The sequence below is a fragment of the Schistocerca americana genome, chromosome 4 (assembly GCF_021461395.2).
Source record: "Schistocerca americana isolate TAMUIC-IGC-003095 chromosome 4, iqSchAmer2.1, whole genome shotgun sequence".
Taxonomy (NCBI): Eukaryota; Metazoa; Arthropoda; class Insecta; order Orthoptera; family Acrididae; genus Schistocerca; species Schistocerca americana.
This window is the reverse complement of record NC_060122.1, coordinates 177,171,279-177,315,457: the sequence shown is the minus strand read 5'-3', so window position 1 is coordinate 177,315,457 and position 144,179 is coordinate 177,171,279.

The following is a 144,179-nucleotide window of genomic DNA, read 5'->3' as shown; positions in this document are numbered from 1 at the left end:
GGGATGCACCGCTTTTTTCACTGTTTCGTCCGAGGCACTTTAATCCTTGTTTGAGCGGACCAAACAAGTGATCGTCAGAAGGGTCAAGTTCGGACGATATGGAGGATGATCCAGTTCTTCAAATTTGAGTTACTGTAGCGTTTGAGAAGTGTGGGCAGCAGTATACGGACGGGCATTGTCGTGCAACAACACAACGCCTTTTGACAGCAATCCTCGGCGTTTGCTTCGATTTGCGGGCCTTCGCCTGGCAGTAAGTATCTCACTGCAACGTACACTGTTTATCGTTGTGCCCCTTTCCCCACATTGTTCCAGTACTGGACCTTGTGCGTCCCAAAAAACCGTAAGCATCAGTCTATCAGCGGACCATTGGGTCTTGAACTTTTTCTTGCACGACAAATTTGGATATTTCCATTCCATACTCAGCCGTTTACTCTCCGGCTCGTAATGTTGGATCCACGTTTCGTCACCCGTAATGACACTGTCTAAGAAATTGTCCCTTCGCTACCATAGCGATCCCAATGTTTTTTGCAGATGTCCAAGCGCGTTTTTTTCTGTAACTGTGTGAGTTGTTTCGGGACCATCTTGCACAAACTTTATCAAACCCAAGTCTGTTGGGATGATTTCGTAGATAGAACCGTGACTAATTTGCAGGCGATGTGCCAGTTCGTCAATAGTTAACCGTCTGTCTAAGAGAATCATTTCAGGTGAACGCTCAATAGTTTCTTCATTTGTGGTGGTAAACGATCGTCCGGCTCCTTCATCGTGCGTAACACTTGTGCGACCATTTCGAAGTTTTTCGATCCATTCGTAGACACTCCGTTGTGACAAAACACTGTTCCCGTGCTGTACCGAAAGTCTTCGATGATTTTCGGCCCCTGATACGCCTTCCGCCACAAAATACGGATCACTGAACATTGCTCTTCTTTGTTGCAAATAGATAGCGGAGCAGCCACGATGAACAGCACGGTAGCGATAGGGAAACTAACCTAGCAGCTTGAAAACTGCAACGATATAACACCAAATAAACAAAGCATACGTCATCAACGTAATACGACAGTACTACCAAAATAAACAAAAATATAACCTAATTTCGGATAATAATTGTAGTTCAGTAGACTCAGGATATGTATGTTATTACTCCCTGAAAAGTCGAATACTCTTCTCGATCTGGTTTCTGAGATTTAGGGAAACATGCAACAGAAAATGTAAATTTTCAGGAACGGCTTCTGAAGATCCAAATGATTGTAACTCCCTTAATAAATGCCATTTTTTTTTAATTTTTAGTGAACAAGAAGCCCTCTGCACCATACTGTATATCATTCTCTTCATCTTTTCCAAGTTTTATCTTCTTTTCTTCTTTCTGGTCTCATTAGTGGCCAACAGTGCTGCATACTCTGCTATATCAATGCGAACCTGGTCCAGCCGTTCAAGTCCTCTGATGCAGTTAGCTCCAGCATTAATTAACCAATTAATTCCCATATGCTGTAGCACATTCACCCTACCAATTTTGCCGTCATTAAAAACAATAACAACATCACTGCGCCCCCCTCCCCCCTACTTTAATGTCCTCATTCAAACAAAAAACATTTTCTGGTAGGCGAGTACATTTAAGATTACTGAACGACTCACTGGGATTTGGGATTTTGAGTCTGACCATGCAGAGATTTCTTCAGTAATCCGGGATCTGCCACGTCTCTGTAAATAGGTTTCATACATGACTACTGCTGGGATGGAATGTTTATGGCTTTATGAACTGTTTGAGTACTTGGCATTCCAGTAATTGCACCATGAATCAGGTCCAGGAGGACAAAGGTTGTGTACTGGTTTTTCATAGTTTGGCAGTCTGTGGAAGAAGAAAGCCCATACTGCCTGCTTCATTTCCAACAAATCCTCAGTATTATTTCTAATGGCCATCCAATAATACTGCAGTGGTTCATCAATCATTTTGTCTGTCAGCCTGTCTCTTATGGTTGTACCATCAGAAACTTTCTTGTATCTCAAACTTTGTTTCAACTTCCTCCACCTCGTGCCCATCCTCCTCTGGATATGACGAACACATTCCAGTTTTGTGATAATCTTCTCGCCATAAGGCTGAGCGGCTACTACACAGTTATATACTTTTGAGACTTTGAGAACTTAATGTAATACGCTCCCCTTTCGTTCACAGATCGACTAAAAAGTTCAATAGTTACAGAGGCTTCCATTCCACCACTTGTTCCTTCATAATTTCTGTCTCAGATATGCCCTTCTACATTCTCTGATTTACACTGATAACAATGTTTGGTTAAAATCTGGAAATCTATTTCCTTTTCAGTATCCACACTGATCACCGTAACAACAGAATTCTTAGAATTGTAGCTGTGCTTCTGCCAAGTGCTATCAAAAGCTACTGGTATGTCGGTCGTACCATCATTTATTTCAATAGCTTCGTTCGCAGCACCCTTCGTTGAATTACATGCAACAGATTCCACAGCAGTTCCAATAAATCCTGCATACTCGTCGATTTTACAAGGTGGGTTTCGCATATTCGTCACGGCACAGATCGTTTCTGCTGCAGTGTGTCCTTTGCCAGTAGCTCACAATCCATTAAAGCAACTAACATTTACTTCAAAATAATCATCTTTACACTCATCAGAATCCCAAAATGAATGAGTATATTTACAACAGGCACAATTAATTAATAGTTTTCCTGTATTGTCCATTTGATACCTCACTGTCTTCACGAAAACTAACTGGCCCTCCACATATTTTACAACATACACGTTCACCTAACACCCTTGTTAGGATGTGTAAATCTATCAGAATATAATGTAACCTACCATTTACATCACATTCGTTTTGAGAAAACTGTGCATAACAATGTTTTGTATTAATCTTCGAAGCACTAATTGGTGTTTCTCTAGCTACTGACGAGTTTGCCTGTATTTCATTGTCTGTTACATCACACGCAATATATTGAACACAGTGATTCTCTTTATTCTAAAATCTACTACCATGAAACTCACGTTTCTTAAGAACACTTCGTTTCGGCGTCATACTTTACATTTTGAGAGATTTACTTAATCTTGCCTGCATTTCATTGTCTGTAACTTCACACGCCACATACTGAACACAGTGTTTCCCTTTATTCGAAAATCTACTACCATGAAACCGACGTTTCTTAAAAGCACTTCGTTTCGGCGTCATACTTTACTTTTTGAGAGATTTACCAATCTATTCGTCACTTTTCTTCGAAAAAACATTATCACTTCGACGTACAACGTGTGTTTGTACTATGAAACGGTACGATACTGTTTTTGACTGTGCTACCAATAGAAATACGCAATTTAACCTTTATAGTACAGCAATCCACAGCCTTCTGTATTAGATCTTGCAGTAATGCACGTAAAAATTTTAACATTATCCACCAGTGTAAATCATATTTAAAAACATAAAATAAAATACTTCCCATGTGACTTTATCAATTTTATTCGGGAAACTGCAAACTTTATTATGAGGCAAAAATTCGAAAATGTTAAAAAAAATTTCGTTCTAACTCCCCTTAAAGAGTACACTTTCCCTGTCGTTTTTCCAGACATAATTCTTCAGTATCGACTTGTAACTTGGTAAAGTCAACTAACTGACCTATGTTACAGAAACGATATGCATGATACTGTGCTCTCGCAAAGACTACTCCCTTCTTTCCGTGTTAAGGGAACTGTCTGCCAAACGTTTGTCCAATTAAGATCAAAACTGATAGAAAATAACAAAAAAGCTTTTCATATACTTGCTCTAAGAAGTCTTTTTCTTTTCATTTAAGAGATGTGGAGCACTGCCTATAGAAAGCGTGTTTGAGAATTGTTTTGTTTTATGGAAGAGTACAGCTAAAAAGCTATATCTCTTGTTGCAGCTGTGGTTGTACGTTTCATACGTAATGACACGTGCGAGATACTGATGAGTGTTCACAATTAGAAACCGTGGAAGCGGGTATAACGTATAATAACGACATGTCGCAAACATTATAATAGGGAGTACGACACACTGAAATGTTTAGAGTGAGAATGTTTTTATCGTAACGGACTCAGACACAGAAGATTAATGAAACTTCTCGTTTAGAACGGTGATGGATTGCATCGTGGTAGCGGAGCTCCAGAAGATCATCTAATTAATCTACACTCCTGGAAATTGAAATAAGAACACCGTGAATTCATTGTCCCAGGAAGGGGAAACTTTATTGACACATTCCTGGGGTCAGATACATCACATGATCACACTGACAGAACCACTGGCACATAGACACAGGCAACAGAGCCTGCACAATGTCGGCACTAGTACAGTGTATATCCACCTTTCGCTGCAATGCAGGCTGCTATTCTCCCATGGAGACGATCGTAGAGATGCTGGATGTAGTCCTGTGGAACGACTTGCCATGCCATTTCCACCTGGCGCCTCAGTTGGACCAGCGTTCGTGCTGGACGTGCAGACCGCGTGAGACGACGCTTCATCCAGTCCCAAACATGCTCAATGGGGGACAGATCCGGAGATCTTGCTGGCCAGGGTAGTTGACTTACACCTTCTAGAGCACGTTGGGTGGCACGGGATACATGCGGATGTGCATTGTCCTGTTGGAACAGCAAGTTCCCTTGCCGGTCTAGGAATGGTAGAACGATGGGTTCGATGACGGTTTGGATGTACCGTGCACTATTCAGTGTCCCCTCGACGATCACCAGTAGTGTACGGCCAGTGTAGGAGATCGCTCCCCACACCATGATGACGGGTGTTGGCCCTGTGTGCCTCGGTCGTATGCAGTCCTGATTGTGGCGCTCACCTGCACGGCGCCAAACACGCATACGACCATCATTGGCACCAAGGCAGAAGCGACACTCATCGCCGAAGACGACACGTCTCCATTCGTCCCTCCATTCACGCCTGTCGCGACACCACTGGAGGCGGGCTGCACGATGTTGGGGCGTGAGCGGAAGACGGCCTAACGGTGTGCGGGACCGTAGCCCAGCTTCATTGGCCGTCGAATGGCGCTAGCTGCGCAGCATTTGTGCACCGCCGCCGTCAGTGTCAGCCAGTTTGCCGTGGCATACGGAGCTCCATCGCAGTCTTCAACACTGGTAGCATGCCGCGACAGCGTGGACGTGAACCGTATGTGCAGTTGACGGACTTTGAGCGAGGGCGTATAGTGGGCATGCGGGAGGCCGGGTGGACGTACCGCCGAATTGCTCAACACGTGGGGCGTGAGGTCTCCACAGTACATCGATGTTGTCGCCAGTGGTCGGCGGAAGGTGCACGTACCCGTCGACCTGGGACCGGACCACAGCGACGTACGGATGCACGCCAAGACCGTAGGATCCTACGCAGTGCCGTAGGAGATCGCACCGCCACTTCCCAGCAAATTAGGGACACTGTTGCTCCTGGGGTATCGGCGAGGACCTTTCGCAACTGTCTACATGAAGCTGGGCTACGGTCCCGCACACCGTTAGGCCGTCTTCCGCTCACGCCCCAACATTGTGCAGCCCGCCTCCAGTGGTGTCGCGACAGGCGTGAATGGAGGGACGAATGGAGACGTGTCGTCTTCAGCGATGAGAGTCGCTTCTGCCTTGGTGCCAAAGATGGTCGTACGCGTGTTTGGCGCCGTGCAGGTGAGCGCCACATCAGGACTGCATACGACCGAGGCACACAGGGCCAACACCCAGCATCATGGTGTGGGGAGCGATCTCCTACACTGGCCGTACACCACTGGTGATCGTCGAGGGGACACTGAATAGTGCACGGTACAACCAAACCGTCATCGAACCCATCGTTCTACCATTCCTAGGCCGGCAAGGGAACTTGCTGTTCCAACAGGACAATGCACGTCCGCATGTATCCCGTGCCACCCAACGTGCTCTAGAAGGTGTAAGTCAACTACCCTGGCCAGCAAGATCTCCGGATCTGTCCCCCATTGAGCATGTTTGGGACTGGATGAAGCGTCGTCTCACGCGGTCTGCACGTCCAGAACGAACGCTGGTCCAACTGAGGCGCCAGGTGGAAATGGCATGGCAAGTCGTTCCACAGGACTACATCCAGCATCTCTACGATCGTCTCCATGGGAGAATAGCAGCCTGCATTGCAGCGAAAGGTGGATATACACTGTACTAGTGCCGACATTGTGCAGGCTCTGTTGCCTGTGTCTATGTGCCTGTGGTTCTGTCAGTGTGATCATGTGATGTATCTGACCCCAGGAATGTGTCAATAAAGTTTCCCCTTCCTGGGACAATGAATTCACGGTGTTCTTATTTCAATTTCCAGGAGTGTATTTATGAGGAATAGCTCATTATGCAATACCGTTGCAGAGGAATAGACATCTCTACGGAGGGCAATCACTGAAGTTGTAAAGGAAAACTTTGGCACAAAGAAGGTAACTGCAAAGAAACCATGGGTAACAGAAGAAATACTTCAGCTGATCGATGAAAGAAGGAGGTACAAAAATGCTTAGGGAAATTCAGGAATACCGAAATACAAGTCGCTGCGGAATAAAATAAACGGGAAGCGTAGACACGATAAGACGAAAACGCTACATGAAAAATTTAAATAAACCAAAAATGAAGTAATTGTCGGAAGGACGGACTCAGCATTCAGGAAAGTCAAAATAACGTTTTATGAATTTAATAGCAAGAGTAGCAACATTAAGAGTGTAATGGGAATCCGACTGCTAAAAGCAGAGGAGAGAGCGGATGTGTGGAAAGAGTACAATGAAGGCCTCTAAGAGTAGAAAGATTTGTCTCATGTGACAGAAGAAGAAACAAGAGTCGATTTAGAAGAGAGAGGGGATGCAGTTTTAAAATCAGAATTTAAGAGAGGTTTGGAGGACTTAATATCAAATGAGGCAGAAGGAATAGACAACATTCCATCAGAATTTCTAGAACTTTGGGGGTAATTTGAAATACAAAGACTATTCAAACTGTTTTGTAGAAAGATCTGTCCGGCGACATATCATCTGACTTTCGGAAAAATATCATCCACACAGTTCCGAAAACTGCAAGTGCTGACAAGTGCGAGAATTATTGCGCCATCGCCGTAACAGGTCATGCATCCAATATGCTGACAAAAATAATTCCACGTATAAACAAGAATCGAAAAGAAAATTGAGGACGTGTTAGATGACGATCAGTTTGACTTTAAGGAAGGTAAGGGCAAAATAGAGGCAATTCTGACCTTGCGGTTGACAACGGATACAAGACGAAAGAAAAATCTAGAAGCGTTCCTGGGATTTGTCATCCAGTAAAAATCGTTCGACAATGTAAATTGGTGCCAGATGTTCGAAATTCTGGGAAAAATAGGGTTTAGCTATAGGGACAGGCGGGTAATATGCAATATGTATAAGAGCCAAGAGGAAATGATAAGAGTGGACGACCAAGAATGAAGTGCTCGCATTAAAAATTGTGTAAGAGTAGAATGTATTCTTTCGCCCTCCTGTTCAATCTGTACATCGAAGAAGCAATAACGGAAATAAAAGAAAGGTTCAGGAATGGAATTAAATTGAAGGTGAGAGGATATCAATGAGAGGATTCGCTGATGACATTGCTGAGTGAAAGTGAAGAAGAATTATATGATCTGCTGAACGGAATGGACACTGTAATGAGTGCAGGATATGGATTCAGACGAAGTCGAAGAAAGACGAAAGTAATGAGAAGTAGCGTACAAAAGAAAAACGAGAAGCGTAACATCAGGATGGATGGACATCAAGTAGATGAAATTATGGAATTCTGCTGCTTCCGCAGCAAAACACAGTAACGGGCGGAGCTAGGAAGACACCAAAAACAGACTAATACTGGCAAAAAGGGCATTCCTGTTCAAGAGGAATCTACTGGTATCAAACGGCCTTTATTTGACGAAAAAATTTCTGAAAATTTATGTTTTTTTGACACAGCATTGTATGGCAGTGAACCATGGACCGTGGGAAAAACCGAACCAGTAGAAGCATTTGATATGTGGTGCTACTGCCGAATGTTGAAAATCAGGTGGACTGATAAAGTAAGGAATCGGGGAGGAAAGGAAAATGTGAAAAACACTGATAAAGACAAGGAACAGGATGATAGGATATCTTATATCACGGAATAACTTCCATGGTACTAGGCGGAGCTGTAGAGGTCAAAAACTGTGGAGGAAGACAGAGGTAGGAATACATCGAGAAGATAATTGAGGACGTAGGTACCAAGTGCTACTCTGAGATGTAAAGATTGGTACAGGAGAGGAATTCGTGGTGGCAGCATCAAATCATTCAGGACACTGAGGCCTCAATGAGAAAAATTTCAAGAACGGAGGACACAGAGACAGGCAGAAAACCTGCTGCATATGCCGACTGCCTACTCTGCCCAACTCAACGCTCATCCAAAGTTCCATTGAATAATTTTGCATTAGAAGATAACTGAGTAACGTAAACAGTTGAGAGCAGCTGATAGCTGAATTGATGCTTCATCAGCATCTGAAACTACAGCAAAGTTACCTGAGATTTCCGTACATCCTCCCATTTAATTGTAGTTTTCACCTAACTTTTGTGGTACATGGCGAAGATAATTACTGTTGCAACGCTTGTGGAAACACTTTGTTTTATTTATAAGCGAAAGAAAATGAAATAACCTTAGTTTCCTGACAATCATGTATCTGTATATGTTGGATTTATGTTTGGGACACTGATAAAGAGAAAGGGGAACGGTGCCGTATAATGCATCGCAAGAAGCTTACGGTATGGTAGTGGTACAATTTCAGAAACTTCCTGGTTTAGTGAGCTTTAAAAACCTTTCTAGCATTATTAGAGTATTTTAGCATTATTGGTAGGGAAACATACGTTTCTAGCATTTGTAAACTTAGAGAAAGCTTTTGAGAATGTTGACTGGAATACTCCCTTTCAAATTCTGAAGGTGGCAGGGGTAAAATACAGGGAGCGAAAGGCTATTTACAATTTGTACAGAAACTAGATTATAGTTAGAAGAGTCGAGGGGCATGAAAGGGAAGCAGTGGTTGGGAAGAGAGTGAGACAGGGATGGAGCCTATCTCCGATGTCATTCTTTCTGTATATTCAGCAAGCAGTAAAGGAAACAAAAAAAATTGACGTAGGAATTAAAATCCATGGAGAAGAAATAAAAACTTTGACGTTTGCCGACGACATTGTAATTCTATCAGAGACATCAAAGTACCTGGAAAAGCAGTAGAACGGAATGGACAGTGTTTTGAAGGGAGGATATAAGATGAATATAAAAAAAAAAAAGCGAAACAAGTATAATGGAATGTAGTCGAATTAAATCAGGTGATGTTGAGGGAATTACATTAGGAAATGAGAAACTTAAAGTAGTAGATGAGTTTGGCTATTTTGGGGTAAAATAACTGATGATGGTAGAAGTAGAGAGGATATAAAATGTAGAGTGGCAATGGCAAGGAAAGCATTTCTGAAGAAGAGAAATTTGTTAACATAGAGTATAGATTTAAGTGTCAGAAAGTTCGGAGTGTATCCTTGTATGGAAGTTAAACATGGACAATAATTAGTTGAAGAGAACAGAAGCTTTCGAAATGTGGTGCTACAGAAGAATGCTGAAGATTAGATGGGTAGATCGGGTAAATAATAAGGAGGTACAGAACAGAACGGGGGAGAAGAGCAATTCTTGGCACTTGACTAGCAGGTGGGATCGGTTGGTAGGACACGTTCTGAGGCATCAAGAGATCATCAATTTCGTATTGGAGGGAGGTACGGAGCATAAAAATCGTAGAGGGGGGACGAAGGCATGAATACACTAAACAAATTCAGAAGGACTTAGGTTGCAGTAGTTACTCGGAGTGGAAGAAACTTGCACAGCATAGAGTAGCCTGGAGAGCTGCATCAAACCAGTCTGTGGACTGAAGACCCAAACAACAATAACAACAGTGCAATATAATGTTAATAAATGAAATGTTGAATTTTATAATGTGACATTTATCGTAAGATAGTAATTAAGTAAAAATAAATGAAAATAATTACTTAATTACTATTAGAGTAGGAGAAAATAAAGGTGTTATGGAAAGTGGAGCGCACATCAATTACATTTATCTGAAACAGCATATCGAAATGTGGTCATGGATTACTTGAATGTGCATGCATAAAAGTATAACTCAGGCAATAACTATGGAACATTCTGAAAATAGAAAAGAAAAATGAAACTAGGATATAATAGCTTTTGGCCACAGTAAAGTGCTTTCCAAGGATGTTGAAAACGAAGTACAACAGCATATTCTTATACTTCAACAGACGCTCTTCGACGGACGTGAGGAAACTTGTGTTTGACATTCCAGGAGGGAGAGTATTGTCCCTCAATTTCAATACAGAAGAGGCCATAGCAGGCAAAAAAATTGTCAGAAGGTTTCCAAGTAAAAAATGTCACTGCATCCGTGGTAAATGTTGAAAGATTTAAACAACTCTTAGCTAAGGCGCATCGGAGCTGCACATTAGTCCACTCAAAAATGAAGCTAACGGTAGAGAAGAAACTCCACCTGTCGAATGGAAACGTAAAACAGAGCGTATACATCGCGAATTGTATGACAAAGATCGAACGGAAGAAATGATCCGCTGCATGAGATGCAAATTGTGGATTCAAGTAATCGTGTCCAGATATGGGAAAAGGAGGGAAAAATTTATGTTGCAATACCTGAATATGTAAGAACCAAAAGTAAGGAACGTTTCCGATGTAAGAACCGAAAGTATGGAACGTTTCCTTAAACTTAGACTAGTACATTTCTTTAAGGTCAGTGACACAGTTTAGAAGGGAGGTAAAGTTTATGCACCAACTGGTACAAATTAGGAAATCAGATCCCTATCTGTTATCACTGGCAGATGATTAGCAAATTAAGTTCAAAAATGGTTCAAATGGTTCTAAGGTCTATGGGACATAACATCGGAGGTCATCAGTCCCCTAGACTTAGAAATACTTAAACTTAACTAACCTAAGGACACCACACACATCCATGCTCGAAGCAGGATTCGAACCTGCGACTACAGCAGCAGCACGATTCCGGACTGAAGCGCCTAGAACCGCTGGGACACAGCGGCCGGCTAGCAAATTAAGTGCAGTATGTTTATTTTTCTCGGAGTTTCCTGTCTTTAAATCAGATGCCAAGAACAACATTCTGCATTTGAGGATAACATTGTGTGAACAATTTCGTAACTTGTTGTTTGGGGTAAAATAATTAAAATCTCTAAATGTTACAGTTGAGGCAACATTCCCCTGCATATTATAAGTACGTAGACGAAGTTATAATAGACATATGAATGTATTGCAAAGCCGTAATATGAAATCAGGAAGGCGGAAACGACGGTGGTAAACCAAGTATGTAGTCTGTAAAACCTCAGAAGGTAGCGAGATGATAAGATATAAACTGAATACGAAATTACTTCATTGATCTTGGCACTGAATGTAACCAGTGGACCCGATAGTTAAATGATATTAACATAACAAACATTTATTATCAGGTCCTTGGCTTACCTCCATGGCCAGTTTTACCTGATGTCGGCATATGCCGAAACGCGCCACTTTGCATCAATGTAATTATTATTTAGTTAATGACTTATTTCCTTGCGACCTACCCAGCTTCCTACACGGTATATAAACGGAAAGTATTACAGTGCCAAAATGACAGTCCGTGTTCTGACTTTGCTATTTTGGATATAATGTTACAAATGGTCAAACCGTTCAGTGATAGCTACTATGTCATTAGTTGTTTTGTTGTTTTTTTACTCCTAAAATATACTACCACAATTTGGTAGCATATGTAGCAGCCAATCTGCAAACTGATGTGGATATTGTAGAGAATTGGCAGACCTATTGTAAGGCGAAAATGATTTCATGATTAGGCGAATAGTACGGTATGTTTGACGTGGAAAGTGGTGAGCGGCGCTTAGCGGGGCAGTATCTGGCCACGTTGCGTGGCGCCCGCCGGCGCTCGGCGCGGCGACTGGCGCGTCACGGCGCGGCGCGCCCCTCCGCCTCCGCCGCCGCCGCCGCCCCCGCCGCCCCCACCCGGCGGCGCGCCCCCACCACGGTCCCGTCTGCGCGGCGCTCTGCCCCTGCGCCGCCGCCTAGCCGCCGGCTGCCGCCGCGGCGCCCCCTACTTGTACTGTAGCGTATATATTTTCATTGATTGCGCTGGCGTCGTGAGGTGTGACACGGTCGGCGCTCCACTGGCACGGCAGCGCGAGGCGAGCAGCGGCGCCGCAACCGCCAGTACTAGCGGCAGCAGCAGCAGCAGCAGTAGCAGTCGCGGAGCCCGGTGCTCTCGCAGTAGGACGTTCGGGCAGGCACGCGCACGCTCACGTACGTAGCCGGCTGACGGCGGAGCGACGGACTGTGCTCGCGGTGCGGTCGTCGCCGGGACCGGCACCACGTGGTCGTGCGCGCGTTGCGGTGATGCGGCTGCGCTAGGCAGCTGTAGCGGCAGCACCAAGAGCCCTGTGCTGCTGGGATACGTGTACCCGTGCGCGGCTGCGGTGTGGAGGCCGCGCCGCTGCGACTGCAGGCTGGCGCGCGCCGCGCCCTATCCCGCGCCCTCGCAGCCTTTCTACCATCTGCGGGCCGCCTCCGCCGCCGCCGCCGCCCCCGCAGCAGCAGCAGCAGCCGCCGCCGCCCCCGCAGCTGCCGCCGTCGCGACCACAGTAGCCACAGCAGCAGCGGCCGGACAGCCGCAGCCGGTGCCCACGTGCGCCCGCTGCAGGGCCCACGACCCGCAGGCCGCGGCCCCCGCCGCCCCCGCCGCCCCCGCAATCCCGGCTGCCGCCCCGGAGGACATTGTGGCCACCGCGACGCCGACGCCCATGTTGTTCGTGCCGTTCTCGGTGCCTAGCTTCGCGCCGCCGCCGCCCCTAGCGGGCACGGTGGCTGCCGCCACGGCCGCCACCGCCGCCTCCAACAGCCCGTCTGCTGCCGCCGCCGGAGGAGCCGCCGCCGCCGCCGCCGCTGCCGCCGCCGCAGCCGCCGCCGCTGCCGCGTCCGCCCCCGGCAAGGTAACCACGTGGCCGCCATGTGCTCGGCCGGTGCGCGCGCCACTCGGGCACTTGTTTACCGATGCCACGTCTGAGGCGCTGCCGCATGTTGCCCTCCAGCGACAGACGAATGTAGCCAGAGCAGGTCTTCTGCCCCTCCCACTGTCCCAATGTTTTCCAACTACACTTCAGGAATGTGTTAACGCGCCACATGGGTGACCTATTTCCCACCGCAAACTTTGAATAAAAGAAAAATAACGTGACCTCTACGTCGGTCGTTTGTTTACATAACAGCCGCCACGTTTGTTGTTCCATGTGATCGTTTGTGTATCCATCAAAAGCGGACAAACTCAAATGTGTCACACTTCTACCGTTACTGTCTGTTCTAAATCAGTAAAAACGTGACGTGAGTCGTAAATACATATCGATAACGTACTTAAATCAGTTTCGAACAGATGGAAAGGATATGTCACAGTAGACGCTTGTTTAAGCTGCTGCTCATTACTCGGGTATGCTACTGTATCAGGATGAGATTAGATGTTTGCCAGTTAGGCAACGACTCTTTTATGGCAATTTTCCGCGTAGTTAAAAGAACCCAGGCAAAGAACGCAGTCGTGGACTGCAACATTCCTCACTTGCCGTTTGCGACATTATGGGCGTGTTACTCTGACATTCAGAAGCCGTGCATTTGAAACCTCGAAAAAATAGTTTTCCGTCAGACATGAGATATGTGGACAGTTTAAACGCAATGGAAAACTATTATCTTTTCACCAGTTTGCTTCTTTCGAAAATGCCTTAAGATCCAACTATGGAAATCATATGTTTACGGACAAAGTTACCTCAAGGTGTCTTCTGGAAAGATGAGGCCCATATAACTGTACTGAGAACACTTCGCGCAGAGAAATGCAGTGACTTGCGAAGTACTGATGTTGTTATTTACATAAGAACTTAACGCTACAATTTGTAGAAACTCATTCGTGGTCCATCTTGACAAACAGAGGCAGTGCGAGTTGTATATTCATGTATGATGACGGTTTGCTGTAACTGTTGCTACTGCACAATAATGGGTTCTGTATGCGAATGCGGACTTCCTGAGATGGAACATTTAATCTCCGGAGGCTTATATTCTATTCTGAATTTGGCTATATACAGGCTACACTAATCCTATATTATGTACAGCTGCCAGACTTTTTCATCCATATACAAAACTGTCTTTCATGGAGCTAGTCAAACAGTATATCTTTCATGTGAACTACAAACATTTTATTATGACTAGGCGTAATACAAACAGCCATTTCAGGTAAGAAGGAATGCTATTTGCAAAAGAATGTTAGTAAGAGCGCTTGTGTTTCTAATGCAAATGTATTGCATCTAGTTTTAGGTGCAAGAATAATATCTCACAAGTTCTTGAGCGCCCATAATTATATTATACTTTCGAATGCAGACGCTACTTTAAAAAGCGACATTCACAGAGAAACGAATATAGGCAAGTATCTCATTTTCTTCAAATTAACTGTCGGTGAATTAGCGACAAGTTATTAGTTTTAATGGAATATCTGTTAACAGACTACATCGAATTGAGTTGCTTACATTACCTAGCTGTTGTCACCCATCACAGAATTTTACATGTATCTCATTACTAATATTAATCAACCACCATTGTGTTTCAACTTGTTTAAATATTGTCAGCAGCAAAAATATTTAAATACGTTCTCTTTCTCCCCAAAGGCTAATCTCAAATCTTACACAGATGCACTCACGTGTGTTCTACATCTGTTTCTAGGATCTTCACATGTAGGTGAAAACGTTGGCTTACTGCACCAACTAGAATGTTCCAGTATTGAGGAAGTCAATCTTAAAGCTAAACTGTCGGACATCTTGGAGTACAACGAGGGTTAAGTGCTCCTGCAGTCTGCTTCTAGATGGTGATACAGTGTAATAGGGCAAAAACCAGTTTCCAGTCATTGATACTTCAGAGATAGTTCTTGTAGCATTGTAGTTCTAAGACTGATTTTAATAAATGTGTTCAAACTCGTTACGACTCAACAGTTACCCATAGTTACATTTCAGCTTAACTGCTATGTACGTTTTAAGAAACCAATATCGGCTGATGAATAGAGAAAGAAGCGTTTATGAAAGACCTTAAAATTTAGTATATTTGATGCTTTTGTTATTTTTATTCCCATACTAGTCTGCTTTCTCTCCAGCCATGACTACAATTCATTTATAGTACCATACAAAAATTACGTGAAGGTTATGCACATTTGCTTGCAGTACCCTGGCATCTCCATTCACAAATAGCCATCCACTGTAATGAATGGTTCGCTTACATTAGTTATTCACGTACGAGCATGAATGATACGAGTGTAGGTCGTTTAATCGCTGTTCATTTAGTTTTCAGGTGAATAACATTCCTTCTGTCTGGCCTCGTATCCGCCCGTATCCATTGATACCAATGTATTTCCATCGTCATTCTTCAAAGGATGCTTATGATTGTGTGATACATTGTTTGCTCTTTATTTGGCACACAGAGGAAAAACATATTTAATAAATAAAGAAGGAAGTTGAGAATTCATTGAGAGAACAGTGACATCTCGTCCTACATGCTTCCATCTCCTACATATACCGTGATTCTATCCCTTTAATACATGTATAAGCCTGGGATTGACCAATACAGTTATTAACCTGTACATTCTCGATTCTGTTACTAAATGGTATATACAAACGAAAACATCTGACCTGGCAGGGGCTTAATATATTACATCCATTTGTGAGGGGTACTAAAATGACGATGTGTACTGTTATAGATGTGAATTATGCATCTACGAGAAGGCTGATGAAACGATAAGAACTCATGAGATGTGTTACCTTTGATAGCCCCAAGTAAAGGCAAATTCCAAAAAAAATATGTAATACAAACAAAAATAAAGTACACATTGCCTTAGATTCGGTTACATATCATCACTGTATCTAAATATTAACGCAAGAACAATAATTTCGCCAATACCATAGATGAATGTTGTAGTTAGAAAGAACGCTTCCACCTCTTGAATACCAGTATTTAACTGTTAGAATCTTCCAGCTGAATAGTTAACAACGTACAGAGCAACGCTATTTCTGTGGTAGTGGTGCCCTTTGTTGTATACATATATGGAACGTTCTTACAGGGATACTGGAGATGTTACGATTTTACAGTTTTACAATACAAAGTATGATCCGTATAACAGAACATTTCCTTTCTTAACTGTCAACTTTGACAAGGACGGCGCAGGATATAAATAAGTTGAGTAAACTATCCAATATAAATCCGCTATAGTGTTAGCAGGGACATGTTCACTGTACACAATCAAGTAATAAATTGCTACATGAGGTACCTATTTCAGCTTACAAGATTTCTACAGAATTTACGAATATAATGCAAATTGCTTTAGCGATAAAACACTTGAGGTATATTTTACCATCCACTGTATTTGAAATGTCTCTGAATTGTAATGTATTCAGTAGTGCCTACTGCCATTAATCTGACTTTAAAATTGTTGTACAGCATTCCAAACTGTCGCTACTGAAGAAAAAGTTCTGAGTAAATTCCATTCATTTCTATGATATCAGCAAAAGGATGATGCAAGTCAGGACGTGTAATGCAAGAGAGATGCATGGTGATAGTACATGGAAGAAAAACATCCAGAAAAATAATATTTTGAAGTGTGCCTTAAACATACACATATTTACTGATAAGCCTCACCACTTCTAATAACAGACACGTGTTTCTTTAACAATACAAGAAATATAAGGATTCGAGTGAAGCAGCTGGGACATCACTTTGCATTATTGCGTTAATAAACGCATATTTTCCTTTAAAAAGGTGAATGTCCTTGAAGAACGTCATCGATAACTGACTGTAAGCACAAATCTGTACATAAAGGGCTGTAGTCTTCGTGTTTCCGCGCTTTTATTTCAATGATATCCTGCACACTTTTCCAGAGTGAATTAGCAAACAAATCACGTATATCGACAAGAACTACTGTTCTTAAAACGATGCCAAAGAGCGCCTGTGTAGACACTAATGCTGCAGATGAAATGTACCAGCCGACCACCGTTTCTTCTACAACATAACACATGCAAAACGTTTTGTTCACATAAACTATCCATCAAAATTTTCCTATATGGTCTAAAATCAACAGTCTCCTCTCATGTCACTAGGCTTCAAACCTTTTACAGCCCCATGCTACTACAGAGCATGCAATTAGACATCAGAATTCTTAATGAGAATCTCTTTCAGTGTCAGTTAATGCTGTTTACCTAGAATGGAGTCAATGAATTTCATGGTAGTTGTTGGTGACTGTATGGATTGGAAACTGATACAGTAATTTGTCTCCATAGCCAGTTCGCCAAATGCTGTTCCTTGCTTTTTTGTGTAACCAACATGTTATGTGTATTGTTATTGGAGATCCAGTGAATGTTTCGTGTTTGCTTACGTACCCCCGCATGATCTCTCATTTTAATGAAGTTTCCACCACTGTTAACATTGAATAGACCTACTAGTGAGTTTTCATCCTAGTTTTGTAGTAAGATCTTCAAATATTTTGGCAACCAAGTTTCTCTCCTTGCAGCAGGTACAATTTCCCATGTATCCCATGAGAAGCATTCCCCAGGTGTAGAAAGAAGTCAATATACTTTAATTAACTATAAGCACAATAAAATACAAAGGAGCATAATTATTCAGTAATAGCTGGAATTAAATTACACTTGAATGCATTGGTTCTTGACGATCTCTTTGACCATAATATTCACTAGAGTAGCATTTGTACTATGTACCGATTCTTAATTGATCTTAAATCTTCATTATTAAGTTAATGTGTCAATAACCGCCTGTGAGCACCGCAGGGGGTCCGATTTCATTGCATTGCTTGCTTTCATTCGATGTTTTATGTAAGTCACAGCTGTTAGATCACACTTCTATTTTCAGAAAATATTTTGGTAAAATATTTCTCTGCTACTCATTATCGAGAGGAAATCCATACAACAAACCAATTTACTTGTACTTCAAATGATATACACTCCTCACGTAACTGATCTGATCCTTATAATTAGATCTAAGGTGCGATTCTCCCACTTCAGACTGTGACCTATTTGCAGCCCCATACCATAGCACTCTACTTCTTGCATTTCATTTTCGAATAGGTTACAATTAATTATCTTCTTTTTTTGTTAAATGATCAGAATAGTGGGACGACTATCAATCTAGACTTTGTACTTTTTATATTTATACTTCAACACAGAGCCTAATGTCAGTAGCTATAGCATGATGTTTATTTTGAAATGTCTCTACTTGTAGTAACTGCAAAATAAACACTCCTCCATTTTGTCATAGAAAAACAGGTAATTGGAAGTGTACTGCCGCATGTAGAAAATAAAATCCTTGAAAGTGCTACGTCAGTTATTAAATAAGTCGACAATTTTTAATGTCTTTGACGTAATATCTAAAGGAAAACTCAAAATACTTCCAAAATTCTTAAGTGAGAAACGTAAATTAGTTCAGTATTATTAACTTTTTCAAAGTGAAGGAAATCTTTGGTAGAGAAATAAGAAAGGCACAGGGCTCATTACATTCTCATATTAAATACACCCTCAATGCCGATGACGATTCACACATTGTCATTTGAGAAGAGACTGATTTTTTTGCAATGTAGATTCTTTTCTGAAATATTCATAGCTGACGTAATTACAGCCCTCAGTAAATGGTGAGACAATATGAAAAATAATAATCGCAAAAAGAAATATTACATATATGTCCTTCATAGACGATTTAATTCGTATCATACATCTATCCTTTCATAAATCATTCTTAATTATCACACACATATCGGAATATGAAGGTGTAAGAGTGGTCTTATGTGGTACAAGAGGCTATTTAAAACTTACGTTCATGACGTTTTGTTCCTCTCTCTACTTTTAGGTAACAATATTGTTACTTGAGATATCTGCTTCCCATAGCCCTGGATAAATAATCCTTTAAAATGAAGAAGTGATGGTCTTCATTTTGCAGTACATTGAGAAGGTGAACTTAATAAGAAAAAGAGACAGAACTAACGTTCTGAGGCTAAGGTTATATACCAATGTGTAAATGTACTGTTTTGACCTCTTTTCTATTTGCAGTGCTGAAGAGCTAACTGACTGACTGCTACTACAAACTGAATGCTATTTTGGTTTTAAATAGAATATAAGCATGATTACTGTTCACCGCATGTTGCAAAAGAGTTCGTGTCAATCATGAATGGGACATTTATATTTACTCTGTGCTCCTGTTTTAAACAGGCGAAGCTATTTTCTGGAAAGCATGGAGAATATATGAAGTTGGTTTTAGTAGCAAAAAATTCGTTTTGGGTGATGGTGTGTATATTCCATATTCATTTTCTCCATTATCATAGAACAAAACTGTTATAACAGTCATAGTAGCAATGTAAAAATAATTTCTAGGCTAAGGATTCAGATAGTGAAAGCCTGTCTGTAGTTGGTAGAAGACTAAAATTTTCAATGTGGTGTTAAGAAGTCATCAGCTAAGGTATCAGTATTGGTTCAAAAGTCTTATGTTCATATAAAGGAAAAGACTGTTACTAACAATACTGGATAACATCGTAAAAAGGGTTGTATGTGACTGCATACACATATTTCTAGGTAAAACGAATGGTGAATTAGCATGGATCGAATACAAATAGTTCACTTTTTTTCCAATTAAGATTCTCATAGTATATTCTGAGGCATAATTTCTTTTACATTTCATCTTATGAACTGCCTATTACTAGATTACCATGTGCAAATAATAAAATAACACGTCGTAAGTTGTTGAACCACACAAATCTCTTTTCCTAGTTTATTCGTAAGTAGATCTGGGTACTGACAGGATACTTCCTTTTAATGTCATTCAGTTAAAAGCGAAAATACAGTCTTAACCATCTAATGGCATGCAAGCAATCATTACATATTTTGTTATATGTATTAGAAAAACACTGGGAAGTTTCATAGTCGTAAAAAATATATTTGGACAGTACGGCATAGAGAGGAAACACAACACTACAATTGCGTTTATGGGTAATTGAGTAATTTTGAGTTTCAGATTAATCCTTGCAATTCGAGGAGGTAGAGGATGCTGTACACCCACCTTTTTAAAATAGTGTAGCCTAGTTATATACTTTACATTTTAAAATTAAAGAAAATTTTCCTATTTTAATCCTTCATCACTTTAAAATTGCAATTAATGTTATTAAAACTGATAAAAATTAAACTGAAAGCAATTAAAGTAAATAATTCTTATACAAGTATCTGTAACTGTTTGAATTTTTCGGAAAAATTTAATTAAAAAAATTAAGTCTAAATGAATTATACAACTTTTTAGAACAAACGGCAAAATAACATTTTCAAGTTCAGGACCCTTCTTACACATCTATACATCTTTAAAAAGTTTTTTGTGGAAAAAGCTCAGTGAAATCTAACGAAATTTGTAATTTTTAAGGTTTTCCTCGGCATTCTCGAAGTACTCTTCATCTCTGTGTATACATTTCGGAATTAGCATTTGTACTGTTAAAACTGTGCTAAAAGATATTTTCAGGTTCAGGACACTACTTATGCGCCAGTATAAATTTAAAAAAAGAATATTTTGGCAAAACGTAACACCAATTAATGATTTCTTTTTTCATTTTGATGCTGAATACGAAGTACTCCCCTCTCCTCCTTTAGCAGTGCTCACTATAAAAAATGCATTAATATTGCTAGGGTTAAAGGGACGTCACTCTTTAACCAATGATTTCAAAGGCCTTTTAAATGGTCTAACGATATTTAATAAAAATGAAATGTTTTTTCTACAGCTTCTCAGGTGTGACCTACCTCCTACTTTCAGTGTCGGAAAAATTTGGTTTACAGTTACATGTGTGTAAACTAGAATTGAGGTACAGAAATAATAATAAATGTGCGAGTATGGTATAAGATAATTATTGCCGGTTTGGACCAGAGTAGCGTACGAATTTATTCTATGGTCTTTAAGCATCACAAAAAATAGAGGAAAGTCAGAAACTAAAACAAAAGACATAACCCCTTACATACATGAAAATAAATTTTAAGATGATTAGTTTTTTGAGAGAGCCCAACAGAGTAGTCATGCAGAGACATAAATTTAATAACTATTGACGTGCTATCAACTCAGAGATTTACGCTGTTATAATGCTTCATAATTTTATTGACAACACAGTATTTCTTTTGTTTATAGCTTTCCTGATTGTCTCTGGCCGTCCTGACTTCGTATAAACAACATAGTGCAGTGTACTGTGTATTCATATATCATATGTTGCAATCATTCTTCATCAGCCTGTTAGTTGTAACATGCACAGATCGTGGGACCTACTGATTACCAGAAGATGGTCGAAGCCTGAAAATAGGTAGTACACTTATTAGTGCAGTTTTAAAATCGTGGATGAAAGCAAATGATCGCATAAGTACAACAGATTCAAGAAAACATCTTCCACTAGTCGGGAAGTGTAGTAAGGGCTGCACATAGTGACATTCTAGCTTCAAAAAAGAATTGGACGTTCTCTTAACGCACTCACAGGAAACACATGGAGATAGGCTTTCTGGGATGTCTCCTCAACGAATTTCTGTCCCAGCACTCCCATTTCCACCAAGCAAGCCATGACCTGGCACGAGCAGCTTGTTTTTAATATTTTAACTCCGGTTATTTCACGGTTGCGCCGCGCATCTCCTCGGGCAATTTTACCCACGGACCGTAATAATTGTAATTGGCGCAAAGGCCTTTGAAGTCGCAGCAATTTCGGCGCACCGCTCCTCCTTCGGTAGACAGCGAAATTACTCTTTCATTTCGTCCAAAAATGGGAGCTTTCATGTAGCTTAATGTTATTTGGCGAGCGTTCCGCATTCGCAGCGGGAGCAGAACGGACCCTTCGCAGGAGAAGCTAAAGCGAGATGTGCATGGGAGCCCCAACATGTTTTGTCACCACAGTCAAAGCTATATACGTGGAGAAGGTGTATACGGACACTGGTCTTTCCTTACCTGCGGGCCATAAGAACGGGAAATTGCTGTATGTATCTAACACTTCTACAGTTCGAAGAGTACGAAATGACTTGTGGTCCTGATATTGCTCGGGAAGGTGACCAGTGAATTCATAGTGACGCAATGCGCCCCCCCCCCCTACCCCCGATTTTGTTGATGTTATCCAGTTACATTCTTAAAAAATTAAAACTGATAAGAGGTCACACTATAAGCTAAGAATAGCCAAATGTCGCAGCATGTCAGAACTCTCTTCAATTCAATTACCCTACCAAATATCAAAGTAAATCACTCGTATGTGATCTTAGATGAGATACGTAAGCAAGGGCAGACTGTCACACTGTGCAGAGAATCTCTATCTACAAACAAATTTTCACTTAAATAAGCCAAACCCAAATCTAGTCATTAACCCTGCCGTGTCATCATTTTTCTAATTTAGTTCAGCACTGTATCAACTCCAAAACTGCATATGTCTGGAACTAGCCACCATTAATTTTTCCGTAAGACATGTTTCGCACTGCATTACTTGATCAGGTCAGTCCTTTTCATGTAATGTGATTCCCGCACATACAGTTTTCATTATTAGTCCCTAGCCACTGGCATATGAATATCTCTCTTCACATATGAAATACCTGTCACAGGTTCTTAATTGAAATATAGCGTCTTTACTGTATCTAGGCATAGCTCTAAATCTTACCACATCTGCATCACTAATCTGCAGTTAACACTTAAGTGACTTGTACAGGTTTCATTGAACCAGATTCATCCTATTCTCTACTATTTGACTCTCTAAGAGCGCACGGAAAAAAATGAACACTTAAATCATTCCATGCCAGCTCTGATTTCTCTTATTTTATTACAATTATCATGTATCCCTTCGCATGTGATCGTTAGAGATTGAAATTTCCTGAGCAGATCTCTCCGCAACGAAAACTGCCTTTTTTTAATGATTGCCACTCCAATTCGCTTGCCATATCCGTCAAACTCTCTCCACTATTTCTCGACAGTGCAAAACGAGTCACCCTTCTTTGATCCTTTTACTAATTCTTCCAATAAACCTACCTGATAGGGATCCAACACTGCACAGCAAGCGTATTGGAGCCCGTCTCATCAGTAGACCTGTTGCATCTTCAAAGTGTTCTCTTAACACAATGCACTTGACTTGCATTCTGTGCAACTTTATCTATGTGATCGTTTGAATCTAAGATTTTTGGAATTGTAATTCCTAGGTATTTACTTGAATTGGGAGTATTTAGATTTATTTCAGTTATCGTGTAGCAGAAATTGTATGTATTCCTCTTAGTACTCGTGTGGTTCATCCCATACTTGTTATTCTTAATTTTTTGCATCATACACGTGTTTTGTCTAAATCACTTTGTACTTAATTTTCATCTTCTGCTGACGTTACTAGACGATAAATGACAGCATCATCTGCTGGCAATCTACGATGGGTGCAAGTTGTCTCCTACATCGTTTATATATATTAGAAACAGGAGATGGCCTATAGCACTTACCAGCGAAACACCACAAATAACTTCTTCTGTTTTATTCGACAACTTTTCGTTAATTACTACGAATGATGATCTTTCTGAGAAGATATCATGAACTCAGTCGCATCAATGAGAAGATACTCCAGAGACACTTACCCTGACTAGAAACCACCTGTGAGGAACAGTATCGAAAGTCTTTTGGAAACCTAGAAATATGGAATCGACTTGAGACCCTCCTGTAGATTGCATCCACTATGTCGCGAGAATAAAGAGCTAGTTGTGTTTCACAAGGACGGTATTTTCTGACTGCGTCAACAAATCGTTTTTCTCGAGGTAATTCACAACCTTCCATCACATTGTACGTTCCAGAATCCTACAGCCAGTTGACATGAATTACAGGGTTCTACAGTTCAGCTGATACTTCTACTTACTTTCTTCGTTATTGGTGTGACCTATGCTACTATCTAGTACTTAGGTACATGATTGTTAAATATTGAGCTATCATATCAGCAACTCTGAGAGGAATCTGTTTGGTATACAATTCGGATTTCAGAACTTGCCGTAAATGATTTAAGCAGATTTGCTACCCCGAAATTTCTATTTGTAATTTACTCATGTTGTGTTGGCAGCAGTTCGTGATTCGAAATCTAGAATATTTACTTCGTCGTCTTCGGTAAGGTATTTCGGAAAACGCAATTTAGGAAGTCTGCTTTAGTGGCATTTTCATCGGTTGCATTACCCCGCAGTCGTGATGTGAAGGTATTGCTTGTGTCTTGCAGCTGATGTATGTTCACTTACAATCAGATTCTCTTTGAATTTTCTGCTAGATTTCGAGATAGTGTTTCGTTGTAGAAAATATTAAAAGCATCCGACACTATCATTTGATCTAATTTTCGAGTTTCTGTGAAACCTCGCTTATCTTGGGGATATTTTGTATTTGGCATGCTAATTTCGTTCCTTGAGCAACAGTTTTGTTTCCTGTTGTGAGTACCATGGGGTGTCATTTCAGTCTGTTATAAATGTATTTGGTGTAAATCTCTCCGTTACTACCAGTAATGTTACTTTGCATCCAAGGCATATTTGCTCTATGCTTTCATATTTACTACGAAAGAAATGGAGATTGTTTCTGCAGAAGGCGTCTAGTGAATTTCTATCTCATTTTGTAAACATGCGTATTTTTCCTTTATGTTTGGTGAGAATACTTGTTATGGTATTCATTAGCTCTACAATGTCTTTTGTGGTCAGTAACCCCTGTACCAGTCATAATGCTCCATATTTGCTCGGGATTATTTGCTGCTACAAGGTTGAGTATGTTTATAGGTTCATTTACACTTCTAGTGGGCTACTAAAATAATTTTACCAAGTAATTTTATGATAAAACATACATTACGGCTTCGAATGATATGTTATGCTTATAACTGAACTTAAACATGTATTTTCACCAATGTATCGAGTGTATATTGAAGTCACCACCACGTATAGTTGAATGAGTGGGGTACTTTATTGAAATGAGATTAAAGTCTTCATTGAACGGTTCAGCAACTGTATTATCGGGAGGTCGGAAAAGGAACCAATTATTAATTTATTCCGGTTGTCAAGTATAACCTCTCCTTATACTAATTCACAGTAACTATCAGCTTCTGGTCTGATACAAGATAAATTATTTCTAACAGCACCAAACACAACACCACCAACTGTATTTAATCTTTCCTTTCTGAACACTGTAAGGTCTTTGGTAGTGATGTCGCCTGAAATTATCTCCATATTTAGCCAGCTTTCAGCAACTGTTGTTATTTGTGCTTCAGTATTTCCTATTAGCGCCTAGAGCTCTGGTGCTTCCCCAACATAGCTACAAGACTTAACTACTCTAACAAATATGGTTCCTAGGTCCTTTGTTTGACCCACACCTTCTTAGACTGAGACTCTCTCTGTTCTTACCCATTTCAATCATACAACACTGGAACGAAGTGGCCAGCAACACTCTGTGCTCAAGAGTCTTTCAAATGTTTCCATATTATTTAAGGGGTAGCTTCCCTTTGAGCATATCCCAGCTGCCTCCTTACTTTCAAATCTCTCAATCTTTCTGAACACAGTCTCAATTTACTTAGTCCCATTTGTTCATTTTCTTTGTTCCTCCTCTTCTGATAATTAAACCTCATTTTCTGTCATTCTTCCCTTGAATAGTTAGCTTCTTTTATTCCTTCTACACTGCCTCGTGTTTCTATTACTATAGTCTTTCCCCCCTTCGACTAGGAGTTTACGACATGAGAACACTAAAACTGTATAAATGAAGCTATCATTTTATAATATTATATACATTACTTTTGTTAGTACTATGTATACCTGAACTACTGTGGAAGTGGTAACCCTCTAAGGTTATCTCAATACATACAAGAGAGAACTATGAGGCCCTAATCTTGTACGTTTAATTCTTTGAGGGCAGATATGACGATCTGACTTCTAGAAATTTCGTGTTAAGCGCTCCAGGAGAATACTGTCTAACTTTAATGATTCTCTAGCAAGTTCTGCTCTCAATGCAAAGAGCAAATAATTTACGTGCGAGGTTGTTCTTCTAGTGACATTTTATGAAGTATGTTTAGAAACATGAATTACTTTTAAATGGTTCAGCTGAAAAACAATCATTTTGGTATCCTGAACATATTTCATCGCACTGCCTCACTTTCACTCCGGTGCTCTGCGTTTAACGGTCTTTAATTAGAGAGTTCTACACGTCTGAAGTACTGTGTTGCGTCAGTTCTCAGATTTTTACGATCTCTAAAAATTATATGGCGGTCTTACTCAATTAAAAAGAGTTATATAGTTTCTCAATTGCCTGTTTCTTTTCACCCTGCTGTATTTTTGACGCAGTACAACACTCAGCAAAAATATTATCTTTGCATGAATGAATAATCCTCGAGACTGAGATAAATCTTTGAGGGGCAAACAAAGATGCAACTCATTATATTAAAGAATGGCACTGTTTATTGAAAATTTTTCTATCTAGGAAACAAGCCCTGTCATGAGGAACTCATAACATCCATTAGCATTAAACGAATTCAAGTGTCCGTTTGCTAAACACAAGAAATTGTTCCAAGCTCGTTCTTTAGCGCCAGCAGATTAGAGAACCTGTGAAAACTTGTAGAAACTGTTTTCTTACGAAGATTTTTCCAGAGCTGAGTAATTTTTTTAACTAGCAAGTTCAGTACCAGACCTTCGTCATTTAATTTTCAATACAGATTAAGTAGTGATCAAAATATATACATACAAGTGCATAATACCACAGTGTCTCCTCATATCGTGTATAGAACGGATACTGTTCTTATGGGATGTACCTTTAACCTTAAAATTACCCGGCTACATTTTTTGTATACTTCTATGCAGTGAAGCGAACATAAGTTTCAGTCACACAATGGATAGATCTAAGATAATTTATTCTTATTATTCACAATCACTTTTGGATGTAACGAGGCATGCACGTCTTATACGAGAACTAATTTATTGTTATTTGATCGAAAGTAAAACTGTAGCCACATGAAAATAAAGAATGCAGTACTTTTAACATGAAGAGCTTATTACATGCTAAGTGGATTCCTCCCATGTAGTGTGTTGATGACATGCCAGGGTAGAGTCTGGAATGTTTTAACGTGAATGTAATTGACTCCGTAAGCCCACCTACCGTTTTGGGTAAGATGTGGGTTCAGCACTTCATGCCAATACCGAAACTTTACATAAGAGCTTTGGGTTGAAGGAGGCAACTATACGTTGAAGCAGATGAAGAAGATTTCATCTAATTAAAGGTAATGCATCATGTTTTATTGGATGTTAAGGGGGTTCTGTTTTATTGATTATCTTGGAAACACTACAGCAAATATTGGTAAATACTTTGTACATACCAGTTATATGAAATAACATATGGACAGAAGAGCAGAGAACTATAATTTCTTAGCCCTAGACAATACAACTTTAGGGTCGTTGTTTTGAAAACAGAAAAATGAAGGTTTGGTTCGTGAATTTAATATCCACTTCATCAAACATGATTTCCTTTTAGTTACTCGTATATACAAGCAAATTTACAGTCAGGGCAGCTTGTGAGTCAAGACAAGAAGTTGCCATTGCAGTAGAAGTGTATAATGCAGAGCTTTCACTGCTGTAGTCTAGGGACAGTGCTATTTTACCAGAAAACATTGGAAGCCTGCAGAACATAGCACGAAAATAGGTATGGGTGCGACCAAAAGTACGAAATTCTTTATTGCCAGGTTTCAGTATTGTCTCCTTACCCTCAAACCTATCAGTCTTCTTATATGTTTAAGTGTACTGAACTGAACAGAAAGTTCATATACATTTCGTGTTGTTGTTGTTGTGGTCTTCAGTCCTGAGACTGGTTTGATGCAGCTCTCCATGCTACTCTATCCTGTGCAAGCTTCTTCATCTCCCAATACCTACTGCAACCGACATCCTTATGAATCTGCTTAGTGTATTCATCTCTTGGTCTCCCTCTACGATTTTTACCCCCCACGCTGCCCTCCAATACCAAATTGGTGATCCCTTGAAGCCTCAGAACATGTCCTACCAACCGATCCCTTCTTCTGGTCAAGTTGTGCCACAAACTTCTCTTCTCCCCAGTCCTTTTCAATACCTCCTCATTAGTTATGTGATCTACCCATCTAATATTCAGCATTCTTCTGTAGCACCACATTTCGAAAGCTTCTATTCACTTCTTGTCCAAACTATTTATCGTCCATGATTCACTTCCATACATGGCTACACTCCATACAAATACTTTCAGAAATGACTTCCTGTCACTTAAATCTATACTCGATGTTAACAAATTTCTCTTCTTCAGAAACGATTTCCTTGCCATTGCCAGTCTATATTTTATATCCTCTCCACTTCGACCATCATCAGTTATTTTGCTCCCCAAATAGCAAAAGCCCTTTACTACTTTAAGTGTCTCATTTCCTAATCTAATTCTCTCAGCATCACCTGACTTAATTCGACTACATTCCAATATCCTCGTTTTGCTTTTGTTGCTGTTCATCTTATATCCTCCTTTCAAGACACTGTCCATTCCATTCAACTGCTCATCCAAGTCCTTTGCTGTCTCTGACAGAATTACAATGTCATCGGCGATCCTCAAAGTTTTTGTTTCTTCTCCATGGATTTTAATACCTACTCCAAAGTTTTCTTTTGTTTCCTTTACTGCTTGCTCAATATACAGATTGAATAACATTGGGGAGAGGCTACAACCCTGTCTTACTCCCTTCCCAACCACTGCTTCCCTTTCATGTCCCTTGACTCTTATAACTGCCATCTGGTTTCTGTACAAATTGTAAATAGCCTTTCGCTCCCTGTATTTTACCCCTGCCACCTTTAGAATATGAAAGAGAGTATTCCAGTCAACATTGTCAAAAGCTTTCTCTAAGTCTACAAATGCTAGAAACTTAGGTTTGCCTTTCCTTAATCTTTCTTCTAAGATACGTCGTAAGGTCAGTATTGCCTTACGTGTTCCAGTGTTTCTACGGAATCAAAACTGATCTTCCCTGAGGTTGGCTTCTACTAGTTTTCCCATTCGTCCGTAAAGAATTCGTGTTATCATTTTGCAGCTGTGAGTTATTAAACTGATAGTTCGGTAATTTTCACATCTGTCAACACCTGCTTTCTTTGGGATTGGAATTATTATATTCTTCTGGAAGTGTGAGGGTATTTCGCCTGTTTCATACATCTTGCTCACCAGATGGTAGAGTTTTGTCAGGACTGGCTCTCCCAAGGCCGTCAGTAGTTCCAATGGAATGTTGTCTACTCTGGAGGCCTTGTTTCGACTCAGGTCTTTCAGTGCTCTGTCAAACTCTTCACGCAGTATCGTATCTCCCATTTCATCTTCATCTACATCCTCTTCCATTTCCATAATATTGTCCTCAAGTACATCGCCCTTGTATAGACCCTCCTTATATTCCTTCCACCTTTCTGCTTTCCCTTCTTTGCTTAGTACTGGGTTTCCATCTGAGATCTTGATATTCATACAAGTCGTTCTCTTATCTCCAAACGTCTCTTTAATTGTCCTGTAGGCAGTATCTATCTTACTGCTAGTGAGATAAGCCTCTACATCCTTACATTTGTCCTCTAGCCATCCCTGCTTAGAGGGATTTCATAGATTTTTACAAACCAGTCATCATCAGTTGGAAAAGGACCAGGACATACTAAATGAATAGTTTTGGCCACGAAATAACGTTACATGTCATTGCCGATGAAAGAAGTCCTAAGAATTTGTGACTGTATAAACTAATTACATAATGTATGTGTCATGTATTGTCATTCTGAAACGTAAAAGGGACAATCCAAACTACTGAAACACGAACTCACATTCTGCAAAGTAGATGACCAGTATTATTTATTAAACGTTGAACTATGAGCTGTTGGTCATTTCAAATGATCTTAAAAAGTTAGATAATTGTTCGCTTGTTCTAGAAATATATGGATCGGTAATATAACCAAATAACAAATACTAGAAGGAAATCGAAGTTGAAAGGGTACTAATGTTTGAATACGTAGAGGTGGTTTCCTATATTCTGGTAAACAGTCTGTGTATGAAAGTCTGAAACCGATTAGACAAAATCTCCTGGGTTATTTTATATTTACTGCACGTGTTGAACCACTAATTTGTGTTTATGTAATCAGGATAAAGGCTGTTAACTGTAAATCATAAATGAGAATATGATTAAGCAACTAAATGTCTGTACCTTTTTCTGAGGCATAGATTGTTATGTATGAAAAGGAGTCCAATAGTTAGCAACTAGTCCACAACTGTGTACATGGATGGATATTCTTCTCTATTAGCCTCACAATGAATGTGAATTTCTGACTTCATTTATAGGACAACATAGAAATGTAAGGGTTCATATTATCCCACATCGAGTATAAAGCATTAATTGTGATATAAAACAGAAAGAAATATGACTGAGTTCTTTGCACTACTGGCACAGGAGGATTCTTCATCATTCAGTGTTAATCAAGATTACACTTCTTTTGGCAAGGAGTATATTAACTCTTGCATTACTATAATAAATATCAATTACACACTTGACGACCAATAATGTTTTTGTAGATTCATGAAGAGCGTATTATTTTAATGACAGCTAAATGTCACCAATTGTTGTAGATGGAACAGGAAGTAAGTTACATGAAATCTGGCTTCCCATATTTTTCTGTAGATTATATTCACTCTACATACACAAAACTAACAGTGACACACTGTTGTCACACTTCAACATGAAAATGTAGGATAACAAGGTACATGACAAATGCTGGTTTAGATACATCATTTTAGCACATTTCGAGAAACAGGGAAGAAAACCTAAAAAACAGACATTATCTTCTTAGAGAGGTTTTATTTGACCAGATCGCAGTAATTACATACATACACAACTTGTTTCAGTAAGTTTTAGTTGCCCCCTGCGGGACATCTATATACGTGAAACATTGTGCCACCCTATGTATTGAAATAAAGGAGCTTTACTCTCTGGAACTGACGCACCAGAGTAGCGAAGTTATAACTGGTGTTAAGCACTGATAAAGGGTACTGATAAATTACCATCGGTACATGAGATTTTACATTCTCTGTCTGTGTGACAACGTCAGGTAACCATTACGAAATAAACATTCCACAATTCGACAGTACTAGAGGTTAGTGGCATATCATACAGTTGTGGGACAGATAATATATAGACAGAGCACTGGCTCGCTTTGACATGCACAAGGGAAGGGCATGGAAAGTTTCGGGGCAGATTGGGGTTTAATAAGTTGACAGAAAAAATACCAACACTGAAATGCCATTAGCACAAGTTCCTATCGGAGGAGGACTGTGTGGAAAATCAGTCTTGGTCCACTGGATGAATCTGTTCAACGATTCGTCTGAAGAGATTTACCGATGTAGTGATAACCTTTAATTTCGACTGCATTGGAGAAAATTTTAATAGGTGGTGAAAACAGTATTGACCCTCTGTTTACTAAGGATTTGACTGTTCACGAAGTCTGTTGTGTTTTCGAATGCACCGGATGACGATGCCAAGTACTTTCCCATTTGCAACTGAAAGGAACACACAGTTTTATATTGGGCCTTGACTTACTGTATATATATTTAAACAAACATGAAAAATGTAATAAATGAAAATATGCTCTCAGGGTTATCACTTTCTTCTGCCAGACTTGTGATTTGAGCACTGAATATATAATGCGTACGATGCTTTAACAGTTTCAGAGTCTCTCAGTCTTTGAGTTGGTACTTGCCTGCAAACCACTTGTTGTTGTACAGTTAAAACATTTGTAATAAGTTGTTGAAAGGAATGGACACTGTACGTCACGCAGAATGGGGTTTAATGATAGATAAAGCGAAGGCGAAAATAATAAAGTGTAGTACAGGGAGAATAACAACTTTGTTCACTTCAAAAGATGATACAAGTGCAGGGATCCCCCTAAATTAATCTACATGGAATTTCAGATGCAAGGAACAAATCAGTAACATGTTAGCAGAGGTTAGGAGAGCTATCTTAAACAAAAACAGCTGAAAAGCTCAACCAGTATTAAATATTGTACATAAAGAAGTAGCTTTCGAAAGTGTACAACTCCAGAACAGCAATGTATGGAGCTGAAACGTTGATAAGCAAAATCTGGAGAATTTATGGAATGTGGTGTTATAGGACAAGATTCAGCACTATATGGATGAATAAAAAACGAAATGAGGACGAGTAAGTGAGGAATGATAGCTATGAAAAACATAAGAGGGAACAATACGTTTGTGAGGCGTCTGCTAAAGCATAAAAAAAATACAGTTGAATTTACGTTGGAGAGAGTGATAGAGGGAAAAATAATAGGACTAAAATGCGGGAAACTAATTATGGAAGGTGCTGTGCACAGAAGCGGTGTAGAAACGAAAAGATAAGCAAAACGAAATAGGATATAAGCCAGTTGTAATAATGCTTGATTTCACATGCATTTGTGCACGGTCACAAATCTGTGCTAAGCGGAACTGTCGGAACAGAGATAAGTAAACATGAACTTAATGTTAATAAGATGCAACTGAATGGAGGAGTATTGGAACGATCAGTCGATGTACAGTTCAATAGCAACAAAATAAAAGGTTAGGTGTCCAATTTCAAGTGCTCTGTCATGGTGAATGCGGGACTTCCTACATTTTGCAAAAGTTACCGGAAATGTTTTTGGAAAGGTCTGCAGGAATATCAGTCAACTCTTTGCGTGATGGCAGAACGGCAGCTAGTTTCATCCACGTCGGGGGACATTAATATTAAATTCGCACTCGAGTTTTGGGGGTCTTTGTTACCGGAGAGTGGGCTCGGAACATGTTTGACTTAGGTGAATATTTCAAGAGGGAGCGGGCCGCCGGGGGCTGGGAGGCGCGGTTAGTCAGTGCCGACCCAGGGGCGGCAGGGGCGGCAGAGGCGGCTGCAGCCTCGCGGAGGATCGCGACTCCGCAGCCTGCAAACAATGCTCGCGGACCGCTGGCCGCCTGGCGCGTGTCGCGCGGCAGTCTACCTCACAGGCGCTTGCTCCCCGCTTGTTGACAATTTGCGAGGGCAGCAGGCTGCCGCCTCCTACTGTTTGCAGACGAGTCTCCGCGGCAGTCCTGCATCGCGCAGCCCCTGTTACAGTATTGTTGCGACGAGGGCAAACTCTGGAAGACAGGGAGAGGGCCACGACACGTCGGACGGGCAAACAACAGGGGTATGACAGGAGAGCGAAGAGCCGGAGGTATCAGCTATCACTACACAGGAGCGAAGCCCCGTGAGATGTTCCTACCCGGACGCCTACCTACAGGGTATGATAGAGTTTCAAAACATGTGGCAGGTTGTTGGCAATATAGACTGACGTTTACATTTTGTAGCTGCAAAGCTGTTCAGATGATGGTAGCCTTATTGTATCCTACTAGGACTAAATATTATCTACAGCCGAACGACTTGTCTGGCATAGTTGAAATTACGTTTATGGCCCAGTGCGAAGAGTTATAACTAAAATTCAGAGAAAAAATTAAGTAGCTGAATACTGAAGGCAAATTCTGTTATAATTAAACGCTTTAAGCAGTGCCCGCAAAGAAAGTTATCGGGAACAGTGAGTTAATCGACAAACGTCATTCCAATCTAGTATTTTGGCCTCGAAATTTTTTAAATTATATACACAAATTTTCTCCGTGAATCAGTCTATCTATTGTCGAAAACCATATTAAAATTTCTAAAGTGTTTCTTGCGATTTGCCCTCGCAGAAGGTAAGGATAGCTACAACGGCAAGAGCGGTAAAGTGAACATTTCATTTTATTCCTTTGGAGATTGTTGCAGCCAACATGCAAACATTCATAACTACGCAGGGAGACTTTTTAGGTTTTGCTAGAGAGTTTCATGCATAGACTATTCCTCAACAGTGACATATTTAATATTTCCCCTACTATGATGTAAAGCGTGTGATAAATTCAGTTGCATATGTTAAAGGAGCAGATATTTTAAAAATTAATTGCCACAATGCTGGTACAGAGATAGATTTTAGCATTCGTAACAATAGGTTTAAGAACTGCCTAGTTTGTGTAATATCGTATTGGAAATACATGTAGTTAAATGACGTCCTTTCAGACAAAGAGGCCAACTGCTTGGCTGGACAAATTAGCCAAGTAGCCACTTTTCCAGAACGTACTTTTTTAGTGTGTTTTCCTGTTTTAAAGGCTGCCTAATTGACAATAAGGCAAGAACGTTTCATAAAATAATTACACAGAGGCATAGGTGTATTAAAAACTTCGTGAAAAGCTATGCTCTCTTATAACAGTTGTACGTTAAGATGCTACTAAATTATTGAAGAAAATCAGTACAACAGTCAAAGGTTTCCAGAGTTGTACAAAAGATATTGGATGCTGTAAGAAAGGGAAAGATGTCGTTTGCTACAAAAGGCAAAGTGTTTAAAGCCCCAAGAACAAACTTAAAAGAGCGTTTTTAAAGTTCTTGGCGACTTCAGATGTGCATCCAACCAAGAGCGAGAGTTTTAACTCCTTGAGCATATTTTTGACATGGACGAAGATATTATGGCATTTCAGATTGATGTGAGGAATAACCAAACACAACCATTCTACAAACAGTAAAAGGCGGCAGTCAAAAAATAAGTGATATTGTTTAGGTAGAGCGATCCTAATATAAGCCTTATGGCAATTGCAGTTCATGCCTGTCTAGTTTTTCTTTTTCTTTGTCTCTAGCCATTTTGCTCTAACTACCGCGCATAGTGTCATTATGCAGTATATTGTAATAGAAGAATTTTAATAATAGCACAATTGTTTAAAAGCTGCAGAGTGTACGAGGTTTAGACGGATAGATTTCGTATACTTATCAAAAGTATAATATGAAAGAAGGAAAAAAATTTTCTTAACTTGGTCACTTTACCCAACTTTCCCCTACAGCCAGAGGAACGCGGTGCGTGAATTTAATTTCTCACAGTTCAGCTAACTTGCACGGAATATTTCTAAATTATAAATACAAAACTTCCTCGAGAATCTATCCATTAGACATAACCGTATCAAATTCCTTACAGCAGTTCCTCAGATTAGCATGTACAGACAAATTAGACGTGAGCTTTAATTTCTAATATTTAGCGACATTTTTTTTTTCTGCCACAAAATTTCGACTTGTTATAGGCTATATTAAACTTTCCCTTTCCAAGTGGGCACTACATCCCACAACTGCTATAACCACTATAACCTACAGAAATAAATAAGCACTTCTACAGATGCCAGATATTTATACTGGGCAAAAAAATGTCCACAAAAAAACATAAGAAATAGAAGGAAATGTTACATGAAGTTGAAAGGTTCAGCATTTATCATCTGTTACACTTCAGAATAAAGAGAGAAAACTCAATGTTCGCCGCGAAGTCGGATACTGTAGCACAAATATTGAGGAGAAATATTTCCGAGTCTTTCACGTTGAGTCGAGCACTTCTGACTGACTGAAAGTTCCGCGGAAGTACAGGGAGGTGAGACGATAAATTCAACAGTCCAAAGCCAAAGCGATGAGATGACGATGGCATAGCGCAGCTAGAAATGAAATGCCTGATATGGCTGCCAAAAGAGTAGTTCATGGTATGCTTGCCGTGTTTGCAGAGGGGGTCCTCAAATAAATATGACATAATATTTCGGTGACTCATCTAGGCTCCATCTCCAGTGGCGAAGCTGAGATCAAAAGAAGCCACCTTCTAAGCATTCCAGCCTCGCTTCTGAAGATGGAAGCCAGATGACACGCGGAAATAATGTATCGTTTTTTTTGTCATCAGTCTACTGACTGGTTTGATGCGGCCCGCCACGAATTCCTTTCCTGTGCTAACCTCTTCATCTCAGAGTAGCACTTGCAACCTACGTCCTCAATTATTTACTTGACGTATTCCAATCTCTGTCTTCCTCTACAGTTTTTGCCCTCTACAGCTCCCTCTAGTACCATGGAAGTCATTCCCTCATGTCTTAGCTGATGTCCCATCATCCCGTCCCTTCTCCTTATCAGTGTTTTCCACATATTCCTTTCCTCTCCGATTCTGCGTAGAACCTCCTCATTCCTTACCTTATCAGTCCACCTAATTTTCAACATTCGTCTATAGCACCACATCTCAAATGCTTCGATTCTCTTCTGTTCCGGTTTTCCCACAGTCCATGTTTCACTACCATACAATGCTGTACTCCAGACGTACATCCTCAGAAATTTCTTCCTCAAATTAAGGCCGGTATTTGATATTAGTAGACTTCTCTTGGCCAGAAATGCCTTTTTTGCCATAGCGAGTCTGCTTTTGATGTCCTCCTTGCTCCGTCCGTCATTGGTTATTTTACTGCCTAGGTAGCAGAATTCCTTAACTTCATTGACTTCGTGACCATCAATCCTGATGTTAAGTTTCTCGCTGTTCTCATTTCTACTACTTCTCATTACCTTCGTCTTTCTCCGATTTACTCTCAAACCATACTGTGTACTCATTAGACTGTTCATTCCGTTAAGCAGATCATTTAATTCTTCTTCACTTTCACTCAGGATAGCAATGTCATCAGCGAATCGTATCATTGATATCCTTTCACCTTGTATTTTAATTCCACTCCTGAACCTTTCTTTTATTTCCATCATTGCTTCCTCGATGTACAGATTGAAGAGTAGAGGCAATAGGCTACAGCCTTGTCTTACACCCTTCTTAATACGGGCACTTCGTTCTTGATCGTCCACTCTTATTATTCCCTCTTGGTTGTTGTACGTATTGTATATGACCGGTCCCTCCCTATAGCTTACCCCTAATTTTTTCAGAATCTCGAACAGTTTGCACCATTTTATATTGTCGAACTCTATTCAGGTGGACAAATCGTATGAAAGTGTCTTGATTTTTCTTTAGCCTTACTTCCATTATTAGCCGTAACGTCAGAATTGCCTCTCTCGTCCCTTTATTTTTCCTAAAGCCAAACTGATCGTCACCTAGCGCCTTCCCAATTTTCTTTCCCATTCTTCTGTATATTATTCTTGTAAGCAGCTTCGATGCATGAGCTGTTAAGCTGATTGTGCGATAATTCTCGCACTTGTCAGCTCTTGCCGTCTTCGGAATTGTGTGGATTATGCCTTTCCGTAAGTCAGATGGTATATCGCCAGACTCATATATTCTACAAACCAACGTGAATAGTCGTTTTGTTGCCAGTTTCCCCAATGATTTTAGAAATTCTGATGGAATGTTATCTATCCCTTCTGCCTTATTTGACCGTAAGTCCTCCAAAGCTCTTTCAAATTACGATTCTAATACTGGATCCCCTATCTCTTCTAAATCGACTCCCATTTCTTCTTCTATCACACCAGGCAAATCTTCACCCTCATAGGGCTTTCAATGTATTCCTTCCACCTATCCGCTCTCTCCTCTGCATTTAACAGTGGAATTCCCGTTGCACTCTTAATGTTCCCACCGTTGCTTTTAATGTCACCAAAGGTTGTTTTGACTTTCCTGTATGCTGAGTTTGTCCTTCCAACAATCATATCTTTTTCGATGTCTTCACATTTTTCCTGCAGCCATTTCGTCTTAGCTTCCCTGCACATCCTATTTATTTCATTCCTCATCGACTTGTATTTCTGTATTCTTGATTTTCCCGGAACATGTTTGTACTTCCTCCTTTCATCAATCAACTGAAGTATTTCTTCTGTTACCCATGGTTTCTTCGCAGCTACCTTCTTTGCACTTATGTTTTCCTTCCCAACTTCTGTGATGGCCCTTTTTAGAGACGTCCATTCCTCTTCAACTGAACTGCCTACTGGGCTATTCCTCATTGCTGTATCTATAGCGTTAGAGAACTTTAAACGTATCTCGTCATTCCTTAGTACTTCCGTATCTCACTTCTTTACGTATTGATTCTTCCTGACTGATGTCTCGAACTTCAGCCTACTCTTCATCACTACTATATTGTGATCTAAGTCTATATCTGCTCCTGGGTACGCCTTACAATCCAGTATCTGATTTCGGAATCTCTGTCTGACCATTATGTAATCGAATTGAAATCTTCCCGTATCTCCCGGCCTTTTCCAAGTATACCTCCTCCTCTTGTGATTCTTGAACAGGGTATTCGCTATTACTAGCTGAAACTTGTTACAGAACTCAATTAGTCTTTCTCCTCTTTCATTCCTTGCCCCAAGCCCATATTCTCCTGTAACCTTTTCTTCTACTCCTTCCCCTACAACTGCATCCCAGTCGTCCATGACTATTAGATTTTTATCCCCCTTTACATACTGCATTACCCTTTCAATATCCTCATACACTTTCCCTATCTGTTCATCTTCAGCTTGCGACGTCGGCATGTATACCTGAACTATCGTTGTCGGTGTTGGTCTGCTGTCGATTCTGATTAGAACAACCCGGTCACTGAACTGTTCACAGTAACACACCCTCTGCCCTACCTTCCTATTCATAGCGAATCCTACACCCGTTATACCATTTTCTGCTGCTGTTGATATTACCCGATACTCATCTGACTAGAAATCCTTGTCTTCCTTCCACTTCACATCACTGACACCTATTATATCTAGATTGAGCCTCTGCATTTCCCTTTTCAGATATTCTAGTTTCCCTACCACGTTCAAGCTTCTGACATTCCACGCCTCGACTCGTAGAACGTTATCCTTTCGTTGATTATTCAATCTTTTTCTCATGGTAACCTCCCCCTTGGCAGTCCCCTCCCGGAGATCCGAATGGGGAACTACTCCGGAATCTTTTGCCAATGGAGAGATCATCATGACACTTCTTCAATTACAGGCCACATGTCCTGTGGATACACGTTACGTGTCTTTAATGCAGTGGTTTCCATTGCCTTCTGCATCCTCATGTCGTTGATCATTGCTGATTCTTCCGCCTTTAGGGGCAATTCCCCACCCCTAGGACAAGAGAGTGCCCTGAACCTCTATCCGCTCCTCCGCCCTCTTTGACAAGGCCGTTGGCAGAATGAGGCTGACTTCTTATGCCGGAAGTCTTCGGCCGCCAATGCTGATTATTTATCAAAATTTAGGCAGTGGCGGGGATCGAACCCGGGACCGAAGACGTTTTAATTATGAATCAAAGACGCTACCCCTAGACCACGGGTACCAAGCCCAATGTGTCATAATAACCTGAAAATCAAGCTGCAAATCCGACAAACATAGTACGAATAACTATGCCAGAAAAACCTTGGTCGTCACAGGAAGCACATTTACGAGGACGATATATCTTATTTTCCTGCGAAATAAGTATAATGCATTGCATCAACGTTTGTTAGAATCTTCAACTGTCCTCGTGGTTAACCTAATCGTCGTCCACCCTCATTTCTACTGTTTCTTCGATTCCCAACGCCAGAAGTATGATGTACAACTCACATTCAGAAGCTGTCGTCATTCACAGGATGACTGTTGCCCAAGGAGCGCCACATAAGGAGAACCAAAGCATTATCTAATGTGAGTACGCAAATATTCCTCGATGCATCTCTTTCGCAACATGCCTGCAGATCAATCGATATACTGTTTATATTCTTTATATATCTCTACCTCCTACAGTAATGTACTATGCTGAAGACAAAATACACAAGTTTAGTACTTGCATTTAGCTCTTACAGTTCGTTCTACGCAGGATCATTCTCCGAAATAGTACCATAACTCATGGCAAAGGTGGTGAGGACTTATTTGGTCTCAGGAATACAGCAAAGACATTGTTTAAATGCACTGCATCTTGCATAACTACAGAATTCCTAACTTCATTCAAACATGTGATTAACACCTTTGCGCGTTATTATATGTAAATACATATACCATCTTAAAGTTTTTTTTCCACATTGCTCCAAAGTCTGCAATGTTTCCTTCATTCCACTGTTTCTTCCCGGTTTCTATCAGCTCCCCTGTTTCTCTCTTATGTACTAACTTCTAAGTTTGACAACATCAACATAACACTATACATTTCGACGACCACACTGTTCGGTTCTTTGTAAGAACCACGGCCACCCACAATTAAGAACTATAAAACTTATTTTGGGTGTGCAGCAACTTTTGCCTCTTTTTAATAAGAGGCAAATTTTAACAAATACGGAGGCGTGCTGGGAAGCAATGCCTCCATTTTTTTTATTCGATAACTGTTAAAGGTTTTTGTAAATAAAATAAACTTTATTGACATTCTACGTATGTATTCTTCATGTCTTCATATTTATTTCTCTATATGGTCACCTTGACAGTGATCACAATTCTCCCAGCTGGAGACGTGTGTTAAAAGAGTCATTGCGGAATGGCTTTATTGACGTAGCCAGGTTCATCACTATCAGAGTGATGTCCTCGGAAATGATCTTTATGTTCTGGAAACAGATGAAAATCAGATGGGGCCAAGTCGGAACTGGGTGGAAGATGATCTACGACAGCGAACCCAAAGCGCGGGTTTGTTGCAGATGTCGCAGCGTTCGTGTGTGGTCTGTCATTTTCATCCTGAAGGAGAAGTTACTCCATGTGTGGTGTGTTAGAACTCGATTACAGCACGCACTGACATAGATATGTTACGCACCATCATGTCACACGCTACAATTTGGAGCCCTCTAGCAGCCGAGAGCTGCAACGTCCGTTAGCAAACGGGAAAGTCGACAAAGTAACATACTTGAAATGTAAAACCTCAACTGATATTAAGAACAGAAAAAACTGGAAGGTATTACACGCCCTTGAAGTTACCAACATGAATACTTTTTGGGGAATTCACAGATGAGATAGGTCATAATATCAGCTAAGAAGATTTGGAGATGCTGAATTCATTCCACCGAGATTAAATAAATGGACGAGGACTGGATGGATGGATGGTTTCAGAACGGTTGAACACTGAACAGCAGAGTCATCAGAGCTCTTTTTCAATATCGTTGTACTGTTGGAAAGTCATCACTATAGCTAAAAAGAAAGGCGAATGCAATACAACAGCAGCCTCAGTCATTAAAAATGACACATACGTGGTTTAGTACATCTGCTCCTACCATTATCGTACGTTAATAGTATTAATAAAACAGTTCATGGCATTGTATGGTCGGTCGATCGTGGTACTAACAGTATAAATCGCTACGCAAAATAACATTTTGATTATCGTCCAATTAAATTGAGCAAGAGTTCTGGCGCGGCACAAAATGTGAACAGTTTTCTTCCTCTTTCACAACAACGGCTTCAACTGGAGGTTAAGTCCTTCGAAAGGCCAAAAACTTCCCTCGTATCTTCATAGTAAACACACGACGTTGAGACACGATCCATTGTATGTGTGACTCCACAAACACAGGATTCCAGCGGACCTTAATGGAGCAGGAAACAAGGATTTGTTATTCGGCAGTTCCGATACGAAGGTTAGTGAGGACTACTTTGTCCTTTGAGTCTCCGCTTGATCATAGGCGCCTTGCCACGGTTCGCGCGGCTACCCCCGTCGGAGGCCCGAGTCCTCCCTCGGGCATGGGTGTGTGTGTTGTCCTTAGCGTAACTTAAAGTTAGATTAAGTAGTATGTAAGCCTAGGGACCGATGACCTCAGCAGTTTGGTCCCATAGGAACTTACGAGGGTCAGTCAAAAAGTAATGCCTCCTATTTTTTTTCTACGTTTAATTGTCAGGAAATTTAAATGCAATTACATAGGTTGAAAACCACAACATTGAGGATCATTTTGTCATTTTTCAATGTAATCTCCGCCCATCTCTACAGTTTTGGTCCATCTTTGAACAAGGGCATGTATCCCAGCACGGTAAAAATCACAGCTCTGCTTCCTAAGCCATTGACGCACGGATGTTTTGACGGCCTCCTCATCTTCAAAATGAATCCCACGATGAGCTTCTTTTAGTGGCCCGAACAGATGGAAGTCTGATGGTGCCAGGTCAGGGCTGTATGGGGGATGAGGCAAAACTTCCCATCCAATTTTGACAATCTCGCCAGAGGTGTGACGACAGGTGTGTGGTCTTGCATTGTCATGCAAAAGAAGAACATCTGCCATTGATTTTGTTGGGCGAACTCGCTGAAGACGTGCTTTAAGTTTGTTGAGGGTTGTGACGTATTGAACAGAATTTATTGTGCATCCCTGCTCCAAAAAATCAACCAGAATCACACCCTCTGTATCCCAGAAAACTGTTGCCATAACTTTCCCTGCCGATCGCACAGTTTTGAATTTTTTCTTCCTCGGCGAGCTTGTGTGACGCCACTCCATTGACTGCCTCTTTGATTCGGGTTCAAAAAAATGCACCCATATTTCGTCCCCGGTCACAATTTTGTTCAGAAACTCATCTCCCTCCAAACGGAAGCGCTGCAAGTGTTGGGAGGCTATTGTTTTCCTTGCCTCTTCATTCTGATCGGTTAACATTCTTGGAACCCACCGTGCACAAACTTTTGAGTACCCCAATTGTTTAATAATCGTGATCACACTGCCTTTACTAAGAGAAATAATGCGACACACTTCATCTGCAGTCACCCGACGGTCACCACGAATGATGTCATCAACTTGCTGAATGTTGTGTGGAGTCACTGCACTCACCGGCCTGCCGCTCCGCTTTTCGTCAGTCAACGGTGTTTGCCCTTCAGCTTCCTTACAACGACGAACCCATCGTCTAACAGTGCTGACATCCACTGTCACAACACCATACACCTTCTTCAGTCTTTCATGAATGCGTATGGGCGTTTCACCTTCTGCATTCAAGAATTCAATCACACAACGCTGTCTCAAACGAACATCGATGTCGGCCATCTTACAAACTTCTGCTGTGCTGCCACCTGTTGACACAGAAAGTTACTACTGCAGTGGATTGCAGAAGAAGGTTTGAGGAATGGCGCCAAATTCAAATTTTTCACTTAACTTAATTTCTTTAAGTAGAAAAAAAATGGGAGGCATTACTTTTTGACCGACCCTCGTACTACAAATGTCATTTTTTTTCCATTGAGCTGAAAGGGCGTGCGCCATGGTCGGATAGATGGATTGATGACCGCAATTTTCTGCTGGTCACTTCTAGCCACTTAGCCACTCATCCAACATTCTTTTTGTAATGTCAAGACAGCCTGTGGGAGGACATTATGGTGCACTGTGGTATTTTCCTAACAGGCTGTTGTAGCTGCTCTGTCAGACCTCTCTTACCCCAGTTCTCTGAAGAACATGCAGAGCACTAAACGATTTGATGAAGGCAAGAAACTTTCCTCCATTAAGATGTCACATCTGATCCAGTGACTTCTCGCACCGCTATTCATGATGCAGTGAGAACTGGCGTGGTACAAGGGTTTTAGTGATAGAGTGAGAGAAGGTAGACAGAGCACCCGTAATTAAGTGTTGTGAGATGAAATGAAGTCCTATTAGACTGCGCAATGGTTAAGACGGATGCCTCCGGAAAAAGAACCAACTGCTTTACCGACACAAATCTGCTTATTCATTAATACTTTTAGTTGGATGGTCACATGTCCAGAGTAATAAAAGAGATGGAAGTGTTCTAGTCAAGGGTTAAAAAATTTTCTTCCTGCTCTTCTCACAGCTGTTGACGGTTGCATGACGTATCTTAAAGTGAAATTTTAATAAGCATACCACGGACCGCGAACAATTGGATTAGTTCTACACCAGAAACCTTGTTGTATCTCAAATTGCTCCATTCAGGTCAAATGACGTTTGAAACTGACCGGTGGCACGCCGAGGTAGAACGTGAAAGCAGAAAATATTTTGCGATGAAATGTTAATTTTTCTAATAACTACGTATGCGACTTTTGTGTACAAAAGTATACATTATACGTGAAGCTGAGCAAACATGTTTGTTAAATTGCACGTGTGAAGAAAGATCTGGGCAAATCAAGTGTTCCACAGCAAATAATACGAATACGAATAGGTACTTTACTTAAATAAACTGTCAAAATGACGGAGCACAGCAATCAGTTTTCGTTTCTTTTCAGGTTCTACTAAATCAGATCTAGATTTCGGCTAGTGCCTAGCCATTACGAATGTACTATTTCGTAGTATCAACACATGTCCCAGTACGTCAGTTCCGTGTTGTTCAGGTTTCTGTCACATTTCGTTCAAGACTACGAAACAGTGCATTGATAATGGCTAGGCTTAGCTGAAATCTAGATTTGCTTTAATAAAACCTGAAAAAAAGGACGACTGATTGCTGTGCCCCATCATTTTGAAAGTCATATCACAATCACTGTGTGCATCCACATTCCTAATGGAAGGTAACTTGATGGCTAAATAAACTGAATTTTGTCTGCCATTCACCAGTCAGTATCTTTGATCCGTTGGATATCTGCACCCTACCGCTTTATATACGACAATACCAACATAATTCTAGAAATCTGTCACTTCCTCGCTGCTCTTGTGAATACCACTGAGTGATATCCACTCGAGGACGACAAACATATTGTTGTCATATTACTCATAAGAACTGACATAATGTCAGTAAGAAATATAGCGAAAAATATTATTGTCTTCAACAATTTTCCGTAAGTCAAGACTGATAGTTATCACAAAGCTTTCACATTATTGGTTGTATTGTATTATTGCCATCGAAAAATGTATATTATTAACAAAACAAAAAGGTTCCGTCAAAAACTACGATAGTAAATGTATTTCTCAAAGGTTTTCCTTGTTATGTTAAACAAGGATGCTAGAAACGATATCCTCTGCTACATGTTTCTACCGGCAGAGGTCCTTCTGTTTGTTGCTAAACGGAATGTCTAAATCATAATCCCCATCTACACACGATTACAAGGGTAAAACTGTTTAAATGTCATGCATACATGATCGCTTATTGAGAATGTAAAGCGGAGGGCAGACAGGTTCGAAAGGTGTAACATTATTTTTAAAAAAACGCTACTATCAATAATTGTAGCTGACACCGTCAAACTACGTACTGCATCCACGTTACACATCTTTTGCTGCCACAGTAATAAGGAACTCAGCCATATTTTTCGGTGAAAGAAATTACTGTCTCTTCCACTTAGCACAGGTTTTGGAGAATACCTAGTCTGTCTCCTGGTTAACGTTTTGGTAAAACTGTCATACGTTTAAGTAACTAATGTTTGCGAGTTACGTGTAACAGGCCAGAGGAAATATTGGATTTGCTGACGTGGTTTACACAGGCGAACCACGAATGCTATAAATGAGGTCAAACAGCAGAGTGTGATGTGTCCTAAAGTGCAAAACATTGACGAGCTGTGGAGCACCACCGAATATACACTGCACAGGAACCTATTTGGACATTTACAAGCAGCAGTTGTTCCTCTATAGTTACAAGACTCTCCGAAGGCCAATACCAGGTCTTGCAATACGAGTGGTCAGACTAAGAACAGACCGTTCAACCAAGGCTGCTCCACGTACCGCGAAACACTTGGTTAGTGTTTGCATCCCCACCGATGACTGTCCTACACACGGAAGATAGTTGAACTTTGTCGACAGTGGCCAGACTGAATTACTGGTGTAGCCTCAGTCCGTGAGTTATTGCTTTGTATGACAGAATATGAGTGTTTTGATACACAGATGAAATTTCTCGGATTTTAATCGAGCTAGATACTTGTTAGACGTTTCCTCTTTGTGCAGAGTAAATTTTCCAGCCTTCCATTAGCTGTGGGAAACGCTGCAGACCCCCTTAGTCCCTGACTGGAACACATCCAGCACATTTATTTGAAGCGAAAGACTGTTTCTCTGGACATGTGATCCTGCAAACGCAAATATAAATGAACTCTTTATTCCTAAAACTTATTCATCTTTTAGGTTTGCATCCCTAGCAGTAGCCGTATTTGCAGACGGATATTTCTTGATTTCAGTTAGGCCAACTCGTATTATGTAAACAACTGCTGTTTATAAGTGCCACAACATGTTTCAGCACAGTGTATGTTACGAAAGTGGTGCCTAACAGTTCGTAGATATTTTGAGAAACGACATCATTGTGCCTTGACCTGTGAGAAAATATTTTTAAATAACCAGTTTCCCTCGATTGACCACCATCAGGAGCTTAAAGCCATTTGCAGCATCAAATTAGGGGAGTATAAGATCTTTAACATCAGATAACACAATTACGAATTTGTCACTTTGGTCACAGCGTAATACGAGGCAAATCGCCAACAAACAAATTCTTTTGAGCAGTTCACTCTTTCATATTATATAAGAAATTGGTGTCAACGTTGTAAACAGATGCATGGTATGTGACCAAAGTGAGAAATTCGTGGTTATACACAGATCAACAAAAATTTGGAATATCATAGAGCTCACTGCCATGATTCTTATAAACCACCCCTGAAAACGTAAAAGATTTTGGCTAGTTCCAAAAAATAAAACAAAGCAACCACTTTCCTAAGTGTACATTCTGAAAACAAAAACAGTGAAAGTCTTCATCTCATGATGATGATTACTGACTGATGAACCTGTACTTTGCTCCCTTTCTCTCCAATCCAGCCAACCAACCATGAAGATGTTTATCAGCCTTTGGTAGTGATTATGTCCTCCCCGCTCATGGATGGCTTTTCTCCTCTGCGAGGCATGCTATGGATAAGACCATCATGGTTATCTTGGAGTATGAGATCCTACTCCTCAAAGGCAGCTTCAGTGAGGACCTGAAGATCGTCAGGTGGATTCGGACGCTGTGCAATGGCTTCATGCAGCAAGTCACATGCATGCTCAATTGAATTCATGTCTGCGGAATGTGCTGGTGAACGCACTCGTTTGATGATGTATCTTTCAAAACATCGAGACTTGCATTGTCATCGACTAGGATGAAGTTGTCACATGCTTCACGTCTGTAGGGCCTGACAATCATTTTTATGGCCTCTTGGAAGTATCGGAGACCAGTCAAAATACCGTATATGGGAATTAGAGGGTTCCGCCGCCTATTCATTATTCCCGCCCAGAGCATTACACTTCCCCCCTGCAAACTGATGAGCTCCCTGAATGTATAGGCGTTGCTAGTACCGTCTAATGTTTCTACAAACCCTAGCACGTCTAGTTTCCAGTCGCAAGTCAAACCTGATCTCGTCAGGAAACACGACCTTACAATAGTTCAATGTTGATGTGTAAGAGGATAGGTCCTTCGACTGCTTCGGTTCCGTATGTTAAGCGCAAAAGTTATCATTGGTCTTCGGGAATAAAGATCACCCTGATTCAATCTTCTATGCGCTAATCCCCGTTGCCCGGAGAAGTCATTTCTGGTATTTCTGTCAGTTGATATTTGACGCCAGCGAGCCGACTGTTGGAGTAAACGAGCCTGCATTGGTGTCCTAATACGAGGACGACCACTTAGAGGTCTATCGTTCACGTTCTCTGTACATATTCCAAGCCTTAGACACACCACTTTGAGTGACATGTAAACGATTGGCAACATCTTGCTTTGTACGACCTGCTGAAAGCAAAGCCACTACTATCTTGACTCTATCAAAGTGTTATATGTCTCTACGTGGCATGTTACTGCAGTGCAGAATACAAACTGAATGAATCTGTTGTTGACACTGGACTGCTCGTGGCGTGCCGCTGCGCCAGTGGTATATTTACATGACCGCGAAACGGCCACAAAGCATGCCAGTAGTAAACACCATCCAGTATAGGGGCTCAAACTGGATAATGCATGAAGAGCCTCGGTCAGTGATACCTCTAGTATTGTAGACCACATTTTATGTTAATACGACAAACTTCTGTCGAGCTTTGCATTATCATGTGTTAAAGATATTACATTCATCTGATATCATGCTTTAAATGACTTTTAGAACCTGATGATGGTCAATACATCAAAGCTGGTTATTCAGATAAAGATTTAACCTGCACTTTAAGGCGATAACCATGAATTTTTCTAATGCTTCAGCAGATTTGCTCCATCGTCAGTGAACAAATTAATTCAGTTCTGTAAAATGTAAACGTGTATTAAACAATAAAAATTAAGACTAAATACAGGCCTAGAAGAAACTTGTGTTCGTTTTTATTATTACCTTAATTTTTCTGCAGTTTTGGATTCGGTAGGAAAAAGAGGTAATAATAACAACAAACATATACTTTGTAAAATCATATTTTTGTAGAAAAATTATTACTTAAAATACGTTGCAGAACTGAATAATTTCCCCAGACGGGTGCTCAAATATGTTGGGCATTTATAAACAATAGTTGTTTTCATAAAAGGCGGACCTCAAATCCAGTAATTTTTTTCCTGCAAACACAGCTGTTGTTAAAGATTCGAAACCAAATGGTAAATTACTCATCACCAAAACACGTGTTCTACAGCAAGTTCTGCTGTACATAACGCAATACCTTAACGAAAACACAAATAAAAATTTTCTACAAGCCGTTCTATAAAAATTGTCTAGCTCATAAGGCAAAAGCTGAAAGTACAAAAAGCTACGAACAGCAGGTTATTTTCAACACAAAAAGTGTAAATCAATGAGTAATAGAAAAACGATATGTTAATACAAAAAACTGTATGTTAAATAGCGTACTCGACACCGAACGTTACAAAACACTTCCAGAACTGACCAATAAAATCTAAACAGCAGCCTCCTAAGAGGTAATAACAGAAAGTGTAGAAGCACACACACTCACACACACAATATTCTAGAAATTCTACAGTTCTGAAAACAATAGGAACCCAGAAAAAACCAAGCAATTAATAGTTGGGATTCAGAACACATATATTTCAGCCACAGTAAGCCTTATGACATTTGATATCACATCGATGTACATTTTCGTTCTAATAACTAAACAATCGACATCATCACATAATGCCTAAAACTGGAAGCTAACTCACCAAACGAACATATGGATAAGATAGCACTCATACTCAGGATTATGATGACGAAACTTAGTTTGTGCTCCACGAAGAATTATATTCCGAACATGGTGGACTGCAAATACGTTCAAAAATCAGTTGTCTCTTGGTTAACACATTCAAGAACAACCTAGGAAACAGAGTTTTTTGCAAAAAATTTAACTAAAAAATTTGAAGATGTATCCACATACTCCAGTCTCGATGACCTCGATGGATGAATCACATACACACACCAAAACCGCACATTGAAAAATACAGTATACATCCTAAAATTCACGTCACATGAGAAACAGCAAGACACTCAGTTTTCTGGATCACAGAATACAACGAACCAGTAACACACATTATTACGCAATATGCAGGCCCAAAGCCAGAAATACTACAGTTCACAATCAGTCAAACAACCATAAACACACCAACAAGCAACCTTCAGATGAATTGACTACAGATTAAGCAGAACGCCCATAAACATATGGAAATACACACGGGCCTTGGATGCAATAAAACGGATTACAGAGGAGAATTGTTATGAAATCCGTATGACAGAGAAACTAAACTAAACTAAACCATAAACACACCAACAAGCAACCTTCAGATGAATTGACTACAGATTAAACAGAACGCCCATAAACATATGGAAATACACAGGGGCGTTGGATGCCATAAAACGGATAACGGAGGAGAATTATTATGAAATCCGTATGACAGAGTAACTAAACGAAAAAATATATAAAGAGTCAGGGAACGCACAAGCTACATACACACAAACCCTTACAAAATAACACAGAAAAACTCATTGAGCACACAATGACCACATACTGGACACAACAGAACGAGAATCAGCACAACAAACCAAATGACACATACTCACCTATAATAATAACGTAATTCACAGCATAGGCAAAATTTTAAATAACAGACATTTCAAATATGATGCAAGGCAAACAACACAACACAGAAAAATCTCAAAACCCTTGAAAAATCCTTAGATAAATTCAAAAGATCAAGAATATAAGATCGCACCACTTTCCATTCTATATAATGGGCCAAACGTGCAAGAACTTCAAAACAAGTTACACACAACACCTCAGCTCCCATAGCACATATTCTGAAAACGTCAACAATCATCACCCAACTGAGATATGGATTGGTAGACCGCGAGTCGAATCCGTGCTCCCACATACTGCAGGTGACAGCCTTGAAACTTCCTCTATTGTTGCACCCTCCCCGGCTCGAGCCAGACGTCCATATGTCCCAGCCATGTCCTTATATCGTAGCCTTATGTAAGTCTCCCTTTAAGCTCGCAACGATAGTTTATTCCCGATAAGGAACAATGAAACTACCAGAAGCAATGGAGGTAATTTTTATAGTTTCAAGCTCGTCCAGCGTGGTGGTTTCGTTCTAGCAGACTGTGTGTTTCAATGTGCCATACAAAACGTAGCCACCAGGAAACAGATTGGGCGAGTATGAAGGCCAAGCAATCCCTGCGATAGTGAATTTGCAGTAATTCCATACAATGAGTCTGTTTCAGAAGAGTTCTTCAAGAAAGCGAAACACCTGTTCGGTGTGAAGTGATCTGGGCCTATCTTGTATGAAACACTAGTTGTCTGCTCGAGCCTCCAAAGACAGCTGTACGGCGACAAATTGTTACCAAATTGCATCGTAAAGTTCATTAGTGACTTTTTCTCACGTGAAAAAGGACAAACGCTACATATGATACGACAGTTTTGTTAAATCAGGATTCGGTTCAGGTTGAAGTGTGCTCCAACTGTGATCCAGGTGTAGCCACATCACCTCCGTCATTATTCATCGTTGTGAGAATCTTGCTCGCAAAGTGAGACTTCTGTAGTACAGCTCACACTGGTATGTACTAGCGGCTTCCAGTTTTGAATGCGAACATGTACTGGCTCAGTCTCAGTATTTTCTGCCTGCTGGAACGTTTCAGGCCAGTCTCTGCAGTGGTTCTTCGCACGGATTTCCTTGGATTTAGCTGAATAATTCCAGAACAGGTGATGACATTTTCTGGGGTAACTGAACTTTGCCTCTGATCAACAGACTCCGCTATATTATCAGCTAAGCAGCCTATCCATTGAGACTTGGCGAAGAACTTCCGAATAGTTTTCGCTTCGGGCCCTTTTCGAACACGAAACCGGTTTTAAATACTGTGCCTTGTTGCCCTAGGACTGTGTACTAACCTGTGCTAGTCCAGTGGCTAAAAACACGTTGTTCAGTGGTATACATGGTTTAAACCTCTTCATTCATTACCCCATCACCGTTTCACGTTTAAAAGGTTGAACTGACCGCTTTGAGCTGCGGCGCACTATGTATAGGTACTATGGATTACGGCACTATGTGCTAGAAGGCTTTCGAACTATTCGGAAAGTTCTGTAAAACTTTGGAATTAAATTTTTACAGTTTTGAGAATTAACATACCATTTGTGACACTCGTCAGTCGACCATAGCTAACGAGATATTTAATTTTGAAATTAAGGGCTCCTTCACTCGCTACCCTATAAGTGTTCCTATTCATTTCTAGTGATTTTAAGTCTTCATTCCATTTCATGCCCTTTCTTCGTATTACCACCGAATACATAAGCCATGCCGTGTGATGTAGGAGTTCATTAACACTCTTGTAATAATACACTACTGGGTTCTTCTTCCTTGTTACACGTATGGGAGCGATTTCTGTGCATGTAGCACACTATTGTATGGACGTAAATCGTGGACTGTGGGAAAACCAGAAAAGAAGTGAATCGAAACGTATGAGATATTGTGTTGGAGAAGGATGCGGAATATTAGAGGCACAGACAAGACTAGAAACGATCTTCCCAAAATCCGTTGAAAAGGAATATCTAGGAAACTCTAACAGAACGAAGGGGTACGATTATGGGACATATATTCAAGCACTACGGAGAGAGTTGGAGAGTGTAGAGATTTTAGTGGCAGTCACAGATCAGAATTTATAATGATGAACATCGTTACATGGGTGTGTGACCCGGAAAAATTCTCGGATGATTTAAAACTTGTATGACAGCAACGCTGAATGTGCCACTCACAGTCATTGCAGTACTCTTTATTGACGGTTTCCATAGCCTCAGAATATTCTTCGGATGCCAGCAGCAGGTCAGCCAACATGAGCAGGAAGTGTACAACCAGATAATACAAAGAAGTGTTCTGCCTAAGTTGTGATGCTTATTGTTGGCGTCTGCACCAACATTAAGGACTGTACTCCAGTCGTAAAATGGCTTACTTCACATGACTGCATCGAAGCTGAACTACTGTAGTACGCCCTTGCTCGAGGTGTGGTGCACCTGTTAACAGGCCATGGCCCATACTCGAATTGTCGACGTCGACTACTATGCAGGGTAAACACATCTGTAAATTTGGGATGATTGTTCTGCAGATAATGTCGTTTTCGCTTGTCCCCGTTGCCAAGTAGGGAGAGAATGCTGACAAGTTGACTTCGTTATGCAAACAGTTGTAAATAACCAAAACTTTTCGATTATAGGTAACAACATTGTGCAGCGAATATGTAAAATGTAGCTGTTCAACTTCAAATGGACGATCTTAATCCTAAATTAACGCCCACGTATCAGAGGATGTATTTCCTTCGTTTTAGAGAATTCTTGGCACGAATTAAAGAGAACGAATACATACGAGTAGGGCTCGGGTACCGAGGGTTCTGCACAACCTCAATTATGTATATAGAGACTTCATCACTCCAGGGAATCCAGAATTTCGATGATTTTTACTTGTTATCGATGTCGATACCGAGAAATATCAAATTACGTGGCACAAATGGCCGTATCTTTTGATGGTAATGAAGTAAAAGCTTAAATCATTTACATCGCCAAGGTAACAGGGGCTTTAGTATGTGACACAAATTTCAACTTTGTACGTCTGCCCGTTCCTCGAAAAACAGTGTCCTTAACAGGTGAGAGAGAGACAGTCGGATAACATGAAAAAGAAATATTCTTTTCGTTTGATGCAATTTTCGGATTGTTCTTTTTGTTGTACTGTTAAACGTTGGTTCTTCCCAAATTCCGTGATTCCACGTCAAAGGGAAGTACGCCACAAGTTTCATTGAGTATGTTTGCGAATATCAAAACATATGACATACATCTCCACATACACTAAAGAGCCAAAGAAAATGGCATAGGAATGTGTATTCAAATACAGAGATATGTAAACAGGCAGTATGCGGCGCTGCGGTCGGCAATGCGTGTACAAGATAACAAGTATCTGGCGCAGTTATTAGATCGCTTACTGCTGCTACAATATCAGGTTATCAAGATTTAAGTGAGTTTGAACGTGGTGTTGTAGTTGGCCCATGAGTGACGAGGCACAACATCTTCCAGGTAGCGATGAAGTGGCAATTTTCCTGTACGACGATTTTACGAGTGTACCGTGAGTATCAGGAATCCGGTAAAGATTCAAATCTCCGACATCGCTGCTGCCACGAAAAGCTCCTGCAAGAACGAGATCAACACCACTAGAGAGAGTCGTTCAAGGTGACAGAAGTGCAGCCCTTCCGCAAGGTGCCACAGATGTCAGTGCTGGGACATCAACAAGTGTCAGCGTGCGAACCATTCAACGAAACATCATATATATGGACTTTCGGTGCCGAACGCCCACTCGTGTACCCTTGATGCTGCACGATACAAACCTTTACGCCTCGCCTGGGATAGTCAACACCAACATTGGTCTGTTCATTCCTGGAGACGTGTTGTCTGATCGGACAAGTGTCGTTCCAAATGCTATTGAGCGGATGGACGTGTACGGGACCCTGAATGTCAGCTGGGGACTGTTCAGGCTGGTGAAGGCTCGGTAATGGTGCAGGGCCTGTGCAGGTGGAGTGATATGGGATCCCTGAGACGTCTAGATACGACTCTTGGCAGGTGGCACGTACGTAAGCATCATGTCTGATCACCTGCATCCATTCATGTACTTTGTGGATTCAGACGGGCAATTCCAGCAGGACAATGCGACACCCAACACGTCCAGAATTTCTACAGAGTGGCTCCAGACACATTCCCCTGGGTTAAAAAATTTCCGCAAGACACCAAACTCCCAATAATGAACATTATTGAACATATCTGAGATGCCTTGCAACGTGCTGTTCAGAAGAGATCTCCACCCCCTCGTACTATTACGGATTTATGGTCAGCCCTGCAGAATTCATGATGTCAATATCCTCCAGCACAACTCTCGACATTAGTCGAGTCCATACCACCTCGTGTTGCGGCACTTCTGCGTGCCCGCAGGGGACCTACACGATACTGGGCGGGTGTACCAGTTTTTATGGCTCTTCTGTGTATTTTGTTTGCATTGTCCTAGACTCTTAAATTTTTTACACCGACTAGAAGCAATAGACCTTACTATGTGACTTAAATTACCACTGGAAAGAAGACGGACAGGCTGGCAGACGGATAATAAATGACCAAAGGTTTTTTGTGTGGGACATAGTTACAAGTTAACTATTATCAATTTTTTTCTTTACTTATATTGTGACATCTTGCTTTGTTCCCAACTTCATAATTCTAGGTCAGTGGAAGAAACCCTGTAGGTTTTGATGACTGGGTGTCGATCAAATGGTTCAAATGGCTCTGAGCACTATGCGACTTAACATCTGAGGTCATCAGTCGCCTAGAACTTAGAACTAATTAAACCTAACTAACCTAAGGACATCACAGACATCCATGCCCGAGGCAGGATTCGAACCTGCGACCGTAGCGGTACATCAAATTATGTGACATAAATGATCATAACTTTTGATGCATTGTCTTACCAGTCTATGTTCCCTGCACCGCCAATGAATCATAGATCTTGGCGTGTGACACAAATTTCAACTTGATGCGTATGCTTGTTCCTGTTCAAAAATGTTCAAATGAGTGTGAAATCTTATGGGACTCAACAGCTAAGGTCATCAGTTCCTAAGCTTACACACTACTTAACCCAAATTATCGTAAGGATAAACACACACGTACTCCTATGCCCGAGGGAGGACTCGACCCTCCGCCGGGACCAGCCGCACAGTCCATGACTGCCTCTGTTCCCGAAAGAAAGAGGTCTTAACAGACGAAAAGATAGATTATCGGATAACAGAAAATGAGAAAAAACTTTCCATAATGAGAAATTAACAGATTTTGGCTATGTTCCTTTATTTTTACTGTGGAATCTTGCTTTGTGCCAAGTTTCATGGTTCTAGGTCAAAGTAAATAACCTGTATGTTTTGTTTAGTGAATCTGCAAGCGTCAAGGTACTATAGCGATTAGCATGTGACACAAATTTTAACTTGATATGTTTACGAGAAGAAGGTCGGGCAGACAGACAGACGTAAAACAAAGTGATTCCAGTTTTGCCGATTGGGCACAGAACCCTAAAGATGAACAAAAAAATTGCAATGGTAGCCCACAAGCGTATGAGTAGACAGGAGGATTACCTGTGTTGGCGATATAGAATAGTGCAGCAACAGCAGGTCTACGTAAGTGGCAAACCTCGAGCTATTCTGAGGCTGCAGGAAACCGCTCTATCTTGTAACATAAGCCGGAAGTTACTCCCTTGAAACTTGAATTAAATTATATTTTTGTCATATATTATGTTTTTATTGTACATTATTTTCAATACTCTGTTTTATTCTTAAGTTGGTATAAATAAAAGCTATAATAAGTTATAACTACAAAGTTACAATAATTTATAATGTTACAAAACAATATCGACAAATTCTACGGGTAGTAAAAGGTGACGTGAAGAACAAGTTCAGAATAGGAACCCGTGTCCCGTAACGTCATCCAGAGAGGCAACACAGCCTCGCATTCATAGGAGACAGGCTTGTCTACGCAGCAGCTAGCTCGATCTTCTTCACTGCCTAGCATGGCAACGTCGTGCTCATTGGAACTTGAGAGACATTCCGCCAACCGTCCAATAGCGAACAAAGATATGTCTTGCCTCCGAAGGGCTGGCCGAGTGACAGCCGCCTGTTGCTATATCTTCGACGTTCCTTAGCGTCGTTGGATGACTTTTCCAGACACTGGTGCCTACCTTCTGTTTATTTCTAACGATACTCCCTACAGCCCTTCGAATTTTATAGTACTGCTTTGTAACTCTCTGTAAATAATACATAGCAGTGTATATCATGATGAGTATTGAATAAGTACGACAAGTTTAGAGTTTTAGATTGGAGTCACTTGAAAGGAATTGAGATTTTATCAGATGAACCTCTTCCTAGACTGCATTACGTGCTATATCCAGTAATGGAACAAATAAAGTGTATCGCTAAGAAAGCGTTTGGGAGTAAAGCTCTACTCTGAGATGAAGAGTTTGGAGTAGGATATGAAATCGTGACGATACGATACTTCTCAAAAGATCGAAGACCCCAAAATAATTCCGAGCGATATTTTAATCACAATATTGTCACATTATAGCTCAATATTAACATTACTCAAATTAAAATCAATATTTTGATTAACATAGCCATCCGCTTGCGCAGATTATTAATACAGAGTTCGAAAAATAAAAATGTCTCCGAAAATATTTCATGCCCCTTATGATAGGCTAAGCAGTACATATCATACGTAACAGGGGCAGCTGATGCAAGTTGGGTTGTCTAACTTGACGTGCTTGAAACATTTTCCGGGTCAATAGTTGATATGTACAACAAATAAAGAATGAAACAATACAAGGGCAACAAATGAAAGGCACCAATAAAGCCCCCCCACTCCTTCTTATGTCAAGATGAGGTGCTACGCTGACACGGTAAGCACGTAACGCCGTCCGCTAAGTTCCCGCCGGTTTTTGACATTTGTCTGGAGCCTCGGAGGCAACCACTCTCTTGGAGACGGCACTCAGCCCTCGCGGTGTTTATCTCCCAAGTTGTGCGGCGAGGTCTTTGTTAAGCCGTGCGGAGCTGTCATCATCACTCGCAATCTCGCCGGCTCGCAGCCGCGGATAAAAGCAAGTGTTGTGCCGCGAGTACACCTGCGCGTTATCTGCCGCGCTGGTCCACAATGGCGCGCCGCAAGTTCCTCCGCTGAACTACAGCAGGAGCACCGCCGCTCTCCTCGCCAGAGTTTTCACGCCCCAATGGACTTAATACTGAATTAGCCCAGCAAACATAACAGCCAGGGCGCGGCGCCCTCATCTCATTATACACACGTTCCGCGCACGACACGGAAGAGCGTTTAATTGAGGGGACCCAGTTTGTTTCCACAGAAAATAGCGTCCCCCTCTATTGGTTGCCGGCGAATGCAGTTGCTTTGCTAGATGGTGAATGTAGGCGTGTGTGTGTGTTTGTGTGTGTGTGTGTGTGTGTGTGTGTGTGTGTGTGTGTGTGTTTCGTATCCTTCAATGCAGCAATTTTGTCACTACTGAAGCTGTTTTGTATCTCCTCGTGCCAAGCAACTGTACATCGTGAATATCAAGTACAGAAAGAAACGTCAGAAGCTCTCTTCTGACAGGAGAAGAAACAAAAATATTCTTATTTACACATTTTCATAAATGGACGGTGAATCTGCAATGATGCAGTTAGTAGTCGTACATTGTGTTACACATTTGGGCAAAAATTTCTCTCTCTGGTTTCATGTGGTCCGCCATGAAATCCTCTTTGTGCAACATCTTTAACTCACCTTTTTGACACTACATCCTCAGTAATTTGCTGAATGTATTCTTATCTCTGTCTTCCCCTAGAGTTTAGCTCCTACTAATAGAAGTTGGGCTCTCGTGTTTTAATACATGTTCCTTTATCCAGTCGCTCCTTCTACTCAGCATTTTCCACAAATGTTCCACAAATACCTTTCCTCATCGATTGTACAGAGATCCATCTCCTTTCTTGTCCCATAAGTCCATCTAATTTTCAGCATTCATCAACTGCATCGTTTGTCAGAAGCTTCGATTCTCTTCTTTCAAATGATTCAAATGGCTCTGAGCACTATGGGACTTAAGAGCTGAGGTCATCAGTCCCCTAGAACCTAGAACTACTTAAATCTAACTAACCTAAGGACAACAGACAAATCCATGCACGAAGCAGGATTCGAACCTGCGTCCGTAGCGGTTCCAGACTGAAGCGCTTAGAACCGCTCGGCCACAACGGCCGGCGATTCTCTTCTTTGCCCGCATTCCCACAGTCAATTTTCGCTATAAAACAGTGGTGTGCTGCAAACGTATATTTTCAGAAACTTCATCCCAATATTAATCCTAGTAATACCAATGTATTTTTCATACAGCACATTAGCAGGGGGTGGGGGTGGGGACGGCAATGGGGGTATGTATTTTATGCCCACAATAAAAAATCGAAAAGAGGCTAAATTCATTATTTGTTGTGACTTATATCAACAACATATGTTTTAAAGACATACTGACGTATAAATAGCGTTCAGCACCTAAAGATATCTTGTAGCACTCTCTTACAAAAATCAACGCACTTTCAGTAGTGTGTATTTCCAATGGTGGTGTACTTTAACCCACTCTAAAAAAATTAAAAAATAGGTATTTCGTTAATTGTTTTAACTTTCACTCACAACACACTATTTGAAGAGATACCCTAGTGCAAGTAAAATCCTGGACCTGAAAATATTGAATGTGACATTCATTTCGGAAGTGACATCTACAAAATATAAATTTTGTGGTTAATTGTAACTGAAGCAGTTAAAACATTAACGGAATTTGCTAGGAGGTTTCATTAGAGAAATACAGATCTTTTTCAGCATTTTCAAATGTAAAGTAACTGACTAGTTTACAGTAGTTTGAAAAGTTTGGCTCAAGTACCCCTCCCTCAACTCCCTTGGTATTGCGAAGTTTAAGGCCAAAGCAGACTTCTTTTGGCCAGGAATTCCTTCTCCGTAAGTGCTAGACTTCTTTTTTATGTTCTTCTTGCTTCTTCCATCAAGCGTTATTTCGTTTCCTAAATAGATAATTTCCATGACTTCGTCTGCTTCGTCGTCGCCAGTTTTGATATTGAGTTACTCACTGTTCCCATTTATGCTACTCCTTGTGACTTTCGTGTTTCTTCGGCTTATTTTAAATCCGTCTTCTGTACATATTAGACCATGTCACTGAAGAGGTCTCGTAAGTTTTCTTCAATTTCAGTGAAGATACCAGTATTATCAGTGATCTGCTGATTTATACACTTTCACCCTGATTTTTATATACATTTTTAAAACTTTTTTTTTCATTGCTTATTAGATGTGCTGATTGAGCAGTAAAACCGGAGCCCACAAATTCAATGAATATATTTCCATTTTTCTTTAGTCGAAACTGTCCCTCTGCTGTCTGTACCTTTCCTAAAGCCAAATGGATCATCGTCTAACAGATCCTCGGTTATACATTACTTTGCATTAATATCTCCGCATTATAAAAAATGTTTAAAGTGAGTTCAACGAAAGGCAGTCCAATTAACGAGTCACGTCGAAGATCGTCTCTTTCAAATTTAGCAGGATTCAGCCGAAAAGTTTTGCAGACTACACGAGCATACTGTTTAAGAGCCGGCACAATGGTTCAGCTTACACAACACTCTTCAGATGCCCTTCCACAAATAAAAATCTAGTAGATTGAATACCGCACAGAAACACTTGTTCCAGAAATGATGTAGAGGTAACTCACGGACGTCCTGAGAGTTCATCTCTGTGATGGAGACCTGGCTCACAAAGACGCCGATGGAGCGGGTTTGATGGTGGTATTTACGAAACAAAGTTGTTTAGGTAATCCGTACTGTCTTTAGACCGCCTCCGCGATGCTTCATGTTATACGAGAACTAGGCTTGATCCTGGAATGAATGATTCACTGTAGTGTTTCAACGAAGTTGTTGCCACACTACCTACAACACTGTGAATAATACTCATATAAATAAAATAGGCCAGACAGGGCTACAAGCCCACGTGAGTCCCATAGGCCGCCGTGTCATCCTTTGCCGTACGTCGTCACTAGGAGGAGAGGAACGGCGTCAGGACACTGTTCTGCCGGACGTCGCCAGTTTTCCAGACATTCAAACCTCTGCTTGGCTTTCCCTTTCATCCACAATTGTCTTAGACGGCTCAGTGCACTCCGTTCCATGCTTTCCGCCAAGGTAATAAGCTTGGCAGTAAGCGAATTTTTGTTCCTCCGCTTGGCAGTCAGACACGGAGACGTACTTGTCAAGTAGTGTACACGGAAAAAATTGCAGTAACAGAAACTAATTAGTGTAGAGTAACGAAATTTCTGGAATTCATTTGTGTTGGTAATATATTTCAGTAACGTTGCAGGATGACAGGTTAACGTAAGCACGGGATAACTTATTGCAAATGTGAGATGGTAGTGTGTTAACAAGTGGTGTAACAGCTAGAATACTGAATGCAAGCATGCAGACGTGCGTGCATTGTGTTGTAAGAGGGCCGGATATCAGTATGCGGAACGGAGTTCCATGCCTGTTGCATTGGGTCGGTCAATACGGCGATGGTTAATGCTGTATGTTGATGATGCTGGAGTTATCGTCCGAGAGTGGTCTATCTGTACTCGACAGGAGACACATCTGGTGATCAAGCAGGCCAACGAAACATGTCGACACACTGTAGAGATTGTCTGGTTACAACAGCTGTTTGTCGGAGGGCGTTATCCTGTTGGAAAACATTACCTGGAATGCTGTTCGTGTACAGCATCACAGTATGTCGAATTACCAGACTGACGCATAGATTTTTCAGTCAGGTTGCGAGGGATAATCAGGAGAATACTCCTGTGGTCATACGAAATCGCGCCCGAGACCATAGCTAAAGGCGTCTAGCACACAGACGGGTTAGTTGCAAACTGACAACTGGCCTCCTGCTAGCCAACAGATGGGCAGCACTGGCACCGAGGCAGAACCATCTGGCCGTCTGGCTCAGAACTGTCTGCTGCTCAAATTGCTGCAACAGATGCAGTACGATGAGCCAGAGCCATACACCGAACACGATGGTCATCCATGTCGGCCGTCCTAGGCCCGGTGTTCTTACGACCGTACATTTTCGTGACCCTTGCTGTCAGCAGTGTTGCACAGTGGCTAAATTCCTGCCAAGTCTTTCAGCAATATCGCGGAAGGAGCATCCAGCTTCTTTAGCCCTATTGCACAACCACGTTCACTCAGTGAGGTGTTGGGAACAGTGTCTTTGTCGCCTTAAAGGCATTTTTGACAAACATCAACTGGCCACGTTCAATCTCAGAGGTAACTAACGATCACGACTGTTACAGCATGTGTTTAAAGCAAACCTGGGTTGTATCCTCATAGTGGCGCTACAAGCGTCACGGATATGCGACTGGCACGGAAGCTGAACAGACATCTTCTTAGGGATTAGAAACATGCCTACTTACTTTCGTTTATTTGCTCGACTACATTTTGGTATTGAGAGTTTTTCCGTTAGTGTATGTATTAATTAAATAATAAAGTAATACCACATGGTATCCAATGTAATATACTAATGTACACACTTATCTCTCGATTAAATACATATGTCGATGGAAACATTTTTTCACTTTTCCATGTCAGAAAGCACCAGAAATCTGTCCCTTTACTTAATATTAATCACGAATATATAGTTACTTTTGGATAATTACCAAAACTAGTCCTAGGGCGGTATTACACTATCAAAGTTCTTTGTCGAAGTTGATATGTCAAATATTCACGTCAAAAAAATTTGATCGTGTAATAGAGTACTTTGTCAAATCTCACCTGTCGTCAAATAAATACAACCAAATCTAGGGGCTGAAGCGCTGGCGTCGCTACAGTTATTTGACATCTGTGTAGTGTATAAATATGGCTTCATAGTTGGTAATCTGGAATCATCCAGGCCACTTGTAAGCGAGTGGACATAGAGAAAGCAGTCACAATCTAAGATAAAAAAATCATTCTTATTTTTCCATTCTACTTTGTTTCTTTTAGAACTCTGGATGCCAAAAGTTAAAACGCTTCATCTGTTTCGTACTTTTTATTAATTTTGTAGTTGCTGGAACACTAATTCCATTAACTAAATTATTCAAAAATAAAAATAGTTCGTATTGCCCATATAGTGTACTAAACATTTATTTACCTTCACAGAATCCCATTCACTGCTTTATAAATCGATTCACACAATCATGGAATTATTTTGGTTAATGTGCAATGTGATATTCCAGTGCTCTGTTGTAAACTAGAGTCGTTCTCACCTGCACAAGAAATCCCTGTGTCAAAGTTTTCCCGTCTTTTACACATATAGCATTTCTCTAGAGAGTATTCTGTTTTGTAATATGAGAAACCACTTCACTGCGAAAATACTGAAATACACTCTCATCTATCCGTAAGTACTTTATATATAAGGCTTGACGTCCTCCACTAGTACCTTTCGTAACATATTTTACTGAATGCTTTTACTATCTCTACGTAATACCTATGGTTTCATCAAAGTATGTTTCCTTTTTCTTCCGTCGCTTTTCTTCCAAATACATACACAGTGCAGCAGGGTACGAGCAACTGCAGCGCATATTAACAAGTTGTTGTCCACCATCTTGAATTTGATGAAAAGTATGATGACAGTATAATACCCCTTTTTAGCATCCGACAAAGATCTTTGTCAAAGAAATACGACGAATATTTGATCATGTTTCTTTGTTAAAGAAATGTAGTATTGTAATTCCGGCCATACACAGATAATTCTGACGGGAATGTGAAAGGTATTATCATATGTCGCCATATATGCTATACATCTATCCTTGTCGTGTTAGCCCGCATCTCGTGGTCGTGCGGTAGCGTTCTCGCTTCCCACGCCCGGGTTCCCGGGTTCGATTCCCGGCGGGGTCAGGGATTTTCTCTGCCTCGTGATGGCTGGGTGTTGTGTGATGTCCTTAGGTTAGTTAGGTTTAAGTAGTTCTAAGTTCTAGGGGACTGATGGCCATAGATGTTAAGTCCCATAGTGCTCAGAGCCATTTGAGCCACCTTCTCGTGTTGAAATTTGAAACTGACATTTAAGTCACATGGGTGAGAGTAACGAGCTGAGTTTCTGTCATTACATACTATTAAGTGTAGCCGCCTTTACAAAGAGTCTTCATTTATTGGTGTAAAGGAGCACTGAGTTCAACAACTGAACGATTGTCGTCTCAGTATTACATATGCACCACTACAGTTAACCCAATTTCTACAAATTCATGAATATTACTATGAGTACCTGCAGCAACATCTGACAGCATTCAACCATATTTGTGTCCTAAAAACAGCTCAACATTGCGTTTCGGGAGACAATGCTCTCATCATCACATTATAAATCTGATCACATGAAGTTAAAAAATCATAAAGTCTACCAACAATAGTAATTGTGGGATTCATAAGAAAAAATAAAATAAACAACATGCACTGTGTATTCTCCGTCTCGAGGGCCGCAAGACCACAATTTTTTTTTATTCTATTTTATCTTGTGAATGCCATAATTATTACTAACGGTAACAATTTTTAGCGTTTCAGCTTCATCTGCCAAGACTTACAGTCGGATGATGAGGGCACTGTCTATGGAAATCCGTTGTTGAGCTGTGTGTAGAACAGAAATACTGTTGAATGCTACCAATAATTACCATAAAATCCTGGCAACCATCACCTCTCATCTTTGATAGACAATATTATATTGCTATATCGTTTTCTTTCTTTTTACACTTGGCCGTTTGTAGGGAAACGAATATTATATCGTTTTCACAGTTCTCTCTTATTACAAACGACAGAAGTAAAACCCTTTAGTTGAATTTGGTTCTTGTTATTTCAACACTTTCAGGAGGGTAAATGACGGAATATAGGTTCGGAAGGAAGCATTCAGTTCTCCGACGATTCCTCAACAATGTATGTGAAACGTTTTTTTAAGCTTCCAAATCAAATGAAACCCGTATACATACTTAACGTTCTGCTTTTGTGCAAAATAAGAGTTCATGTTTTATGAGTACCGTTACCGAAATACTATCAAGCATATAATCTCACTAATCGTTGATTAAAGATAGTACTTCTTTGGTGAATTACATGTTAACATTCATTTGTCTGAAATCGACGTCATTCATTGTCACAAAAGTATCGTCAGTCGTTGTCTAAGGTCGAGTTTTAGATCTGAAGATCAACATGCGTCCTGGTTTAGAAGTAGTATCACTTTGTTTGCATTCGTAGAGCACGTTTATCTGTGCAACGAAGTATTACATTCATACACGTATCTTCGATGCTACCAATCGCTCCACCGGACCATTACTCAAAAACCTGCAGTTAAAAAAACAATAAATTAAACAATGCAGATAGAGGTCGCTACTATTCACTTCATCGAGAAGTTGATCTAACTACAATGACTCCACTTGCGGTTTTACCATGTATTGCAGTTTTACTTTTGTGTGCTACTAACTTTCTGTCACCATAGGATTGTAATATAATAGTGCGGTGATAGACTTCTCACACATTCATACATTTAGGCAAATACAACACTCTATCTGAAATAAAAACTCATGGCAGAGATGAGCCGTGCGTTGTCTTCTTTCGTGTCCATCAGCTAAACTCGCCGCGAAACTGCTCTTATTAGTGATCTTTTAGTCTACATTATCCAAGCATCGTCAAGTAAAGTGAATTTAAAGAACATATGAGTCGGTATAAATATAACATAATCGAAGTTAGAAGAAGGGCTGTGTTGTTTCGAAAAAAAAAAAATTGAAGACAGCACCAAAAGATTTAGGTTAAAGGTACTGATGATTTCGTCAGTTAATAAAGTGAAACGCATAAACAATTAAAGTGGTAGTCCTACAAATATGTTTTAACCACGAAATGAAATAACAGTAACAATCAATCGCAGCAAAGAATGTTTGTTTGTATATATAGGTGGTAGCAAGTTCCCCAAACAGAGTCCCATTCCGTTATAATCTTCACACAATAATCAGCAGCTTACAGACAAATAAAGTTCTCGTAATACTAAGTAGGTTCCAACAACATACGCAGTAATTATTCCAAAATGCTGTAAAAACACATGAGAGACCTAATATGCTCATCGCATAACACTGGAAAAAAGTTCCAACTGGTTGATAAATTCTAACTCCAGCTCAGTACGAAATTCTTCTAAACATGAACGAATGTTAAAATATTCGTTCGGTCACTTCTCGGTCACAATTTATCACCACATAAAAGCTTAATCACTCTAACACCTTTCAAAGATACAAGTTACCTAAACGACCAACCAACGCAGAATGACCAGGAGCAGCAATTCGGTTCTCTTATAAGCTTACGGTTAGCTCGCCAGATCTTATAACGAACACAAAATACATAAAGTGGACCATCATTTGAAATAAACACATCTCATATACACACATAACATGTGTTTCATACAATGTGACTTTCTGTTCCAGTTCTCGTCAGACAATACTCAATGAGTTATGTCCAATTTTTTATGCTCACTTAATTACAACAGAAAATCAGTACACATACGCTCACTAGACAAAGATAGTATTAACAAATACATCATAAACAGTAAAGATGCCCTCTTACGCTCTATAAAATGGTAGTATCAGATATTACGGACAGTACAACAATAAACCTTCGAATGACGATTGAATTCATTATAGACCAAATTAATATTTCGTTAAATAAACAACAAACATCTATTAAACAATACGTAGGGAGGGATCCATGGAATGTCATGTTGTGGTCTCTTACTTTATAACTGTACATAATACGATGCTCTAACAAATTTCGATATATTAATATGAAATAAGACACAGAGAAGTTCAATTAATGAAGTGGCTAATGGATTACCACAACTCCAGGGCCATGGGGACAACAACCTCTTTCCTGCCGCTATTCGCCTGCCGTTGACCGCATGGGTTGCTGGCTACTGCGGATGCCTCAGCGTCTGCCTCGCCTTGACCGGGCAGTCGAACCAATTCTTACAGATCCACCATTTCTGTAATTTTACCTGGCTAACAGCTCACCGGCATAGGTGTTATCTTACAATATGTGCTAAGCTTCATCCAAATGACAAGCTAGAAGAACATAAATCTAATTCTTATTCAAACTGGTCACAGTATAAGACTTTTATGGAGCTGCTTCTTCTTAACGAAGGATGTTGCTCGTAGAATGGGCGAATTATTTCTATAACGAAGTATGCTAAGGAAGTTCATAACATTATCTGCTCCGGACTTGACTTATTGCGCTACTTGACCAGTGAAATCAAGAAAATGTGGCAAAGTGTCCTTCTCGTATTCTCAACACAAATTAAAAACGGGATGCATGACACCAGCGTGAAAATTCATTCTGGAACGAAGCAAAGAAGTGTCCAGTGTGGTCACGTTTCTAAGCATCTAAAGATTCAAACGTTGTTCCTAGAAGAATGTTTCACTATCACAGGCACAGACGAAAGGGGAGAGAAGAAGGCAATGAAACAAGCAAATAATCGCAGTAATTGTAGGTCCAGAAAACGACTGTTTCCTGGATACGACGTTTCACGACCGAGTGCGTGAACTCCTTATCATAGAGTCTCCAAGGATACAAACAGAAGATACGCACTTCTAGAAAAACACATTACTGCAAATGTTCAACATGGCCACCATTCTTGTGAAGAAAGGTTTCAGCACATTCCCTCATTGATGCCTGTACAAGATCAAAAATGCCTGATGCGTTTCGAATGTATTGACAACCATCCACAACGAATTCCCAGAATTCATCGACAATATCAGCAGGGCTGGAACACACTAAAGCTTTTAAATATCATGTACAAAGAAAATCCAACTGATTCGAATCGCCGGCCGGAGTGGCCGTGCGGTTCTAGGCGCTACAGTCTGGAACCGAGCGACCGCTACGGTCGCAGGTTCGAATCCTGGATCGGGCATGGATGTGTGTGATGTCCTTAGGTTAGTTCGGTTTAATTAGTTCTAAGTTCTAGGCGACTGATGACCTCCGAAGTTAAGTCGCTTAGTGCTCAGAGCCATCTGAACCATTTGATTCGAATCAGGAGACTAGGGAGGCCATGTTAATTGTGAGGAATGACCGGTACACTTCTTGTTGAACACCAATGAAAGTAATCCCAAACAGCTGCATGAAAGTGTGGCAGTACACCATAATCGACACACCTTTTGCAGCCTTTCATCATCCGGAACATAATAGACCAATAGCGTTGTAACGTTTGTATGAGTGCACATACACATACTTCGTATCACGAAAACCATCGTTTGCTGTTACTACATGTGTCAGAATACTTTTGCATTCTTGTTAGCACAGGCTGAAAACAAGATATTGCAAACGAGAATGGTCGCATGAAAGTGTCAGACTACGTTAAACCAAAAACAAATGTTGTTTCTTCAGTGGAAGGTTCTGTGAATAAGGGACAGAACAGTGAGGATATGGAGAGTGGAGTGAGCTTCTTGCAGGTATAGGGATGAGCAACCTGTTGTATTAGGAGGCAAATAACTACTATACTACGCATGTGGATAACTGTCTCAAATTTTGTTCGTTCCAGGTGAGGAGTTAAGGTAGAGGAACAGATTTCGGCACAGCGACTTTCTTAATGAGTGGTACAGAGAGGATTTTTGCTTTGACAAGAAGAGTTTATGTTTCTCTGTAATATGAAGAAAAAAAAGGAACGCCAAGGACATGTAAGGACACATTGAAATAAAAGGTGCATACGGGGATACTGTGAGGTATGTGTGTGTGTGTGTGTGTGCGTGTGTGTGTGTGTGTGTGTGTGTGTGTGTGTGTGTGTGTCTGTGTGGGTGAGAGAGAGAGAGAGAGAGAGAGAGAGAGAGAGAGAGAGAGAGGGAAGAATGTATCAGCTACAAGTGATTAAGAAAAAGGAATGAATATTATGATTTAATGGTCCGTTTACCATTGTGTCCTTAGAGATAGAGCCCTAAAATGATTCAGTAGCGATAAGCTAAGTTAAAGAGTATTATATTTGTCTTCCATTAGCAACACATACTATGGCACTATTTGCAATTAATGCTTTGGTCTTAATGGTTGTCCAGCGTGGTTGTGACCTCTTATTCGATGAAGACACTTTTCAAGGCTTGTAGTAAAGTACAACCAACAACGCAAGTAATCAATTTCGTTCGTACGGTCGTGAAAGAATGGGCAGTGAGGAAGATAGAACGGTGAAAAAATTAAATAGTCGTAGGGTACTGATGGCCGGTAGTCCACACCTGGGGAAGTTCGTCCACCCTGTTGAAAGGCTTTTCAGTTGACGCCAAATGGAGTGACTTGCGTTTCAATGATGACGAGGACAACGCAATATCCAGATCCCGAGAGGAGAAAATTTCCGATCCGGCCGGGAGTCGAACACTGGCCCCCTGCATGGCAGTCAGACGCGCTTACCCCCGTATAAGAGGGTGGATATAGATCGGTGGTTACAGAACAGTGACTACAACCCTGGATTTATGTTTAGGAGGATCAGAGTTGAAATACTCTCCTGAAGATTCAGATGAGGGATTTCCGTGGTTCCTTTTACCGCTTAAGACATATACCGCGATGGATAGTCTGAAAAAAGTGCTGCTGATGAGTATCTTCCTCAAGTATCTGAACATGCACTCCGTATCTCATGAAAGCGCGGCCGACACAGAGCACAATCAGCCCTAAGAGAAAGCCATACTAGGTATGTTTTACGCTTCATACCAGAGTATCACATGTAACCTACGTCCTGAATTATTTGCTGCATTTGTTCCAATATCTGTCTTCCTCTACAGTTTCGCCCTCAACAGCTCCGTCTACTATCCTGGAAGTCATTCCCTGGTGCGTCCACAAATGTCCTATCTTACTATACCGTCTCTTTATCACTGTTTTCCACATATTCATTTCCTCTGCGTTTCTGGGCAGTACCTCCTCAATCTTTGCCTTATCATTCCACCTAATTTTCTACATTAGTCTGCAGCACCACGTCTCAAACGCTTCAATTCTCTTATTAATGTATCACTACCATACAATGCTGTGCTCCAGACTGATATTCTCAGAAATTTCTTCCTCAAATTAACATCGATGTTTGACACTAGTAGATATCGCTTGGACAGCATGCCCTTTTTGGCAGTGCTAGATTGCGTTTGATGTCCTACATCCTCCATCCGTCATTGGTTTTGCTACCTAGGCAGTAGAATTCCTCAACTTCATCTACTTCGTGAGCATCAAACCTGATTTTAAGCTTCTTACTGTTCTCATTGGTGCTAATTCTCATTACTTTCGCCTTTCTTCGATTTACCCTCAGTACATATTCTGTACTCATTAGACTGTTTATTCCATTCAGCAGATCATGTAATTCTTTTTGACTTCCACTGAGGATAGCAATATCATCAGCAAATCGTATCATTGATATCCTTTCACCTTGAATTTTATTTCCACTCCTGAACCTTTCTTTAATTTCCGCCATTGCTTCTTCGGGGTACAGATTGAACAGTACAGCTGAACGGCTACATCTCTGTCTTACACCCTTTCTAATCCGAGTACTGCCGTATGAACCTAAAATAGCCGTCATTCATAGCAGTAAGAGTGACTTAATAGTCGGTAAGCATTATAACAGTATGTTATCTATTTTTTCTGCTTAGCAACAAAGAGAGAAACAGGACAGAATATCTAATTGTAGGCCATCATCAAATTTCATTGACATTGGCCACTATGAAGTACGACACTCATACGAAACACGATATAGTCCGGAGAGAATTACACATTTCAATGAGAGGAAAAGGATTCGCTGAAATTTACTACCTTAACGGTCGCACTACAGTATAGTCTGTCCTCGGTCCTTTGTACACCGGAATTCGTACAGCTTGTCGTTCCTTGGAGTGAGACTTCACTGACTTCTGAGTTGGATCAGAAGGAAAAAGCGACTGCTCTCAGATTATTGATTCTATATCAAAATACGAGCTGATCTCCCCACAAGTCAGAGTATGGCAATTTAGTGAACGTTTATAGTCCATACCTACTTTATTTTCTTACCAATTGCAAACCTCTTACGATGTTCTAAGCGCCAGTCATCTGCCTAATTCCATCACTCAGCCTATATGTTCCAACTCTGTAAATAAAACTACTCATACGCAAAGGAAATGTTTTCGATACGTCAGTGGGAGAAAACTCACAACCACAGTACTCGATACATTTTACTCGTGGAGATTCTGATACAACTTATACAACTGAGGCGAGTAAGGACAGGTGCATCGCTTGTCGACGTATGTAATTAAATGACTGTTAGTACATTGAGTAAAATTCTCTAACTCTACTGTGGCCTCAATCTGGTTGTGGTTTGCATTGGAGGTGATTACAATGAAAGAAATTTATCATCTACGCAAATAAAAAAAGAGGGAAAACAAATTACCTTAATTTTTTGTATTAAAGACCACAGCATTACATTACAGAACCAAGTGATCGTGCGAACTCTGTTATAAAAGCATTAATAAAATATTTTTATCTCCTTCTGAATTATAGGAACCTCCATATTACAGGGACAAAGTAAAATTTCTTTTCAAGTTCAGCGTGCGAACAATATATGGGCAGATAATGAAAATCAAGATAGGCGATAATATGAAGCAAAATGAATAACTTGAAAGGGAATCTTGTTAAGCAACTCAGTGAGGCGTCGTAGTTTAAATAGGACCATAGTTTAAGTCTGGGACTGTTAAAAACTGAATATAAAGCATATCATAGTATCCACAGATGCTAAATTGATCCATATTTTGTACACAATTTGCAGACTGAATTCTGTTCTGTTTCTCATGTTCGTAGATATACAGTTCGTATACATCATTTCTTTACGTGGGTCTATTTTTCCGTGGAGACTTTGGTATTTTTTTAAGCCTACAAAAAATGTCTGGCTTCTTTCTTTATAATTCACGAAATCGCCGAAACACAGGTTATGCTGTTAATTGGTAAATGGGGTCAATGCGTTTCATGTCACCCGTTCTATGTAATGTAAAAACAGCACTACCGTAGCACCGACATACATTGCGTTACAAGCGATGTTTTCGTTTACAGCTAGACGTCATTGTCATCCCGCAATGGAAACCACGATAAATATTGGTTTGACCAATAAGGTGTTTAGTCTATTTGTGTCAGAATGATACATTTTTCGAGATTTATCTGTATCAGGGTGTCAGGCTTGAAGCCATATTTTGTGTCCGGAATGATAGTTGCTGAAAGATGTGGAGTCTACAACCACTAAGCTGCATATAATATCACTCCTTTCCAAAGCCATTAAAGTGAAACAAAAAGCTTTTGAATAACTCGCTAAGTTTTCAAATAGAAATAAAGTAGTAGGACTTCACTGGTTTTTTCGGAAATCTAAATATATAGAACTGATTAGCTCTAACTTGGAGATTCATTTGTAACGAAATTGTACTTTTTTTATGATGATTAAAGTCGAAATTGAAAAAGGTGTTGCCAGATATGGAGTAGAGATATACACGTACTGTGTACTTTGCACATATGAAAACTGATTTTAGCTAATTGTCATGTGGTGTACTACAGAAAAGAACCACTTTTCTAGGACCGCTATACACACATCAAAGAAGTTTTGCACCAACCCGGTTACCAGAACTCCTGAAGATAGACGTTGACTGTGAAATTGTATCACAGACACAGTCCCTTTGCCTGTTTATAGATGTCACTAAATTCACCTAAAGATGTAAACAACCATCATGAGCAGCGCCTATTAGACGGAGGGGGTCAGACAGCCGATCAGTTCCTGTCATTCAACCAGGAAGGAGGTACACGTGTTGTCTGTAGTTCAACCATGGCTAGACGGTCAATACTGCGGTTCGATCGCGTCCACATTGTCACTTTGTGCCAGGAAGGACTCTCTACAAGATAAGTGGTGAACCAAAGCGGTGTTGTTCGGACATGGAGGAGACACAGAGAGACGGGATCTGTCGATGACATGCCTCACTCAGGCCGCCCAAGTGCTACTACTGCAGTGGATGACCGCTAGTTACGAATTATGGCTCGGAGGAACTCTGATAGCAACGCCACCATGTTGAAAAATGCATTTTGTGGAGCCACAGGACGTCGTGATACAACTCATACTGTACACAATAGGCTGCGTGATGAGAAACATCACTCCCTACGTCCACGGCGAGATCCATCTTTGCAAACACGACACCATGCAGCGCGGTACAGATGGGCCCAGCATCATGCCAAATGGACCGCTTAGAATTGACATCACGTTTTCTTCACTGGTGAGTGTCGCATATGCCTTCAGACAGACAGTCGTCCGAGTCGTGTTTGGAGGCAACCCGGTCAGGCTGAGCAAGCTAGACACACTGTCCAGCAAGCGCAGCAAGGTGAACATTCCCTGCTGCGGTGGGCAAGCATTATGTGGGGCTGACGTACGCCACTGGTGGTCATGTAAGGCGACGTAACGGTTGTACGACACGTGAATGCCATCCTTCGACCGATAGTGGAATAAGATCAGCAGCATATTGGTGAGGTATTCGTCTTCACAGACGACAATTCTCGCCACCATCGTGCACATCTTGTGAATGACTTCCTTCAGCATAAGGACATCGCTCGACTAGGGTGGTCAGCATGTTCTCCAGGCACTAACCGTATTGAAAAGGGCGACATGACCCACCAACCACTCTAAGGGATCACGTCCAATCGCCGTTGAGGAGTGGGATAATATAGACCAACAGTGCCTTGATGAACTTGTGGGAACTATGCCACGATGAACACAGGCATGCATCAATGTAAGAGGACGTGCTACTGGGATATTAGAGGTACTGGTGTGTACAGCAATCTGGACTACCGCCCTTGAAGGTCTCGCTGTATGGTGGTACAACATGCGATGTGTGGTTTCCGTGAGCAATAAAAGGGGCGGAAATGTTGTTTATGTTGATCTTTATTATAATTTTCTGTACAGGTTCCGGAACTCTCGGAATCGAGGTGATGCAAAACTTTTTTTCGTATATATCTGATAGAGATAGCAGATGGAATATGGAATTGGTTGGGGTGGTGGGAATTAATGGAGAACATGGGAAGTAGGAAGAGAGATTTGGAGAAAACCAGGGAGAGACAGGGAGCAAGAGCAAAAGTGAGAGAGTAAAAGTGGGGATCGAAGACTGTGAGAGTACGAACAGATAGCAGAGAGAGAGAGAGAATGAGAGAGACGGAGACAGACGGACAGAGAGTCTAACACTGGAGTGAACCAGTGTTAGAAAAGACAAGATACACGAAGGAGAGGGAGGAACAGGAAGTAGGAAGAGGGTGCTGTATGTGATGCGGCTGGCGGAACGCGCTGGGATGTGTGTGCTGCGGCAGCGCCCAGTGCTTCTGCCGGCGGCAGCACGTCCTAATGAGCCGCGACTCGCAGCAGAGCCAGGAGCCGGTGGCAGGAACAGCAGCCGGGCACCGCCTGCCTTTGTTTCCGCGCCAGAGACGTCCTGCAGTTAAAATATGCACACGGCCCGCAGCGCACAATGGCACAATGCGCGCCGGTTGCCGCCGGCTGGCCCGGCCGCGCTAGCGCTGCCGCTGCTGAGCCTCCCGCGGAAAATTGCGCCGCCGCGCGTCGGAGGGATCCCACCCTGGCTAGCGTAGCGCTCGTCTGCGCGGTCGCTGTCTCGAGCACAGCTGGCAGGTGTCCGGCTGCCCGCACCTAGTGCCCACTGGAACCTCATCAGTTCGCCTTCTCAGTCCATCATTCCTATATCTTAAAGAGAACTTCCTACTCTTTCAATATTTTTTTTGTTATTTAACCTATTCTGATTATGCCCATCAAGCCCCCTCTTACATCTAAACAGGATTACTCCTAAGAAATAAACAGTTTAATATGATAAACATTACTGAAGTGATATTGGTGTCTGAAGCGGCAATGTGAGTAAATAGTTATATGCATCTTGCACAGGATAGAGTAGCATGGAGAGTTGCCTCAAACCAGTCTCTGGACTGAAGACCACAACAACAACAGGTGTAGGAGATCGATGTTTTCTGATACAGTTGTAGGGGAAGGACATTTAAGGAGACTGCATTTGCCAAGAATAGTGTGAAGAAAGGAAGAGGTGGTTGGTGAGAGGGATGTACAAAAGTATTCGGACACACCCAAAAAATATGTTTTTCTTATTAGCTACATTGTTCTGCCACCTATTGCCAGGTAATCCATATCAGCTATCTCAGCAGTCATTAGACATCGTGAGAGAGCAGAATGGGGCACTCCAAGGAACTCACGGGCTTCGAACATGGTCATGTGATTGGGTGACACTTGCGTCAAACGTCTATACGCGAGATTTCCATATTCCTAAACATCCCTAGGTATACTTTTTCGGATGTGACAGTGATTTGGAAACTTGAAGGGACACGTACAGCACAAAAGCATACAGGCCTATCTCGTCTGTTGACTGACGAGTCCACCGACAGTTGAAGAGGGTCGTAATTTGTAAAGGCAGAAATCTATCTAGCCCATCACACAGGAATTCCAAACAGCATCAGGATCCGCTGCAAGCACTATGATAGTTAGGTGGGAGGAGAGAATACTTGGATTTCATGGTCGAGCAGCTGCTCGTAAGTCACACATGACGTCGGTAAATGCCAAACGACGATTGAACAGTGGAGAAACGTTGTGTGGAGTGACGAATCACGGTGCACAATGTGGCGATCCGATGGTAGGGTTTAGGTATGGCAGATGCCCGGTGAACCTCATATGCCAGCGTGTGTAGTGCCAACAGTAAAATTCAGAGGCGATAGTGTTATGATATGGTCGTGTTTTTCGTGGAGGGGTCTGGGGCTTCCATCCCTTATAGTCCTGCGTGCCACTACCACTGCACAGGCGTACATTGATGTTACAAGCACCTTCTTGTTTCCCACTGTTGAGGAGCAATTCGGGGATGGGGATTGCTTCTTTCAACACGACCGAGCACCTGTTCGTAATGCACGGCCTGTGGCGATGTGGCTACACGACAATAACATCCCTCTAATGGACTAGTCTGCACTGAGTCCTGACCTGAATCCTACAGAACACCTTTGGGATGTTTTGGAACGCCGACTTCTTGCCAGGCCTCACCGACCGACATCGATACCTCTTCTCACCGCAGCACTCCGTGAAGAATTTGCTGCCACTCCCCAAGAAACCTCCCAGCACCTGAGTGAACGTATGCCTGCGAGAGTGGAAGCTGTCTTAGAGGCTAAGGGTGGGTCAACACCACACTCAATTCCAGCTTTACCGAAGGAAGGCGCCACGAACATGTAAGTCTTTTTCAGCCAGGTGTCCGCATACTTTTGATCACATAGTGTATGTGGCTGACGAGTGCGCACGGGAATAATAATTAGCATTATTGTTGGCTTCGTAGATAAGTGATAAACTGCCTTCTGAAGCTGGAGATGTCTTCATTTCTGAAATATAATAACATCTCCAGCTTCAGATGACAATGAAGTTTCTATTAAAGCAAAGATAAGGATTACCATTGCCCTCTACACCGTCGTTACCCTGCCCTGTTAATAACTTCATTTTCACATACATACTACAGTCATTGTCCTTCATATCCCATTACACAGTCGCTGAGTGGTTACCACACTGGACTCAAGTTCAGGAGGAAGACAGTTTAAATCCAAGTACGGCTATCCTCACTTATTTATTCTGTAATTTCCTTAAATTGCTCAAGGTAAATGCTGAGACGGTTTCTTAGAATGGGCACTGCCGATATCCTTCCCCATCCTTGACACAATCCAAGCTTGTGGCTAATGACCTCGACTTCGATGGGACGTTAAACCCAATCTTCCTTCCTTCCTTCCTTTCATTAGACAAATTTTCTCTCGCTAACTACGTATGTCCTCTCCAGTACTTTCCCAGGGGTAGGATAAATAATCCCAAATTTTTTATAGATTAATCATTCTCTAGTAAGCCTGTTTTACTGACATTTCAACCAATATCTTCCGTTCATCTTCACTTGTAGAATTACACTTGCACTTTTCTTAACAACTTCCTGTGAAAACTCCACTTTCCAAGCATAAAACTCATGTTTCCTCATAATTTATTTTTGACATCCACATAATGCTCGCTACAGCTTTAAATTTTCTTAACGCTCTTTCTGAATATAATGCCATTTACTAAATCAACTTATTAATACCCTCGTCCTTTTATCATTTTAGAATACAATTAATTCCTCTCCATTCATAGGAAATCACTTCTAATATGGCTGGGTATTTACTAAGTTTGATCATTAACCTAATGCTTTAATTTCAAATAGCCTAACACACCACCCGTTTTTTCTTGTCTACATATTTGTATTAAATTGGAATGTGCTATTTCATCGTCCCCTCTTCAACCAAAACATCTTTACCCTTCATAAACATTAACTTTCATATTCATTTAACTTTTCATGATCGGTAATTTTTTCAGTTCCTTCAGTCTTAATCATTTCTTCATGACCATTGATTTCAGAAAACTATTGCTACTCATGTTCTCCAACAAATATAAAAATTTGGGGAATTTACCAAGCACCATAAGATTTTCAAAGCTGAAGAAAATTGTTTGCACCATTAGCAGTCGGACTAGGTAACCCTTTTTCTTTTCCTCTTACTAACGTTCGGAAGGTAGCTCCTCGATGAATAGTCAAAAATTGGTGGTGCGTCCATGTTTTGTCTCATTTTTAATATTATTTTATTGCCATGGATAAAATACAATTTTAGTTGCCAGACGAGATGGAAATACAATTCGGTACTGGAGTACAAAATTTCATACTTCGCTTTGGTCGACGAGTTAATCCACAAGGTAAATCTGTTGCTTAACTGTAGAATGACACTTGCCTGTTGTGATATTGTGCATGTGTTGCACAGACTGACAGACACTACAGTTGGCCTATTAATACAGCACGTCAATACGCGTTTTTAATTTTCGAATAAATTAAATTGTGCACAAATTCTGTTGTTCCCTGTAATCTACGTTACTGCCCATTAAAACTGCTACACCAGGAAGATGACGGGCTACAGACGCGAAATTTCACCCACAGGAAGAAGATGCTGTGATATGCAAATGATTAGCTTTTCAGAACATTCACACAAGGTTGGCGCCGCTGACGACACCTACAACGTGCTGACATGAGAAAAGTTTTCAACCGATTTCTCATACAAAAACAGCAGTAGACTGCCGTTGCCTGGTGAAACGTTGTTGTGATGCCTCGTGTAAGGAGGAGAAATGCGTACATCACGTTTCCGACTTTGATAAAGGCCGGATTGTAGCCTATCGCGATTGCGGTTTATCTTACCGCGACACTGCTGCTCGCGTTGGTCGAGATCTAATGACTGTTAGCAGAATATGGAATCAGTGGGTTCAGGAGGGTAATACGTAACGCTGTGCTGGATCCCAACGGCCTCGTATCACTAGCAATCGAGATGACAGGCATCTTATCCGCATGGCTGTAACGGATCGTGCAAGCACGTCTCTATCCCTGAGTCAACAGATGGGGACGTTTGCAAGACAACAACCATCTGCACGAACAGTTCGACGACTTTTGCAGCAGCACGGACTATCGGCTTGGAGACCATGGCTGCGGTTACCCTTGACGCTGCATCACGGAGAGGAGCGCCTGCGAAGGTATACTCAACGACGAACCTGGGTGCATGAATGGCAAAACGTCATTTTTTCGGATGAATCCAGGATCTGTTTACAGCATTATGATGGTCGCATCCGTGTTTGGCGACATCGCGGTTAACGCACATTGGAAGCGTGTATTCGTCATGGCCATACTGGCGTATCACCCGGAGTGATGGTATGGGGTGCCTTTGGTTACATGTCTCGGTCACCTCTTGTTCGCATTGGCGGCACTTTGAAGAGTGGACGTTACATTTTAGATGTGTTACGACCCGTGGTTCTACCCTTCATTCCATCCCTGCGAAACCCTACATTTCAGTAGGATAATGCACGACCGCATGTTGCAGGTCCTGTACGGGCCTTTCTAGATACAGGAAATTTTCGACTGCTGCCCTGGCCAGCACATTCTCCAGATCTCTCACCAATTGGAAACGTCTTGTCAATGGTGGTCGAGCAACTGGCTCGTCAGAATACACCAGTCACTACTTTTGATGAACTGTGGTATCGTGTAGAAGCTGCATGGGCAGCTTTACCTGTACACGCCATCTAATCTCTGTTAGAATCAATGGCCAGGCGTATCAAGGCCGTTATTACGGCCAGAGGTGGTTGTTTTGGATACTGATTTCTCAGGAGCTATGCACCCAAATTGTGTGAAAATGTAATCACATACCAGTTATAGTATAATATATTTGTCCAATGGATACCCGTTTATCATCTGCATTTCATCTTGGTGTAGCAATTTTAATGGCCAGTAGTGTAGTATTTAAGAGAAGAAACTGCTTGTTACTTTCTTTATTCTTCACAGACATTGCTGAACGCGTAGCCTAAAATCAGCCAATTTGTGCTCGTGTAAATGTGAGTTGTGTAGTAAAAATCGACTGGCACACCTGACTTGCCGTTGCCTTCGATTGCCTCATAATGTGAAGCGGATAAATGCTGTCGCTGGTGAGGCACTACACTCTCGTAATTTCAAACTCCTTTAAGTTCAGAGCAGCTATATTCTATCCTGATTAGAAACGGAAATCTACACGAAGATAATCAAGTACCTACCAGTTATCTTACAAATTGCATTATTTAGCAGAGCTTAGGCACTTTGATGTACAACATGCCGCATTTCTGAAGCACTGAAAGTTAGCGAAAATCATTCAAGAAAATGTCATGTTCCTTAACTTTAGCAATAACAGAACTGCAGTAATAATCTTCTGTTTTACTGTCGGTGGTCTTATGCAAAAACTACAACATTTCGTCGCTGGATCCTACCGCCATCGTCAGCTTCTTTAAATTACATTGAGACACGATGCTAAAGCTTGAGATACTATAATGACAGAAGGTCCTTTGATCTTTGTTGGAGTGATTAGCTCCAGACCCGTGCTCAAACAGAAACAGTCCTCTTGTATTCAGGAGTACCGAATTTAATTCCACGTTCTGTCACGCAGATTTAAATCCATCGATATTTCCGACAGGTCACTTACACAAGGACTCATCTAACTTTTATCTCCAGACTTTTTTCTGTTATGAACTTCTGATCTGTCTGTTCTTGACATTACTGTCATAAGCTGGAAGACTGTTTCAGTTTAACCATCTTGTGAACTGACATAGTCTCTTACGATACATTTTTATCCAAATCTTATATTAAAAAGCAAGAAATGGATGACCCCCTCAGAATTTTTCCTGGATATTGAGCCAACATGGCCGAAACTTCAGGCTGGCCTGACGACGACTCGAACTATTCTACATCTACATCTACATCTGGGTGATTACTCTGCTATTCACAATAAAGTGCCTGGCGGAGGGTTCAACACTTCTCTACCGTTCCACTCTCGAAAGGCGCGCGGGATGAACGAGCACTTAAATTTTTTTGTGCGAGCCCTGATTTCTCTTATTTCATCGTGATATTTCTCCCTACGTAGGTGGGTGCCAACAGAATGTTTTCGCAATCGGAGGAAGAAACTGGTGATAGAAATTTCATCAGAAGATCCCGTTGCAACGAAAAACGCCTTTGTTTTAATGATTGCCACTCCAGTTCATGTATCATGTCTGTGGCACTATCTTCTCTATTTCGCCATAATACAAAACGAGCTCCCCTTCTTTGAACTTTTTCGATGTCTTCCGTCAGTCCCTTCTGATGCGGTTCCCATGCCGGACAGCAGTACTCCAGAACAGGGCGGACAAGCGCTGTGTAAGCAGAATCTTACGCCCATTTTCCTACCCTTGCTTGTTGTGTCGTAAATATTCCCTATTACTCCTGTAAGATCACGTACACAAGAAAAAATCGTAAGGGGCAGAGGACCTCCAACAACCCGCATCACAGTAAATGACCTTACAGCCAATTTACCATCCACATTAACAGTGGGCGTAATTGTATATGAATACGTTAAGATAATTATGTTACTTGATCTTGATATACTTTTCTTGGTAACTTTAAATTCGAGGATTATTTTCATGTGCATTTTCTCTGCAAATCCCCATTGTTCGGAGATGGTGACAAGTACCTTACTGATGACAGAATTAGTTTTCTTATCTCATCTGCAAATTTTCGATCCGCTTCCGCAGTTCGCTGTGCATCATCAAGTTGACACTTCGTTTGAAATTTCGTTACCTTACGTCTTCCGATTCTTTAGCACTGATTGAAGGTATGCCACTATCCATTTATTCTCCTGGAACCACTGAAACCTGTGTCGTGCCCAACTTGATGTGCATAACGCAGTAGGTCAAACATGCACATCCTGCATTTTGCAGCCGGCCGGTGTGGCTGTTCGGTTCTAGGCGCGTCAACCTGGAACTGCGAGACCGCTACGGTCGCAGGTTCGAATCCTGCCTTGGGCATGGATGTGTGTGATGTCCTTAGGTTAATTAGGTTTCAGTAGTTCTAAGTTCTAGGGAACTGATGACCACAGCTGTTAAGTCCCATAGTGCTCAGAGCCATTTGCACCATACTTTTTTTGTAATTTGTATCGAGCGTCCTTGAAACGTACAAACACCAGTTGTTACAACGAGTGCGCCTTGTCCTCCTTTGAATATCCGTAGTCCTCATCATGAGCTATGGGGTCGTATTAGTGCTGACTTATTGGAAATTTGTTAATTATAGTTTTTTGCTATGCTTCGGATGATCTCCCACGCAGGTAATTAAATTTAGTACTCGCTCCTTGGACGACGATTGTCGTTCCACTGGAGACGGGATTTGTGGCTTCCTGCATGACAAGGATAATGAACTAGATGGCGCGACGCCTGTTTGAATATCACCTTCGCTTTTTAAGCACGTATCGTCATCATTGTTCTCCCCATGTACATTGTCCGCACAGTAGTGCGTATACGACACCACACATTCCACTGAGTCAGCCGGCCGGTGTGGCTGTGCGGTTCTAGGCGCGTCAGCCTGGAACTGCGAGACCGCTACGGTCGCAGGTTCGAATCCTGCCTCGCGCATGGATGTGTGTTATGTCCTTAGGTTTGTTAGGTTTAAGTAGTTCTAAGTTCTAGGGGACTGATGACCACAGCAGTTAAGTCGCATAGTGCTCAGAGCCATTTCAACCTTTTTTTTTTTTTTAACCACTGAGTCATCTTGCAGGCACCGTAATACTTCATCTGCCGCTTCTTTCTTGCACTGCGAAATTCCTAGGGTTCCATTCTGAAGAAATTTCAACTTCGGCAGCTGTTGTAGATATAATGCAATGTTTGTTTAATTTGTTGTTGCCACTGCTCTGCTTTGTGTCAACACTACTAGCACTGTAGCAGTGCTGTGAGTTACTCGTCTACCGCAGTTCAACTACGTTCCATGGCCTCATACTGTGCTCACCACTGGATACGTCCACTCCCTCCCCAGTGTTGCTATTAGCAATCAATATTGTGGTTGCATTGTAGACAATATGTGGGGTGTCGAACGCGGTAATCATCATTGACCTTTTGTGACCTCGTACCCAAGGGCTTCCTCGTTACGGGTATGCTAAACAACTCAACCCGACGCCTCACTAGTCCCATTACTCACGTTCTACACTTGTCATTAAGGTTTGGTGTACAGGAGGCAAGAAATGTCAGCTCTGAGAATCCACTCTGTAACAAGTGCCCCGGAGGAGGGCGTCGTGAGCGGCCTGGCCGTGTTCTTGCGGTCTCGCCGGCGCAGCTTGGCCCGCGGGTTGTTTGCGGCCGGCGTGTTTACGTGTCTGCGGGCAGGCGGCTGCGCGCCGCTCTCTGTTGACAAACCAGAGTCCAGCCCGCCGCGGAATGGCGGTCGCCGGCCACCGGGCGTGCCACTTCTGCGTCTGAGGCTCCTCCGTCCGAGCCGAGGCCACACCGCTGACACGGGTATAGGGGGCTATCCGTAAACACGGTTCTTGTGTCCCCTACGAACTACACGAAGTTGCAAGAGTTTACTGCTTCAGGGCAGGATTACTCGTAGCTTATCGAGCTTCTTGTTGTATCGTTTAACTGTGAAGTGTGGAACAGCCGTTTTTGAGTGATGATTCGCCGCATGTCAGCCGAGTCGTCGCTCCCCCTTGTCGCAACGTTTCGACGAGTTTCCGACTCTTCAACTTCAGGAGAAATAATTCTCACACAGACTTCTTAGAGTTTAACAGCCTCACATATTTTTCAGAATGCTAGGTCTTCATAGTACTTATTTATTTTTTTTATTTTCTAAGAGCTTCTAAAACATAAAGAAATAAGTACTTTAAACATAGCTGCGCTACAGCAACGGTTCCACGTAAATCAGACTAAGAGCAGCTGACCAGTTGCAAAGGATAAAGTAATCTTTACCTAGGTTTCAATAGATGTAAATCTATCTTCTTCAGAAGATAGATTTATGTAACTCACGGCAGAAGCGCCACCTGTCTTTTTGATGTATGTATCTACGTTATTGTTCTTATACCTCCCACAATGTCATAACGGGAGTTAAATGCTTGCCATTTTATTTATTATCACTCTATTTAAGAACGCATTTAATATTGATGTTTCAAATGTTACTTCAGTACGCCTATCGGCACATAGTTCGCGACATGAGCGCCACCTGCCCTGGCCGCTGTGCTACTACGCTGGCCGATTTTACTCAGTCGCTTAGGCGCTCTGCAACTTCTATGTACCTATTTTATTTGTCTGACAAACCCTGTTTTCAGGGCTATATTTTATATAATTAATGTAACTATGCAGATGTTTGCCTAAACGATAAGGACATATCACTTCATGTTGTTATAATACTGTGAGTACCAAGAATCTTTCTCACATCTTGTAATACAATATTTTCCTAATATATGTTAAACTTCATTCTTGACTCATGTTTCATACCTTAATATATATTACGATGTTCATTGTCCCCAGGCCGTCTTCTGAAGAAGATAGATTTATATCTATTGAAACCTAGGTAAAGATTACTTTATCCTTTGCAACTGGTCGGCTGCTCTTAGTCTGATTTTTGTAAAGAAATAAATTATCTACTACAAAAATTAAAATCTCCCATTTGTTCACATTCTTTCTCTCTCTCTCTTTCAATCGCACTCTCTGTCTCTCTCTCTCTCTCTCTCTCTCTCTCTCTCTCGCTCTCTCTCTCTCTCTCTCTCTCTCTCTCTCTCTCTCTCACACACACACACACACACACACACACACACACACGCACACATACACGCAGGCACAGAGAAACACATACACTTACACACACGTACCACACACCTTTTTTACCGTCCTTAGTCAAGAGCAAAACACTGCAAAAATTGTTTTTCGCAGATGTATATATACCGGGTGATCAAAAAGTCAGTATAAATTTGAAATCTAAATAAATCACGGAATAATGTAGATAGAGAGGTACAAATTGACACACATGCTTGGAATCACATGGAGTTTTAGTAGAACCTAAAAAATACATAAGTTCAAAAAATGTCCGACAGATAGCGCTTCATCTGATCAGAATAGCAATAATTAGCATAACAAAGTAAGACAAAGCAAAGATGATGTTCTTTACAGGAAATGCTCAATATGTCCACCATCATTCCTCAACAATAGCTGTACTCAAGGAATAATGTTGTGAACAACACTGTAAAGCATGTCCGGAGTTATGGTGAGGCATTGGCGTCGGATGTTGTCTTTCAGCATCCCTAGAGATGTCGGTCGATCACGATACACTTGCGACTTCAGGTAACCCCAAAGCCAATAATCGCACGGACTGAGGTCTCGGGACCTGGGAGGCCAAGCATGACGAAAGTGGCGACTGAGCACACGATCATCACTAAACGACGCGCGCAAGAGATCTTACACGCATCTAGCAATTTGGGGTGGAGCGCCATCCTGCATATACATCGTACGTTCCAGTACCTCCCACCCGTCACGGTAGCTGTCCAGCGCCATCTGTCGGACATTTAGTGAACTTTTTGTGTTCTAATAAAACCCCATGTCATTCCAAGCTTGTGTGTCAATTGTTACCTCTCTATCTACATTATTCCGTGGTTTATTAAATTTTCAAATTTATACTGACTTTTTGATCACTCGGTATTTTAGTGTGAGTACTACCGAATAATCAGTTTAAGAACACCTGCTTGCGAAATATTGACACGAATTACTTACAGAAGTCTGGAATAATTGCTAGAAGGTGACTTTGCAAAAAAAAAATTTGAGTTCCCGAGAAATTTTGGTACACTCGAGGAAATACTGACCCTACTACTTACAGGCTCAAGAAAGGGAAACTTACGTTTGTAGTATTCGTATAATAACAGGGAAGCTTGTGACAATGTTGAACAGACTACATTCTTCGAAAATTGCGAAGTTAACAGGGGTAACAGACAGGGAATGAAAAATTATTCACAATTTGCACATCAGTAATGTCAGTGGGAAATAAATATAAACGGATTGAGTGCCAAATAGGAGGAACAAAGTTAGAACAGGTGGACGGTTTCAAGTACTTAGGATGCATATTCTCACAGGATGGCAACAGTGTGAAAGTGGAAGCGAGGTGTAGCAAAGCTAATGCAGTGAGCGCTCAGCTACGATCTACTCTCTTCCGCAAGAAGGAAGTCAGTACCAAGACTAAGTTATCTGTGCACCGTTCAATCTTTCGACCAACTTTGTTGTATGGGAGCGGAAGCTGGGTGGATTCAGGTTACCTTATCAACAACGTTGAGGTTACGGATATGAAAGTAGCTAGGATGATTGCAGGCACTAGTAGATGAGAACAATGGCAGAAGGGTGTCCACAATGAGGAAATCAAAGAAAAACTGGGAATGAACTCTATAGATGTAGCAGTAAGGGCGAACAGGCTTAGATGGTGGGGTCATGTTACACACATGGGAGAAGCAAGGTTACCCAAGAAACTCATGCGTTCAGCAGTAGAGGGTAGGAGGAGTCGGGGCAGACGAAGGAGAAGGTACCTGGATTCGGTTAAGAATGATTTTGAAGTAATAGGTTTAACATCAGAAGAGGCACCAATGATAGCACTGAATAGGGGATCGTGGAGGAATTTTATAAGGGGGCTGTGCTCCAGACAGAACGCTGAAAGGCATAATCAGTCTTAAGTGATGATGATGATGATGTTGCACAACGAACTGTTCTCGTAAGAGTTCAAGGACGCGGAAATCAAGCTATACTTGAGAAAGGATTGTACCGTATCCGTGATGTTATTCAATCTATACGTTGAGAAAGCTGGAAGGCAATCAAGAGAGAAATTTGTAAAGGGAAGTGAAGTTCAGAGGAAAGGATATTACGTTTGAGGTTTGCCTTTGGTATTGTAATTCTGTCAGAGACAGAAAAGGACTTTAAGAGCAAGTGAACAGAATGGATAAAGTTCAAATTGTTCAAATGTGTGTGATATCTTATGGGACTTATCTGCTAAGGTCATCAGTCCCTAAGCTTACACACTACTTAACCTAAATTATCCTAAGGACAAACACCCATGCCCGAGGGAGGACTCGAATCTCCGCCGGGACCAGCCGCACAGTCCATGACAGCAGCGCCACAGACCGCTCGGCTAATTCCGCGCAGCAGTGGATAATGTACTGAAAAGAGATTATAAGATGCATATCACAAAAGAAAAAAACAAGTACAACGGAATGCAGGCGAATTAAATAAGGCGATGCTGAGCGAACTAGATTAGGAGATGAGACACTGTATTTGAAGAGGTCTGTGGCATAATGGTGTAAGTCAGTTTTGCACTTTTTCAGAAATTGAACATTTTGCAAAACTTTGTACAGAAAGATTAGGAAAGATGAACAGAAGTTCGAATAGGGACATTGAGTCTAAAAAGGGATAGTATTAATATTGGAGCAAAACGTGTCATAATATCATTATAACTGTGTATAAATTGCAAGAATTCAAATTGAATTGACACAGAAATACATCCCAGTCATCTTCCCCCTCAAAAGTTTCTTTCAGAGAATGAAAAGACACATGGTGAGCAAGAGAGATGTGTGGTAACAAGTCTAACACGTCTTTCTCTTCAACATACTAACTATTCGTATTTCACCTTGCAGTGTTTCTTGTTGGGCTGGACGTCGCTTCCTTCCTTTTTCTATGTCCAAGGTGAAAAACTCCATATCAGTATTCAAAGTTTTCTTGTAATTTATCTTCGTAGGTTCGTATGTTCTCTACAACAACCACTGAATTTGTAGCTAAGATACTAGACGCTGTAATTCATTAGTAGCATTTGTTACCTTGGCTGGCTTCTTTTATTCTCAAGTTTCAGTTTCGTCTGCTCTCCGTGCTCTGTCTCCAGGTAATTTATCCGGACAGGGTAACTAGTTGTAGATTTATGTGTGACTTCTGTCTCGTCCCACAGCAAGTTAATCACTCGCCCAGAGGCTATTACTTGTGAGTGATATCTCAAGGAAGACATTGTGAGTGAAGTTCTCAATACACGATTTACTAGAATCTACTGACTTCCACTCGTCTGTAGCTTTCCTGCTGCCCCTCTTTTCTTTATTCATTATTAATCAACGAGGAGAGGAAATCTGACGCCAGTACGGGCCAAAGACATAGGATCATCATTTGAGTGATATATCAGGGACCAATGACCTAGACGTCGCGAAGACAAACTAGCTAAAACAGCGTCTTATTAAGTCCAAATCAAAGGACTTGACAATTACATGAAGCACACCCTGTTTGTTCCCATACTTATTCTGTATACGTACCTGGAATATAATGTAAAGAAAGTTTCAGGTGAGACATTTTTATTGTCTTGACCGCCTGTAACTACACTGCATTTCTCCTTTCGACAGGACTAAGCTGTCATCTTCAGATCCAAGTTGTACAGGCCACGCAGTCAAACTGTGCGCTGTGGTTCTTAAGATAGCAGCTTAGTCCTGTCGAAACTAGTAATCCACTGTACTTTCAAGCGGCCAATGCAATCACTACTTCATATCGGCAGCTTCCTCTGAATTGGATCCATTGATCACTATCCAGCCGACAATGTCAGGTATTTACATTCATGTGAAAAAAAGTTACGGGATAGCGCTATGCACATATTTAGACGGCGGTATTACTGTGTACACAAGGTATAAAAGGGCGGTGTTGTGGTGGTGCCGTTATTTGTACTCAGGTGACTGACATGAAAAAGTTTCCTACGTGATGAAGGCCCCACGGCGGGAAGTAACAGACTTTGAACGCGGAATGATAGTTGGAGCTAAACGCATGAGATTTCCCATTTCGGAAATCGTTAGGGAATTCAGTGTCAAGAATGTGTCGACAGTACCAGTTTCAGACACCCTGAACGACGCAGTGGCCTACGGCCTTTACTTAACCGCCGAGAGCAGCGGAGTTTGAGTAGAGTATTCAGTGGTAAGAAGCAAGAAACACTGCTTGAAATTGCGGCAGACATCAATGTGGGACTTACGACGTACTTATCTGTCAGAACTGTAAGGCTATGGCAGCTACGACTGACGCGAGTGCCTTTCCTAACAGCACGACATCGCCCATACCGCACCCCCCCCCCCCCCCCCCCTTTTACCGCGCTCATGACCATCTCCGTTGGATCCTAAACGACTTAAAGGCTATGGCCTGATCAAATGACTCCCGATATAATTTGGTAAGAGCTGATGATAGGGTTCGAGAGTGACGCAGACCTCACGAAGTAATGGTCCCAAGTTGGCAACTAGGTACAGTGCAAGTTTGTAGCGTCTCGATAATGGCGTGAGCTGCATTTAAATGGGAAGGAATAGATCCTCTATTCCAGCTGAAAATGTCAATGATTGGAAATATTCTGCTACTTGGATACCGTTTGCAGGCAACAACGACGGGATTTTTAAGGACGACAGTGTGCCACGTCACTGGACCGAAATTGTTGGCATTTGGTAAAAACATTTTGGAAAATTAGAGTGAATTATTTGGCCAACCAGAATGCCCAATAAGAATCCCATCAAACACATATTAAACGTAATCGAGAGGCCAGTTCGAGCACTAGCAACGCTTCCGGAGTTATGTACGGCTATAGAGGTACCATGGCTCAATATTTCTGCAGAGGACTTGTTGAGTCCATGCCACGTCGAGTTGCTGCACTAAGCGGGGGAAAAGGAGGTTCAAATGGCTCTGAGCACTATGCGACTTAACTTCTGAGGTCATCAGTCCCCTAGACTTAGAACGACTTAAACCTAACTATCCTAAGGACATCACACACATATATGCCCGAGGCAGGATTCGATCCTGCGACTGTAGCGGTCGCGCGGTTCCAGACTGTAGCGCCTAGAACCGCTCGGCCACACCGGCCGGCCAAAAGGAGGTCCGACACGATGTTAGGAGATATTCGATGTCTTCGATCACCTCAGTCTATAATATCTAGAATATGTTCCGTGCCCTTTTGGGATAAATGATAATTAATTGAAACCCTCAGCTGCCGACAGGTGTTGTTGATATACCTCGATGGGGGCAGCTGAAAATGTGTGCCCCGACCGGGACTCGAACCCGTGATCTGCTGCTTACACGACAGACGGTCTATCCATCTGAGCCGCCGAGGACACAGATGAATATCGCGACTGCAGGGACGTATCCCTTACACGCTTCCGGTGAGACCCACATTCCCCATCGAGGTATGTCAACAGCACCTGTCGGCAGCTGAGGCCTTCAGTTAACTATCATTTATTCTTGAGAAGCTGCACCGTAATCAATGGTATCTGTTCTTTCGAGAACAGTTACTATCTTCATACATAGTTAAATGGCTACCCGGCCATTGGCCTTCGTCTGTGCGAATGCGCACAGGTTGCCCGAACTCTCACAGGAAATATTCTGCTACTTGGATACCGTTTCGAGCCAACACCTTAGTGTGCTCGAGTAATGAGTGGATGGGCAAATACTTATTAGGAAGATTACGTATTTAGATTGTGGACGGTTGGGAATGTGGGACTCACGGGAAGCGTGCAAGGGATAAGTCCCTGCAGTCGCTCTATTCATCTGTGTCCTCGGTGGCTCAGACGGACGTAGGCACAGTAGCTCAGCGTGTTCGGTCAGAGAGCTGATTGGCTTCTGTAATAAAAAAAACTTAGTGGAAGGATGAACAGACGAACTGGACCGGATGTCATGTGACGTCCGCAATGACGAAACACAACGATCAACAACAAACAAAATGCAAAAAAAGTGTCTGCCATGTAAGCAGGAGATCCCGGGTTCGAGTCTCGGTCGGGGCCCACATTTTCAGCTGTCGCCTTCGAGGTATATCAACAACACCTGTCGGCAGCTGAGAGTTTCAATTAATTATCGTTTATTCTAGAGAAGCTGTACGGTCAACAATGGTATCTGTTCTACGAGAACAGTTACTACATTCATACATTTTTCGATATTTATTCATTAAAAAGAATTTGTACCCAGATGTAATTGGAAGTCAGTATTTTGAAGTATTTGGAGCGTTTACTGCCATTAGGCACAAAGCTGGGTCATGCCCTCCGCGGCTACTAAGTCTGCGAAACGCTGGTGCCGGCAGTAACGACAGCGGCAGTGGTGGCGGGGCGGCGGCGGCGGCGGTGGTGTTTGCCGGGCGGTTAATGAGCGCCGCTCCTTTGTGGGCGTCGTGTCGCGTAGCCTAGCGTCGCGGCGTCTGTCGCAATCTGTCACGGCCCGCTCGCCAGCAAACAGTCGACACACTAATTCCTCTGCGCCGCACCGCACCGCACCGCGCTATTTCGGCCTTAATTTCGTTTCGCCGTCGCCGTTTGCGGTTAAAGTTACGTGATCTCCGGCTTGTCTAGACGTGTTTTCTGCATCGCCCTCTTCGTGATTGCACTGGAAATTGCTTCACCCTAAAGTGTCCGTCATTCGTAATCAGATGAGAATCGCATGTGCCACAAGTGTGAACGACAAAACCACTACAATTTAAACGCATCCCTGCCTCAGGTTAGATTCAGGATTGTCTGCATTGACCGTACGATGGCATTAGGGTTACATATTGGTTTGTTGTTATTTTAGATTTTTCGTTATCAGTAACGTAATTTTCTACGAAAATTGTTATTTTACAACTGTGACATGCTATACAATCCGCTGCATCCTCAACAGTCGTTCAATACATTGAAATACATAAATAATAATTGTTCATACTTTTCCGCATATTCAGTGGCCACGTCAGTTTTCTTTCGGTACACGATACATCCAGTGGAGTGTTTTGATTCGTCGTTACCTTGTCCTCCAGAGGCACTTCAAAACGTTTACACTTTTGCTAAGATTGCGCTGCTTACATTGCTACAAGTGTTCGTCAGACAACGGTTCTGTTCTCCACTTGCACTGAAGGTCTCTCGCATAGGATGGCCCGTAGTAGATGCTGTTATACTGGAGCCAAGGTAGCCCCTGAGGGCCGGCAACCCATATTACACCACAGAGGACCGGATTGTCTATGTCCAAGGCTATTTAGAAAGAAGATATGTGAAACAGACATTCCGAGCACTATTTCCTGCAGGGGGAGATCGAGCCACGGCCTGCAGGAAGTGTTACTACGCCAGAACCTGATTGGCTGGAGACAGCTATTTGGGGACTAGAACCAGCCATGAAGTTCGGTTCACTCCTGATGTTGACCTCGTGTACTTCGACCGTTGAAGATTACGACTTCCTCTCGCAGTTGGACTGTTACAAGTGAGTGTGTGTGTTACCACGAAACTTTGTGGAAAATTAGACGCGAACTTTTGTTTGCCTCAGTTCGGAGACTTTTACTGTCATCGTTATTGTTACCTTTCGTTTGTTGTTCAGTCATCAACCTTGTGAACTTAGATCAATAAAAGTTGTGTTTGTGAAAAATTGCCAATTGTCAGTCACAACAGATACTGTTTGCTGAAACTTGACATCGTTGAGTACCTGTAGGGAGTATTGTGACATATCACAAACGCCAGAACGGATTCTCATTGTACAGTGCTTAGTCTTGGAAGCTTCCCTATAGACTACGTGTGCTGTGAACGGAATTTCAAGTCGGGAAATACCAACAGAGAAATTACAAAATAGAGAATTCTCCTAAGCAGAGTGAAGAATCGTTCTGGAAGCTATCTGGCTGTGGTTATTTCGCACTTCTATTCTTCCAAACAGTGACAATCCAGGAAGTTAATCAGGGGTGGTTTATCAGGTGCGGAGAGAAGGGCTAAGAAAATGGCAGAGACATAGCTGTGTATGCTTGTCGTGAGGATAGCTCAGTCGCCAACGAACTGGATAGTATCCTGTTTCGAGCCCATCGTACAGCTACAGTGAGGTCACGAAAGTCATGGGATAGCGATATGCACTTATACAGATGGCGGTAATATCCAGATGACGGTAATATCGCGTACACAAAGTATCAAAGGGCAGTACACTGGCTGAGTTGTTTGTGCTCAGGTGACTCTTGTTAAAAGGTTTCCGAGATGATTGTGGTCTTACGACAAGATTTAACAGAATTTGAAAGCGGAGCCAGACGCATGGGACAATCCATTTCGGAAATCGCTAGCAAATTCAGTATTCCGATATCCACAATTCAAGAGTGTGCCGAGAATATGGAATTTCAAACATTATCTCTCAACACGGACACTTATTGGGTGACAGCCTTCAATTACGGAACGAGAGCAGTGGCGTTTTCGTAGAGCTGTCAGTGCCAACAGACAAGCAATACTGTGTGAAATAACCGCAGAAATGAGGGTGGGACGTGCGACAAACGTATCCGATGGGACAGTGCAGCAGACGACCAACGCGAGTGCCTTTGCTAACAGCACGACATCGCCTGCAGAGCCTCTGCTGGGCATTGTAACCACATAGTTCGGATCCTCGACGATATGAAAATCGTGGTGTGGTCAGATGACTCCCGGTTTCATTTGACAGAAGCTGATGGTAGGGCTCGAGTGTAGCGTAGAAGCCATAGAGCCATGGACCCAGGTTGCCAACAAGAAGCTGTGAAAGCTGTTCATTGCTCGATACGGTGTGGGCCGTGTTACCTAGAATGGACTGGGCTTTCTGCTCCAACTGAATCAATCATTGACTGGAAATGTTCAATTACTTGGAGACTATGTGCAGCCATTCATGTACTTCGTGTACCAAAACAGCAATGGAAATCTTATGGATGACAATGCGCCATGTCACCGTCCACAACTGTTCGCGACTGGTTTGAGAACATTTTCGATAATTCGAGCGAGTGATTTGGCTATCCAGATCTCCCGACATGAATACCACTGAACATTTATTGGACATGCAGAGGAGGTTAGGTCGTGCACAAAATCCAGCCCAGCAACACATTCGCAATTGTGGAAGGCTATAGAAGCAACGTGGCTCATTATTTCTGCCGCGGGCCTCCAACGACTTTTTGTTGAGCCCGTGGCAGTCCAGCTGATGCACTATGCCTGGCAGAAGGAGGTTCGAAAAGTTATTAGAAAGTATACGTAGTTTATGTCAAATCAGTGTAAATGCAACACAATGAAAAGACTTCCGTTTTCATTTAATGCAGGCATTGGGGACTCGCAGGGCTCATTCACATAGTTACGTAATCTCACGGACCTTCTCGTCACTTGACGCGATATGGCATCACTTTCCCGCCCCCCAATATACCAGATTCTGACTGAAAACACCCGCTTTTGAGAGTACATTCTCTTTATGTTCACCAGATCTTCAGTTTGTCACTTTTTTTTTTTTTTTTTTTTGCGCGTCGAACACAGTTTTCTTTATTCTTTACAGAAACTGTCTTAAAAATGTCCATTGCAAAATTCTGCAGTCTCTCTCTTTCTCTCTTGCGAATGTCTTCCACAGGCCACTGGTTGCCCACCCGTTATTTAAAGTGTGTGATGTTCATCTGTTGGATTCAAGCAGGTTGAATGTGAAGCTGTTGCATGGCAACACTGGACGCACGGTAGCCTACCGTACTGTGAATTAGCATGTTCAACATCATTTTGGGTATCGTCTTCCTTTACTGAACTTGCACCCCATGAAGTTCTTGGCTGCTCCGCAATATCGGTATTCCGATGCAGCAAGCGTACTGACAAACCCACTGTTCATCAATTTTAAATTCAACAAACACACACACACACACACACACACACACACACACACACACTCTCTCGCACATATGGGGTTGCAGTCCCTAAAAACGTTCACAATTTAGAAATTCAGGGAAAGTCTCCGTAATTATGAAAATGGGCCACAGTATTACAAAAATACATACAGTTTAGTGCATATGAATTGGGTTCGCATAGGGAAGCAACGCGTGAAAGGAATGAGGCACTTGTTTCGTGCACTATCGCTGTAACATTGCTGTCGTAACATTTTCCCTCATCTGTGTATGTATAGCGTATACATTTCGCTCGTCAAACTGAAATAGGAATGTACTTATTTTCATTCCTATTTCAGTTTGACGAGCGAAATGTATACTCTATACATACACAGATGAGGGAAAATGTTACGACAGCAATGTAACAGCGATAGTGCACGAAACAAGTGCCTCATTCCTTTCACGCGTTGCTTCCCTATGCGAACCCCATTCATACGCACTAAACTGTATGTATTTTTATAATACTGTGGCCCATTTTCATAATTACGGTGACGATCTCTGAATTTCTAAATTGTGAACGTTTTTAGATACGCTTGTAGTCGTTAACTGTCTGAGGCAGGAGCTATTGCGTACGCTACCAGTAGCGCTCGTTTCAACGTCGGTCATCTGCTACGTTCACAGGTCCAGCCAGCCAGCCAATATCTCCGCGGCAGCCATTAAAGCAGCTCAACCTATCGCAACGGAGACACAAGGATACATGTGTAATGAAACACAGTGGTCAAAGCAGGTCAGCTTTGGATTCCGCAAGGTTGGTAACGGGACCTGTTCAGCCTGCTGCGTCGGCCGATAAGTTTCACTGTCCAAACCACCGTGACTAACCAAATATATCTTTGCTTTGGTAACTTCAGTGCTGCTCATTTACCATAATGGTTGGAGCAGCAAAATGCGCAAAACAGACTTAAAGGAGGCTAAGAGGAAATGAAGAATTGGGAAATACGGACCAGTCAGGAAACAGTGCCCAAGTTCAGTAAGGGAAAACTGTGTTCATGAGACAGCTTCAGATAAATCGGTTGGTGTCTCGCAATGAAAATCGTATACAAAGTTACTGAAAATTCGTTCGGGAGTACGTTACGACAATGTTTGTAAATTTGATCAACAGCTTCCTCACGCCGTTAATATTCTGAAAGAGTTCAAAGGCTTAGTGACAGGCATGTGTGTAAGGACTTGGAGCTGTTTAGCAGTGTATAGGATTCTAAATTGGGACAAACATTGACTGAAATGGCTCAGGGGATATTAAAAACCACTTTCTGTTGATATTTAACTTAATCTGAAGACAGCTTAGTATGAGAGGAATGCTTCTGCTTTCACACATGTACGTTTTAGATTAACGTAATTAAAAAAATTAACTTCGTTTTTGCTACAATGCTTTCCGGAAATTTGGAATGGACTCTTTTGGCCACTTAGAATGAATTAAGTGAACCCTAAATACAGAACCTGGAAAAATTAACTGAAAGTGGTATAACTAGGGTCATAATTGGCTGAAATGCACCAAGGTTACAGAAACTAGATTTCCAAAACTTTAGATTAGTTGCGAAAACTTCAGATTTTCGGGGGCAAAGGGTCTTGACTTACAGAAATTTCTGCGTGTGTTAGAGGTGTATAACGATGATTCGAATTGATAATAGCCAGTACAGGTCGAAAGAGGGCGAAGTTGAAAAGAAAACCGTTCTTATTGAAATAAAGAAATAAGCGCGAAACACGCTGAAAATGAAAAAAGAGGAAAAATAAAATACACCAATTTCATCCCTACCGTGACTCAGAATGAACATATATTATAAGGTACCTCGTCTTGTGATACTCATGTAAAAAAAGACCTTTCATCAGTTTCTGAACCCATGTCATAACGCTGCAACGAGAGCGTACGGAATAAACCGCAGCGTAGCATAGTACAGTGTTAAAAACGGCAGCAAAACTCCTGTACACTGCTTGTCTTGGGAACAGCTTGGTTTGGATGGGAGTACAGCCAGTACTGTTGATAACGTGCGACAGCTTGCCTGTCTGGCTAACAGGCAATCACAGGCAGGTTGGAAGAGGAACGTGTACACCTCTGACTACGTGAACCAGTGGCACTACACTACTCTATCACTGACGCTTTACTGGCAGCCGTAGATCACTCAGTGCGCGATTTCGAAATGTCTCACTTGCTTACGCTGAAGCTGACAGAGCAATAACTTTTAACAAAAAAGTTTTCAGAGAGAAACGTCGATTCTGATACAGACGTCGCAAAGTGCTCGCTAAAAGAAACCGCAGGACATGAGCGATCTTCAGTCGGGGGAGGTAGGGGGAGGGACGACAAATACTTCGCCAGTGGTGCATACAATTGACGTGCGGTACTAGAGAGCAGCTTTCAGCTGTCCAGTGAACTCTGCTCTGAGATGCATACCTCCCGCACACGTGGTTTTCTGCGCGAAAACTAATTTTCGTTGCATAGCCGGCGCACATGTGGGAGACTGAATGGCCTTCCGGGACGTGTGGGTGATTTGCCTCCTACGCATTAGCGGGCTGTCCTCAGGCGAGCACAATGGCGGGACCGCCCCCGCCGCCCCCGCTGCCAGCGTTCCCGCTGCCGCCACTGCCCCCGTCGTCTGATATACGGCGCCAATATCGCGCCGTGCCAAGCCGCGCCGGATAAAGAACTCCTAATGAATACGCCGATAATTTACTTGTAACGCACCCGGAAGCCGAAATTAAACGAGCTATATTTTGCCCCCTAAACTGTGTACCGCTTGCGAATTGCGTGGAGCCCTTTTGTCTACGGAGTAGTGTCATCGGTTCGACGTTGTTTTCTAATTTGCAAAGTACTACCACTACTACTACCACTACGTGATCAGGCCCAGTGGACCGCACGCATCTACAAGTTTCCTCCTCCACTGTATTCTGTCCATTGGTGCTATCTGCCACCCGTCTACATCTATTGACACTTGGTTTGAATCTTCATGGAGTCCATACCTCAAGCGCTTCTTGGGCCTCCCTGGCGGTCTCTTTCCTGTAGATATGAAATCCAGGAGCTTCCGAAGCCTTCTGTGGTCCTCCATCCGGGCCACATGGCCGGCTCACTCCATTCGTTTCGCTTTGACAATTCCTGTTATGTTGGGGTGCTGGTATAGTCCCTCAAGCTCTTTGTTGTATCTGATCCTCCATTCCCCTGTATCTGCATCCAGAACCGGACCGAAGATCTTCCGACGCACTTTTTTCTCAAAAACAAGGAGCTTATAGAAGTCCTGTTTCCGGATACTCTCACAGCCATATAGAACAACAGGCTGGATCATGGTTTTGTACGAGGGCAGTTCAATAAGTAATGCAACACATTTTTTTTCTGAAACAGGGGTTGTTTTATTCAGCATTGAAATACACCAGGTTATTCCCCAATCTTTTAGCTACACAACACTATTTTTCAACGTAATCTCCATTCAATGCTACGGCCTTACGCCACCTTGAAATGAGGGCCTGTATGCCTGCACGGTACCATTCCACTAGTCGATGTCGGAGCCAACGTCGTATTGCATCAATAACTTCTTCATCATCCGCGTAGTGCCTCCCACGGATTGCGTCCTTCATTGGGCCAAACATATGGAAATCCGACGGTGCGAGATCGGGGCTGTAGGGTGCATGAGGAAGAACAGTCCACTGAAGTTTTGTGAGCTCCTCTCGGGTGCGAAGACTTGTGTGAGGTCTTGCGTTGTCATGAAGAAGGAGAAGTTCGTTCAGATTTTTGTGCCTACGAACACGCTGAAGTCGTTTCTTCAATTTCTGAAGAGTAGCACAATACACTTCAGAGTGGATCGTTTGACCATGGGGAAGGACATCGAACAGAATAACCCCTTCAGCGTCCCAGAAGACTGTAACCATGACTTTACCGGCTGAGGGTATGGCTTTAAACTTTTTCTTAGTAGGGGAGTGGGTGTGGCGCCACTCCATTGATTGCCGTTTTGTTTCAGGTTCGAAGTGATGAACCCATGTTTCATCGCCTGTAACAATCTTTGACAAGAAATTGTCACCCTCAGCCACATGACGAGCAAGCAATTCCGCACAGATGGTTCTCCTTTGCTCTTTATGGTGTTCGGTTAGACAACGAGGGACCCAGCGGGAACAAACCTTTGAATATCCCAACTGGTGAACAATTGTGACAGCAGTACCAACAGAGATGTCAAGTTGAGCACTGAGTTGTTTGATGGTGATCCGCCGATCATCTCGAACGAGTGTGTTCGCACGCTCCGCCATTGCAGGAGTCACAGCTGTGCACGGCCGGCCCGCACGCGGGAGATCAGACAGTCTTGCTTGACCTTGCGGCGATGAGGACACACGCTTTGCCCAACGACTCACCGTGCTTTTGTCCACTGCCAGATCACCGTAGACATTCTGCAAGCGCCTATGAATATCTGAGATGCCCTGGTTTTCCGCCAAAAGAAACTCGATCACTGCCCGTTGTTTGCAACGCACATCAGTTACAGACACCATTTTAACATCTCCGTACAGCGCTGCCACCTGTCGGAAGTCAATGAAACTATACGAGTCGAAGCGGGAATGTTTGAAAATATTCCACAAGAAATTTCCGGTTTTTTCAACCAAAATTGGCCGAGAAAAAAATGTGTTGCATTACTTATTGAACTGCCCTCGTATAGTCGAATCCTGAACTGTCTGGAGAGATATCTGGACCGAGGCAGTTGCGCTAGGCTGTGGTAAGGTCGGTTTCGTGCTTGTATTCTAGCATTGATTTCTGCTTCACATGACGAGTTCTCAGTGAATTCTTGAACTCTCTTGTAGGACTGGTATTCAACCTGCAGTGATTGTAGATGATCAGCAGTCTGACAATGACCGTGCATCATAGCGAGTTACTCTGTCTTGGCTTCGTTTATGTTTAACCTAAATTTGCTGGCAGTCCGAGATAATAGCAGTTTATTCCCAGAAGGCAAAAGTTGTTTTGCTATAGAAGTACATGAAGCCGATAACTGTAGTTCGCAAACTACTACCCGAAACGGTAGAAGTGGATGGGCACTCATCAAAGAGATTTCTAAGGTTAAATTTCATTTATTACATTTGATGACAAATCTTTAGTATCAGACAGTGATTCGTATCATCTGTCTAGGCTGAGTATCGTTATTGAAGTAGGGTCAGAGATACTCGGGCTTCATATCACGTCATAACCTTGTTCCCACCTCGCTCCCTGGCGCGCCTGAGTTCGTAAATACCGCAGCAGCGCACCTGTCTGCCGGTCCTCGCCATGCTCTTGTGCCTTCGATAGGCACCATTCGCAGTGGAGTGATCGAATTTCTACGTTTTTCGATTCGGATCGTGCCCTGGACTCTTTGCACTCAATTTGCTTATGGCTAGCCGTTCATGGAGGGAGACAAGTAATTGAATCTGTTGAACTACTTTGCGTTACAGTGCACTAGTAATACAAAATTTGCGGCAGGGGATACATACAATTAATCACAGGTGGTATAAAATAAAGATAAAGTTGCAATCTTTAAGAGTAACTGCAGAAGGGTGCGTTTTATCATGTGGTACACTTCTCCAGAGACATAATGTTACGATTTTGCTCTATGCGTACAGTGTGGTCGTAGTACGGCTAATTCTTTGTATTTAATATCCATAAAAACCACTAGTTTGCGTACAAAAGACGATCAGAAACAGTGTGCAAAGCTTGTAGGGGTATTGCGGGTAAGATAGCGCTAATACATAATTGTAATGAAGAAACGTTACGTTGCATTGTTTCCGAGTTAATTAGTGTTAACCAATCAGGCAGTTGCGCGTGCAGATTCAAGAGGCCCCACGAATACAATTAGTGACAGTTGATCTTATAGCGTAGACGATAGCGCACGAGAAAGCTCGGACTTTCGCTTAGGGTCGATTTTTACTACCATCCACGTCCAATTTTAGCATCGCTCTCTTTTTCAGTTTTAGGAAACTAAACGAAGAACACTTTTGGCAGCACCATCTCTGGCGGGCCGCTTGAATCTATGCGCAACGGTCCGAAAGACTAATTTCAATGCTGATTAAATCTTAAACGACGAAACGTATCTAATTTTTTCCTTAACAATTATTTTTCAGCACAACGTACCCTGCAACTCCCTTAAAAACTTTTCAGACTGTTTCTGACTATCCTGTATATAAATGTGTGTTCTATCTTATGCGAATGAAAGCCTTGTCTGTGAGCATTTGATCTCCATCCTGTCTGAAAATCCCGTAGCAAACTATTCCACGTATAGTTGATTTCAAGAAACTGTTATGTTACAGTCGTTCATCAACTATTTAGCTTCATCAACAATTCTCATGACGAATTAAGTAATATTCAAGATCCGGAGTCACCATACACTGATGATTTTTGCTGCGAGAACTGTTCGTTTACTTACTGGCTTTTGTCTTGTTTGTGTATCTCTCTCTCACTCTCTCTCCCGGTTTATGTGTCTTTGTCAGTGTGTGTCTGTGTAAGGCAGGCTTTTTTCCTTCAAATATAGAAAGATTTCCACGAGGTATTACTAATACTATTTGAGGAGTATTGTCATTACATTAAGACAGAGGTTCGAGTTTCGGGAGAGGGTAAGTTGCAGTATGTTGGTATCTATCAGGGAGTGGGTAAGGATGGGGGTGATAGATGTCAGATGACTTGACTCTTTGAGTGACGGTCGTTTAGAGTCATGCAGATGATAGTGAATGAAAAGAGGATTCTGTGGCAACCTTCAGATAAGCTCTTATTCGGTGCTATTATAGTAATATTTTAGTAAATTTAAATAATTAACTGTGTCTCACGTTCTTCTCTGCTTTGGTCCACTGTGTATGATAACTTTAATTTGAAGACGGAAGTTTTATTATTCCTTATTCTTATTACATCCTCACCTTTATCTCTAGAGGCTGTCTTGCGATTACGTTCTCTTAGGTGCTTCACAAATGTGAAGTGATTTGTCCCTTATTTCATTTTCACAAAATCTGTCTTAGTTTTCTTTATACTTTATGACCGGTTTCGGCATATCACCGTCTTCGATCTATCGTAAATATGTATACTGTGTAAGCGACCAGGTTCAGTCAGTTGAGATTAAATCTATACAAGTCTTAGTGATGCATGACATATAAAATATTTATAGCCATGTATGGCAGCCATACATATCGATAAAATATTCTGATAAATATCATCCTCAAGTTTAACATGTGCGTGCTAATACTCTTTTTTTTTCTTTCTTTGTTGAGTTTCGATTCCCCCCGAAGGGGGCGGGCTGGCAGCAGCTTAGTACGCCGCTCTTCAGCCTACAGAATTTGTTTTAAAAAGAGGAAGATAATAAATAATAAAAGCAGGCGATAAAGTCGGTGACTTAAATTGTAAAAAGGCCAAAAATCGTGGAACTTAAAAAACATAGAACATAGGGTGGATGGTGCTAATAAAATACTTATGAAGCAGACAGACAATTAAAAAAACGCGGCGACTGTCTGGTTTCTGTTCACAAGAGATATAAAATTTACACCCAGCGGCAGCATGGTTTCTGTCGCAACACTTTCGAAAGACAAACAACTCTGAACATTCACTTGAACACTACACTAAAAAATTGGCACAAATATGATATACCACAGCCGAGGGCAGATGGGGAGAACCTGGACAGATGATGGGAAAAGAAAGAGGGGGAAGGAGAGGAAAAAACGAAGTGGGTGGATGGGGTAAAAGAGCCAATGGAGGACAAGGGGGGCAGGTGCTGGGCAGACGCGACAGGGAATGGGGAATGGCAGAGGAGGGGTATACAGAAGGACACGAGGGAGAGGGGAGGCAGAGAGAGGTTAGGTGGGAAGAAAACAGGATGGAAGGGGGGGAGAGGGAGCCTGGGAACAAATAGAGGGACAGAGGGCACCATCTTGGAGGGGGAGTTGACGGAAGCCACCTTGGGAAAGGAGGTGAAGGGTGTAGAGATGGAGGGTATGGGGAACAACACTAATGGTGTGGCAGAGGGCGGGGATTGGAGAAGAGAGGAGCAACCAGGGGGTGACAGGGATCGAGGCTGCGGGAGATGTAGACTATGCAGATGTGTTCGAGGAATAGGAGCAGATGGGGGAAAGGAATGATGTCGTAGAGGATCAGCGTGAGAGATGGGACGCATATACGGAAGGTGAGGCGGAGTCCATGGTGCTTGAGGATCTGGAGGGAGGCGATATCCAGGTGGGACTGGCATAACAGAGGATGGGATGGATTAAGGATTTGTAGGTGTGGAGGATGGTGCAGGGGTGCAACCCCCATCTCCGGCCAGAGAGCAGTTTGAGGAGTCTGAGGCGTTTTCGGGCTTTTGGTTGGATGGAACGAAGATGAGGAGTTCAGGTGAGGTGATGGTCAATGGTGAGGCCAAGGTAGGTGAGGGTAGGGGATAGGCAGACAGGATGGGCGCAGATGGTAAGGGAGATATCCAGGAGCCGGAAGGAGCGAGTGGTATGACCTACAATGATTGCCTGCATCTTGGAAGGAATGATTTTCAAGAGCCACTGGTTACACCATGCGGCAAAAGGTCAAAGTGATTCTGGAGAAGGCGTTGGGACCGTTGGAGGGTAGGAGCGAGGGCAAGGAATGCAGTGTCATTGGCATACTGCAGGAGGTGTACTGGAGGGGGGGGGGCGTTGGGGCATATCTGCCATGTACAGGAGGTAGACATAGGAGAGGAGAGAGCCCTGGAGCACACCTGCAGAGGGCTACAAGGTGTGGGAATCACCATTAAGGATTGTAACGTAGGAGTGGCGGCGGGAGAGGAAGGAGGCCATCAGGCACATGTAGTTGACAGGAAGGGCGTAGGTTTGGAGTTTAAACAGGAGACAAGAATGCCTTTTTGAGATCGAGGGAGGCAAAAGTGGCAGAGCGACGGGAGTTAAGTGGGAGGCAGAGGAAATGAGTGAGCTTAGGAGTTGGTCATCAGCAGAGATGGAAGGTCGACAACCACATTGGGTGTTGGGATGGAGGTGGTTTTGGCGTAGGTGGTGATGGATGCGCCAGATAAGAATGGATTCCAAGAGCTTGCTGAACAACATATAGGTCGATAGGAAGAGGCATCAGATGGAGGATATGGGAGGTTTTCCACAGGTCAGGGTAGAAGCCAGTGGCAAGAATGACGTTGTAGAGGGCGGCAAGGAGTGCAAGGAAGGAAGGAGGGCAGTGTTTGAGGTGGCGGTAGGTAATGCAGACGTGGGAGAGAGCAGTGTTGCGTTCAGTGCAGAGTGTGAGGCTGATGTCCTATGTAGTGGTAGTGATGGGAGTGTTAAGTTCAGATGGTGGTGTGTGGCAAAAGTACTGGAAGCTAGGAGCAAGGAGAGGAACAGAGGTATTCGTACGGTCAATGACGTGAACGAAGAGGAAATAATCAAACTGGGGATCATCTGGGGCGGAAAAAAAATCGGATGGGTAAAGAGGTTGGCCTTACTAAGGTGACAGGAAAGGGACCGTCATCAAGGAGGAGAGGGTACTGGGCGGTGGGGCGGTTCCCAGTAAGGGGGTGGAAAGCAGACCAATACTTGGAAGAGTTTAATGGGAGCGTGGTGTTGAGTTGTGTACATGTCTGGTGCCATGCGCGGCATTTCTTCGCAGTAAGCAGGTTGCGGATATGTCGTAATTGCTGGTGGTGGGTAAGTGTGTCCCGGTCACGAGTGTGGAGACAAGAGCGGTAGAGGCGGCGGGATTCTCGAAGGAGAAGGACGGCCTGTGGGGGCAGGACTGGGAGGTGAGTGTGGATGGCTTTGGAGGGGATATGGGTGGCGACGGCGTCAGACAAGGTCTGGTGCAGGAAGGCAGAAGTGCAGGAGATGTCATCAAGAGATTTGAGGGTAAGGTCGCGGCCTTCAACCTGGGTGTGAATGGAGTCCCAGTAGGCATCCCAGTTGGCACAGGAGTAATCATTGACAAGTCTAGGACGGATGTCAGGGCGAGGAGTGGGGCGGGGATGGTGACCATTAGAGATAGTGAGGAGAATGGTAGCATGGTCACTGCCAATGAGTCAAGGACATCTGTGGCGATGCGCCCACGGAGGTTGGGAGGAGCAAGGATCACATCGGGAGTGATGTTGTATTCGGGTCAGGTGTGCAGGGGGAGGGGAACCAGGTCTCCCTGGAGGGTAGTGATAAACTGATGCCACTGCTGAAGGCCGGCAGGAGCACGGCTGTGGATGTGGAGGTCAGTGGCAATCACGTAGGTGGAGGAGGTGCGGTCAATGTGGGCCAGGAAATCGTATGGGATGGAGGTGCGAGGGTGGACATAAATGGTGACACAGGTGATGGTAAGTGTGGGGAAATAAAGAAGCTGAGGGTGAGATGCTCGGCAGGATTATTAAGGATAGGTTGGGGCCGAACAGGGCGGTGCTTGAGGTGGCCTATAGAAACTCCGCCATGCGCTAGAGGTTACAGGTTATCGGTGTGGTGAAGCATGTAAGGAGCTGTGAAGATGGAGATACGGGGTTGTAGAAAGATTTCATTTAGGATGAAGGCATCCACGCAATGCTGATGGAGGATGTGGAGGAAGAGGAATTTATGGGTGGGCAGGGAGCGAATATTGTGGTACAGTATACTGTAGTGTTGTTGTACCATGGGAGGGGAGAGTTATACAAGAGTGGTGAGGGTGGTGAATTCTAATACTCATATTGCGTCAGTATTTTCCCAGAGTACATAGTAAACCACTATCGCCAATATAAGATTAAAATGCGGTATGCATTGTCTGTAGGTGAAAAATTTTCCCCCTTCGCTACACGAGCGTCTCTCATTTAAAACATATACTGATATAGTATGTTTGAAATTAGACTCATACTTGAAATCCATAAAACGTACGAATAATACACAATACAGCCCTTAGCCGGGTTGCGTAACATACAACTTCTATGAATGCCATTATAAAAAGTATAAAGTAAAAAATAAAAATAAATAATCACAAAATCTTCTATCCTAAGATCACTTAACGGTGAGCGTATTCATAATACAACTAATAAATTAATGACCCTTAATGAAAATACAAAATTGATAATCGATATTATATTAGAGCGCAGTATCGATGGCGAATATGTCGTGGCTTCTCTGCATGACTTCCTTGTTTTCCTGTGGTTGAGCTCACGGAGGACGGGCCAGTCTCCTCGTCGCCGGCGGCCGCCGCAAGCCAATCCGCTGGGGTGCTCCCCGCTACTCAAACTAGGTGGTCTCTGAATATACCAAAGTAGGCATTCAGGTTAAATTCGTTCTGTTCATTCAGCTGTAATTCCGGTTGTTTCCTGTGCACATAAATCTCCATTTCTTCAAGTAGGTTCATTAACTGTCCCTTTGGCACCCTATGCAACACTTTCATATTACGTCCTACGGAATGTCTTTGTCTAAATGTGTGCCTAAAGCACCCTTACTTTTGTTATATGTATGTTCTCAAAAAGGAGTCTGGAAATTTCTTCCTGTCTGACCGATGTAAAATCTATCACAGTCCTGGCAGCAAATCTTATAATCACCAGATCCCATATATTTATTGCTGTCGTTGCCAACTTTGTGCCGTAGTTTACAGCCAACTGTACCTTCCGTTTGAAACCCAATTTTTATTTTCGTTTCCCCGAAGGCCTGCGCAATTTTGTCTGAAAACTCACCATTGTATGACATAACCTCAAACTTCTTGCCCTCTGGTTCTATTGGCTTCTTCCTGTCATACATTTTTTTAGTTTATATTAAAGTTTCATTACGTCATGATATTTATATCCATTTCCCCTGGCTACTTGTTTAATCACGCTTAATTCCTCTATCTCGTCATCAGAGGTTAGCGGCAGTTTTAGCATACTGCTAAACATAGCTCTGAAGTATGCGCACTTATGCTTACTGGAGTGACAGGACCTTGCATTTACAATAGTGTCAGTGGCCGTTGTCTCCCTAAATATGCTAATTTTATGTCTTCCGTCTCTTTTAGTTAACCTAAGATCCAAAAAACTTACACTTCCCTTATTCCAATTCCACTGTGTGTTTAATTTTTTCGCGCATCTCACCCATCGTTTCTGCTATCCCGCGTATTTCACTTTCATTTCCTTTGTACAGTAGTATAATATCGTCTACATATCGTCTGTAATAGACAATTTTCTCGCAGACGTCAGGAGTTCGTTCAAAAAACTTAATTTCTAGCTCATTTATAAATGTCCTAGCTAAAGTACAGGAAAACTGTTGCCCATTGCGAGGCCGTCCTGCCGATAAAAAAATCTTGTTGTTAATCTTAAAATAGTTAAATGACAGAACTAATTCCAAAATTTCCAACAGTTCTATTATTTCAGACTGAATAATCTTCCTATGTGTTAGCAAGTTCCTCATTATAATTTCCAACGTATCGTTTATTGGGACGTTAGTATATAGGTAAATGTCAAAAGAAGCCTATGTAGCTCCATCTGGGATCGGTACATCTTTAAACTCATCCGCAAATTCATAACTGTCCCTGACATTGAAAGACTTTTTGTAATTATATGCTGCTATTTGTCTCTTGTTGCAAAATATGCTGCTGTCAGTTACTTTCCTTATATCTGACAGGAATTTGTTTAGAGGATTTCTCTTAACATCAACTATGTTCTTATCGGCAAGAAATCTTTCGGTTTTTTGAATGTAATCGTAATCATAAATTATAACAACCGAATTACTTTTGTTTTCTCTAGTAACTATAACCTCACTTGTTTCCTATTTTTGATTTAGGCTTGTAAGTGCTTCCACAAGTTTTGCATTTTTTCGTTCGTGACGACCTATTGCAGACAGACATTTATTAGTTTTTACTGCTATGTCCACTTGATCAAACCTATTGCGTTTAGCCACGTCACACGCAACTTTTACATCCGCAATAGTAATTTTAATTATGCGTAGGCTCAATTTTGGAGTAATACTAAAATTCAAACCCTTATTCAAAAGATCAATTTCATTACTCGTAATTTTTATGTTCGTGAGATTAACCACTCCGCCTGCAAATTAATGCTTGCCTTCCCGTTTCTTGTCTATTCTTATATTGTTTCTCGCCTGTAAATTAGTGATTGTCTTCCTACGTCTCACTGCAGTCTTTTTCTTCTCATTGCCCACTGCATTATTAACACCTTTAAAAACACATGAAAATTGTAACGGTGAGAGTACCGTGCCTGGAAGTAATTGAATTCTTAAAAGCCTCAAAATTACATTTTTCTCTACTCTTGTATGCTTCCATAATCTCAGTCCTTATCTGCTGCTCAATTTTGCGTTTCACACGTACCGCAGCTGCAGATTTATTATTAATCCTCCCATTAACGTATGTAGGAACGACCTCTTCATCCAAACAAAATTTGTTAAACATTATTTTCATTATATCCTTCAAATTGCGTACTTTCAGTTTAAGAAACAGTTTGCCTCATTTTTGGCCTGAGTTGGCACAAACTTTTTGTATAAATACTGACGCAATCTGAGCACGCACATGTTTAACTTGATGATTTACCTCAAAATATCTTAACGATATGTATGACTGCCATATATGGCTATAAATATTGAATATATCATGCATCACTAAGACTTGTATAGATTTAATTTTAACTGATTGAACCTGGTCGCTTAGACACTACTTATACACTACTGGCCATTAAAATTGCTACATCAAGAAGAAATGCAGATGATAAACGGGTATTCATTGGACAAATATATTATACTAGAACCGACAGGTGATTACGATTTCACGCGATTTTGGTACATAGATCCTGAGAAATCAGTACCCAGCACAACCACCTCTTGCCGTAATAACGGCCTTGATACGCCTGGGCATTGAGTCAAACAGAGCTTGGATGGGGTGTACAGGTACAGCAGCCCATGCAGCTTCAACACGATACCACATTTCATCAAGAGTTGTGACTGGCGTATTGTGACGAGCCAGTTGCTCGGCCACCATTGACCAGACGTTTTCAATTGGTGAGAGATCTGGAGAATGTGCTGGCCAGGCCATCAATCGAACATTTTCTGTATCCGGAAAGGCCCGTACAGGACCTGCAACATGCGGTCGTGCATAATAGTGCTGAAATGTAGGGTTTCGCAGGTATCGAGTTAAGGGTAGAGGCACGAGTCGTAACACATCTGAAATGTAACGTCCACTGTTGAAAGTGCCGTCAATGCGAACAAGAGGTGACCGAGACGTGTTACCAATGGTACCCCATACCATCACGCCGGGTGATACGCCAGTATGGCGATGACGAATACACGCTTCCAATGTGCGTTCACCGCGATGTCGCCAAACACGGATGCGACCATCATGATGCTGTAAACAAACCTGGATTAATCCGGAAAAATGACGTTTTGCCATTCGTGCACCTAGGATCGTCGTTGAGTCGCAGGCGCTCCTGTCTGTGATGCAGCGTCAAGGGTAGCCGCAGCCATGGTCTCCGAGCTGATAGTCCATGCTGCTGCAAATGTCGTCGAACTGTTCGTGCAGATGGCTGTTGTCTTGCAAACGTCCCCATCTGTTGACTCAGGGATCGAGACGTGGCTGCACGATCCGTTATAGCCATGCAGATAAGATGACTGTCATCTCGACTGCTAGTGATACGAGGCCGTTGGGATCCAGCACGGCGTTCTGTATTACCCTCCTGAACCCACCGATTCCATATTCTGCTAACATTGGATCTCGACCAACTCGAGCGATACGATAAACAGCAATTGTGAAAGGCCACATTCCGACCTTTATCAAAGTCGGAAACGTGATGGTACGCATTTCTCCTCCTTACACGAGGCATCACAACAACGTTTCACCAGGCAACACCGGTCAACTGCTGTTTGCGTATGAGAAATCGGTTGGAAACTTTCCTCATGTCAGCACGTTGTAGGTGTCGCCACCGGCGCCATCCTTGTGTGAATACTCTGAAAATCTAATCATTTTCATGTCTCAGTATATACTTCCCGTTGGTTAAATTTCACGTCTGTAACACGTCATCTTCGTGGTGTAGCAATTTTAATGGCCAGTAGTGTATTTACGAGAGATCCGAAGATGGCGATCAGCCGAAGCCGGACATGAAGTGTAAGGAAATCTATGTGATCAAGACAGACTTGTGAATATAAAAGCGCTAAAAATAAAATGATCGCGGACTTATGTGCAGACTTCCTTGTCTTCAAGTGATTCTCCCATAGTTCAATTCTCCCATATGTCCACACTCACACGCTCTTTCTAGAACTCACGGGTTCACACGGGCGCTGACACGTGCGCGCACAACGCACAATAGCGCTTGTGCGCACTCACGTACAGATAGGACAGAGCCCGCAGTGGTTAACACACTGGATTCGCATTCTGAAGGATAACTGTTCTAACCCGCGTCTTGTCATACTGATTTAGGTTTTCCGGGCTTTCCCTAAATCGCTTCAGGCAAATGCTGGGATGGTCCCTTTGACAGGGCACGGCCGACTTCCTTTCCCATTCTTCCCTAATCGGACGGTGCCCATGACCGCGCTCTTTGGGCCCCTTCCCAAAAACCACCCGCCCAATTATAGATAGAGACAAAGACCAAAAGGAAACAAACGGTAGAATTGTAACGTTTATAAACGCAAACAAGACAACACACGTCAAGCAATCAAACACTTTACGTAAATCCGTAAAAATAAGAGAAATGTATGACAGTTAAATTCGACAGACTTTGCAGAAACTTTGCCATCATGGTTACAAAGTAAGTTGTTACTTTCAGAGATTACTTAAGTTCTAACGTCGCTCGCGAAGTATCCCGGTGCCAGATACGGGGTGGTACAGTGTCATACTCCAAGTACAAGGCGACACGAAGTCCCGGCATCCGAACACTGGGTCTGCTCCTTAAAAGCAGCACCGCGCCCTCGCACCTGGTGGCAGGGAGCCGTTAGCCCTTTACTTACGGACCAACTCCACGGGTTCGGGAGGCGGCCAAGTTTTAATGGCGTTTCGGTTGCCATCCCTAGCACAACGACTGATTAGCACCCCGCGGTGCCTTCACAGCTATTACGCGGCGCGCGCAACTTCCTCCACAAACGGGAGGAGGAAAGAAAAATAAAAATGTTTGTGGTCGGGATTTTGTACGTACGCCAGCAATTACAGCGAGGGGAGGGAAGGAGGAGGATAACAATCCCCAGGCACGTAAAAGCTTACTTTCCTTAGCCGTGTTCCTCGTGGCTCGCCCCTTTAAATCGTCGTTTCATGTCACGGTGCGATATAAAACGCCTGCAAAAGGGGGGTGGGGAGCGTCCTATTCATATTTCATTATCACGTCAGACGGGTAAATTAGGAAGCGCAGGAGGGAGGCATGGCGCGTCTGCGCAGCGTGGCGTGCCACGGACGGCCCCAAGTCCGCACGCACCGTGAAGACCTGTAGCCAGACAGCTTTAACTCCTTTCCTCCCGCGCTTCTTTGATTTCCAGGCACCCAATAATATTGTCGCACACGGCAAGCGTACATCAGCCGCTCAAGATAGTACCGCCGGCGACCGTCAGCGACGCACATATACTGCGCATGGGGAGAAAAATCAGCGAATTTACAAATACACTGAAATATACCCATAGTTTTCGTACTTTTCCGTAGGAAATCCTGTCCCGGAATGTAAAGTAGCTCCAGTGCCCCTTTCCTGACCAAGATTTCGCGAGCTATCCGTTGGCTGATTGTAACCTCCCAACAGTTAAAAAATGTGTATAGCATTCACATTTAGCGTAACCTCCCAACAGTTTATTATTGAGTAACCTCGCAATAATAATGTGACTACACGCTCAATAAAATTGTGGCTGACGTATAACCTTTCAATAATTGACTGTGAGTTTAAACTGGTAAATTTTGGACGTCAGCAGTGCTGCGTCATGACGCTGAAAGATCATTCTGAATAAATTGAAAGGTCTTACCTCAATGATGTCGCCGGATAACGCGTATATATCTGCTCCTGTAAGAAATTTTTCTGACACAGCCCAGTGCAATGCTGGCCACTAGGTTTCTCATGTATAGAGAGAAACAACTGATTTCTCTTTACGATAATCGGGGTGACCATGGATTGCAGAAAATAGTAATTTTTTTACATTCAGACGAATGATTGTCAAAAAGTAAATTTTATAAAAAAGATTATTATAAAAGATTTTTTAAAGTATTTACATGGGACTAGATATAACAATAGTACAAATTTTGTCGTAACAAGCTACATATGCGCGTGGCTGCTTTTATCTTATACTACATCGCTCAGGCACCGCCATCGCTCCCCACGACTGGCCCAGCCACCTCCAGACACATGACTACTAGCTACTACTTACTCCTGCTGACGCAGATCTTACTGCAGCCAACACTGCTCTCTGGTCCGAGATTCTCTTATAGCTTATATATCGCAGGCAGCGCGTGAGCAATCCATCGAAATTACTTCTGCTCGAGTGGGCTAGTAATAAATTTCTTAGTCGTGGACCTCTAACATGATATTAAAAAGACTCTGATCCTACAGCGGTACGGAACTCGGAAAACCTCGGAAAATTCCTACTACCTTTAAAAAACTAAAAGGCAAATGTAAGCGTAAAAGTAACAGGATATTATTTTAAAAAAATTAATGACCATCATCCAGATACGCCCCTCCAAAACTTCCGACGAAATACGGAGCCATCAGCAATCTAGAAAAAAATTGAGTGTCTTTGTAGGATCATTAGCAAAGAGCACAGGGCAAAGAAACACTTATGGAACGAATATGTAAACGCGAAACAGCCAACGAAACTTCACGCACGGTCTGCAGTAAAAACTGCCTTTCGCCTTATAATAACAAGCATCACTATGAAACGGTTCTGAAGCCAGTTGTCACATATGTAAGCAGCCGAAGCCCTATCGCTCAATGCCAATTAAAGGATCCAAGTGCAAGTATATCTTCCAGCAAAAAGAATCCAACATGAAAGTCTGTTGCAAAATGGACAAAATTATCAAAAGACATACGGTTCTACGATCACCTCGGCTCTGGAAGTGAATAGTTTGACCAAGAGGATATTTCACTGCTTGGGTTCAGACCTCAAAACCACAAAGTCTGGTCTAGTAATACCAAAGAAGACCTTCAACTTCCGCAGATCAAACACGAAGACGCCTGCGAAAGACATCTCTTCCGCAAAAAAAAGAGAGACGAATGTCCTACACCTAGGCGAACAACCAAAAAGCGGACGCGGTGTTCCTTGGAGATCTGGGCTTCAAAGAAAGCACATTTTATTGACACCTTTAACAGATCGGCGTCCTAGATGGCCCACGAGAAGTAATAACAATAAAAACAAGAAGACGCGATCACGTGCATGGCACTTGACGAGAAAGTCATCGACTATGCTATCTAACATATACGAAAAGCCACACAAACAATCACAAGGCCTCAAACTTATTTTCTGCAGCTGATAGTCCCAGAACTATATTTCCATACTTCAGGTTTTGACCAAGATTTACTGAAGATTCTCTTCGATGCTGGAGCTGGTAATGGCCACCCGCGTACGAGTATTATCATTAGGGGACACTTGCCCCAAGTTCGCTGGGATCTGTCTGAAGAGATCCAAGCCCTATAACAGACTGAAAGTGATGAAGAACTACCGGATATACTGAACGGTGAACAATATAATAAGTAAATCGAAGGAAGATGACAGTAATGAGAAGTAGCAGAAAAGATAAGAGAGAAACTGAAGCTCATGATGTTGGTCAGGAAGTACGTGAAGTTAAGGAATTCTGCTACTCTTGCAGCAAAATAACCCATGACTGACGAAACAAGGAAGACGTCAAAAACAGGCTATAATTGGCTGACGAAGAGGGCATTCCGGGCCAAGAAAAGTCTACTAGTATCAAAGTCTGTAATTTGGGGAAGAAATTTCTGAGAATGTACGTTTGGAGCACAGCACATTGTATGGTAGTGAAACGTGGTCAGTGGGAAAACTAGAAAAGAGAACCGAAGCATTTGTGATGTAGTGCTATAGTAGAATGTTGAAAATTATTTATAATATCAAAGTAACGAATGAACAGTTCTCGGGAGAATCGACGAGGAAAGGAATATAAGGGAAACCCTGACAAGAGGAAGGTACAGAAATATTAAAACATGTGTTAAGACATCACGGAATAACTTCCGTGGTACAAGAGCGAGCTGTAGAGAGAGACTATAGAGGAAGGCAGACTTTGGAATATATTAGCAGGTAATCGAAGACGTAGGTTGCAAGTGCTACTCTGAGATGTAAAGATTGGCACAGGAGATGAAATAGTGGCGGGCCACATCAAGCTAATCGGAAGACTGACGAGTCAAAAATCAAGAATTTCGTTTACTTCTATGTTGTTTGTACTTTTACATGCTCTTAGTACTGTCCGCTTAGAGTTCACTTCTGCTACTTTCATGGACTTCACTATAATTGTGTTAAAGTCTTTTAAGCATAAAATGTGTCTACTGACTGCTGGTCGTTGATGACAAGGAATTGAATGGGAGCTATGAAAATAAAATATTCACGGGGAAAGGTATCGAACGGTATATTTCTTATTGTTCGTGGCCTTCTCTCGGAAATGTTGGAAGATCCTCAGACAAGACCGGTTAATTGTTGTTTCTGTTCGACAATTAGCCTCCCTAATAGCGACAATTCAATTTTTGTTCTATAATTGCAATGTGCTGGGTCTTGAGGGGCATCAACTCAATTTACGTTGTGACCGGTTTCGGGCTATACCCATTCTCAAACCAACCAATATTTGCCAAATAAAATGCCCGTCCAAAACAGTAGTACACATATGTACCCAATTTATTTATTCGTATTTTACAACAGAATTTTACTTGGCAAACATTAGTTGGTTTGAGAATGGGTGCAGCTTGAAACCGTCACCGACAAAACAAACATCCTCTTTAGTTGCAACTCTGACTGTCCCTTTTTGTATAACAATTGTTGTTGTATTTGTATACCCAAAGTTAGTACTTCTATTAAATTTATCTAACACTTGTGCTTCTTTGTGTTTTTTCGTGTATTATATAGACATTTCCACGTCGGCAGTATTTCCCATGTTCACCAGCTCTGCTTACTAGATCAGTTGATGTTATAGCTCCATCGATCCGGAATGTTATATTCTCCGTTCAGAATTCTAATTCAGCGTCTTTCTCCGGGAATCAGCCTACTCCATAAATACACTCGGCGTGAAAACTCTTTAGTGCTAGGAATGCACATTTTATTGCTACATTTCGTAGCTTTATATTTAATTCCGTTTGTAGATGGATACCCCATAATCGTGTGCCAACTAGTTCTGAACTAGCAATGCAGGCAAAGCTTTTGCCGGCAGGTCCCTCTAATACACGTTTCTGCTAAGAAATTTACCGACTCTCCAGTGTCTGAATGAATTACTACTATTGATGTAACTTGACCTACTACTCTTATTTCTGGAACAGATAGAGCTGGATATCCTATCTGAGATTGACAGGTGCCCAGGCACAAATCCTCTTCGAATCACACACCCTACTTTTCCCCACGACCACTCCTCTGGGACATAAGTTGGTCGAATTCCTTTTAACGCTATTTTCTAATTATTCCTTGCTGCCTCCTGCACTACTCCACTTATTATTTGTGAGGGATGTGCTCTCCAATCAGTCCCATTATTTGTCATGGATGGTTGCTTTGGGTTACCATTATTCGTGTTATTCCACCGCTCATAATTGTTATTTAGATTATAGTCTGGATTACACGTTCTCCCCTAACTGGGCGGTTATAATTGCCTGGATGATACCTTCTCTCTTCTCTATTTGGACGATTAAGACCTACACTAAAGTGATGGTTTTCCCCATTTGATTCATGTTAGATTGGTAGTTGTTATTACAAGATTGCTGCATTTGGCAGTTTCTATTAGAATTCTGTACCTGTTCGTCCATTTGCCGATTATTATTATTATGGTACTCATTTCCCTGTAAATAATGAATTAGGGTGCTGAACTTCTCCTGACATCTCCTTGTAGTTAAACAATAGAATCAAGAATTGAGAGAAAGTCTTCTAAATCCTCGTCTGGAACATTATTCAGTTTTTGTCTCACATCAAATGGTAATTTAGATTTCAATATTCGCAAGATGTTCCTTTGAGAAAGTAGGTCATCCCAATACCTTGTTCCATTGAGATATTTCTCAAAATGTCAGCGTAATGTGCCATTCATAAATAAAAATTGTTTTGATCACTTCTTTCCTAACGCGTTCTTGTGTTCCTCTGGAAAAACATTTTGCGAGGAATGCACGTTCAAATTGCTGTATTATACCTGTTGCCCGTAGAGCGTTATCATCTTGTAGATACCCCAAAATGTAACTTTTCTGGGCGGGGGAGGGGGCGTAGTCTGTCATCCCACTATCTCGATAATGCACCATGAAAACTGCGTATAAACACGACTCGATTCATTTTCTTTCCATCCAGTAAGGATTCTGGTAACTGTCTGTTCTTTTATTAACTCTTTTCCATTCACATAGGTACTTAAATAGTTGTGCACGGTGGTGTAGCCTGCACGAACTATTGACTTTGCCTATCAACCGATGTTATCGCACCCTCGCTTGCTTCCGAGCTATGGGATGAAATCCGCTGCCGCTCGGCGTCCACTAATTCAGTGCGCCTTTCCTTTACAGCACTCTCGCATTTCTTCTACTTCTCTGCTCCCATTCTATATTGAATGTGATATCTGTGCTTTCCACTCCAAGAAATCTGAACCGATTTGTTGTAGTTGGCGTTTTATAAGACTATCATCATGTAAACTATCTCCCGACTAGCTCGTAACTGCGTCTTATGTACTTTTATTTACACTGTGCGTTACTTGGCTTTCCATTGCCCTAGCTCAAGCTTCTATTCCTGTGAAGGAAAATTGCTTATGTTCATTGAACTTCTGTCCGATTAACCTCTCGTTACGCTGAGACAATTCCTTTACAGGTGAAACGTCCCCTTAGAAAAATTAGTGAATTACTGTGCTGCTAAACCCCTCACGTTATTTGATTTTCATACAGTTAAGCAAAACTGAACGTACTCAGACGTTACTCTCTTACTTATTCTGATCAACACTAAACTGACATACAATACTTTTAGCGCAACGCAATCTGACTTTCAAAATCCCTACAAAAGAATGGCCCTGACTAACAATAACCTATACCTTTAATGTGTCACTTACCTCACAAAAATCTTCGTTACTCGAACTACTGCAATACAGCGAGCGCCAATACTGCCAGCTAAATAAAAGATTCTAACTACTGAAGGCACTAACTACTGATAGGCATAGTTACCAAATGAAAGATTTTGATAGAGAACAAACAATGTATTTACCCTAATAGTGTTCAAAAGTCATAATATATATGTATAATTTGTGACATCCAGTTTGGCACATTTCCTTTTTCTGAAGGACACACGTCCAGCTCGTCCGATCAAATTAACATCACAAAACTCTGGCTTCTCTCCCCCCACATCCACCAATGCTGGCGGCTAACCTCCAACTGCGCAACGCTACGCGCTGTTCACATTCTACTGCCCGACACTACAATAGCAAATTCCAACAATGCAAACCAGCCACAGACTGCACACAGCACAGTCAGTGATTTTCATATAGAGCGCTACATGGTGTTACCAACATAAAAACCTGAACAGCCTACATACACAGGTACTGCGATTTGTCCCAAGTTTGATTCATCTTCATCTGCTTTAACTTAATACCACTACTTTCTTGAATTACCTTCTGTATTTCCCGCGTAATGGTGTCCTGCGCTTTTTTATGTTCAGCTAGCTTCTTGGAGATATCTCCTGACTTGACACGACATCTCTGTTTGGTTGACATCTCTGTTTCTTTGGTTGAGATACCGTCAACGCGAATTACTAGAAGCTGTAACTTTTGCAAGGTAATAGTCAAAGGGTCTACTTCTGGTTGTCAAGTTGTGGGTGTTTGTGCAGGTTCTCCGGTTTCTTACATTTTATACTCTGGCCAAGTTAATAGCATAATCCGTAAGAATCTCTCACTGATGTGTTTACTTAACCAGTAATACACCTCATGACATCTATCACTATCATAATTAGTACTTAGATGTACATAGACAATGACGTAAAATTTTCACACATAAGACATGAATATCTAACGGCCACCCTGATTTAGATTTTCCTTGAGTTTCCTAAATCGCTTCAGGCAAATGTCGGGATGGTTCCTTTGAAAGGGCACGGCCGACTCTCTTCCCCATCCTTCTCTAATCCAATGGAACCGATGACTTCGCTGTTTGGTTCCCTCCCCCATATCAACCGACCAAACTACAGAGTCCAACTATACTATTCCTACTCAATGCTGAAAGCTTATGTGTTCAAGCGATTTAGACGGTACAGAAGAAAAATTCCAGTGCCTATACCTACCTTTCTGATGATCACTCTGACTGAAATTCGTTTGTGATGGACCTGGCTGCTCAGCAACTTGTTTTTAGTATTCACCATATGGATGCACGAAAAACAATACACTTGCATTAGTACAAAGACATTATATGCATAGCATATATTGAAAATCATGAACTTGTATGTTTTACGTTAGTTTTTTCTTTATGTATTTCTCACATTCTTGTTGTCTTTAAATTGTTTTTTCACCGTTACTTCAATTTACATTTCTTCCTTTCCGTGGTCCTGTATTTGGTCGACGTTTCGCTATATCGTTCAGCTCGGTGCATCCTGAGCTGATTCGTGGTTCGTTGATTAACTTGTCTCATGATTTTACTACGAGTCAAAAAACAGTATCAGTCTTCACGTAAAGCTCGGCCGGCCGAAGTGGCCGTGCGGTTAAAGGCGCTGCAGTCTGGAACCGCAAGAGCGCTACGGTCGCAGGTTCGAATCCTGCCTCGGGCATGGATGTTTGTGATGTCCTTAGGTTAGTTAGGTTTAACTAGTTCTAAGTTCTAGGGGACTAATGACCTCAGCAGTTGAGTCCCATAGTGCTCAGAGCCATTTGAACCATTTGAACGTAAAGCTCGCGGCGTCTGTTCGTGTGCAGTAAAGAGCTCAGATGTCATTAGATTTACGTGTACAGCAATTATTCTTCTTACATCTTTACTTTCAAAGATGAATCTTACCGTGTTAGCTGTAGGTATTCTCCGAGGTACCAGTAGACATCTATCTGCCCGTTGGGTTTACGTGAGTCGTACATGAACTTGGTATTTAGTGATCTCTAAAATCAAACTTCAACGTACCTTCTAGTCCTATAAATAAACTACGATACATTGTCTTAGTTGTTGGCAGTTTTTATCTTCGTTTTACAATAGTAAGTCAGCCTTCTTTCTATATTTTCACATCAAAATATCAGTAACTGGAAAATACGTCTGCCGTTAATAATATAGGATTACTTTCACCGTATCCTCCGACATTTCAAACTAAACATAGAATTATCTTTGTTCATTCCGAGACTCGTAGCGGTACGGAATATTCATAATTGTGACACCGATTATTAGCGTTCGCACTCGCAATAGAATGTAACCGTCATTTTACAAATTTTATCGCAATAGACCACTATCGGTTGGTGACCTGTCTTCTCCTCTCCTTTTCACACTCGGACTCATGATGTACAACATGTTTCTTGTGTGTTTATATGTTTAGTTTTTATTTCTTTCCCGTAAAATAATATTAAATATGCTAGATGAGACATTTAAGTTCGTATGCAAGATACGGCACGTGTACGTTCTCTACTCTGTGAGTGATAATCACACGGAAATTTATAGATCTTTGTAAGGTTAAAGGAACATAAAATAAAAGGTCGGTGATTAGAGAGACAAGTAATGACATTTGTTGTACCAGTCGGCGTAAGATTTTCTATACTTTCAATGTATGAAAAACAGGAATTAAAAAACTCAAGGGTCTAGAACTTAGAACTACTTAAACCTAACTAACCTAAGAACATCACACACATCCATGCCCGAGGCAGGATTCGAACCGCGACCGTAGCGGTCGCGCGGTTCCAGACTGAATCACCTAGAACCGCTTGGCCACTCCGACCGGCTCAAGGGTTTACAGTTAGCGAATTTCGTGTCTGAAGGTGAAACGATTCCAAGTGATTCAAGTTACTGCGGTACTTCAAGCGATTTATGAGCTGATATGTGAGCTATAAATAATAGACAAAACTGGCTTTTCTTGAATCATGTCGAACAATAATTGATTACTGTTTCAAATTTTTGTGAATGCATAGCCCTTCTAGTAAATAGAGGTGTCTATTCTGTTCAGTAAAATTTCATCGTGCCATGAGATCCAATATGACCGAAAATCGGCGATCGGGAATAAGCTGAAAATTTTAGTCCAACCCTCATATTTCTTCATATTCTATCATTTTATTTGTACTTTTCAGAAAAAGCTGTTTGATACAAACGAAATTTGCACCCAAGAGCTCTACAATCATTTAAGTGGATATTCGTATAAAATTTAGAAATGCACCATACAACAGAATAAAGGAAGGCCGATATTGGTGCAATTTTTGCCGTCTCCTCATGTCACGTGGCAGGAAAGAGTCCTTTACCTTCATCATTTGGCTTCGAAAAAACGATAACAAAATGAACAAGATATATGGTCAATGCAGAAAAAAAAGAAAACAAGCAATGCGCAGTTTGAAGACTTCCTTCTGTTATGTAGCAGAAACAAAATCATCGGTCTTAAAGCCAACTCGCAGGCGAAATGAGCAGTAGATTACACATATTAGTTGGATGGTATTTGAGCATGCCTATTGCTAGTAAAAGATTGTGATTCGTGATATGTATAGTAATCTGCATCGTGAACAAACGTCGTGGAGACGACATTAACTTGAGTGGCAGTTTACGCGTTGTAATTTTAGAAGAGGCTTTGATAAACAGATATTAATATTCTAGACTTGTACAACTTTGCAATATTGGAACGGACTACGTAAACAATAGTTAAACTCTGTAGGGCCAAAATACGCAACTTTTTGATAGCTGCAACGATGCTAGAGTCCCATGTGGCTGGCATGTAGTAACGAAGAGTGCGATATCGATAAAAAAAATGGCAATATTTAATGTTGATGCATACGTATTTTTCTGTCAAGCGGGAATTAGCCGCTATTTCATCGTCGTCTTCAGCCAATTTACTCACTTGGTGAAGTAGCAGGTGGCAGGCAACAAAGGATCCTAACATATTTAAAATTGATGTAGTTTTTTTGATTTTGCTCTACATCAGCTTTGAAAAAAATTAATAAAAAGAGGGAGAACAATACAAAGAAGTTTTACTGCAAATATTACAATGATGCAATTGCACAAGATTTCCTATCCCTTGACGTATTTATCGCAATGACCGGGGCATCGTGAACTTAAAAACAGAAGCTGATATTAAATTCACATTAGTGAATATAATGATCACTTAAATTATCTGTCAATTTGTATTAGGTATCTTCTCCAATACAAGCAGTATGATTCGAAGCAGATCGCGCAACACACCAGCACACAAATCTTTTTGTTTACCTACCTCTCAACTGATGCAACATAAGTCCTTGGGTTCCCTAGTACTTGTAGGTGGTGGTTTCAAAATGGCAGTAAATTGTTCTTAGCAATCATTATCATAGTCACTATAAAAATGCTGGAAACATCCTTCATCTCAGATCACTCTGCCGTTTCTTTCTTGCTTCTGTTTCATTTCTTGGCTTCTTAATAGAGCACCCACGTAGAGCTTTCCCATATTCTTCAACCATGTCTGTTGTTTCTTCTCGTTTCTTACATTCTGCTTCATTTGAGTTTCTTCTAGCTTTTTTTCGAATGGTTTGGCACCTATTCTCTCTTAACGCATCGTTACCGCTGTCTGCCCATACATACCGATGAAGTCAGATTCTCTATGTTAAACTGTCATATTTAGAAAGAAAATCCTTCAGCTGACGCAGTTAATTACAGGCTTTAATGACGCATTGGGGTAAAATTAAATCAGAAATAACTGAAAGCTTATCGTCTTATTTTATTTCTACTAAAAATAACAAGCTGGCCTGTTTTATTTGCCTCGCACTCATGCATTCCACTGCTGAACTGGCGTCTGGCTTCTCGGTAGAAGTAGCCATGTTCACCACAAGCTCGAAATATTGAGTGCATGCGATTACGCGTAGTGCACAATTATCTAACTCTCCTTCCCTTGCATTATATATATTGGTAATAAATAATTCAACCGAAATTGTGGGAAAGGAAACGAATCGTTAAGTCCATATCTATAGCTTCAAAGAGAAAGTGGTCGTCATTACCAAAGCTGTCACTCTCTCAGAAAGGTAGTCCATATGCAGCCACAGTTGCTATTAATGGTTTGCCTAATTCCGTAAAATATGTTCCAGGTAAGATTTGTGAGTAGAGTTCAGTTACTTTTAAAGGAAGGAATTCGTCTTACCACCGTGACGTGCTTTTAATAAATGATGCTTCATTGAAGAGTAATTATGTACGAAATACAATTTCCAAGTGGAAGCAAAATCATTACACAGTAATAAAAGCATCTTGGTGGAATAAGTTTAAGCGTAAAATATCGTATCCAAGTTAACAGTTGTCGTGGTCAGGAAAATTTACATTAATACCAGCACTGCAGTCACATATTCGTCTGATCTTACAACTACAGTGGTCTGTCATAGGTGTACAACGTAAAATACACAACTACCGAGGTCTCCATTACATTAATTTGTTAATACACTTCTGTGTACAATTTAAAGACGGAAGTAATTCCCACATGATGTGTCACTGTCAACTAAAATATATGCATGAAAGTTTGACCATTAATAGAAAGAACTACTACAGGACTCTAACGAAGGCAGCTGAAAGAAATACGGAATGAGACGAATGAAATGTCATTTCCTTTCAGACAATAACTACACTGAAGTCACAGAGATCTGCGATGGGTCCTTGCACATTACAAAAGGCGGGTCTTGGTTGTTAACAGAGTGTGTGATTACCATGTGTGCCAGTGCAGCCTGAGCAAGGTGGTCCCATGCTAGCCACAAGGTTGCTACAGACTTTGTTTTGTGATAGCGACGTTGGCAACTGCTGGATGCATGTTGGTGCTTATGAACGTTTGCAATAGGCCTTCCCGGGGCATCGCCTAGGTGCTCGATGGAATTTAACTCGGGTGCTACCGTCAGATCAGTTCACTCACCGAATATCTCCTAGTTCCAAGAGATTCTCCACCTGGGCAGTTGGGTTGCACTTTGTCATCCATAAAAATTAAAACAAACCCGAAATTACCTGGAAAATCGCACATTGGGAAGGTATTGCAGTATTGCATGTTGACCGTAACAAGATTATGAAAAGGAATGCTGCTACTCACAACATAGCGGAGATGCTGAGTCGCAGATAGGCACAACAAAGAGACTCTCACAATTAAACTGGGAATTTGTGGTAAGATCTTATGGGACCAAACTGCTAAGGCCATCGGTCCATAATCTTACGCACTACTTAATCTAACTTAACTAACTTACGCTAAGGACAACACACACACACACACACACACACACACCCATGAACGTGACAGGACTCGAACCTCAGACGGGAGGAGTCGGGCGGACCGTGAGAGACGCCCTAGACCACACGGCTACCCCGTGCAGCTCACAATGAAAGCTTTCGTCCATTAAGGCCTTCGTCAACAATAGGCGACACACACACACATACACACACTCAAGCAACTCACACACACGACTGCAGTCTAAGGCAAATGAAATCACACTTGCTTGAGACTGCAGTCGTGTGTGTGAGTTGAGAGAGAGAGAGAGTGAGTGAGTGAGTGTGTGTGTGTGTGTGTGTGTGTTTCTGTCATCTGTTGTTGACGAGGACTTCAATGGACGAGAGCTTTAATTGTGAGAGTCTTTTTGTTTTGTTGTGCCTATCTGCGTCTCAGCATCTCCACTATACAGGGTGTTACAAAAGGTACGGCCAAACTTTCAGGCAACATTCCTCACACACAAAGAAAGAATATATGTTATGTGGACATGTGTCCGGAAACGCTTACTTTCCATGTTACAGCTCATTTCATTACTTATCTTCAAATCACATTAATCATGGAATGGAAACACACAGCAACAGAACGTACCTGCGTGACTTCAAACGCTTTGTTACAGGAAATGTTCAAAATGTCCTCCGTTAGCGAGGATACATGCATCCACCCTCCGTCGCATGGAATCCCTGATGCGCTGATGCAGGCCTGGAGAATGGCGTATTGTATCACAGCCGCCCACAATACGAGCACGAAGAGTCTCTACATTTGGTACCGGGGTTGCGTAGACAAGAGCTTTCAAATGCCTCCATAAATGAAAGTCAAGAGAGTTGCGGTCAGGAGAGCGTGGAGGCAATGGAATTGGTCCGTCTCTACCAATCCATCGGTCACTGAATCTGTTGTTAAGAAGCGTACGAAATGTGCAGGAGCTCCATCGTGCATGAGCCACATGTTGTGTCGTACTTGTAAAGGCACATGTTCTAGCAGCACAGGTAGAGTATCCCGTGCGAAATCATGATAACGTGCTCCATTGCGCGTAGGTGGAAGAACATGGGGCCCAGTCAAGACATCACCAACAATGCCTGCCCAAACGTTCACAGAAAATCTGTGTTGATGACGTGATTGCACAATTGCGTGCGGATTTTCGTCAGCCCACACATGTTGATTGTGAAAATTTACAATTTGATCACGATGGAATGAAGCCTCATCCGTAAAGAGAACATTTGCAATGAAATGAGGATTGACACATTGTTGGATGAACCATTCGCAGAAGTGTACCCGTGGAGGCCAATCAGCTGCTGATAGTGCCTGCACACGCTGTACATGGTACGGAAACAACTGGTTCTCCCGTAGCACTCTCCATACAGTGACGTGGTCAACGTTACCTTGTACAGCAGCAACTTCTCTGACGCTGACATTAGGGTTATCGTCAACTGCACGAAGAATAGCCTCATCCATTGCAGGTGTCCTCGTCGTTCTAGGTCTTCCCCAGTCGCGAGTCATAGGCTGGATGTTCCGTGCTCCCTAAGACGCCGACCAATTGCTTCGAACGTCTTCCCGTCGCGACACCTTCGTTCTGGAAATCTGTCTCGTTACAAACGTACCGCGCCACGGCTATTACCCCGTGCTAATCCATACATCAAATGGGCATCTGCCAACTCCGCATTTGAAACATTGCACTCACTGCAAAGCCACGTTCGTGATGAACACAAACCTTTTGATGCTACGTACTGATGTGCTTGATGCTAGCAGTGTAGAGCAAATGAGTAGAATCTCAACACAAGCACCGAAGTCAACATTACCTTCCTTCAATTGGGCCAACTGTCGGTGAATCGAGGAAGTACAGTACATACTGACGAAACTAAAATGAGCTCTAACATGGAAATCAAGCGTTTCCGGACACATGTCCACATAACATCTTTTCTTTATTTGTGTGTGAGGAATGTATCCTGAAAGTTTGGCCGTACCTTTTTGTAACATCCTGCATATTGAGTAGCAACTTTCCTTTTCATAATATTGTTACAATCCATCCTGGATTTTCCATAGTTTAATAATGTTAACCGCTGAGACTACCATGTTCAAAGAGCTGGACATCAGTACATCCATGTACAATTATGCTTTGTCACAGCAAAACGATCACGTTCGACGCTGTTCTTGGGTGTCTCACATCTTCCCGCCTCTTTAGATATGACGGTATGTACAGCATTTCCAACATGATCATTTCGAAGGTCCAGATATTATGGTGTGGTGAACGTTTGCGCACTGATCTACAAATCTTCGAATGCAGATACATTCACTGATCTACATTATTGTGACACGATACTCCTCCCCCACCTGTGTCTTTTCGGCCTTTATTCGGCCCTGACTTTATTTTTATTGATGCTCGACCGGACAGAAGTGCACATGTGGAGAAGCTCCTAGACTGCGAGGATATTCGGCGATGAATTGGCCTACCAGTTACTCTGTCTTCAATGCTATCCAGGAAGAGTGGGATACGTTCGGGAGACGTACTGTAGAACGTCTACATCCACCGATGACTATCCAGAAGTAGTTAACCACGCTGGTGGAGCATGAAACGACCTACAACAAGAGTTCCTTACCAATTTGTGTCCAGCATGCGAGCACGTTGCAGACCTTTTACTGCCGTCCGTGGAGATCACGCACCCTGTGTAGGAAACAAGCCGTTTGCAATGGCAATGGGGTAATAATTAATTTTCGCTGACTTCAATGTAATTACTATCTATGAATACAGGTGTGAATCTTTTTCATGTCGTTGTGTATTTCTTTAAATTACCCTCTGTACTGTTCTTTACTATACTGTATCAGCTCTTTCTATATATGGTCCAAGTTCATCTACATCAACATTATACTGTGCAAGCCACCTAATCTCGTGTGGTGGAGGGTGCTTTTTGTATGGCTAAGCCCTCCAACACCGTTCAACACTATAATAGTGCGTGGGAAGAATGATTGTCGGTAAGCCTCTGTATTGGTTCCAGTTTCTCCAATTGTCTCCTCGTAGTCATTACGCGACATATAAATAAGGGGAAGTAATATGATGTCCTACCCTTCCCGGAATGTGCTCTCTCGAAACTTCAGTAGTAAATCTCTCCATGATGCACAACACCTACCTTGCAACGCCTGTCGATGGAGTTCGTTGAGCATCCCATTAACGCTCTACTGCCGACTAAACGATCCCTAGACGAAACACGCCGCTCTTCGTTAGATCTTCTCTACCTCTTCTATAGGTCCTATCCGGCAAGGATCGCAGATAGATGAACAATACTCAAGAATCGGTCGGAAAAGCGCCTTATAAGCCAATTCCTTGTGAATGAGTTACTTTTCCTTGAGATTCTTCATGGGAATCTGAGCCTGGCATCTGCTTTTCTCACGATTTGTTTTATGTAGCCGCTCTGGATAGTTACTCCTAGATATTTTACGGCAGATACTGTTGTTAGCAGTTTGTCATCAATAATTTAGCTATACAGTACTGGATTTCTTTGCCTGTGTATGAGCGATTACTTACATTTACTTACGTTCACCCTCAACTGCCAGAGCCTGCACCATCTATCAATTCTCTGGAGGTCATCCAGCAAATCGTTACTACCTTATGGTGTTGCTACTGTGTTACAATCACATCAACTGCGAATAACCTTAGAGAGCATCCAACGCTTCCTTCTAGATCATTTATATATACTGTAAACAGTAACGGTCCTATCACACTTCCTTGGGTTACTCCAGAAGTTACCTTTAAAACTGTGGATTTAGTTCCGTTAAGAGCGACGTGCTGATTTCTGTATGCAAGGAACTATTGAATGCAGTAACAAATCTGCTCCGATACTCGATAAGCTCGTTGTATTTTTCACTAAACGGGACTGCGGGACGGTGTCAAATGCTTTCCTGAAGTCAAGGAACGTGGCATTGTCTACGGTTCTGTGGATTTCGTGGAGGAACAGAGCGAGCTGAGTTCCACGGGATCTCTGTTTGAGGAATCCATGTTGATTTTTATAGAGGAGATTTTTCCTTCTCCAAGAACGTCATAATTATTTAACATAAAAAATAATCCATAATTCAACAACAGATTGAGGTCAATGATATAGGCCTGTACCTGTATGCATCTGTCCTGCGGCGCTTCTTAAATCGAGAATGACTTGCGCTTTTCCCCAGTCGCCAGGTACCCCTCGTTGATCAGACTGTCTACGATAAATTACTGCTTGAAAGTGAGCAAGTTCTTCCGCATGATCTTTGTAGAATCTTAAAGGTATCTCATATGGTCGTGACGCCTGTCTACTACTAAGGGATTGCTGCTGTATTGTTTTCTATTCCGCGAGCAGTTGTCTTAATATTTGCCATTTAGACGTTCGTACTATGATTGAAAGAAGACCGGATTCAGTATTTCGGCTTACTCTCTGTTATCCTTTTGGATACCAGTATGGTCAGTGAGTGAATGAAAAGATGATTTTGACCCACTTACTTTTCTTTTCATACGGCCAAAACCTCTTCGGGTCTTTACTCAGACCGATTGGTAAAGTTCTACTTTCAAAGTCATTGAATGATTCTCTCATTGCTCTCCTTACGCTCATTTTCGCGTCCTTCAGATTTTGTTTGTTAGCTACTAGATTTTTACTTCACTCGCCGGCCGGTGTGGCCGTGCGGCTCTAGGTGCTTCAGTCTGGAACCGCGTGACCGCTACGGTCGCAGGTTCGAATCCTGCCTCGGGCGTGGATGTGTGTGATGTCCCTAGGTTAGTTAGGTTTAAGTAGTTCTAAGTTCTAGGGGACTGATGACCACAGATGTTAAGTCCCATAGTGCTCAGAGCCATTTGAACCAACTTCTCTCGAATTTGAGATGAAGTGCTCTTTGTTTACGTAGCGCTTTTCTAACAGGGCTATTAAACCACTGTTGGTCTTTCTCATTCCTTATTATTTCAGTCGTAACATACTTACTTTGGGCATATTGTAAGCTTCCCTTAAATACCTTTCTTTCGTTTTTCATATCCTAGTCTTAATTACTAAATATTTGGTGCTGAATCCTCATATACTCTGAAATTCGTATCCTCTCACTCTTCCTAAGCAAAAATATCTTTCTACCTTTTTTAATATCCTTTGTCAGGCACGTTGACATAGATGCTACACAGGCTTACGATCACTGTTACGTTACTCTACGTTGACTAATTCGATAAGTTCAGGTCTGTTTGTTGCCAGAAGGTCTAAAACGCTATCCTCAGCAGTTGGTTCACCAACTATCTGCACAAAGTAATTTTTGGACAAAACATCCAGGACAATGTCCCACGAATCGATGTCTCTGGCAGAAGGTTTGGCAGCAATCTATAACTGAAGTCAACCCTATGACAACTGCAGCAATTTCATCGAGCTATATTACGTGGCAGTGTCACATCATGCCAAAGTTAATTTCGTCCTTAGGTTTTGAACATCAGGGTATTTTCATATATTTCATGTGCTATTTTTCTGCTTCGCAGTTGTCTAGTTATCTGTAGCTTTGCGGAACGCTACTACTGCGCCTCCCGCCGTTTGCGGAGTTACACTGTGGGACGTGTGTCTGTGTCTCTTCGGCGTGGCCTGGCGAGCTCTTTCTGTTTTATTGATGTCGCCCCAATCGGCCACCTGGGCCCCGGTGTCGCTGAAGGGCGCAAGGGCCGCCGCCGAAAGGGCTCCCAGGGCGCGGGCGAGGGCGAGGGCTGCGGCAGGACCTCGCAAGGCCGGCCCATCTTCAAATTAACCGCCAGCCGGCAACCGGCAACCGGCGGCAGGCAGCGGACGATTCTTTTTATACACTTACAGCTCTCAGTCAGCCCATCGCAGGCAGCCGTATCGGAAGTCGATACCCCTAAGTATTATGGCTCTCCTCCCAGGCAAACTTTCTCTTTGCCTTTGCCCGCCTATCGTCTCGGCTCCGCCTCGACACCGCTGTCGCAGCCTCTGCGCTTACACGTACCACAAGGGTGCTCGCTCACTTCCCTCTAGATTCTGTCTAATAACGAGCACCATTCAAGACACTGAACTGTTATTGGTGCAACAAAGACGTACATATACGCTCCCTCGTATTTTATACACAACTAGCTTTGTAGCAGCGGCTTCGCCTGCATACTCAGGGTGATTCGACCACCCTACTGCTATCGTTTTATGCAGCCCGTAGTGTTATCCCTTGCCTTCATACACCACGCTCGATATTTTCATTTGAAATGAACAGGAAATTTTTGTTAGAAATGTAGTGTACGTAATTAAATTTTGTACTGAGATATTTTTTTCGCTAGAGGCAGTAGTTTTCGAGCTGTTGCAAAACGTACAAAAGTGACATTCTGTTCACGCTCAGCGCCCACCGTATGTTGTTCATGGCACTCCCTCCTACCACTGTGCAAAAACTTGAGACGTTATTTGGACTTCACTGACTAGCCGTGCTTAGTAGAGCACTTACAAATTATAAAATTGACATTATTATCGTTTTCCGTCGTTCATTAGTAGCTTAAAAATTCATGGAGGCGTGTTCCCGTCTATGCAGCTAAATGAAAGGCAGCTTGTTCTTTTCTATATACGTTCTCTTATTTCTGAAGCATCTTCCGAGTCCTGCAGTACATATTTCTTTTTATACATATAACGTATACACTATGTAGCAGTTACAATATGTTACTATGATATACTTTGTCATCTTCTTCTCTTGTTTTTCAGATAAGGAATAACTTTGCTAACACAAATGTTATGTTGTTAAATTATCGATTTGTCTTAATTCAAAAATAAAATCAGCGAAACTCATATAGCAAAAAACAAACTGCATTACATTTAGCTGCGTGGACATAACACACCAGAATGAATGTGATACTGACGTTTGTGCTAAAGTTACCTGATATTTTTTTGTATTTTAACAGCATAAAATAAACAATTACATACTCGTATTCGTCAGGCTTTGTGACTACGAAACTACTGTTGTTGTAAGTGTTAAGTATGGATCGAACGGTCAGTTTAATTACTGTTAGCGTAATGTTTCCAAGGGGACGTTTAACTTCATAACGTTAACGAGATAGTAGCCGACTATGCCGATGGCGTTGGGTTGAGTTGTTTTGGGGGAGGAGACCAGACAGCGAGGTCAACGGTCTCTTGGATTAGGGAAGTACGCGGAAGGAAGTCGGCCGTGCCCTTTCAAAGGAACCATCCCGGCATTTACCTGGAGGGATTTAGGGAAATTACGGAAAACGTACATCATGATGGCCGGACGCGGGATTGAACCGTCGTTCTCCCGAATTCGAGTCCAGTGTGCTAACCACTGCGCCACCTCACTCGGTACCAATGGCGTATGAGCCCAATCAACAGAGACCATAAAAGGTCGAATATCGGGAATAGTGTAGACGAAAATTTTTGTACATTGATAGGATGGAATGCCACGAACAACGTACGTACCAGAAGTTCTGACTGCTAAGGGATGAGTACTGTGGTAGGGGGGAGGAAGAAGATAGTATTTGTATGTTCTTCTTGAATAACTCGAAAATGGTGGCCTCCAGCGAAAACGCCTCCCAATATAATATTTAACTACATTACATTTCCTACTAAAAGTTCCTGATCATTCTTCCGTAGCACTAACAGTCTGGGCGTAGCGAACGAGAAAATACGAAAATCTCGCCCGAGGTATATCAAGGCATAACACAGCGGATCGCATAGAACGGTAGCGCTAGGAGCAACTGAATTATCCTGTATAGTGCACTCATATGCGTCTGGTTCTCTGGTGTTTTACACTGTACGACGCCAGAGAGGTTCTGGACTTATAATAGTTTGTTCACAGAAGGAGCAACCTCAGCTTCAGCATAATAATGCCAGACCACACACGAGCGCTGTGACACCTGCAGCAATCCGACGCCTAGGGTTTACTGTCAACGATCATTCTCAATACAGTCTCGACTTGACCGCATCCGATTTTGACCTGTTTACAAAATATAAAGAACGGCTTCGAGAATTTAACTCTGATACTGATGAAGCGGCACAAGCAGAGGTGAGGTTGTGTGTCAACAAACTTAAATACTGTACAGTGTATCAACAAACTGGTCTCTCGTTGGGAGAAATATGTTCGTCACCAGGGTGACTATGTTGAGAAATAAATATCGCCGGTGTGGCCGTGCGGTTCTAAGCGCTTCAGTCTGGAACCGAGTGACCGCTACGGTCGCAGGTTCGAATCCTGCGTCGGGCATGGATGTGTGTGATTTCCTTAGGTTAGTTAGGTTTAAGTAGTTCTAAGTTCTAGGGGACAGATGACCACAGATATTAAGCCCCATAGTGCTCAGAGCCATTTGAAACAAATAAATATCTCCACATCAATAATAAAAATTAAGAATAATCATTTTGTTGTCGAAGCTCTTTTCATCACTGCGTTCCCTTCCTAATATGGAATAAGGAAATGTGGATATGCCTTGAGAAAACACAGCCGTACGTCAATCAGGTTGACCAGTATTGTGTGGAATGTGTGGATTATCTGCCTATTGTTTCTAACATTAACTAATGTGTTCCTTTCTACAAGTGGGTGTAGTTGATGCTGTTTTCCAACTTTCTTTCTATTGGAATTTCCTTGTGGTGTTTGACTCTATTCATGAAGTCAATAACTATTTCTGAGATTTTTGTATGATTTACTAGTTCAAGATGAGTTCTGGAAAGTACAAGGGTGGGCATGTCCATCGAATATTTAATTTGCTGTTTCAGCCAAACTATTTCTGCTCTCTGCTTGGCATGTTTGCTCAAGGCATAACCGCATTTCTTCATTACATAAATTGTGTAATGTTAATAACGTTTGTTTCTTTTAAAAAGATTTAAGAGTTGCATTTACGAAATTCGGTGGCATTACTTTTCAACATACCCAAGTAATATTGGTCGTATGAACAGTTTTACGTGTCGCTGTTTCTCATCCCCACATACAACCCTAGGTGATGTGGATAGGGTAATACTCCACAGAGTATTTTTATACAGATAATACAAATAATGGAACACGTATTAGCAAACTTTGGTCCCAATTGTTACAGATTAACATGAGTATATCACCAAGTTTTCAAGGCAAAACCCACTTCTACCAAAGTGGGTAGTTTCTACTCACAGCATGGTTGTTTCCAGACCATGTAATAATAGATGAACCAATTTCGGTTAAAATCAGTCCAGTGGCAGAGGAGGAGATGTAGAAGACATATATGTACATATAGGGTGCAATCAAATTAAAAGGAGAAAGATGGAAGAAAGTAAGTATATTGTCTATTATTTCAAAAGAAATTACGAAGACAAATTATACATTTATCCTATTGTGGGACGTGGTTATCAATGCCTACATGGGAGAAAATTTTGCAGTTGCCTACACGACTGTGATTGTACTCAGGTGCGCACCTCTTCGCACAAAGCAAATAGACGGCCACAGATGTCTTTCTTCAGGGCTCCAAAAGTAGGGAAAACTCAAGGAGAGGTATCAGGACCATGTAGCGAAATTTGTAAGGGTTTCACAGCGGAACTTCTGCAATGCAGTCGAAACAACCTACATAACATATAGGTGGGCTATGGAGAAAGATAGCCAACTGCCAATATTTTTCCATGGAAGCACTGACCAGCTTGTCTACAGTGGGATAAACTTAGTAATAGTTACGGCGATTGCTTCTGAAATAATAAATATTACACTCACTTTTTTCAGTCTGTCTCGCTTTCTATTGATTACACCTTACATGTGTGTAGATAACATGAGACCATGTAATGTAGAACATGAGCAGGAGTGAATAAACATAGCAGAAAGCTCCAAAGTTTTTGGTGTATACATTGATGAAAACTTGAACCGGATGAAGTACATAACTGAACTACTAAAAAAATTAAGTGCAGCTAATTTTGATCTCTGTATGACTGCTGTAATGGGATGACCGGATGTGGTCGGGTTGTAGAGCGTGGCTGGGTAGAAGAAGGTGGCTGTTTTTAGCAATATTCCTCTTTATTGTTGGTTCTTCCAATACATTTTCCGGTAGCTCAGCCCAACCGCTCGTGTCGTGGTGGAGACGTGCTGATGCATGCAGCCCGGGGAACGTGACACCGTGCTCGGTTAGCGGCTGTGGTGGCCGTAGGTGGTTAGCAGCATGGGGCCCAGCCGAGCCCGCAGACGCGGCGGCTCATGACGACGCCGGGAGTCGCTGGTGCAGCAGCAGGCAACGCCCTCCGCTGGCCAGTCCTCGGGGACAGCATCACTGATGATGACGATGTAACAGCGACCGAACGCCCAATCGGTCGAACCACATGCCGACGCCCACCTCTGATGCCCTTAAATAGTGCAGACCGCTGCTGAATCCGCCGGTTACGCGGCGCCATGTTTATTAGAAGGTTCTCGATGATTTGGCTAACGCAACAAAGCCACACGTGGCCCGCACCTGCCTAATTCTGCTAACGCTGCGTCCTGGCTGTTGATGGCTGACATGCACGTACACACATACCGACGCTCGTTGCAAAACTGTGTCACCTGCATAACATGCGGCCAGCCTTCGTCCGCTGTCTGCCGTGAGGCTGAAACACACCACATCACAATTTCGCACCGTATTTCCTAAAAATAACCCCTTGTCCTGTACACTGCTAAACTTGGAATCAAACGAATAAAACTCCTGACATATTTGACATATTCCAATTCAATAACGTCTTACAGAATACCTTTCTGGCGTAAATAATCACTTAGAAAAAAGTGTTGATTACACAAATGCAAGCTGTAAGAATGACATGTGATGTTCACCTGCGGACGTCATGTGGGTATCTGTTCAAAGAGCGAGTCATTTCAAATGAACGAACACAGTTCACACATTCGCTGGTGAAGTTCTGCATAAATAATCCATCACAATTCGAGAAGAACAGTGATGCAGATACCTACTACTCTAGAGGATAGATAAGTGACCTTTATTACCGGTTGTTAAGGGTCTCAGTGACTCAGAAACGAGTTCAATGTGCAGCAACAAGAACTTTAGGTCATTTGTCCAGTAACACAAAATGTCTGACAGGTAGCAAAGCGAGATTTAAACCTAACTTAAAATCAATTCTCCTGGGCCACTTCTTCTATTTCATTTACGAATATACACTTAAAATCTGGTTGCCAGTACATAAAAATGTGATAAAATAAAAATAAAAAAAGAATAAAGTTTTCATGAGTAGGAATAAAATAATGATGTGTGCATTAATGTTAACGCTACTCATATATACGTGTTCTATAGACTAATTCGTTCCACATCATTTCCATACAAAACTCGTTTAAATGATGTATGGAACATGTAATTAACCAACGATTCGATCAAGCTTGAGGTCTGTAATGTAATAGGATTTCTGAATGCAAGAAGAAGTACACGGTTATTACAAACGATTGAAGTGATTTCACAGCTCTACAATAACTTTATTATTTGTGATATTTTCACAGTGCTTTGCACACACATACAAAAACTCAAAGTTTTTTTAGGCATTCACAAATGTTCGATATGTGCCCCTTTATGGATTCGGCAGACATCAAGCCGATAATCAAGTTCCTCCCACACTCGGCGCAGCATGTCCCCATCAATGAGTTTGAAAGCATCGTTGATGCGAGCTCGCAGTTCTGGCGCGTTTCTTGGTAGAGGAGGTTTAAACACTGAATCTTTCACATAACCCCACAGAAAGAAATCGCATGGGGTTAAGTCGGGAGAGCGTGGAGGCCATGACATGAATTGCTGATCATGATCTCCACCACGACCGATCCATCGGTTTTCCAATCTCCTGTTTAAGAAATGCCGAACATCATGATGGAAGTGCGGTGGAGCACCATCCTGTTGAAAGATGATGTCGGCGCTGTCGGTCTCCAGTTGTGGCTTGAGCCAATTTTCCGCAGGCTACGCGTGAAACTTGCCCGCACGCGTTCAACCGTTTCTTCGCTCACTGCAGGCCGACCCGTTGATTTCCCCTTACAGAGGCATCCAGAAGCTTTAAACTGCGCATACCATCGCCGAATGGAGTTAGCAGTTGGTGGATCTTTGGTGAACTTCGTCCTGAAGTGTCGTTGCACTGTTATGACTGACTGATGTGAGTGCATTTCAAGCACGACATACGCTTGCTCGGCTCCTGTCGCCATTTTGTCTCACTGCGCTCTCAAGCGCTCTGGCGGCAGAAACCGGAAGTGCGGCTTCAGCCGAACAAAACTTTATGAGTTTTACTACGTATCTGTAGTTTGTCGTGACCATATGTCAATGAATGGAGCTACAGTGAATTTATGAAATCGCTTCAATCATTTGTAATAGCCCTGTATATCTAAATTTACAGACAGATAACCCAAGTCTATGAAAATGTGATAAATGAAATTTAAGCTCGAATATGGTTAATCACTCTTAGTGCAGAACGAACTAGTATCCATCTGTGACAGACCAAGTCAAATCTAGGACTGAGGAAAGAATTCAACAGGAAAGACCCTTCACTATTAACTGAATGATGTCTTTCCTAAAATTATCCGCTATCTAGGTCAGTTCTTTATGAAACTAGTAATGGGGATTTGGCCTGCAGAAAAATGTGTTTCAGGGGGTTCTTCGACTTTTGACAGATGAACACAAAAGAACAACAAATGGGATAGTTCAAGAATGGCAAGGACATTCTGAACCACACTGCTACTGGTGACGACACCTTAGTTTCCGGACAAAACTCCACCAACAAAGCGCCAGTCAATGAAAACAACATTCACTTACCCCCACAACCCCTCCCCCTCTCTACCACGCCACCCCTCAACAAAGAAAAAAGAGACTCTCCCGCACAAACAGAGCTTCTGTGAAATTTGAAACGTTGGAGATGTACTGCCGGAAGTAAAGCTGGGAGGACTGGTTGTGAGTCATGCTTGGATAGCTCAGTTGGTAGAGCACTTATCAGCGAAAGGAAAGGGTCTCTAGTTCGAATCTCGGACCTGCACACAGTTTTAACCTACCAGGAAGTTTCCTAATACGACAATTGCACGTTACAGTGTAAATATGAGTCCAAACGTAGGTCCTCCTCCGGTAACAGGCTGGGTGTGTTGGCCAACCAATCTATACCTGCCATGCACACTGTTTCGTAGGCCGAGCACATGTGTCAAGATTAGACTGATACGGTCAGCACGTGTTACAGCCCACTAAACCCAACGAGCCCTTAATAATATGACCCGCCATGTTCTAAATAGATCCAGAAATAACCAGTCGTCTTACTGTCGACCTCTGGCATGGAAAGACATTACCCTCGTTTCAAACGACAGGTTCGCTCCCTGGCGAACTGCACGGATTCAGGCATCATCGATTCTTTTTCCCGTTCTCTCCCTGTCGCCCCTTGCTCATTCATGTCCCCCTCCGTCTCTTCCTTCTCGCGTTCCAGAAGAACGGGGGGAAGATTGGACGTCCGGAAGTCTTAAAAGAATGCGCCCTGGAGCAAAAAGCTCTCATTTTCATAAGACGGAGCACCATAAATATTCAAACGCATCTCGTCCGGGTCCGTGGAAGAAGCCCAAAAGCTGGGTCCAGCGAGTCGGAACACGCGGCCCGCACTGTGGCGTACTGCGCGGGCGGCGACGATTTAAATATTGACGCCCCTCGCCCCCCTCTTCACCCCATCGGTCCGTGAGGTCCTTGGCCCCCCGCCCCTAGCAACGAGGGGTGGGGGGAGGGGGGAGGAGGGGAGAGATCGGCCAGGCCATCCCGTGGTGCCGCTGCGCGCGCGGAATTTCTGAATGTGCGTAATTATTTAATGCGGTCGAGTAAATCTTCCCCGGTCGGCGCCGGCTGCGCTCGCGCTGGTAATGTGATGGCGATACGTGAAACATTCAGGCCGGGCCGCTGCAGCTCTCCGCGTCCGCGTGGGCGCCGGGCCGGCTGAAATATTCAGCGGCACACGTGTAGCTTTCTGGCCGCGGCTGTCCTCTTCAGCTTCTAGCTGCGGTGGTCCGCCCGTTGCTGCCTCTAAAAGTCCGGCCGAGGGTTTTAAAGTGAATGTCGTGTAACGCCGGTACGAGACGGGCATGCGGAAACACTACCTCAGAAGGCAGAGCGCTTCCCACCTGTGTCACTCTTTAGCACCGCAAGCTTGACGTCGTGTCATGGGAAACAGCATCGCAACTGGAGGTGATGAAATTCGTGAAACCACTATAAGCAAGATTTCGCTAATGATGCTTTAAGGAGGGTAGGACGTCAAACGGGCCGACTTGGGGCAGGAGAGGCAACACAGGACATTTTATTTTCTACTGTCTATACTTTTACAAATGAATTCATAAAACTTTGTCAGCATGACCAGGAAGGATTCAGGATTCACACTCATAGCAGTGGAAGTGCAAAAACATAACAAAACAATTTTTTTTAGGTATGAAATTTCATCATTTTTTCACTTACTGTTGGCTGCATTTGTTGCTATAGGTACATTTTTCTTCACAAGTAAGACAGATTCTTTTATGAATTTTGCAGAGCATACAAACCATACTTACAGGTATATGTACAATTTTCCGAATTTATAGAAAACTGTGGTAAAAATTTAGATAATTAACTACAAAATTTGAGTTTTTTCCTAAACATAAAGTTTAAAACGTAACAGCTCATTAATTTTTTCATAAATTACATAGATTCTAGAGTTTCAGACACCTGTAAGTATGGTTTGTATGCTGTGCAAAATTCATCAAACAGTCTCTCTTACTTATGAAGAAAAGTGTACCTTTAGCAACAAATGCAGCCAATAGTAAGTGCAAAATGATGAAATTTCACATGTCAAAAAAATTATTTTGTTATGTTTTTGAACTTCCGCTGCTACGAGTATGAATCCTGAATCCTTCCTGGTCATGCTGACAAAGTTTTATGAATTTAATTGTAAAAGTATTAAAAGTATGGACAGTGGAAATTAAAATGTCCTGTGGTGCCTCTTCTGCTCCAAGTCGGTCCGTTTGACGTCCTACACCCCTTAAGGACGACTAGTTTCTGCAGAAGATATCGTTTTCAAGTCGACGTAAAAATAGTCTCAACCAAGACTAGCCATCAGCTGCTGCAATGCAATGCCTGAGACACTGCTTTGCAGGGCAACAGCCGCATTCTGAAGTGCCTTCAGCTGTTGATCAAAACAGTGTCTCAGACACTGCACTGCAGTGTTTCAAACTATAACAAGGCAATGACAATAGGAAACAGTGTGTGACCGTGTGCGGAAATCACAGTGATATAGTGTAGGCACAGGGGAGTTTAAGCACAAGAACAAATGGCTCCTGGAATTGTGGTCGAATGACAGAAGTGGTTAAGGCGAGATAATCTGGTTCGCTAGAAATTTTTATTTGTTCTGAAATATTCTACAATATTCCTTCAGTTGTCGCTGCTGTTGTGGTCGTTAGTCCGAAGACTGGTTAGAAGGTATCTTATCCCATGCAAGCTACGTCATCGTCGATTAACTTCTACAATCTTCATTGGTTTGAGCCTTCTTGCTTTATTCATCTCTTGATCTCCCTCTACAATTTTTATCTCCCACACTTCCCTCCATTACAAAATTGATGACCTCCTCATGCCTCAGAATGCGTCCTATGTAACAACCCCTTCTTTTAGTCAAGTTGCGCCACAAATTTACATTGTGCCCAATACCACCCGTTCCTTAGATGTTAGTTAAGCTGACTACACATCTAAGCTTCAGCATTGTTCTGGACGTCAACTTTTCAAAAGCAACTACGTTTGCCTTGCCTCAGCTGGAACTCATCTCTATGACTAAGGGGCTTAATGGTCAACCAAACTCAAAAAAAGTTACCTTTCTGACGTCCTCTATGGTAATTAAAAATTTAATTTCCAGTATTTCGTCGACATGTTGACAGTCTTTAAAAATTTAATATCCAGTCATAATCTGTTCATCAAGAGGCATAGTCCACACATATTATAAAAACGTGTGTATGTGTTTACGTTACACATCTCATCCCAAACCAGCGGACTAATTTCAGCATATCTTGTACAAATATCCCTTACTGTGAGCAACAATCGCTGTGCATTTAGCAAGTTCAGCAGACATGACGTCAGAAACAGTTATATGGGAAAATATGCAAAGGAATTACAGGCATCGGCTGCAAGCGAGCATTGATTTAAATCAATGAGCAAAATTAAATTTTGTGCCAGACCAGGGTTCCAATCCGAGTCTCCTGCTTTCGAGATAGATGCGCTCACCATTGTACCATCCAGACACGGTGGGCATAGCAACTGCACAGACTGCTCTAGCCAGCTTCCATGAGGATCCAAATTCTTAACTTACTCACACGCTATCGATGTAATGCCCATTGCCCGTTATCCTCATTGCTCGTGGAGTTTACCCGATTTCCGTAACAGTTTGAGCCTGGTGCGCATCCGCAGCTATAAATGCCCTTCCTCACCTTAATTACATTGAAGCGTCAAAGAAACTGGTATGGAAAGCCTAGTCAAATACAGATATACGTAAACAGGCAGGATACAGCACTCCGGACGGCAACGCCTGTATAAGGCAACAAGTGTCTGTCGCAGTTGTTAGGTCTGATACTGCCGCTACAATGGCAGATTATCAAAATGTAAGTGAGGTTGAAAGTGGTATTATATTCGGCGCACGAGCGATAGGACACAGCATCTCCGAGCTAGCAATGAACTAGCGACTTTCCCGTACGATCATTTCACGAGTGTAGCATAAATATCAGGAATCCGATGAAACACCAAATCTCCCAATTTGCTGGGGCCGCAAAAAGATCCTACAAGAGCGGGACTAACGACGACTGAAGAGAACCGTTCATCCTGATAGAATTACAACCGTTCCGCAAATGGCCTCAGATTTCAATGCTGGGCCATCAACAAGTGCTAGCGTGCGAACCATTCAACGAAACATCATAGATATGGGCTTCCGAGCAGAAGGCCCACTCGTGTACCCTTGATGACTGCACGACACAAAGACTTACGCCTCACCTGGGCATGTCAATACCAACATTGGACTGTTGATGACTGGAAACATGGTTGGTCGGACGAGACTCGTTTCAAATTGCATCGAATGGATGGACGTGTACAGGTATTGAGACAATCTCATGAATCCATGGACACCGCATGTCAGCAGGAACTTTTAAAGCTAGTGGAAGCTCTGTAATGCTGTGGAGCGTGTGCATTTGGAGTGATGTGGAACCCCTGATATGTCTACATGCGACTGTGACAAGTGATACGTACATAAGCATCCTATCTGATTACCTGCATCCATTCATGTCCATAGTGCATTTCGACGGACTTGGGCAATTCCAGCAGGACAATGCGACACCCAACACGTACAGAATTGCTACAGAGTGGCTCCAGTAACACTCTTCGGAGCTTAAACACTTTCGCTGGCCACCCAGCTCCCCAGATATAAACATTATTGAGCATATCAGGGATGCCTCGCAACGTGCTGTTCAGAAGAGATCTCCACCCCTCGTACTATAATGGATTTAGGACGTGGTGTCAATTCCCTCCACTACTTCAGACATTAGTTGAGTCCATGCCATGTCGAGTTGAGGCAATTCTGCGTGCTTGCGGGAGCTTTATACAATATCATCCTACGATACACAGATCAGGAGATATGGCCCTACAAACACTGAGATGCGCGAAAACCTTGAAACGTCCCCTTAGAAAAATTATAAATGACTGCTTAAACTGACACACAATATTTTTAGCGCAACGCAATCTGACTTTCAAACATCCCTACAAAAGAATGGCAATGACTAACAATAACCTATACCTTTCATGAATCACTTACCTCACAAAAATCTTCGGTACTCGAACAGCTGCAATAACGCGAGCGCCACTACAGCCAGCTAAATAAAAGATTCTAACTACTGAAGGCACTAACTACTGATAGGCATAGTTAGCAAATGAAAGATTTTGATAGAGAACAAGCAATGTATTTACCTTAATAGTGTTCAAAAGTCATAATATATACACTCCTGGAAATGGAAAAAAGAACACATTGACACCGGTGTGTCAGACCCACCATACTTGCTCCGGACACTGCGAGAGGGCTGTACAAGCAATGATCACACGCACGGCACAGCGGACACACCAGGAACCGCGGTGTTGGCCGTCGAATGGCGCTAGCGGCGCAGCATTTGTGCACCGCCGCCGTCAGTGTCAGCCAGTTTGCCGTGGCATACGGTGCTCCATCGCAGTCTTTAACACTGGTAGCATGCCGCGACAGCGTGGACGTGAACCGTATGTGCAGTTGACGGACTTTGAGCGAGGGCGTATAGTGGGCATGCGGGAGGCCGGGTGGACGTACCGCCGAATTGCTCAACACGTGGGGCGTGAGGTCTCCACAGTACATCGGTGTTGTCGCCAGTGGTCGGCGGAAGGTGCACGTGCCCGTCGACCGGGGACCGGACCGCAGCGACGCACGGATGCACGCCAAGACCGTAGGATCCTACGCAGTGCCGTAGGGGACCGCACCGCCACTTCCCAGCAAATTAGGGACACTGTTGCTCCTGGGGTATCGGCGAGGACCATTCGCAACCGTCTCCATGAAGCTGGGCTACGGTCCCCCACACCGTTAGGCCGTCTTCCGCTCACGCCCCAACATCGTGCAGCCCGCCTCCAGTGGTGTCGCGACAGGCGTGAATGGAGGGACGAATGGAGACGTGTCGTCTTCAGCGATGAGAGTCGCTTCTGCCTTGGTGCCAATGATGGTCGTATGCGTGTTTGGCGCCGTGCAGGTGAGCGCCACAATCAGGACTGCATACGACCGAGGCACACAGGACCAACACCCGGCATCATAGTGTGGGGAGCGATCTCCTACACTGGCCGTACACCACCGGTGATCGTCGCGGGGCACTGAATAGTGCACGGTACATCCAAACCGTCATCGAACCCATCGTTCTACCATTCCTAGACCGGCAAGGGAACTTGCTGTTCCAGCAGGACAATGCACGTCCGCATGTATCCCGTGCCACCCAACGTGCTCTAGAAGGCGTAAGTCAACTACCCTGGCCAGCAAGATCTCGGGATCTGTCCCCCATTGAGCATGTTTCGGACTGGATGAAGCGTCGTCTCACGCGGTCTGCACGTCCAGCACGAACGCTGGTCCAACTGAGGCGCCAGGTGGAAATGGCATGGCAAGCCGTTCCACAGGACTACATCCAGCATCTCTACGATCGTCTCCATGGGAGAATAGCAGCCTGCATTGCTGCGAAAGGTGGATATACACTGTACTAGTGCCGACATTGTGCATGCTCTGTTGCCTGTGTCTATGTGCCTGTGGTTGCGTCAGTGTGATCATGTGATGTATCTGACCCCAGGAATGTGTCAATAAAGTTTGCCCTTCCTGGGACAATGAATTCACGGTGTTCTTATTTCAATTTCCAGGAGTGTATATCAGTCCATGATATCTAGTCTTACAAATTTACCGTCTCTGATGGGCACACGTCCAGATCATCCACTCTCAAAACTCCGCCATTTCTCTCCCCACATCCACCACTGCTGGCGGCTCACCTCCAACTGCGCAACGCTACGCGCTGTTAACAGCCAACTTCCCAACACTACAATAGCCAACAACAATGCAAACCAGCCACAGACTGCACACAGCACAGCCAGTGATTTTCATACAGAGCGCTACGTGGCGTTACCAATAATAAAAGCTAAACAGCCTGTCTCACCATACATGACGTTTAAATTTATTACTTCTTTCCTACTAACTGTAATCGCTAAGAATTTCACACTCAGATTGATGCTGGATGTATCTCCTCAAATATTACTTTTTACATCACGTAGATAAAGATGTATGACGTCATAAACAACGATATACGTGAAAATATGCTACATCATCCATCAAGTCTTAACAGCGATATTCTTTACCACCGGGGCACTCCTACCGTCAAGCTGACTTAAAGAAATCCCTAACAGCTGGTGGCGCTTTTGACATCTACATCTACATCTACATGGATACTCTGCAAACCCCATTTAAGTGCCTGGCAGAGGTTTCATCGAACCACCTTCGCAATTCTCTTTTATTTCAACCTCGTATAGCGCGCGGAAAGAATGAACACCTATATCTTTCCATACGAACTCTTGTTTCCCTTATTTTGTCGTGATGATTCTTCCTCCCTATGTAGGTCGGTGTCAACAAAATATTTTCGCATTCGGAGGAGAAAGTTGGTGATTGAAATTTCGTGAGAAGATTCCGTCGCAACGAAAAACGCCTTTCTTTTAATGATTTCCGGCCAAAAACCTGTATCATTTCTGTGACACTCTCTCCCGTATTTGGCGATAATACAATGCATGCTGCCTTTCTTAGAACTTTTTCGATGTAGTCCGTCACTCCTATCTGGTAAGGAACCCATACCGCGCAGCAGTATTCTAAAAGAGGACGGACAAGCGTAGTGTAGGCAGTCTCCTTAGTACGTCTGTTACTTATTCTAAGTGTCCTGCCAATAAAACGCAGTCTTTGGCTAACCTTCCCCACAACATTTTCTATGTGTTCTAATTTAAGCTGTTCGTAATTGTAAAACCTAGGTATTTAGTTGAATTTACTGCTTTTAGATTACACTGATTTATCGTGTAACCGAAGTTTGATTTCCGTTTAGCACTCATGTGGGTGACCTCACACTTTTGCTATTTAGGGTCATGAACCATGGGCCTTGCCGTTGGTGGGGAGGCTTGCGTGCCTCAGCGATACAGACAGCCGTACCGTAGGTGCAACCACAACGGAGGGGTATCTGTTGAGAGGCCAGACAAACTTGTGGTTCCTGAAGAGGGACAGCATCCTTTTCAGTAGTTGCAGGGGCAACAGTCTGGATGATTGACTGATCTGGCCTTGTAACACTAACCAAAACGGCCTTGCTGTGCTGGTACTGCGAACGGTTGAAAGCAAGGGGAAACTACAGCCGTTATTTTTACCGAGGGCATGCAGCTCTACTGTATGGTTAATGATGATGGCGTCCTCTTGGGTAAAATATTCCGGAGGTAAAATAGTCCCCCATTCGGATCTCCGGGCGGGGACTACTCAAGAGGACGTCGTTATCATGAGAAAGAAAACTGGGGTTCTAGGGATCAGAGCGCGGAATGTCAGATCCCTTAATCGGGCAGGTAGGTTAGAAAATTTAAAAAGGGAAATGGATAGGTCAAAGTTAGATATAGTGGGAATTAGTGAAGTTCGGTGGCAGGAGGAACAAGACTTTTCGTCAGGCGAATACAGGCTTATAAATACAAAGTCAAATAGGGGTAATTCAGGAGTAGGTTTAATAATGAATAAAAAAATAGGAGTGCGGGTAAGCTACTACAAACGGCATAGTGAACGCATTGTTGTGGCCAAGATAGACACGAAGCCCACCCCTACTACAGTAGTACAAGTTTATATGCCAACTAGCTCTGCAGATGACGAAGAAATGTATGATGAAATAAAAGAAATTATTCAGATAGTGAAGGGAGACGAAAATTTAATAGTGATGGGTGACTGGAATTCGGTAGTAGGAAAAGGGAGAGAAGGAAACGTAGTAGGTGAATATGGATTGGGGGTAAGAAATGAAAGAGGAAGCCGCCTGGTAGAATTTTGCACGGAGCACAACTTAATCATAGCTAATACTTGGTTCAAGAATCATAAAAGGAGGTTGTATACATGGAAGAAGCCGGGAGATACTGACAGGTTTCAGATAGATTATATAATGGTAAGACAGAGATTTAGGAAACAGGTTTCAAATTGTAAGACATTTCCAGGGGCAGATGTGGACTCTGACCACAATCTATTGGTTATAAACTGTAGATTAAAACTGAAGAAACTGCAAAAAGGTGGGAATTTAAGGAGATGGGACCTGGATAAACTGAAAGAACCAGAGGTTGTATAGAGTTTCAGGGAGAGCATAGGGGAACAACTGACAGGAATGGGGAACGAAATACAGTAGAAGAAGGATGGGTAGCTTTGAGGGATGAAGTAGTGAAGGCAGCAGAGGATCAAGTCGGCAAAAAGACAAGGGCTAGTAGAAATCCTTAGGTAACATAAGAAATTTTGAATTTAATTGACGAAAGGAGAAAATATAAAAATGCAGTAAATGAAGCAGGGAGAAAGGAATACAAACGTCTCAAAAATGAGATCGACAGGAAGTGCAAAATGGCTAAGCAGGGATGGCTAGAGGACAAATGTAAGGATGTAGAGGCTTATCTCACTAGGAGTAAGATAGATACTGCCTACAGGAAAGTTAAAGAGACCTTTGGAGAAAAGAGAACCACTTGTATGAATATCAAGAGCTCAGATGGAAATCCAGTTCTAAGCAAAGAAGGTAAAGCAGAAAGGTGGAAGGAGTATGTAGAGGGTGTATACAAGGGCGATGTATTTGAGGACAATATTATGGAAAAGGAAGAGGATGTAGATGAAGATGAAATGGGAGATATGGTACTGCGTGTAGAGTTTGACAGAGCACTGAAAGACCTGAATCGAAACAAGGCCTCGGGAGTAGATAACATTCCACTGGAACTACTGACAGCATTGGGAAAGCCAGTCCTGACAAAACTCTACCATCTGGTGAGCAAGATGTATGAGACAGGCGAAATACCCTCAGATTTCAAGAAGAATATAATAATTCCAATCCCAAAGAAAGCAGGTGTTGACAGATGTGAAAATTACCGAACTATCAGTTTAATAAGTCACGGGTGCAAAATACTAACGCGAATTCTTTACAGACGAATGGAAAAACTAGTAGAAGCCGACCTCGGGGAAGATCAGTTTGGATTCCGTAGAAATATTGGAACACGTGAGGCAATACTGACCCTACGACTTACCTTGGAAGCTAGATTAAGGAAAGGCAAACCTACGTTTCTAGCATTTGTAGACGTAGAGAAAGCTTTTGACAATGTCGACTGGAATACTCTCGTTCGGATTCTGAAGGCGGCAGGGGTAAAACACAGGGAACGAATGGCTATTTACAATTTGAACAGAAACCAAGTGGCAGTTATAAGAGTTGAGGGGCATGGAAGGGAAGCAGTGGTTGGGAAAGAAGTGAGACAGGGTTGTAGCCTCTCCCCGATGTTATTCAACCTGTATATTGAGCAAGCAGGGAAGGAAACAAAAGAAAAATTCGGAGTAGGTATTAAAATCCATGGAGAAGAAATAAAAACTTTGAGGTTCGCCGATGACATTGTAATTCTGTCAGAGACAGCAAAGGACTTGGAAGAGCAGTTGCACGGAATGGATAGCGTCTTGAAAGGGGGATATAATATGAATATC